This window comes from Boleophthalmus pectinirostris, unplaced genomic scaffold, assembly GCF_026225935.1.
Source record: "Boleophthalmus pectinirostris isolate CB_2022bp ecotype Guang Dong unplaced genomic scaffold, ASM2622593v1 HiC_scaffold_18, whole genome shotgun sequence".
Classification (NCBI taxonomy): domain Eukaryota; kingdom Metazoa; phylum Chordata; class Actinopteri; order Gobiiformes; family Gobiidae; genus Boleophthalmus; species Boleophthalmus pectinirostris.
Window position 1 is genome coordinate 30486561 of NW_026571133.1, and position 126456 is coordinate 30613016.

General features: G+C 39.0%; 1 protein-coding gene across 2 annotated transcripts; it reads right to left on the reverse strand.

Moving 5' to 3' along the window:
• Window positions 1–13786: 13786 nt before the first annotated feature.
• Window positions 13787–105244, reverse strand: strbp (spermatid perinuclear RNA binding protein). 2 transcript variants are annotated; one of them, XM_055153409.1, is made up of 19 exons: window positions 105031–105244; window positions 78821–78915; window positions 53621–53795; window positions 39630–39904; window positions 38590–38761; window positions 35611–35875; window positions 31537–31649; window positions 30852–30947; window positions 29702–29813; window positions 28588–28685; window positions 27706–27811; window positions 26906–26989; window positions 26188–26396; window positions 23505–23657; window positions 23268–23402; window positions 22704–22844; window positions 22222–22366; window positions 21830–21883; window positions 13787–15830 (listed from the first exon to the last, which is right to left on the reverse strand). In XM_055153409.1, the coding sequence occupies exons 3-19, from the start codon at window positions 53621–53623 to the stop codon at window positions 15736–15738; spliced, it is 2256 nt and encodes a 751-aa protein (XP_055009384.1). In that variant the 5' UTR covers window positions 53624–53795; window positions 78821–78915; window positions 105031–105244; the 3' UTR covers window positions 13787–15735. The 2 variants fall into 2 exon arrangements, with proteins under 2 accessions (XP_055009384.1, XP_020795905.1); XM_020940246.2 differs by lacking the exon at window positions 13787–15830 and adding an exon at window positions 18910–19391.
• Window positions 105245–126456: the final 21212 nt, after the last annotated feature.

The following is a 126456-nucleotide window of genomic DNA, read 5'->3' on the forward strand; positions in this document are numbered from 1 at the left end:
ACAAGGTGGAACAGGTGGAGAGTTTTCTGTTCAAGAGAAAAACTATGTAAATACACCAGATTTGTGTGTTAAACGTGTGAATGAGACAAAACACAGCTCCATGTATGTTTTTGAAATGGCATAAGAAAGACCAGAAAATAGCGTAATATGGGCCCTTTAAATGTAATAAAGAAATAAACATTGAAATCTTACATTTCAAACCAAAAAGAAAATCTAAATTTGTCATAACCTGCTAGTTCAGGAGAATAGGCTCTCACTAATCATGCATAGTATCCACTGAGAATGTACTCATTAGCAGGATAATTGTCAAATCTGCACAGGCACAGAGATGATCTTTCAGCCATACTGACCAAAATACCACTGGTTTGTTTGCATTCTTTGAACTATGTTTACAAAAGCGGTTCCATTTAGATAAGGATTTGGACAGACATACTCAAGAAACACACACAGATAGATAAATAAATAATGATTCTGTTCAAAAAGTGAAGAGATCCAAGAGTGCACACAGACACAAAGTTCAAAGCATTTCTCCACACTGCCTTTACAATAGAACTCAAAAGCCCAACAGCTCTGTTACACTCATAACAGTGTATCAGAAAAAGTTGGAAGTTGAGGCAAGGATACCAAAGCAAACCAAAAACTCTTATGCAGTAATGTATATTTAAGAGTTATAGAAGTGTATGTGTATTTTTTATTTTTAAACCCTCCCTCCCAAATTAACGTTTTCTGCCCTACTGCAAACTGATTCAAGACATACAGTCATACTTCTTTTTTACTACTACATTTTTTGTTAAAAATGGTTTCTTGGATATATATATAGTGCTTTTCTAGACGCTAAGTGTGTGTTACATTGTCTTATTCATTCAGTCCTCCCTCAGTGGTGATACGTGTAGCCACAGCTGCCTTGGGGCTAACTGACAAACCTGGCTGCACCTCTTTTAGTGGATGTCTTATGTTCATATACTCTACCACTTGAGTCATTGGAAAAATAGATGATGCACATTAACATTTGTAGTTATAGTAATATTAATAATACTGTAGCACTGTGTCCATTCCAGTTTGACTATACTTTACATGAAGTGAGTAACTACCATAGAATAGTTACACCTATTTAAAGTAAATGTACCTTTTTCTGGTGAAGGATACACAACCTGCTCGTCTCCATGAAGATGACATTTCTTTATCTGTAATGTTCCACGGTATGGCATTAAACTTACCTATTATACATAAATTAAAATGCATCATTCATTTCTCAAAATCACCTTGAAAAACATATTATTTCAGTGAGTGGGGTCATCTCTCCACAGATCTGACTTGCAACGCCACCTGTTTGTGTCTATGGAGATAAGTTGCATCTTTAAGTACAATATTTGAGTATTTCTGATTCTTGCTTACAGTTTTATTTCTTCTCCAGCCTGTATGTGGTATTTGAAGGAGTGGGTGGCAGAACAGGACCTTTGGGTGAATCCACTTACCCCGGCCCATGTGAGCCTCAGGTGCTGCAGTCAGTGTCATCTCATTTGTACAGGGGTCAAGGTTCACCCCCGAGCGACCACGACCTGTCTGTGCAGAAGAGGAATATGATCTAAAAACAACTCTGTAACTAAAAGTGTTGATTAGATTTTAGACAGAATATGTGAATATAACTAGATCCACTCACAGATAAACCACTGTTGTCATGGCAGCAGTCTATAACAAAGGAGGAACGAGCAGATTTCATTTCATTCATTTCATTCATTTGTAGACCTAATGCTTTATATTTCATGTATGGACAAATGGTACAAAATTAGAAGTGAATGTTAATTTGATTACACAAAAGGGAATGTAGAGTATTGCCAGGCTGAAGCACTCAAATAAATAATAAAAAAAAGATTAAAAAAGCTTAGTAAAAATGCCATGAATGAACTCATTAGACCTATAAACAAAGTGTGCTGTCTGTATATAATTGGCTATTGTTCTTTGCTGTTTTGTTCTTCTCTATTATTATTTTTCCTTGCAAATGATTGCAATGTTGAGGGCCTAAACGTCGACGAAAAGCCTCTGAACTGGGTATAAGATTTAACGGTCCGGTAAAAAATTTGATAAAATTCTCATTGCAACAGTGCCCAAAATGACCTGACTCAACAGCACCATCTAGAAGTGGATCGCTATGGAAGTAGAGACAAGCAAAGTTTGGCATAGGCAAAGGAAATTCTGAACAGTGATGACAGAGAAACAATAAGACAAGCCAAAAGCTGAATTAGCGCATGCCTCTTTAATGAACAGGCAGCCATATAGGATTAAAAATTCACCACTGCTTTTTATAAAATGCACCTAGTGCACCTGGTTTTTGGTCTATCTCAGATTTGGGGTGTCACATCTAGACACATGGGTTCACAAAATTGAACTTTTTTTGTTTTTTTTCAGGGGCGCAAAGACTCCCCTTAAAGTATTTTAAAAATCTTACACACACATACTTAGTCCGATAGTGCTGAATTTTTAATCTCTAAACGCTTGATCTCGGCCTGAATATGATACACTCTATATAAAAAGTAGGTAGGTAGGTAAGGTAGGTAAGTATATAAAAAGTGTACACTATAGCGCCCCCTACCATAGACATGGGATGTCATTATCAACATTATCAGATTTGTACCAAATTTGTGGCCTGATTCATCAGCTGGTTTCACTTTGTGGAAACCATCTGACCTCGCAGTATTAGTATTCATTTGTTCGACTGTAGTCGGGTACTTTTTTTATTTAACCAATTGCTGCTATTTGGTTGAGACATATGTAATGCGGCAGAACACTCAGTGGTGTCCAAGTAATTGGCGACTTCACAGCTCTTCGCTGGCTGGTGTGTGGTCTACAACTTCTGGGGTTCTTGCAAACTGTCCAGTGTATTCTGATTCTTGACCTAGTCACTGGAGAGAAATGAAATTGAGGGGAGGCACTAGGTGGCGCCAGCCTGGCTACCAAATTTGGGGAATAGAAGCAAAAAAATATATTACAGACATGGGGCATTTTTCACGTTGGCCAACAGGGGTACAAAGACTCCTAAAAAAAAAAGTTTTACGGTGTAATTTTTCTAATGAAGGATCTGTTGGTCTGGGCATCTGTTGAGAAGGGACAATGGAATGCTGGATGCCGGGGAGGTCATGTAGGAGGAGCGTGCACACTGGGGCAAAGGCCATCATCATTGTGAGTGGCTTTAATTATAATTATGTTTTTATCGTCTGCAAACCTAACACTAAGCAAATGATGCTGTGTGTTGTTAGCATGCTTGTTGTCAAGTGGTGTGACAAAAAAACTCAGCTCTGGTCTGTAAAAATTATAAAAAGTGCTTATAAAGTCATTGTGGTGATTGGTATGCATTAAAATGACGAGGAATAGCTCTGGATTACTCCTGGCTGTTTAAAATGAACACATTTTCACACTGTAAAATCAGGTGCTGTGCCTGTAATGTGTGATGCTGTAGCCTTTTGGTATTGGCGTTTGTGTTGCCTAGAGCTTTTTATGGAAGCTGCAGTTTGTTGATAATTTTCTTTCGTCTTGTATAGCCTACTTAATCCGAATTAGGCACATTTCCAACTTTGTGACTCCCTGTGACTTGTGGGTCACTATAAACTGTCAGAATTGTCATCATGATATGTTTGAATAGCATGCTTACTGTAACATGATCCAATGGGTTGCAAACAGTTGGTCGTCCAGAGAGGAGCAGGCTGGTAACTAAAGCTGGGTACAAAGATGTGTTAAGAATTTAGATGTGGTGCACTTAAGCGGACATCAAACACTCACGCACACACACAACAATATAATTACTGTGGATCTACAGCCTTAACCCCGTAAGTGGCAACGCAACCTAAACCAGATCTCATGCAATTTGTATGAGCCCTATACGGTCATTCAGGGACAGTCCTCCAAATGGATTAAAAGTGCATTATGTAACTTTTCTGACAGAGGGAACACAACCTGTATGTCTCCATTGAGTTATTTTTGCTTGGCCTGTAATGTTAAATAATATGGCATTACATTTTTCATGGAGACAATCAGGAGATGTCACCAGGTAATGCGACAAGTAAGATCTGTGGAGAGGCAGCCCAGCTCACAGTAAGAATGTTTAAAAATTATGTATTTTTGAGCAATAAACTTATCTATCTTGCATTTAATTTGATAAATGCAAGATAAATATATTTCAAAGAACAACTTAAAGCCACTTATTTCTTCTAAAAGAGTCATTCACTCAGAACGTGATAAGGGCTGACAAAATATGAACAAAATAGCAATTTGATTTGAGTATGAGTAATTCAGTTAAGCTATGGCTTCAGTGAATAAACAAGTCAAAATACACAAGTGAAGGTAGTGACTTGTAAAATGCTTATATTAGTATTTTGAAAAGTTCAATATAAATCTAAGGCAGTATAAATATTATTTGAGGTTGGCATCCGGACAGAAGCAGTGGCTCTCAGGTGCAGTCACAGCAAAATGAAGCAACTGAATCAAGGTGCTACTTTAAAGGTGTCAGTAAAACAGTGCTAACAGTGTACACATGCCAGTGTGAAAATCAGTTAAGAAAAGTTCACTTCTAGTACTCCTAGAGGAAGAAACAACAACTTAATAAGTACATTTGCAGGGGATATATTCTGGACTATCACTACTTAACTGATGTGAAATGTTTAGATAAGACCACTCTAAATTTTGACTATCAAACATCAGTGGCAGCCTTAGGGAATTTGCCCATGTGGGTCATCAATGTGGAGCATGCAGACAGTATAATCCCAGGGGTAAAATATAACCATCAAGTCCAAGCAGGCATTTTCAAATAGTCCAACTGTATATTATGCTCCAAAGTATTTAGTATAAAATTTTAATGTACATAGATCATCATTTTACATTTTGTTAACTGTAAACGACAATATTGATCTAAAACAGCTTAAGCATAGAAACAGGTCCTTTTAACTTTACTTTAACTGTAAAAGTCCATACTAGGGTACTATTTTCTGATCTATGTTATAATATTTTTTCTTTATCAAAAACATTTCAGTCTTGGAATTGCCAGTCTCTAGTAAACAAAACGTTAAAAGTCACTGTTAACTTGAAAACTACCACTACATGACTTCACAAGGTCAAACAGAGCATTTTGAACTTTGGAGATGTAGACAGAATGGAGGGTTACTCAAACATGTGTGAATGAAGAAAAAAAAACAAAAACAAAAAAAACAAATACAAAAACACAAGTCTGGGCATGTTTCTGGTGAAAAAACATTCTAACATGCCTAAAAGCTCACAAGAGTCAATCTGTGTAATATAGGACCTTTAAGTAGCATATTTCTATAGTTAAAATAAAGCTATGTGATAGTTTTGAGCCCTACACAGGTTTTGAAGTACAGGGCTGAGCGGAGATGAGGACTAGGTGAAAACTGATTTTTTTTGTCTGAGCACTCAAGCCTCAAATGCGGCAATGCCGTATAACTAAAACAAAAATCAAAATACAACTCTGCATAAACTAATGATGACAAAGTAAACCTTAAGCCAGTTCGTAACACATAATATATCCTCTTTATGGCTAGGTAAATAAAAATGTTACTAAAAAAAAACCTCACATTTAATCTTCCAGTTATAGAATCTAAAAATTATGCTGACGTGACAGTGATGCAAATTCTATCTATTTAACAGAATTTAATTTGTCTGAATAACTGTCTCTGCCTCTGGCGTGTAATCCTCGTACATCTTTCAATCACAAAGACTTTTAATAACTGCCTAGAAACACACACACATGCACACACACACACACACAGAGCATCTTCATTGTTCCTGTGTCTGTCTCAAAGCGCTGAAGGCTGGGTGCAGATGTCAGGAGACAGCCCTGTCACCAGGCTCTGTGGAGGGGAGCAGCGGCTGATTGACAGGTCATGCTGCCGAACCTCCGTGCGCTCCTCGTCCTCCCAGACACACTCGCCAATTATCGCCCATAACCCCTGCCTCCGTGATTACCCTGTGATATAATGTCCACAGTATTAGCAGGGAGGTGTGAGAATGCTGTGTTAACTCTATGGTCATTTTGAAGTGGAATTGTGTTATTTGTGTCAAGGCCAAGTGGAGTCTGGATGATGTAGAGAGACACATGTTCAAATGTCAAATGTTACACTATGACATTAAACTATCTTGCATATGTTGAATCATACTTTTTATTGCTCAAAAATTGCTTGAAAAACATTTCTTACCAAGAGTCTGTCACTGTCGCATAATATTATCCGATTATTTTTAATTATTTGAGTATTTAAATTTTGTCATGTTTGATCAGTATAGTTGTTATGGCCATTTTTGTCCTACATTGCTTCAAGGTGTTTGGGGTGGAGCCTGGTGGCTTATAACCAGGTGGCCTGTGTGGCCTGATTATTCTTTGTGTGGAAGCTGTAGGGGGTTGAGGCCATACAGTTTTTTAACCTTGTGATCCGGATATATTGTGTAATCTTAAGTTGTGGAAGCTGCATCTACAATTAAACCTCATAAACAATATTCTGTAAGTTTGGACATTGAATCTTTCGGTTTTCATCTTAGACACATGAGTGAAGAATCCCTCAGTCGTCCAGGGTGAATCCATGGCCAGCTCATCCAAGCTGCTTCAAGAAGCAGCTTGGATGAACTGCGAAACGTCTTCAACCAAACTAACTTTTGTCCAGTCGACAAACTGACTTTTCTCCTTGCCTTAGACACATGAGTCAAGCTAAAGCCACACAGCCCTCACAGCTATAGTGGCAAACTCTGGAGTTTAACTGCCACTACAATAGTTGTTGTCACTATGTAATATTCACATGTGATAAAAGTTCAGAAATATCACTGTGAAAAACATGTGACCCTAGCATGGACTTAGACTCTAGGACCTGTGAGTGGGACTACTAGAATAACATCTTACAGTTTCACATGAACAGCTACAGCAACAATCAAAACTCATCAAAAACATAATCTTTATGTATCCCTTATGGTTCCACAATGAAGTAATGAAGTCATTTGACATCTAGAACTGCATTAAAAGTCCTCTCATTACAATCACATTTATGAAGCTGTGTATGCTTCAGTATTAGGACCCCTGCCTCTGATCGGGGCTGGGGCTGCTGTGGTTAGGGCTGCAGAGGGCAGAACTGGCAGCTGTTTGGGCATATTACTAATCAAATACCTGCGGTGCATCTTATCAAAATCACACTGTGCTGCTGGGATGTCGATAAGCAATGGGCATACTTCAGTTGTTGTTCTTGAGCTTTTATGAAGAGCACACAGAGTCAAATGATTCGTCAGCACTTTATCACTGTGTGTTGAGGATAATCTTGCATAATCATTATAATTGTTATGATGAAAGCAGAGGTGTAAGTATCAAGACATTTACTCATCTACATACAATTAAGACAACACAGTGTAACTTTGTAGTGGCAGAACATTACCAACATATCTCCATAGAAATAGAAGGTTCAAGCCATATTAGAATATTTTCCAATATATTCCATATACATATATATATATATATATATATATATATATATATATATATATATATATATATATATATATATATATATATATATATATATATATATATATATATATATATGGAATATATTGGATGCAGCTTCCACAACTTAAGATTATATATACATATATATATATTGTGGTAGGGATCGCTCTCAGTGCTGCATTCACATCGTCTAGGAGACTTTCAGATGGTACTTCACTTAGCCTCTGTAACTGGCATCGGGGTTGCCTTGTGTTCATTCGGGCCATGATCTTATCTTTCAGGTCAGTCGATGCCTCGCTCAGCGTGATACTTATTGGGGCTTCGTACCCAATCTCTGGTTGGGGAGTTGGTGTCAACTCCACAAAGTTTTGTGATATAGTTTCATAAACATCAGCATAAAATAAATGAACAATATCAGCGCTTCACAAAAATATAAAATAGAATATGCTTTCTAAAAATAACTTCCAGGCATTCTCAGCTGAGTTAGCAGCACAAAGTGTGTTAGGGGTCTGACATGCACTTTTATGTTTAGGCGTTATGAATACTGTTAATAATAAAAATAAAAATAAATCAACATGAGACATTTTATTTTCTCTTTATGTTTTTTTTTTTTTATTCCCAGTTTGTCAAGCATAGATTATGTTAAGAACAGTGACCACCATGGATCGCCACTGTGGTGAATGTTGCTACTATAAATCCAGTACATAGCCACCTCCCGCCTCTCTGTTTGTATCATTGGCTTCTGAATAGTTTTGAATCACAAGACTCCCCACCCTGTTATCAATAAGCAGTTCACATCATTATTATACTCTGATAACTCAACAGATGCTTTGAACATATAACACTTTTAATAATAATCATTTTATACTTTTGGGCGGCATCAATAACAAAACATTTTAAATTTCACTTCAGTTGAAAAAAACAAATAAAACAAAAAACAAAAACAAATAAAATTCACAGAAAGAAGCACTCATCACTTTTAAGACTCAATGTGATTGAACGAACAAAAAATGGATTGAAACAGATTGGATGCGCCCAAAATAGCTCCCACACATACAAATAGTCTTAAAGATATATAGATGTATATATATGTATGAGACCATATATATAGATTCTTTATATATGCTTCTCTACGAAAGCTTTACTCTGGCTATGAGTAAATACATTCTAGGCTACAGTCACATAACAACAGAGTACATTCCCAACCCAAAAAAACGCTTGGACTTTACTATAAACGGATATTAACCAGGAAGTACGCAGCAGATCGTGTGTGTGTGTGTGTGTGTGTGTGTGAGTTGTATGGACACACATAGAGTAGATGCTTTGAGCAGTTGTTGGTCTGGTTAACTTTGCATGGCCAGTGGAAATGTGATCCTTGGTCTATTTCTGCAGTTCAGCACGCTTCACAAGAACTCAGGGAGGCAGTCTCCTCACTTCTCTCACACACTCAGGCTTTGCACATTTAATCGGCTGGATGTGGTATGAAGTAGGCCAGTCAGTCATTCTCAAACTTTTCACCCCTAAATACAGAAAATGTTTGGGTTACAGCAGTGCCATGTAAAAACTGGCACAAAACAGAGCTCGCCAAATACATAATAAAGGGTTGCAATGTAAGATTTTAGATGGATTGTCCGAACCCTTCTCCATGGAAATATTGTTGTTTTGAAAGACACGTTCCACAAAATGGCAAATTTGATCATTTCCATGAAGACAAGCAGGTGACCACCCAGCCAAGTACTTTTTTGGCAATACATCTGTAACTGAATAAGTGATAGATTAATACCAGGCTGTGGAACATTCCAGGCATAGCAACAATAAAGAGACAAGCAGGTGGCGGACAATTCCACCAAAAAAGTTACACAGTGAACCTTTAAAACGGAAATACAAGAGCCTAACCACATCCAGACAAAGCCTATCAGGCACTCAAGAAGGTTGAACTCTAGCTAAACCTAAACCATAATTAAACAGCCACCAATTTGAGACTAAATGAGACCTAAAACAGGCTTTACCAAGACTTATCCCTGAACTAATCTACACATGACTTGATTCAAACTGGATAAAATTTCCAAACTCCCCCATCACCTCTTGAGAAGCACCATCTTCCTACTTCACAGTTCTATCTGCTTCCATCATTGGATGCATACAACAGAAAGCTTTGCCTATTTGGCCTCTATAGCTCACTCCCCAATCACCAGGACTTCTCCCCTCCACGGCCAGTCCCCATCATCTTCCTCAAATTACCTGACCTTTGAACCTGGCAGAGGAAATGAAGAAGTACCGTGGGGAAAGCGGATAGTCCATCACGCCAAAGCTACCTGGCACCTCTACCCCACAGAAGTCTTTAAACTGCCGAACATATTGCATTTTCTGGCTCGCTAGGTGAAGGCAAAAGCAGCTCTCCTACATCGGCTGCCAGCTTAACTTCACTAAGTTTTTTTTCCTGCGATATCTGTTGAGTTATGTACACATATCTGCTGTATCCGCCGGCTCAAATGGCAAACTAAATTGAAATCTAGCTAGGCCTATATCCAGTGCTACTTAGTTTAATAAGCACCAAGATAATAGAGCAGGGGCAAATGGGAGTGTGAAATCTCATGGCTCAAATCCTAAAAATTACAAACAAGGCCAAACACTTGTCACTAAATACAGTACAATCATATGTGTTATATTATACAAACGACAGAGCAAGGTATACGCCATGCAGTCAGTGTGCTCAGCTGTTATAGAAGATTTGACAATGCACAATATATTTACATGTAGTGTCTCTTTGCATACAAGTGTGTGTCAGGTAGGTAGCCCTGAGTTACATGTGTCTCTATGTTATGTTATGTTTTGTTATGTTATGTTATGATCCCGGTAGAATTGGTTTGTGCTTTTTTATTTTTATTTTTTTTACAGTTTGATTTTGAATGGGTCAAATGCTGGTCTGAAAAGGAAGCAGGATTGTGGAGGAAAATTAGAGTGCAAAAGTCATCCGCCAAGCAAGTCCAATCTGGCAACAACAGCCATTACTCCTCTAAAAAGATATTGATGTTGCCGTTAACAACAAAGCTCCTAAAAGGGACAAGACTGCGCTGGTTGACTCAAAGATCTTTCAAAATGTCTTACAAACTGAACAACCCAGGTGGAGGATACATATTTTTTCAGTCATGTGAGCGTCCAGTCTCTGAAATACAATGGAATTCAAATGAAAGAGCGCTGGTTCGTGAAGCAGAACTTATTTCCTCCTTCCTCCCATTTTTGCTCTCGCCCGGTAGTGATAATCCTGTTAGAATGGGAACAGCACAGACCTCTCTACACTTCCAAAGTTGTTAAAAAATGTTTCCTTTTTTGCTCTTTGTGAGAAAACAATTTGTCAGAGAGGCACCAGGAGAAAGCAGAGTAGGGGTAAATATGAGCGCTGTAAATATACTAGGTAAATAATAGATAATATATGACTTTTTGAAGGTTGGGTAAACTGAAGACTTTACCAAAAATCAATTGCCAATAATCAACCACCCATTAGGAATGAAGATAAAGCAGAAAGAGATTGCAAATACAAGATATCATTCATGAATAAAGTTATTAAAGAGGGGGTATTAATTAATTGCTAACACATATGATATTTGGATCATCATGTCACTTCTATTGTTTTAGAACCTAATATCTATATAAATGTTTTCTAAGCTTCATGTCCCTTTGCTCCCCATACTAAGTCACTCCCCCTTCAGAGCGATATCAGAACACAATCAGAATCTCGCATCTCACTAATGAAACTACTGCACAATGCATCAGGTTTGTGTACAATTTTCTGTACTGCTTTTATATATTTATTGATAACTGTTGTGTGGGAGCATGGGTGACGTAGGCTTGTGGGCTGATGACATCTAAAATCTTTTCGAGAATGTTTTTGATGAGGTAACAACATTATAATATGGTAGAAATCTAAAATACCCCGTTTAAAGTGTAGTTATTATAAGGTGTTAATTAAAAATGTACCCTTTACCTGTACATTTTAAAATAACTACACTTGAATTAGCCTTAATCAAACATGAACAAAGACTTAATTCAAAATGATTTTATTTAATAACAATTGTTTCTTAAGGCTCAGAAAATAGTTAAGTAAGGGATTAGAGTTATAGGAGTTAGGTTTAGGGGTTAGGCTATTAGTTAATAGTTACTTAGCCTGAATCACTCCTGTTAAACTATTTGTTATGGATAAGTCTTTGTTTATTTATGCTTTATTAAGACTAAATAAAGTACACTTATTATAAAGTGTACATCTCTTTGAATTCAAAATGGCTTCAATGTCAAATTGTAAAACTATATTGTGTTTATAATTAAATGTTTACCACTAAATTCTAATATGATACTGGATAATAAATTATGTTATTGTATACAAAAAATATGACTATTTACTAACTCAAATGTCTTTATACACTACAGGCAGTTTAGAGTGTCAAATTCTCCAAAATATATCTTACTTCGAACCTTGGGGTAACTGAAGTAATTGCTAAGAGATAGATATTGGACTCCGAAAAACTAAATAACAGGCGCTGTGATAAAATTTCGTACATTCCAGCAGTACAGACTACCGCTCAGATTTTGCCATGTTTTTTGCCCAGCACGGAGCACAGGAGGTCAGTGCCCAGGCCCACTGCTTCCCTGAATGGGTCCAGTCTACAGGGAAATGAAAAGGTTGCTCTCTGCGATGTGACTGTCTCTTATTAATGTGGGCCATCTGGACAGACAGGAGCAGGCCAGGCAGGGGCAGGGGGGAAATTAGGAGAGATTCTTTGGCTACGAAAAGAAAACTATCTGTATCTAGACTGTACAAAGATGGTAAGGGCAGAGAGAGAAACCCGGCTTCTTATAAACGAGGCCAACAGATGTGATCAAAATGCTGGCCATAAGAGAACATGGAAGGCGTAGGGATCTGGTTACGTGAAAAGGCCTTAGCACGGGGATAAACTTAACTCAGTGACGCAAGATGACCCCGCCGCTAATTGAGTCATGCAAATTCTAGCTGGTTATATTTCTTATAGGTAAGCAAAGATTGCCAGATTAAATAGAAATATGTGGACTAGAAATTCCCAGAGGTCTAAATGGTTGCTCAGGTTGCATCACTAAGTTGACGAATCAACAAAGTGTATCAAGAGGAGGATAATGTGGCATGGAATAATTTTTACTCATAATATATATATATTTTTTTTACCTTGCTATATTTTAATTATTTTTAATAAGAAAGAAGAGATGTCAATTCAAATGACCGAAAAGATAACGGTAAACAAATGCTGCACAAGGTAGAACACTACAGTATTTCAGAGTGGTTTCAGCTTTTAAGAATGACAAATTAGGAATTAGTTATTAACTAAATAATACATCTTATGAACGGTCAACCATTCTCAAAATGGCACCGTGTAACAGGAAACTAAAACAAATGAACTGCTTAATGTGCATTGTTTATTTACCAATTTAAGCATTTCCAAACTTGATCCATTTAGTGCTGTAAAAAGTAATGGGTCAAACTGGTCTTATCAAACTGGTAGTCTTTATTTTCTACATCTGAAAGTTTTTGTTGTTTTAGCCTTGAAGAGAGAAGATTGTATTAACTGAGTGAGAGCAGTAAATACCGCACTGACATAACATTCCACTTTTTAAACTTGATCCAGACTTCGCCTCTGTGTGTTAAAAATTCCTGGACGTTTCTTCTGGCACAGAGGAACTGGCTGTTTAAACCAAAATGACCTGACTGTGAAGGAAGAATACAGAGGGTGCCCTGCTGAGTCTTTGCCTGTTCATTGGTGAGACTGAAAAGATCTCAGTGCTTAAATGATATACCTGCAGCTCTAACTCATGCTGGTCTAAGTTGAATCCACGCCAGCATAAACACCAGAGATCACCCTAGCTCCCAGATCAAGGTAAACGTGAGAGGAATTGATTGTGCAGACTGCGCTCATGTGTGGACTAAAAAGGGCTGCTATAAAAGACAAACAAAAATGAGAACTATTTTTGAGGTTATGGACAGTTCTGGGACACACTGATTTGCTTTCAGCCAGATAGCTCCTTCTGGGAATAATTAGGAGCATAAAAATGACAAAAGCTGAAGAGTCTGAAACAGGTTATAGTTTTCCCAATATATTGCCTCCGTCCTATTGCTTTAACATCTACATAATACATAAACAAGGCTATATTTATACCAAGTATTCTTTCCTGAGTAATTTCCACAACAGATAATATCCATTCATTAAAATCTATATGTACTGCCTCCCAAATTTAACTTTTCAGTGTTAAAGTAGTCTTTGACATTGCAAAATAATATTATAGCAAAAACATCTTTTAAATAGAAGTGACATGGGGTTTGAGAGCTGTTCACACTCACATTACAGACAAATACATACATTTGACCACTAAAATGAAAAGGTGCCCTACATGGAGCCATGGGGAGTACCAATTTTAAAACTGTAAATCAGTTTCTAAATTGTAAATGTAAATGAATTCACACTCCATTTTCAGTTACATCCCTGCTGCCCGTCCAAACGTTTGTTTCCTTTACTTTCTAAAAATGGATGTACCACAATGGGGCATACTACATATTAGCATATTAGCTTTACTTGTAAATCTCAAAAGACAATATTAGCTTGGCAAAAGGAGCTATAAATTATCCCTTTAAAATCCATAAATTACACGTGAAACACAATGCAAAACATTACCAAGTAGAATAGCTAACTTATTCTTTCCCTGCTCAAGATTACATTAGATTACATTCAAAAGTAGAGTATAGCTTCTCTTTCAGGTCATGCACATTTGAATATGGTCATTGGGTTAAAGCTGGAGCCAGGCTGGTACAGGGCAGTGGGACAGTAGGTGTGTGTTTGCAATACAAGTGACAGTAATGTCTGACAGTGGGCTGTGCTTGTGCTCCTGGAGGTCATGGGCAGAGCGGACCATGGCTCTATATGTGACGATTACTGAGTTAATGGCGGAGACATGGGAGCATATACACGTACACTCAGATATCTGTGACACCAACATGTCTCCTGCCAGCAGTGAGGCTATAGAAAGTGTGCTTTCTGACGGGAAAAGGGAGAGTGCACAGGTGGGGCTGGGCTGTGGACATGAGGAGCGCCTCTGTGCCAGGTTACATGTAAACAAACCCAAGGCCACAGAGAGCATGCTCAGAAAGGCTCAGAAAGACATCAAAGATACAAGAGACATCTGAAGGACACAGAGAAAGAAAGCATTACTGTATGTACTACAACAGTGGAAGAATAGTGGACCAGTGAACACAAAATGAAGCTGGCAAATTTTTAAATCATAGTTGACACAAAATTAATTACCATCAAAATGTATAACTGATGAGGCATATTTTTGTATTTTTTAATTGTAATGACCATTTATGGATTGTTTCATGCAGGTACGTTCTGCATATGTGTAGTAAAACAAACCAAAACATGTGTTCGTGGCAACATTAAGTAACAGTTTTTTGCACACATCTGTCCTTACACAATCTATTGAGAGGTTTTCAGACCCAGGAATCCAAGAACTTAACTCACTCTGGTCCGCTATTCTTCCCTGTGCGTACAAGTCTACATCTAACAGCAGAGGTCGAAAGGGATCACAACGAAAATATTGCATCTCCTAGGACTAGCTTCAATTGCTCAGTGTATATAAAATTGGAAGAAAGCTATATTGTGATATTACAGATACATTTCACTTTATAATCCTAAAATAATTTATAACAACAATAATAAGATTTGATAGCGTATTTACATAAATACATCATATAGTAATATTATTGTTAACACGGCATTATAGAAACATACACCATACATATATGTGTTTATAGTCTGTACTGTATATAGCCACACGTACCACACATACAATGAGTATACAATCAAATGAGATATTGCGATGCTGTGTTGGGTAAAATCCATTAGACATTCACATCTCCTTAATAAGAAGTTCCATGTATTGCTATAAGAAAGACAGAAATCAGTCTGTTAAGGGTTGCAGCAACATTGTACTCCCCATTTCCAAGTATTGCTTCTGGTAAAGTCCGGCCCTCCGACGTGATAATCAGCCCGAGGGAAAACAAAACTCAAAAGCGTCATGGTCAGTAGGTCCGGTTGCTGCCGTTACCGGGCCATGAGTGCGTCCAGCTGGTCAGGTTTAGTCTCAAATGGTTCAGCTGGATTAAAAAGGCGGCCCGCAGTCTGCCAGGCGGGCGAGGAGAGCAGAGGCCAGTCCGCTTCACCCCACAGCAGAGTCTAGAAGTCAGAGAAGAGATCCTGTGGGCCCAGGTGGATGATGAAGGGGGCCAGGGTCCGGGGCTGGTAGAAGGGATTGTCGATGAAGAGGCCGCCTGTAAACACACCACCAAGACGATGTTACAGACTACAGTTTACAGACACAAGAGGAAAAGTGAAAGGTTGCATGAAATTGAGGAGGAATTAGATTTTAACTTTTTTTTTATTGTCAAACATGGTTATATGCATGGATTTGCCTTATGATTCAATCCAAACATTTTCTGATGCAAGGTAGAGGCAATCAGATAATGGCAAGCTCTAATTAGGCAATGAGACCCCTACGGAATCAGCTTAATAACATTGCACATAATGATGTAAGGTTAAGGTACACTTTGTTGTCCCTTTGTTCAGAAATGAGTCCTTCGCATTCAATCCATCATTGATGTGCCGCTAGCACAACTTGTCAGGAGCAACATCTGGGGATCCATCTCCAGATCTTGAGCTAGGCTGGGTCAGGACTACATTAGCTGGGGGACTGTGCTTTTAGGTTGAAGAGAAAAACAGGTGTACCCAGAAGAAACCCACTCAGTAGGCCTGTCACAGTAACAAATTTTGAAGCACAATACATTGCTAAAGAGAAATAATATTATGATAAGAGATAATACTGAAACTACTTTATGCCACTGACACAAAGCACTGTAATGCCATTTTTAAAATAGGCAATATAAGGCATCATTAAAAAGCATGAGCTTTAACAGATAAATGGCATTCATAGAAGAATAGAAGTTATTTATTGTATGCTCTACAGCTCAAATCTTACATTATTACATAAAAATGGCAAACACTCACCACTATTACAAAGAAAAAGTACTCACTGAGCCACTGAGTAAATATTGAGCCCCAAAATATATTGTGCCAGCTTTCATATATTGAACAAGTCAATATAGTACTTATCGTGACAGGCCTACCACCCAGAGAGAGGGAGAACATGCAAATTCCAGACAGGACAGGATCTGAACCGAGGAACTCTCTTCTTAAGTCACTAGCTTAATTTCATTTTCATTTTGAAATAATAGATCACTAGTATCACACATGTACATAGACAACACAAGGCAAATGGTCAAATTGCATTCACCAAATGTTTACCTACACCACATTTGATCACATAACATTGATAATTTAAACATTTAAACAAATGACTTTTGGCTTAAAATTCATTTGTAAGTCCTACTTTTCTGTGAAAGAAATGACAAAAATAGTGTGATGTGCTGACATAAGTGGACAAAAGTTCAAAGTTATGAATTCTGCACATGCTTGGAACAGTTTGATATGTCACACAAAAGCATTATTTTAGGATCAAAATAAATGTCAGATATTATTTTTGTAGAGATATTGAGCCCCATTTTATATCGATCCACAACTTTCAACACACCACACCTGGGATAAGTCATTTAAGCAGAGACATGATGCTGACGGAGTGCAAAATGATAATGGGGGTCTGTGAAGGTTAGACATATTCCTACAGGGACCCAAGAAATCCAGTTGTATTTGGTTTTCAAAAGTCTTCCAAGTCCCAGATAAAATGAGCAATCCTCTTGAGCTGTTGGGAAATGTATTTTTAGATCCTAAACACGTTACAAGAATGGTGCTCAAAACATTATTTTATTGACCAGTGCAGTAGTGGCAGGTTTCCATATTTGGCTAATAGTTTGCATTTAATTAAATAAACATTAGCATACATAACAACACTCATTTAAAGCATTACATTTTCTATGACAATTATTAAGTGGATTCCACTAACAGACATTATGTGCTGTTGACAAAGATTGTATGTAGCGAAAACCAACCAATGGACCAATACTGTAGTTATGCCTCTTATTTGTAACCATGGAGACATCATAAGAAAGTGATGAATGATGTAATGAAGGACAACTCCGTCACGGTAGGCACTGACCTTTCGTAGATACTGATGATGTATTGGTTCCCCATTTTCTGTGTTTATCATTACTATGCAAACTTAACAAAGGGTAATGCAGTTTTCGGTTCATATAAAAACATTTATATTATAATAGCTATAGTATGTGATGTATAATGGAGTGGTATGGTGATGAGATTGTGCAGCTTCAGAATATGACAAATGCTTTAGTCATTTATGATTCCACGCATCTGTCTCCGCACGTTCAAAGCCCAGGGTCACAGGGACACACCACCCAAGAACGTGGGCTGGTTTCTATTAAATATAAGCAGATTCAAATATCTACTGTCAGTTTTATAACCCGGACTGAATGAGTTTTTTAATTGTGGGAAAGCATTGATGAAAAAATATGAAGAATTGTGGTCTTTTTTTTTTCCAGGGTCATCCAAGCAAATCATCTGCCTGCAGTGAATAGCATTGATCTGGCAGAGGTTTTTCATAAGTCCATCCTGATGCAGATGTAACCAGTTAATCTTGGTTTGGAACAGTAACAAAAAAATAAAATGACTTGAATGTATAAGTGTTGTATCAAAGTACATTCAGATGGTCGTATCCTCTATGGGCCTAAGATGAGTGGACTCTGTAAACTGCTCAATGGTGGTAGAGTTACTAAACATTGCCTATATATTCTGTACAATTCACTGGTGACTTGGCTGTATACTAGTACAAGTTCAGGAGTACGTTGTGGCGTATTTTAATTACTGATAATGCGACATACATGTACTGATTTTAAAAGACAGTATATTTGAATTTTAAATTTCATGAATAAATTAATAAACAATTATCAATCATAGCAAAATGAGCCTCACATGTGGGTTGCCAGTTTCATCCAAATCCATTTGGTTTAAACCAAAAAGAACTCTCTGATCTAACTCCTCACTACATAACCCCTCATGAATCAATGTTAGTGCAGCTTCTGCAGCTCAGTAAGTGAATTCTGGAGTCTCTGAGTTTTCACATGAGGCATGACCTGTCCATATACTGAGAATGAGGAAAAACATATGTGTCCTCTAACTGCAAGTTAATGCACTAAGCACCCCAGGTCCAGTGTGATTGTAGAAATTTTTGTGCAGGCTACATACAGTCAAAATAACTATGAATCCAACTGCATTTCAACATGTGAATTGATATTAACATGATATATTCATCTCTGACTAATCAAACCACTTTATCATCTAGCTCCATGTGTCTGAACCTTAGGTGAGATAAAACAGGCAGTATTCAGCGTGTAAAAGACATAGACTTTATTCAAACAAAAATCTATACTTCACACAGCACACAGTAAATATTTTACAGAGATGTGTGTTGTGTGGATATTGCAAAGACGATTCTCTTTAAAGCAAAGAAAAAACACAATATACATATAAGAATGAGGTAACATTTCACAGTTCAATCCTTCAAGTTTAATCTTTTAGGAACTTAAACCTGCAGTAATTCAAATTTCATAAAAGTATTTTCTTTCCTGAACAAATAGAAAAATAAAAACCAAAAAAAAAAAAAAAAAGCTTTTACAAAATCTTTATAGCTCAAGTCCCAAATCCCTTCCCACGATATTGTAGAAAAAACAGGCTGCGATTCCCTTTTGCAAAGTAGCTATACAGTAGGTGCGTTTAGTTCCCCCTTTGCTAAAAGAACTGGAAGTGGGGGACGGGGTAGGCAGGCACTTTCATGACAGGCAACAGAAGCATTCTCTTGGGCAAACCTAGAGGGAGACAATGAGAAGAGCACGCTGCATGAGTCCTGGGCAAAACACTATGTCTATATGATCTCCAAAGTACCCCTTCATATATGCTACAGGTCAGTGCCATCGCAGACAGAGCTCCCAGAAGGGGTGAAGGGGCAGAGGGGAGAGAGAGGTGCCAGAGTGTCAGATCAAAAGCAGGGAGCGTGAACAACGTGGCAACCCTCACCAGCCCAGCACCGCAGAGAGGTAATGAGGAAGACAAACATTTAGCCAGTTAACACCCAGGTCTGAGAGTTTGCTAGTTTGGTTTGATGAGCTATGCTAGGGTAAAGATTGCCCAATAAACAATAACAGTTTTAGTTAATTACTTCTCTCTATTTTGCATGGAAAATTTATCTCTTGGGCATGCGGGTCAAAATAATCCTTAATTGAAACTAACTGAACTGTTTTTGACAAATGTATAAATTAAACAAATATCTATATTGACTTGGGGCAACTTAAAGGACCTATATTATGTTATTTTCTAATCTGTTATAATGTTGTTCACATCATAAACATACCTGAAATTGTGTTTTCTTTCATTCACACATGTTTAACACAGACTTTATATTGAGTTCTTCTCTCAAATGGAAAACTCTCTGATCCACCTTGTGATGTCATGTGGTAATACAGGAAGTGCTCTACTGCATTTTTAAATGCCATTCACCTTCAACTAAAATCATTTGGATGATTTCAACTTGGAATTGTCAATCTCTACTAAACTAAAGGTAAAAGCAGCAGTTAACTTAAAAACTACGGCTTCATGACGTCACAAGGTGGTGCAGAGCATATCTGAGCTTTGGGGATGTAGACAGACTAATAATAAAACATGTGTGAATGCAACAAAACACGACTCCAGACACATAGAATACATTTTGTATCGTATAGGACCTTTAATAGTAATTGTGACATCATTGAACTGTCTCTCATTTTTCACTTGCAATGTGTAGCTGGGCCATAGCAGGACAAATAAGCAGCAGATGAAAATTAATATGTGGTTAAAATGTGGTAGTTTCTTGTAAGCACAAATTTGTCCTATTGCTTATTGAAGACTAATGACTATTAAAACTAGATCTTTGCTAAATCTCCAAAACTTACTACTAAACTATTGCAACACTTTTACACTTGGTCAATGCACTCAGCAGACACATAATATTGTTACAGAAAATGACTAGAGGGCAAAAAGAAAATAAAAATCCTCGTCCCAGGGTCTCTCAGCCACCAAGCTGGAAGGAGCGCTGAATAAATGTCATAACAGCAAGGTCAAAGTTGCTGTGAGGCTGAAATTTCTCTCTCCATAAATGTACTTAGAGTTTCACTTTAATATTTATTATTCCTAAACTTACAAAACCCTGTACTTTCTGGCCATTCACGGGGGTGGACAGTTTGCTACAGTTTATACATACACATTTTTTCTACATTATGTACTATATGTACAACAAATCAGCTAGTAAAATAACCTGATGCCCTTTCCTGAGATTTATCTATTAAAAGTGCATTCTGAATAGCAGTAGCAAGTAACTGTCAATTGTTTAGTTGGAGAACAAGTACGCAGTGAGATTTTGATGGGTCAAGGAACTTTAACAAAACACAACGTTCGAATGTTACTTTAAAAACAACGTGTTCTTCATATCCACATCTCTCAGGGGGGCAGTAAAAATCTACCTGAGGCTACCTTCTACCCGTACATAGAGGCATTCAGTGTCTGTCAATGCTGCTCGTGTACACTGTCCACAAGGCCTGGTCTGTTGAGGTGTCTGCAGGGGGACATGAGGACGTATGGGTTTGACTTTGGACCAATGGCTGAGCTGTATTTTTACCTATAGTCTGACAGGTCACTATAGGCTCTTTACTGCAATGTGCCTGGTGCCCTGGGATACACGTTTCGGATCAAGAACAAAACAGGAGCAGTGCAAAGCTGCCATGCCGCTGTGTCTTACATAAGAGTGGAGCGAAAAAGTGACAGTCGAGTAATCCCAACAGAAAAACAGTTACAACTCTACAACACAGCCACTTTTTATTTTTGTTTTGCCAAAGAATATGAGATCTTAAGGCAGTTTTGGAAAGGGTTAACAAAAGGTGAAGGCGGACAAAGTGTTTTCTTGCCAGCAGTGGTCTGATCAAAAGAGATTAAGAAAATTCAACAAAAGACAAGAGCAGACAATTAGCAAAAGCACAGAAAGATTTGTTTGCACAACAGTAGGCTGCCAAATTCTAAACCCTGATTAGGAGGAGAGGCAAGATTGAATTTATTATCAAAATGCAAACAGCGCTAGAGATGGGAGAGAGAGTGAATCGTGAGTACTAACTGAGGAGGATTAATATGTCTCTGATTTGTGAATGTAGTGGTTGCATGGTTAGCAGCTTTGTGAAAGAGCTGGTGTTAAATAGTATTAGTTGTGACCAGACATACTCACCATAGGCAGGGGCAGCAGCTGCAGCAGGACTGTATCCATACGGAGTTCCAAAACCTGAGGGTCAGAGGTCACACAGTTCATATGCTAGTAAAGCACACACACTGAACATACATTTTACCATAGTGTTTAAGTATTATCTTTCACTGCAGAAAAGGCGTCTGCCATTGCATCACACCGTGGGCTACAGGAGACCTATTTATGATATTTGCTGCTCAAATGAAGCATGACTGTTTCTAACCAGAAACATGAGCCTCCAGACTTGAACACAAATGTTACACAGTGTCTACACGTTCCCAAAAGCATGCGTGTACACATAACACGTAAAACACAGAAGCAGAGATTAAATTAAATAGCATATGAAAAATCCTCAGTATACACTATGCAGTGTGTACCTGGCGTGACATAGCCCGGAGCTGCTGCGCTCACAAAGGCCCCTCTGGCCAGAGCCGCTCGGCCTCGTCCTCTGGCGACCTGCGCTGCCACCGCCGAGGCTGCGGCTGCTGCTGCCAACGCACTCTTGGTCTGGGAATAAACACCCTGAGAAACAGACTGAATATTAATAATCATATAGGAGACACCATTTTGCATACATTCAGCAAGAACATGCAGAAACTGTAACTGCAGTTCCACAGTCATTATGGAGATATAAAGGGTATCGACTACATGCTGAGTGGTGATCTAATGAATGCCACTCATTGATCAGAAAAGACACTTATGCGACACAGTGCATTGATTACTGATGAGTTCCAAAATCCTCCACACAAGTTGAGACTAAAAATCCAATCATGTCAGCCTACATTCCCACCCACAGACTTGCATTACTGTTTACTGTAACAGATACTGTATGTGCATGTAATGCATGTGAGTCTCTCACCTGAGGCAGGATTTTCTTCTTCTTGTTTGCTGCTGCGTTGGGCCCAGAGAACAGTTTTTCCAGAGCTGCTAGAGCAGCACTGGCCTTTGCTACCTTTTTGTTGGGGCCAGCCCCACGAAACTTCTGTCCATCTACCTCCACCTGGAATAAGCAATACAGAAAAATAAAGGTCTGCTTTTCCAATACAGTTGATTGTCTTGTTGTTTACATTATGACTTGGTTAAACTGTCATAGTCACAATATAGTCATTCAAAGCTATTGTATTTAGCAGGAAATCAGCCAGAGTGTGTGAAGAGGACAGCTTGTTTAGCGCCGCCCTGCTGTCAGGCAGAGCTACTAATCAGTCAGCAGAGCACTGGAGCAGGCAGTCATGTCTGAAAACAGCACACCCACAGAGAGGTGGAGACAGCACTCCAGAGCTCCATAATAAGAAGGCATTTCTAATGTTCACCTCCACATATACACTTTCCTTATGCTCCACTATTTGTACATGCTTCAGACCTGAGAGGATTAGTAGCAGCTCAGTCTAAACCAATGTTGAATATGTATTTGTACGGCTCTCACCTCCATCACAAACCGTTTGTCATGGCTGCCTCCGCTCTCCGAGATCAGCTCGTATTTGAGACCTCGCCTCTTTTCGTTCAGCTCCATGACCGGATTCTTCCCACTTGCCGTCAGTATGGGACCCTGAGTTCTCACCTGGGATAAAAGGAAACATACAAATCAATGCACATGAGCATTAGTGTCCCCCCGTCTAAAAAAGCAACTCTAATATTTAATAGCGTGCCTCTCCTCACTTACCTCTAGTGTGTTTGAACTGTCTGAGGAGTGTGTGGGGTTATTGCTTGAATGAGTAGATGACTCGCTCTTCCCCTCTCCGTCTGATTTCTCATCTGAACTCAAGGGGTCCAAGTCTGAGTCAAACCCTGTGGGGTATCCCATTGCTTGAAGAACCTGACATAACATCATAGAAGACATGTTAATTAACACATACATATTTGCAGATATTGTATGTGCATAAAGGTTTTGCCCCAATTATCTCAGTGAACAGAATTCCTTTTTTGGGACTGAAAGGTGAGAGATAACCTAGACCAAAATAAAAATTAACCATGAAGGAGCAAATGTTCAGAGGGTGAGGAAAAGGGAAGAAAGAGAGGCCTATGAGAAAGAGCCTTATATGGGAACGGAGCGGATGGTGGATTATCCCTGCTCTGTGCTCCAGAGAGCCTCACCATCACTTTAGGATTACATGGATTTGACCACCTCCAAACCTGCACCACATACAAACCAAACACACGTATTACCAAAATACAATGGGCATGGGCTCACAAAGTACATATTGGATTGCAGACTAATCTGTAGGAAGCCAAAACCTATTCATTGTGTGATTGTTACATTTTTATACAAGTAAATCTAATCTCATTTTATCAAAATCAAAATCTCTGTGGGTTTCTCAAGTTTCTCTACAGTTTCTCTCATGTTTCGTATATGAATACGTAGGTCACTGAATGTACATGTATATTTTGGAGAAAAATGGCCCGTTCATTGAGTTCGAGTAATGCTCACAAAGTAACTTCACTTCACTTTTGGAAAAATAATTATAAAATGTATTTATCTGGGCTACACGTTTGTGTAAACATACAGTATAATTTTTAGTGCTGTCATTTGATTAAAAAAATTGAGAGATTAATTAATTATGATCTGTAATTAATTAATCTAATTAATCTATTTTTAATCTCACCTAAAAATTGCTGAGAAAAGCTTCAATTTGAGGTATTTTCATTTAAATTCATTATTACATTATTGTGGCAGATCAAAAGACTGATATAGAACAAAAAAAGTGACTTTATAAAGTCATTTATTGTTTAACAAATCTCTCCAAATTGGCTGTTGAGCCCAAGTCTCCATGAATAAGAAACTGTTTGCTGTAAAGTAGCAAAGACGAGGAAATCTGAACATAATAACTTTTGTCTACTTAAAGACAATAAAAAGTCCAGTCTTTCCTTAACCATATTAAAAATATTATTGATAGAGAAATGCTTTCTATATGAGATCACTGGTTTTAGTCCTGGTTTAGACCTGGTTTAGACCTGCTTTAGTCCTACTTTAGTCCTAGTTTAGTCCTGGAATGGGTTAGTCCTGGTTTTAGTCCTGGTGTTAGTTCTGGTTTAGTCCTGGTTTAGACCTGGTTTAGACCTGGTTTTAGTTCTGGTTTAGTCCTGGTTTTAGACCTTGGTTAGACCTGGTTTAGACCTGGTTTTAGACCTTGGTTAGACCTGGTTTAGATCTGGTTTAGACCTGGTTTAGTCCTGGTTTTAGACCTTGGTTTAGTCCTGGTTTTAGACCTTGGTTAGACCTGGTTTAGATCTGGTTTAGACCTGGTTTAGACCTGGTTTAGTCCTGGTTTAGACCTGATTTAGTCCTGGACTGGGTTAGTCCCTGTTTTAGTCTTGGTGTTAGTTCTGGTTTAGAGGCGCACAGGAGGAAGCGCGGTTTACGCAGCGTACGCAAGAAAACACGGTCCACACGCGGCTCACGGGAGCACGTCGGTGTCCGCGCAGTAACTACGGAAGGAAACGTGGTCCGCGCGTTCTCAGGTTAATGACGATGATGAAGGTGTGTGTTTGTGTTTGTGTGTGTTTGTGTGCGTGTCCCCTCATGTGGCAGGTCACTATAGGACAGTAGTGCAGACATCATGAGCCTATGCAAGTTGTTTTCAGGCGATTTTATATTTGTTATTTTCTTTTATATTTCACGTCGGAAGAAGAATTTCCAAGACACGAATGTGTTTTAACCTGTGCACTGCTGACTCTGTTCTACTGGCTCTTCTCGTGCATCGTGCGACTGACGCCGCGAACGTGAATATGACGTTTACTTACGCTGTTACTGCGCGCGTTTTGTGTGGGTTTCCGGCAATGAGTGGAATTATAAATGTGTTTTTATTTTGTGTGTTGTTGTCCCAACAACACATAAAAACAGGTTTTATAATAAAGCAACTCGCATACAGAAACACTAAAGTTAGAGATTAAAAATGAGATTAACGCGATTAAAAAACATAACGCGCTAAATATGACTATAATTAATTAATCGCAATTAACGCGATAATTTGACACCCCTAATAATTTTAGCCTGTGAAAGAAAAAGCTTTTCTTTTCTAATGCACATTCACAGTCTCATGCACTTAGGGCAAACAGGGAATGGTACATGGGCACACAAGAGACAGTTTTGATGGTGAATATTGGCTAAAGAATGATCCTGATATTATATCCCTCTCATATATCACATATAACACCAATATATTGAACAACCCTTATTGGTAATTTGGAGGCATTTCAAAGTGATAAGTGATTGGTCCATCTGATACGTCTGATCTGATACATTTGAATGGATATTAGATTTTGTAGTTATTGCATACAGTTCAGCTCCTTAACATTTGCATGCAAATGTCTATATTATTTAAAAATAGGGCATTTTCCATGCTTACTTTTACGGCGACATGGAGCTTGGCAGTCTTCTTGGAAGAGCCTGAGGCCTCATAGATGGTTCCGTCCAGGTCCACAGACATGGTGAAGACCGGAGCGTGAACCGGGCCCGACTGGGACAGCAGACGGTACTGCAGCCCCGGCCGGATCTGGTTCAAGCGCATCAGGGCATTCATTGGCTGGTTGGAGTCTATGGCTTTGCTGTCCAGGACTGAGAGAAGAATGAGAGGTGTGTGTGGTTATGGCACAAAGGCAGATTACATTACAATAGATTTTAAAACAGGGTTCTTCGAGGCTGTAGCAATTATCTTGCTGAAATGGGACAGATTGAACCAATTTGGGGATACTGCTGGTAATATATCATATTTTCAAGCCACTAAAGTAGGTTATTTTGTGATAAATAAAGGTGCCATTTTTCTCTCTCTCCTTCACTTTGCTCTATTTTACCAATATCTAAAAATGCCTCTCCGCTTCCATTAGCAGAGGCTCAACTTTGTCTGTTTGAAGAAAGAGCTGGTGAAGGTTGGGTGGCCTACTAAAACGTTTGGAATCAATACTATTGATCCTCCTCTAAGGGATGAAGGGAAGGTAAAAGAGAGAGGCAAACAAGAAGAAACAAATGGGGACGAGGACCAGGAACGTGGCTAGTTTGTGGACAGTCGAGGCCAATCATTTGCACATATAACAGCGACAAAACAATCAGTGCACTGGAGTTTCTACCTTTCCGCAGGTTTCTCTTCATCTTCTTGATGAGGTCCTTGTCATCCATCATACTGTCCTCAAAGGGCCTCTTCAGCCCTAAACCTGCACAGACACGTGACAGACACAGTGGCTAATCAGTGGCTCCAGGAGGTGTGCCTCGACAAAGTCGCACTCATGCATGACAGAACAACAATGTTGTACTAAACACACAAGCGGCTTGAAGATGGATAACGCACAGGGGAGATAAACAGCAGACATACAGCTCACAGCTGAACAAGGCCAAGACATACAAGACACAAATCCTAATTGATTCTGATTACACGTAGTAAATTTCTGTGTCAATAACTTTCAGGATTTTTAGAAAAATGAGAGTCTGCAAAATCTGTACAACTAATCATATTCCTTAAATCCTTTTCTAATAGTCCAATCAAATCTGTTATGTACCTAGCATGTTCTGCTCTGTTCATTTTGTACTTGTATTGCTTTACACAGTGTTTCACCTTGGCTTGCAAATACATTTTGTCATCCTAAAATAGCTTTCGACAGATCTGCCACTGCTACTTTGCAGAAAAAGCACACATAATAAATCTTGAAAGGTCATGTAATCTGTCTAAATGTTTCATGTGCACCTTGTATTGGCAGCTTTGACTTTTATACTACACACATGGGCAGAAAACTGCACATGCTAAAGTTGTTGTGATAAGGAGACAGAGAGACAGTTTGAAAACCACTGGAGATAAACAAAGAGGAGGAAACAGAAGACAGCTGCACTGACAAACACGTGGGAGTTTTGGACAGATAGGTGGACAGTTACGCACCTTCTTTATCTGACCAGGGGAACTTCTGTAAGGGCTTGTTGTTCGGAAGAGGATCCATCTCCAGAACTTTGTAGATTTGCCCAAAAGCCATAAGCCTGAGAGCATGCTGCAATTAAGAAGAAAAACAAATGCAAACAATTAAGATAAGACAGAAAAGAATAAGCAGAGTTCAGTTTTAATAAACTACAAATTGTTTCATGTTATTGTTAAAGGCCAAGTCATTCATTTGAAAAATGAATCTCAAATTTAATAGGTCTTAATGACATTAGCAGACATACAGAACCGTTTTGTTTATTTACAAAGCCTGATCTTGACAAGCTGAGGTGCGAGGTGGCTGTCCTAATATAAATCCATTAGGGAGGAGGAGTGTCTCAGACATTCATGAGTGGCGCTGTAGCTCATTGACAGAACAGCTCTGCTCCCCTATCTGCTCTTGTATCTGCTCCAATACAATTATCCCCATTGACATTCCAGCCTCGTCCTGCCTGCCTTCAAAGGAAATGGACGGCAGGATCCACTAAGCCATGCGGCTCAGAGGCTGCCCTGTTCACTCGACTGTGCATCTGTGTGCGTGCATGTGTGTGTCCATGTGTGTGCACATGTGTGTGGGAGTGGGTATGACGACAACACACACACTCCAGCACTGTCCTCCGGGCGTCAGAAATGGATTTATGGCTCACATTGGCAATAGTTTCTCACACTAATCATTAAAATTCAGAGCAGCGTGGCAGTTAAGATGCTTCCTGGGATGTGTGAGTGTACGGCACAGCGATGGGGCTATCTGTCTGGTAATAGGAGCGTTGCTTGCTGATCCCCGCACACTGACAGCTCTGGTGCGTGGAGCAGCTGATAACAGTGTACTTAAGAGTGAGTGGTGTGTACCTGTGCGCTGTAGGTGATGGCCTCCGCCTGCTGGTCAGTCATGTGGGCCAGAGTGTTTGTGGGCTCCTTCTCACAGGGGTCGTGTAAGCCGGGGCCACCTACACAAGTGCCACAGAAATACATACAACTTCAGGTCAAACAGGGTCAGTATCGTACAAATTAACTTACACATTATTTTATAGTAAACAAATTAGTCTTCTGTTTATTCTAATTAGCAGCTAAAGCAGAACTTACACAGGTCCATGCAAGATGGTGCCAAATGTTGTGTTAATAATTCAAGTAGTCAAAGAGGCCAAAGACGTTTATTCACAATCAGTATGGCTCGTAAACATCTCAGCACATTGTGGCAAACTGACAATTTAAATCTGATGAAAAGTAAAAGCAGTTGTGCATCATATTTATAAGTGTGTAAGATATGAAAAGTCAAAACATAAGACATCTAACCTCTGATGGTGTGACCGAAAAAGGGCAATTTCATTCTCTTACACCAACTAATCATTACCTTATGCATTTTTGAGTTTCCCATTCACCTAACACATGGATGTTTTTAGAAAGAGCCTGACATTTTAGCTTGGTTTAAGTAATAATTCCTTTACAATGCAGCTTGTGTTGTGACCTTGAATGAAAGTAGTATGTAAATGTGTGGGGCAAAGTGAGCCGTGCAATATAATCTACACTGCGGCAAATTCAGGAAAAGGTTATATAGAACTCTGCATGTTAGGGCTATACAATTAACCAGTTGTTGAGGTAATTGGTTTGTAACATATTTCTTGCATTAACTTCGTTGGACTACAGTTTTTTGCTGTTTATGAGTAACATTTAATGATGCACAAGAGCCATAATTAAGGTGCTTTGAAATGGATGGTCATGACCTGCTATAAAAAGTCATGGCTTATTGGTAATTTCTCAACCTATTAAGAGGAAAAAATACACTTGGAAATATCCTGAGCGCAGTCTAAATGAATCTGCTGCGTTGTCCAATTATCGCTTGTTTACACTCTCCCAAGTCAGTACGTGTGCCAAGAATGCAAATGCTGCCACATATGCTGCTCGACCACTTTCTTAGCTACCTCCAGCTGTCCATTATGCATCCTTTTGGATCATAGGCTCTTACCTGGCAGCAGGATGCCTGAGGCCAGGCACTCCATGACGCGACGCAGTGCTTCTCCGGCCCCCAGAGGCCTATTACAGGTCGCTATGGCCTTCTCACAAATAAGCTCCAAGGGCTGTGGGCACACAAACACACCAAGGATACCAATGTGAAAAACTCTGCCACCATAATATAGAAAACAAGTTTGTACCACTTTATAAAAACTGCACTCCTGAAGCCTGAACAAAGATTTAATTCATAATGGGCAAACTGTTTATGAACAATGATTCAGGCTTAATGACTACTTAATTAAGGGGTTACCAGCTAGGTTTAGGGTTTTAAGTAGTTACTAACCCTGAATCATGCTGAATATACAGTCAATTATTAATTAATTAAGATGTTAACAATAATAACGTGTTACCAAAAGAAATTCATATTTATAGAGTCTCACTTTGCTACTGCAAAAAGTCTCCAAGGGCACAGCAATCAGTAGTAAATTATAAAACTTTGGGTTTAAAGGTTCTATATTATGCAATATTATGCATATTATAATGCTGTTACGTCCTCAAATGGAATTGTGCTTTACTTCATTCACACATAATCCTATTTTATTATTCTGTCTACATCGCCAAAGCTCAAAATGCTCTGTTCTACTTTATGATGTCATGGAGTGGTAGTTTTCAAGTTAACAGCTACCTTTTACCTTTAGTTCAGTAGAGATCAGCAATTCCAAGATGAAATCATCCAAATGATTCTAGTGAAGACGTCTGGAGCTTAAATACACAGTGGAGCACTTCCTGTATTGCCATATGGCATAATAAGGTGGAACGGAGTGTTTTCAGTTTGACAGAAGAACTCCAACTAAATATGCAGAGTTTGTGTGTTAAACATGTGTGAATGTGACAAAACACAACTCCAGGGATGTTTCTGATGAGGAAAATCACTATAACAGTGATCAGAAAAGAGCATAATATGGAACCTTTAAGTAGGATTTATTTTTGCTTCCAGTTTACAGCATTTATAGAGTATATCTATTAAATTATTGTTTATGAGGTCCAGAAAGAAATATCTGTCACAAATAAATGAAGACACAAATAGACACAAGACACAAGAAAATGTAATTGTACTGTCTATAGGATTAAGACTCTCTTGCAGGTAATTACAGAGAACTTACCCATCCCTTGAGAGGTTCCCAAGCAGGATGTCTATTGCACATGTCCCTAAGTATCCTGAGAACTATAACGCAGGACTTGAGCCCGTTCACTCGAGCCTGAGAGAGGGGAAGATAAAGACAAGATTAAATCCAGCGCAAGACGGTAAACTGAGCAGAGTGAAAAAGAAACAGCATTTGTGCAAACACATACAGATAACAGCCTGCTTTACACCACAAAGCCACAGTTGTAATGAAGTGATTTGAGCTGTCTACCACTTCCCTCAGAAAACTGGATAGATTTTTTTATCATCATCTTATTTCTCTCTTGACTGACAAAGGCCTATTTTTTGGCTATGTATATGCGTATGTTTTTTGTAAGTAAGGTAAGTGCACTGCGGACAGATGGGAAAGGGGGGATGGTTGGAGGGAATAGGGGAAGCAATGACATACTGTACAGAGCAGGCAGGTTCACATAATAGGCAAAAAGAAAAATGAATATCAACCATTGCTTTTGTAGCCTTACGATATGACAGTAACATAAATCAAATATGTTTTGATCCAGTGAGTAGCACGTGCTTGCATTATTAGGGTCATATATAGGTTGTAGATATATTAACTGTCCATTACAGAATTAACTGTCCTAGCTACATTCGTCAGGCTACAAGAAGCATCAGGCATTGAAGACAGGAAGTGAGTGGGTGCCGACCTGGAACCACTTGGCGTGTCGCAGCGCTGCCAGGGCCAGCAGACATCTGTGTCTATCCAGCACCTCCCCCTCCTCCTCCTCAGCCTCCACTCTGAGCGCAGCAGCCCCAAACACTGCCACAAAACAATAACAACCCAATATAGAGTAGGTGAAACGCACACGTCCGCTCAGACAGTCAGACGGTGTGTGTTTTTAAATGGTGTGTGTATATGTAGGCACGCACACATGAAGTTGGCGTGTGGATGCGCACATACACACACACATGCATGGATATCTGGTACATACAAGGTGCTTTTCATGCCATAAAGTTGCCCCCCTCGCCTGGTCGAAAGTGCGTACTCTACAATGTGTGATGAATGCTTAGAAAGGTTGCCTCGCATTTTTATGGAGTGCCATTTTCAACGGCGTGATCAATCTTGGGCCAGTTAAGTGCGGTACCCCGTCACATCCTCTGTACAAGGTAAAACAGGATGCACTGTACTTTCGTGCGCATTGATGTGTTGAAAATAACCGACATTACTCAGCCCGGATTTTGCCTGTTCTCATCCATCTAACCAGCGCCAAGTCAGTCAGTGAACGGGAGGAACCTGGATCACGAGGTGAGAGACAACTTTGTGGGAGGAAGAGCACCCCACAGACATACACCAAACAAATACTAAAAGAGTGCTTGATTTACACAGATGCGGGTGCAGCCGAGACACAGCCCAGTGCAGTAAATCAATCCCCTCTTTATGTATTTGAAGAGGATTCAGTTATTTTGATCCAGTCTTCGCCAGGCAGGAGTCAAAATATGAGTTTGCTGTTCAGAGGGATTACTTAAGGTGCACTTGATTTCGCTTGTGAAGAGATGGTGCAGCAGCGAGTAATTCAAAAACACAGAATCAAGCGCTCCTAAAGTAGAACTGAAAAAGAAGGAGAAGTCTACGAGAGTTTGGCCCAAGTCTGAGACAAACACAAGACAGGAGGGGTCAAGGCACTGTTTAGTCATAGCATCGTGTTTTTGTGTATATATGTAAGTTTGAATCATGCCCCCCAGACACAACCAACTGGATCAAATCACTATGGCTATGTAAAGAGCACCGAATACAACACATAGTAAATGAATGAGTGTGTGGTTACGGAGTGGTTCTCAAATGAATATTCTAGACATTCAGCAGCTAAAGAAAAGCTGTTTTTCTGATTAACATGATCACCTTGAACACAACTTAAATACCACACTGGAGAATCAAACCTGTGACCACAGTTATGAAATTCGATTTGCTTTTGTGCTACTCATCTCATGCCATTGTTGTCAATATATGCTAAATAAGTAAATAAATTCTATCATTGATCAACAGCCAGACCTTGAAGCAGTAGAACCTAAATCTTCCATTATCCCTGAACCCCGCTTGCTATTGCTGCAGTGCATTCGCCATTATAATACATGTTTCTAGGTGACAGTAAATCTCAAGGTCTATGGAGGGTCCCAGCTGTGTGTGGGACCTGCTACTATAGTGGGTCATTATAGTCCTCGCGCTGTCTCTCTCCATGGCGTCAGCGGCCACTCTCTCACTCTGCGGGTCCTTTATCATTATCTGCTTTGTGTTGCAGATAGCATCTTATCATTTAGGCTCATCAGAAAAATCCCCACTATCAAGTCTCTCATAATGTACTGCTGCACTGCTGTGCTCTTCTGTGAGCGCAACAGTCAAAAGTGTCTGTGTCTACTCTTTTGCATACTGGACTAAATTAACATTTCAACTGTGATTCATGTATTGAACTATACACATCTGAAATACCTACACAGACAAACAAGTCCATGATAACATTATTACTTTGTTGTGAAAAGTACTTAAATGTACACTACTTAACATTTCTGGTGTAGGGTGTTTTTTCCATAGAGACTGATTTGCTTGGTATGTTCCACAATATGGCATAAAACCAATATATCTTCAGTAGGGGTGTAACAATATCCAAGTCTCATGATATTGTCATGGTATGAACCTCACGGTACAATATTTATTGAGATATCATGTGAAAGCTCACGATATGTTGGGGAGGCTCATGATTAGGGATATAACAATATCTAAATCTCCCGGTACGATATTTTTACGATATACATCTCACGGTATGATATTTATTGAGATTTTTTGTGGAGGCTAAACAGCTAAACTGTTAATATGCTACTTTTTCCTCTTAAAATGCCTTGACAAGATATAATACAAAGAACTAAGACTTAAAAGTTCTTCATGTAATCTGCACTGAAATGGAGCAAATGTTCATGGTTTATGTAGTTCCCTCTGTCTTCTTTTTAGCTATTTCTGCACCATAACTCTTCATTTAAGCAAAGAGACTATTGTGATGGTCCACGATATTATTGTGAGAACTTTAACAATACGATATCATGATATTCCAATTATTGTTACATCCCTAATCTTCAGGTGTTTTTATTTTTTAAATATCTTGAAAGACGTGAATTCTTATTGTCAGCAGAGTCTACAGAACTGTCCTGTAACCTGGCCAGGTGGTTTCTCCATGGAGATAGAGAAGTTTAATACCATACTGTGGAATATTCCAGACAAAGCAATATAAAGCATCTCTATGGATATAAGGAGAAGCCTTTAAAGTACCATACATACAGATCTTCAGAGTTTAAAGAGCATCTTCTCCACAAATATCAGCCTTGATCGCCAATTCATAGACATGTCATTTAGGTATGTAATCCTTTAAATATGGATTACTATACAATGTACTTGGGCATGAAAAGTGTTTAACTGGTGGGGTAGCAGCACATCGATAAGAAATAAAGATTTACGACAGCTTTGATTTGAAGGACTCTCATAAACAGGATGACATGCATTGATTTTTCAGGTGTTTAATTTAGCGCCTCTACTTCCATGAAATATCATACAATATTTTTGAGAATTATTTATAATGATTACAACAACATCATAAAATACACTTTAATTATTGCCATAGTTGTATTTGCATGTCAATCGGAGTGTTTTAAGATAATATGGCTTCCTTCCTGGGACTTAACTACCCGAGACAAAGTACCTCTCCATCTCCTCCTGGGCTAATGAATTCTGAGCAATTAGATGGTTACCGCAGTGTGACTGCTATCTTTATTCGTCACTTACAAAATATGGCTGTGTGAATTTCTTCTGCTTGGGGCTGTGCATGTCTCTCGGGTCGGGGAATATATGAGCAGTCATCCTCATCTCGGCGAGGTGTTTGGCGTGATGTACGGCTAACCTTCATGCTATTGCTCATCGCAGTTTGAGCCCTGAGTGTCTATGTGGGGAAGGGGCTGCAGGATGGATGGGCAGCTGGCTACTGCTTGGTTATTGATTCGGTTAAGGCTGCCTGCTAGCCACACTTCTCCATAGCATCAACAACAACCAATTATCACAAGGCCAACCAACAGGGACAGGAGGTTGGAGGCAAAACTAGTTATGAGAATGTTATTTAAGGTTATTACACCTAACTGTTTTTTTGTTGTTGCATCACATGAGTTATTGACCAATCAACCACAAGCTATAAAAGCAAAGACTACGCAACATTAGTGAAGCTGCAATATTTCTAAAAGTTCTCACACTACCTAGACTTGTTTAATAGGCTATCAAAAGTTTAAGCTCAATCATTACAAAATAGTTTATCACAATGAAAGATGCATTATGTTACTTTTCTGGTCTGCCACATTCATGTCTCCAAGGAGATATTATTCAGATGCTTGGAATGTTCCACAGTATGGCATTTAATGTCTCTTTTTTTTAAGGAAACAAGGAGTTGATTCCACAAGGCCAGATCAGATCTATGAAGGCAACCCCAATCAGTAAGAATACACTTTTTTGTGCAGGTATTTTTGTGCAGTAAAGACACCTGATTGAATAAATGCAAGGTGGATACATTTAATGCCATATTGTGTGACATTTCAGGCAAACCAGTAATATTTCCACAGACACAAGGAGGTTGAGGACGCCCCACAACAGAAGTTAGTGCAACTTTAAGAAGTATAGGGGAGAGAAATAATATACTGTACATGTGTGGCACGGTGACTAACTCAAGATAGTTTATGTAGCTGAGTGTCCATACCTAGGCCATTGTTCATGTCCGGCTGATCCTCTTCCTCCTGCACAGCCTCCTCTTCCACCCTCACTCCTTCCTCTCCCTCCTCCGCCTCCTCTTCTTCCTCCACCTCCTCCTCTTCCTCCTCTAGCTCTTCATCATCCAGGTCGTCTCTCATGGCAGGCGAGGTGAGCGTGATCTTCAGATTGAGTTTGGGATCTGTCGTCGTTTGTACCAAGATGGCGGCCTCGGGCAAACAGCTTGTGACCTCATATTTCTCTTCTGTCAGCTTCTGCAGTGTGTCAAACAGACAGCAGTGATGGTCAGGGGACAAGGACCGGACACAGGAAAGATCAACCCTGTGCTACAACCTGTGTTACAACCTAATATTGTTTCTTCATCACAAACATACCTGGAGTTGTGTTTTGTTTCATTTACTCATGTTTAACACATCTGAAACTGAAAACACTCTCTTCCACCTTGTGATGTCATGTAGTAATACAGGAAGTGCACAAATGTGTTTTTAAACTACATATGCCTTCACTAGAATCATTTGGATAATTTCAGCCCTGGAACTACCAGTCTCTACTAAACTAAACGTAAAAGGTGAGCTGTTAGCTTCAAAACTGCAGAATAATAAACCACAGTTACTCAAACATTTGTGAATAAAACAAAACGTGACTATTTCTGAGGAGATTCTAACATGGCTTAAAGATCACAAGAGTCAGTTCTGTGTAATGTAAGACATTTAACATTCTTGCACCGTTTGTGAAAATAGATATGAATTTTCAGCACACATTTGATCAAGCAGTCCAATATCCAGTAGTAAAATTCTGATTGATTATATGGCACAGCTTTTTATTAGGGATAGAATTTGTTAAACGTTTATAGCGAGTAAAATATCAGTAGTCTTATTTCATCTCATATTACTTAAGGCAATATCAGTTAGGTTCAAATGAGACATGTTGACACCATTTAGGAGCTCTATAAACAAACTTTATTGTGAGAATATTTGTGATGCTGCCCAAGTAAGCAGTGAGCAGTGAACAGTGTCTGCGTTCACTTTGACTCTGATGAGAAAATCGGACTGTGGTCACTGGGTTGAGATAGAGGAGATTACTCCTGCCCACACTCCAGACCAAACACAAGGCTGTATTCCAGCTCTGTGCACCACTTAGCTGCTAACACACACACACACATTAATTACTAATTTTACTAAAAACATTGACAAAGATGGAGTACATTTTTTATACCAGTGGTTGAAATAAATACTAAATATCACCTGTGTTTGTATATTTACTTGGTGTTTGTTTTTATGTTAGATGTTCCAGATCTTCCAAATGTATCCATGCTAGGAATGAATATAAAACAAGTTATCGAGATTGTGTCAACAATGTTAAATATTACCAACCCCAGATCAAATTCTGTGTCTTAAATTTTTTGGTTGGGATGCACTGATCCAGCTTTTACAGTTCTGACACCGATTTTGATACTAGCTTTAAATATCTGCAAATATCGGCTGATATCAGTATAGGAACTGAAAACAGCATTTATTTCCTTTAAACTAAACTAAAATAAGACAAGACTTCTCCAATGTTTTCTGTATCTGTTATTTATCCCTCAAGTATCTACTAAACAGCTTTGTATAAATAAAAGTTTAAACATCATGAGACTTTCTGGTCCAACTGCAACTTGAAAATAGTCTTATTACATTAATTTATCGGTCTAACCAGGATATCAGATATTTGATCCAGCAAACTTTTCAGTATAGCGATGATATCCAATACAAGTTTTGGATCAGTGCATCCCTACTTTCTTGTCATTAAGTTAATACATTTTCAGTATATTGCTTTTATTGAATAGTGAAAGATTTATAAATGCAGAATTATCAACAATTCAGAACTTTGAAAATAAATTCTTCATTTATTAACCATGCTTTATACACCATAATAAATAATATTCCCTCTGTTCTCTTTGTATGTTTTGTACATGTGTGTGTGTGCATGCACGCGCGTGTGAGTGCAAAAATGACAGCTTCACTTAATGCTGTGACTTGTTAATGAAGAAACTCTACACTGATGTGGTGACGAGAGCGGTAATCACACATGACTCATCCATAATAGAACAGCTCCCAAGAACCCACTTAATGATATTACGACTAGCCTTCCTCTCCTTATGCAAACACTATCAGTATCCAGCTTTACACTTCTATCATTATACCTTCTAATTGAATTGTTATGAATTAAAATACATAGTAAGGTAAGAGCTGATAAGAGGGTGGAAATGGAAATGTCAGAAAGACTTTCTTCTGGAACCTTGCAGGTAGTCTTCCATGCGTGTAATAAAGGAGGTGAGTAGGAATGTCCATTAATTTCAAACAGCAGTTATTGATAACTGTTCACTCTTAGTTTTTGTGTATCTACATTTAGCCACAGTATCTGTATATTGCAGATTAATTGATATGTTTCTGTTTTTGTCACTGGCCTCACACAGACATTGAGGATGCATTTACACTTTTCCTGGTTTAGACCTGGTTTGAACCTGATTAGTTTGGACCTGTTCTAGTCCTGGTTTAGTCCTAGTCTAGGTCATGTTTCATTCCAATTTTAGTCTCACCTTCGATATGGTGGGTGGGTATTTAATACACTGTGGGGAGTAAAATCAGTATATACATAGACTTGCAACAAGGGTACCTGCGTGCAATGTTTAAGGGGGCAAAAATCTGCTTTCCACATTGTAAATTCTTTAATATTAGATCAACACCACAATTTAAAGTTCTACCATAGGTTAAAATAGGTTAAGGTTAAAGTTTAGGTTAAGGACAGGCAAGTAGTGTCTATGATTAAGATGAGTCTCCAGGAAATGAATGTCAATTAAATAAGTAAAATATAACCATGTGGCACTGTATTCAAAAACAAACTGCAGTCCTGATTCTTTACATGTGCACTAGCTCCAGACTCCTATACATGCCCTGAACCTGGTGTACGAGAGGCAGGTGTGTCTAACCTGAATCTGAGCGGGTAAACTGTGACAGACAGTGTCCAGCAGAGTCTGTGTGGGTTTGTCTCGGCACATCAGCACTAGCTCCAGCTCCATGTCTCCTTTGATCAGCAGGCCTTTAGCCACCAGGCCGATCCTCATCACACCACACAGCACGCCTCCGCCACCACTGGGCTCCCTGCAGATAACACACACACAGACAAAACAAGGAACTTTAACAACTTTTAGCTGCCATTACACACCAGAGCTGGTTTCTTCACACCTCCGGAAGAACATGGTGATCCGGCTTCTACTCTTCAAAATATTATTATTATTTAAGTTATTTTTAAAACCAGGCTGCCAGAATTGTTTGTGTTATATTGTTAAAATGTATGTATTTTTAAAGCCTATATTGTTGGTCTAAAATACAGCAATTTCCCTATGATTGGAAAGGTAAATGGTTTTCTTTGCCTGGAAGGCTTCCCAAGTCTTGCATTTATTTTGTCGCTCTATACAATACTAAACCTGGTCATCTACTCAAAATTCAAATCTATAAACTGCATGCCTTGTTAATGCTTATTCACTCAAACATGAAAGCTTTAGAGCTCCTTTAATAGCGACCTACTAGGAAGTAGTTGTAGTCAAACCAACTATTCTAAAATGATAGACATTTCTTTGTGCTGAATTTGGGAAAACTTAATTTTAGTGCTCATCTCAGAAACATGTCTTGAGGCTAACAAGTTAGAAATGGGAAGTTATTATCTTTTTAAAGAGTTATATTTACATATTCCTGTGAAAAATAATTAATGTAATGTGCACAGAATCTTAAATTATGTTAAACCTCACAGAGACACTCAAATTAACACTAAAAATACAAAATACATTCTAACAGGGTATTGAAAAGGCCCATTGTAAAGTATCAGTTCCACTGATAAATATATGAAATAAAAAGAGATAGCCAATTCCGTTCAGTCAGAGATTAAAACTGAACCAGAATCAAATAGCTGATGTTTTTAGTAACTTTATTCTTATATGCACACATCAGACACCTTCAAAATATCACACACCTGTATCCTTCAGCAGGTTCCTCCGTCTCATCTCTCGCCTCGTCACTTGGCTCTGCCTCTTCTTGCTCTGTGCTTTCTGCTGGTTGGCTGTCCACCTGGTTGTACACTTCCCCATTGCCGTTGCTCTGGTCCAGCCAATCAGAGACGTGCTTGAGGGCGCATTCCACTGTGGACACTAGCGTCTGCACGGCCTCCAGCTCAGCAGAGGAGGGGTAGATGGTCGAGTGCTTGGCCATGACGTGGCGGTCATCGTTACTGAAGGAACGAAAGGACCTCTGCAAACACAATCAGGGAGTGGGTTATAGAGAAATTCAGGGTTGCCTTGTTAGCAGATTGTTATGCCTTGTGAGTACACATTATAAAAAAAAAAAATCTCTGACTTTCCAGTGTTGGGAAAAACGTCTGTCCAGCAGTCAAGAAGAGATCTGACGCACTTTGAGTATGAAAAATTAAAAGTTCTTTATTACAGCATGGATAGCAACTACCTTAACTCACTGATGGACTATTTCCACTTTTTTTTTTTTAGTTTATGTATAGTCAATAGTTTATGTCTGGTTGGAAATCATACATTTGAGACTGTGCTTAAGGAAACATAGAGGACAATCAGCTGCAGTGCATGTGTAATTACAATATTCCAAAATTAATAATATTACCAAAACAAACAATACATCAGACCCATTTTCCAGTCTGATGATATACCATTCCAGGGCTACCAATAATTGTCTCTACATATCTCAATCAAGTTACTACTATTTCCTAAGCAGATATATTTCTTACGTCACTGGTTGTTTTTATGAAATTGTTCAGCACATGTTTTCCGACTGTCTGGTGACTTTGTGGATATTTGTTTATAAATTGAATAGATATTTGAGAAATGAAGCGGAAGGTTTCAAAGTGGCCTTACAGTGCCAACAGATTGATTTTGATGCTGCAAGTGCACAGGCAATTTATCAGGGTTGGATTTCAATATAACTCAAGGATTTACCATTGAGCCTTCTGAATCAACAGACACCAGTCGGAACAGCCACTAGTATTTTCCAAATTCTACTATCAAAGACTGTGTGCATGAATATTTAATGGAAAAAACTGAAATGAGTTTAAGCTACGTTCACCATTCGCATATTCCAACAGATATGAACTGGCATGTAGGTAGGAAAGGGGTGACACATGGGTGATATGAGTTTGTTTACTTTCAAAACCTGCACAGAGCATTTTTAAATTATGAAAAGCGTAACATCTAATTATTTCTTTAAACCAAGAGGAAACACTGTCACTGTTTGGTTTTAGCTCCAAAATAGATCAAAAACACACATTTGCAACTGCCAAAACAAACAATTTTGGTTGAAAAAAGGCTCCATGACAAGCATTTAGACATATATTTGCATTTTTGTTCTCACATTTTTAAACCTTTTGATGCCAAATATAATCCAACCGAGCATAAACAGATTCTCTGGTGAAAACAGAGACCTCCCCTGTCAGCTGCTCAGTGTAGCGTATGTACAAAAAAGCTTTCTGTGTGCCTTGAGAAGAGGGCATGTCTCTTAAATGGAAGGGAATCAATTTTTAACTGGCAGATTCCATTTAGCAACGCTGACCCAAACACATGCATGGACGGACACATATGTGCACCCAGCTTCTCCACTCTCATCCTTTCATCCAATCTACCTGCCCTAATTCTGGCACTCCAACTCTGGGAATACATGCCCACTACTTTCTCCAATTCTCCCTTTTACTCTAGCGTGGAGAGAAAAACTAGGGAGCCGGATCTCAGGTGGGCTGCATCAAATGAGGCTACAGCCTGGAGGACGGTAAAAAGGGAGCGAAGAAAGCGGGGGATAAAAGGACACAGATGAGGGCTGAAGGAGAGGAGAGCCTTGAGTGGTATTAAGAAGAACGGAGAGACGAGGAGAGGAGGAGGAGCAGGTGTAGCCCAGGTCTCTTCACCATACAATCTGCAATTAATACTCCTCGCAGATGGGCCTGGGACATCTGCTGGCTTAGTGAGAGTCAAACTTTGTTGTAAGAGCGGGCAATATGCCAATACTGATAATACCAAGTTAGAAATAATATTCAAACTAGAGCTGCGCAGTATTAGAACAAGGCAATGCTATGATATAGAAACACATTATAAAACAATATAATCCAAAATATTTAAAACACAATCTTCTGATTTCTAATTCAACCGAAACCAGTCTGACAAATTATCAGACTGCTGCGAGCTGTCTGCACTTTATAATTAAGTATTTCATTGATCACAGACCTGGTACAAAGAGCTGTAAGCGTGGCTAGCATTGATTGGTCCACTCTGCTTCATTTCACTGTCTGAAAAAGTTTTAAAGATGAAAGTTTGAAAATTCATACATGTGAATATTAGTGATGCACCAGTGGTTTTGTGAGAGGTTCTAAGACAAGATGCAATTTGAAATTATGCAGCTTAATTGCCGAAAAATATAAAAAAAGGAAATCTCAACTATTTGATTGGACCCTGTACAATGTCATTAAAGGTGCACTGCGCAACTTTTCTGTTGGAGGGTCCACTACTAGAGGTCTGCGTGGGAGTGAATTTTCAGTCCCGCCCACACCCACACTGTGCAGTCTTGCTCCAGCCCACTCTGGCCCACTCCTGCCCGCTCCTGCAAAGAATTGTCATTTTTCGTTCCTGCTCCTGCTCCGCACCTGCTCCCTCTCACAAATCCTGCAAGATGGGATGGGAACATTCGCTTTCTTAAGCTCTATCAAACACGGAGAAGCGGAAAGGAATTGTTTAAAATGTGCATGAGATTAGACCACATATGCAAGTTTAGGCTGCTTAAAATGTTTTTATTAAGGCTAAATAAAATATCTAGCACAAATTATGCATGATAGGCATACATTCATCATTTGTATATTTTACTTTACACTCATTTAGATTGCGGGACAGTAGTTTATAATCCCACCCGCTTGCTCCCATGTTGTGTAGTCCCGCTCCCACCTGCGCCCGCAATGACCTTTCAAAATGTGTCCTGCGCCGCACTGTTTTGCGTCGGGTCCCGCGGGTGCAGGGCTCTATCCACTACCTACTTGTTTCCATGGACAGCTTATTGCTTTACCTGGAGCGTACATATCCATCTAACATATAATCATTTCTGGAGTATCTATTGCTTAAAAATACAATTATTCCTTATGTGAATTGGTATCGACTCTCCACAGATCTGAACTGTAGTGTAGCTTAGTGCTGTAACACACAAAGTTACCCATCAACGGAAAAATACATGTAGTGCCAATATAAACCATTTTTTCAGACACAAGTTGTTTTTAATGCAAGTCACACGGATCGTCATATTCCATCACTGTGATTAAACTGCTATTTAATTAAAAGCAGTAACAGAATGAATTGCATAAAAGAAAACAGAGTAAAAGAGACAAAAACATGGACACTCATGGGCGGACTCCCTTGTATGAACCACATTCTACTACGAAGGCTAAGCTGAATGCTATAAACGTGGCCCCTAGTGTCTTTGCATGTGCGTAGATCTTCAATGAACATCATAAATTATTCTCTCTGCTGCCCCCTTTAGTAATTGACATGCCGTACAGGATCACGCCGCCCTACAGGGAACACATACTAACCCTTAGCACCACATAATTACATTCAAATTGCATTATGATCTGTTCTTTTATTTATGTCTAACACTTGCCTGCAATAAAGGCAGTATTAATTCTAAGGGGCAGCTGCATAATTAATAACATAAATACTATGCATCATGTAATTAATACACAATGGGGCATGTCACAATACATTATTTAAAATTAATTTATCAGCATGTGGCAAGCAGCAGTCTCCTCTACAGTAATCCTAGACTTTATTATTACTCATAATCTGAATGGCTTTAATAAAACAGGTGTCAGCTTTGATACGCCTTAACTTTCTATTTAATATTTAGAAGGATGTGTCCTTCTTGATTCTACTCTGTTGGGCTCTGCTGGGATGTTCTTTCTGGATTTAGTTTTGGAATAAATAAATAAAATGATTATGTTAATGACAAAACAGATAACAAATACTGATCGAGAATACTTAATGACAAATTATTTCTTCATCATGGCAAGAGGAGGATGGTGGTGTGGTGGTGCAGTGGTTTGAGCATTCGCCTGGAAACTGTAGGGAAGCTAAATAGTGAAATAAACCTTGACCAGTGAAAATATATGCAATTATTTTAGTCTGTGTACAATTTATACTACTGCGACTACACTAAAACTACTCAGGAAACTCAGTAATGGTCCAAATATGAACAAATGAGCACATTTTGATACTAGTATAAGTTTCAGTTTTCAGTTTGTATCTTGTGTGTATAGATTTTTTCTAAAACCCTAATATGGCTCATATAACTTTTAAGCATTTCAAGGTGTCAACATTTGTTCCATTCTTTTTTAATACAGATAATAGACTGGACTCATTCAATAAAAAGTTCAAATTGGATTACTCTTTTCAGATCATCACAGGTGCAGGGCTTGAGGTGTATGTCAGTGCAACAAACTGCAAGGTGGATCTGCTTATCTGCCAGTGCACAGTTCCCTTTTATTGGACAGATCTATTGAAACACACAAACTCAGAACCTTTCCAGTGTATGAGATGGTGTTGGTGCCATTATAAATCTCTTAGTTCAAGGCCTACCTGCACTCACACACACACACACACACACACAATACTAATTGAACCAGTGACATTTCACAAAGTGGGCGAGATAAAGACATTAACAGAATGAAGTACAATTACTGCACAATAGCCCTGTGTAGCTCAGTATGTAGAGTGTGCCACAAACATTTGGCAGTTGAGTCGCTGGGGTCCGACTGGGATTTCTCTGAGTCTCCAGCAGCTTGGCAAACAAAGCACAAAGATGTGTGCGCTGAATGGAAGCACCAAGGACAAGCGTTCACTTCTAATTCATTTTACAATAATTATCTCTGACACTGGGGTTATCTCTTCCACTTGTATTGTCAGTAGTCCAGGGAGTTTCATTATTTAGGCCACCTTAGTAATGAGCAAATGGTAGATAGATTTGATTTTAACACAGTCTGAATGAGTTAAATATGTGTTTGTGTGTATGTACTTGTTCATGTGAAATGGCACTTAAGATGATAGTAATTTAATCTAAATGTATACCATCAAGGTGATAAAATACAATTTCCTGTCATGTAGGGGACGTACATAAAATGTGTATTAAAATGGTGGATTTTTTATTTATTTATTGTAAATGGCAATGATCACATTTTTATATAGTGGTTTTCCACCTTCAAGGCACTCAAAGTTCACCCATTCACACACACATTCATGAATATTCATATACCAAGGACAAAACAACAGCATTCGTCTGGAATCACACCACCAAACAGTGGCTCAGTGGATCTTACCACTCAACTGCAGATGGTTATGTAGAGAGCGGGACCTTAGTCAATCTTCGGATCAGTGGACACACACTACCAACTGAGCCACTGTCGGCCCATTTTAGGATTAGTTTTTCTCTTATTAAAAAACTGAGCATAAATAATAATCAAATTTCTTCCTCCCAAGTCTCAACTCTGTTATCTCAAAGTGCTTTAACTGACAGTGGACTGATCTTACTATTACAAATAATTGACAATATGAAGTGATTACATATTTTTTCAATCTAAAAACTGATTCATCGCTAAGGCAATGAGCAATGAATCAGTTTTTAGTGAACAAAATTCTCACCAAGGCTAGAGCCAAGTCTCAGCAAAGGCCTAAGCTTTGTGGATGCTTTGGCATTTAGTTTTGCTGTTAATTCAATCCTCCTAGCCATCATTTATTCCAGTAAAAAGCTTGAATTCTACACTTAAGAGAATGAGAGACCAGTGTGACTTAGCCCTGAGATGCGGAGTGCCAGGCTGCGTTTGTACAGTACTGTGTATATCTGTATACTAGTGTGCCCGCGCAGAACTGTGTTTAACAGAGCTACATTCATGGACTTTATGAAGCGTTGCTAATAGGAGCTTCTGCAACCATAAAGCAGCGTGTATGTGTGCATGTGTGTGTGTGCATGCGTGTGTGTGCGTGACGCTGCACTACTCGACCGTCGGGCTGTTATTGCCAGGCGGCTCTGATCACCATGTAAATCACAGTAGTTAAGGAAGCCCCACTGACAGCAATCGAACCCCGAGGCCAGCGCGGGCTCAGATAACATCGCAGTCATTTAGAAAGGTGGCACCCGGGCACAGCTGCGCAGAAAAGAGACATTTACACTGCATTTTCTCATTCAGTTTGGCAGGCCCATTCTTACTAAATACTAGGGAAATGGTTCATGGTGATATTAGAAAATGTACTTCCAAATAGGGTGCGTTCCAAATGGTCCTTTTTTGCTGCTAGCTAAAGTCCAAATATAGAGTTGGTTTGGTCCTGTTCTGGTCCTAGTTTAGTCCTAGTCTTAGTTCCAGGTTTGGTCCCAATTGCGATGGAGTGTTAATTAGGCCTGTCACAATAATAAGTATATAAAGTAATCGTTCAATAAATGGCACCTGGAACAATATATTATGGAGAGATGTTTTTTGTGAGTGTGTAATACGATAAGATTTGAGCTGCAGAAGGTTGAATAAGTGACCTTTATGGCTAATCATTGGTTCATTCTCCTATTTATGTGCTGTGGCTCGGGCTTTTTAACAAGACTGACTTTTTAAAAATGGTTTAATGGGATTATCTTACACAAGTCATTGTATCAGTGGAAAAAAGTAGTTTCAGTATTATAGTTTATCACAGCATATATCAAAATGAATCATGACAGGCCTAGTAATAATTTGCATAGTGACAAGATAATTATATTTAGGCTTTATTAATAATCATACGTAGTTTTCTATAGTTAGATCATTTTGTAATTTGTACATCCTGACAAATGTGTTCCTTGTCGGTAAATTGTTCCAGATGGAATTTGTGTATTTGTGACATAAATAAGGATTTCTTTTTTAAACAAAACTCTACTTTCTATATTTTTAAAAACTTTTCACCTCACCCTTTCTTTTTTCTGTGAAACTACGACACATATTTACTACAGGCACTATGCCACCAAAAAAACATTTACTTCAATACATATATCAGTTATTTTTTGTCTTCATGTTCATGTTGTTTTTTGATTTAAACTAGAGTACTATACTATAATTTAAGTTTAGCCACTGAAAATACATTCTGGTTCCTTAAAACGCAACTCCAAATGCTTTTTTTTTGTGGTGGTGGAACAAATAGAGGCAAACTGAACAAACTACTGATGCTTTAACTGCTCTTGTTTATTTTAGGTTACAACGGATTACTTGCATGGTTAGATTTGCAGACTTGTTCCACTGAATCTTTAAACCTATGATTTCTCTGCACCAAAGCAGTAGCAACATCTGTATACAGAAGAGTTTATGAAGGATTTACAATAACTTACAAGATTTCTTGTCCTGGGAGTTGTTTTTGATCCCTAGGTTGATACCTCAACTGAATTCAGGCAGATTTCAACAAAGTGTAAAATACTGCGCAAAACATAAACATCCTCGTAATGAACCAAAGCTATATTGATCGCATAAACTGTATAGTATCCATAAATTTCAGATACCTCTCCTCCTCTGCAGAGTTAACAAGCCGTCCACTCCAGCCCTGTGCAGCCTGTATAATGTAGCGTACCTTGGTGTATGGTGCTTCAGACCACACATTCACCAATTACACCACATTTCACGCTCCACTGAAACCAAGCAGCGGTCGTCCCTGTGTTACATAAGCACATTACACAGCATTTATAGCTAATGTGTGTGCTAAAGCCTCACTCAATACAATACTATAGAAACCAATGTTATACTGAGAAAAGCAGAGGGTTGGACATGTTTCATTTTGCTAAACATTTTAAAGCACTATTTTCATATCTATGCTATAATGTTTTTCCTTGTCAAAAACATACCTGGAGTTGCGTTTTGCTTCATTCACATATGTTTAAAAATGTTAAAACACAAATCCTGCTTTCCTTCTTTCAAACCGAAAATACAGGCTCGACTTTGTTTTTAAACTGCATACACCTTCTCTAGAATGATTTGGATGATTTCAGCCCTGGAATTTGCAATCTTTACCAAGCAAATAGTAAGAGGTAGCTGTTAATTTGAAAACTACAGCTTCATGAAATGATAAGGTAAGACAGAGCACTTTAAGCTTTGGAAATGTAGAAGGTCTAATAATAAAAGATTACTCAAACATGTTTGAATGAAACAAAACACAACTCCATGTTTTTGATGAGGAAGCAACATTATACCAATTTTGTGTAATATTGTACCTCTAATACCCTAACTCCTAACCCCTTAAGTAGTTACTAAACCTGAATCTTGATACGTGGTACCTCTAGAAATAATAGACATAATAATAAAACACAAAATAAATGTTCATATTCATATTCCCTATAATATAACAAAACCCTACCCAAATGTCCTCGAATAAAAACAGTTCAAGGTACTCGTGGACTTGATGCAGTGACTTTCCCTGTGGGTCATGGTGCTTTTTCGGTCTCGTCCCGTGCCGTCCGTCTCCCTGACCATCTGCTGTAAATGATGTGACCCTGGGCCAAGGACACCACATGCTGGGGCAACATCAGCCCGATTGGAACCATATTTCAGCCCTGTAAATTCAAGCAGAGGCCAGTTCTCGGAAGGAGCAGCAATTCTTGTGGGTTTCCACTATATGACAGTGGAGTGGTTTAATCAAACATGAGTGCACTTGGATTAAAAGGGTCAATATTTAGGCTTGGGTCATTAAAGTAAACTCTTGGTGGACTTGTGATGAGGTGATGTTTTGTATTCATGTTTTAAAGATATTTGCACTTATTGTAATTATATTCAGTTATGGTAGAAGCTATGGGCACGGTATTTGCTACGTTAAGAGTGTCCGGCTTAATGCATTAGACATCCCAAGGCAGGTTTTAAAGAAGAAAAAGAGGCTTTAAACTGTTACTCTCCCAGTAGTTCAGGCTCAATAGGTATTAGGCTCAATAGGTCTTCTATATTGATTATTATCGTATTATTTGTACCAGATGAGCCAAGAGATGGGGTCCACAAGAACAAGAAGTGACGAAATTTTTAAATAATTAACAATAATCTGCTCAATTCACATTTTTGGTCATATATTGTATAATTATGTTTTATTGTATCATGTTGTGAATGTATTTTATGTGTTGATAGTGTTATAAAAATGAAAAAAATTAAGTCATTTGATAATGTTTTCAATAGCCTAAATGCTAAACAACCTTGCTTTAGACACCAAAATGTAAATCCCAACTGTGCATCACTACTGATTCTTAAAATATACTCAATATACAATATGCCTGTTACACATTTATTAAGCTAAACTTTATGAAACTGGATCTTCTCCTCTTTTCTCTCTGTCACTGATGACAAAATCACAGAGGGTGAAATTACTTAGGTAATAATTTGCTATATAAACAAAAAAATACCCTGCTAACCCTTCTGACAAACATTGACATGATCCTTACATTACTTTAGCATTACAGGTACGCTTTCTACATTACAAAGCAAAAAAATATTTCATCCCGCACAACAGAAAAAACAAAAAGTAGTTGGAATGTTTAAAATGAAATACAGTGGATAACCCAGGTGTTCTTCTGTAAAAATATATAGACTGACAAATACTTTTATAATATATTATCAAGCAAAAGATAGCACATAAATCATATTTCCTTTTTTGGCTACACCATCTTTTGCTGCCTGAAAATGAAGGTGTGAATAGCTGAAATGGACATGGCGTTTGTGTTGTTTACAAACAGCAAAAACTGTGAAGAGACTGAGCGATGAGGGAAACAAGAGGATTAAACCGAAAACTGGTGTGAGCTCAAAAACAGAAATAATATGGACCAAAGGTGAGGCTCACAGGAGGAAAAACAGGAACAAATTTTAATCATTGTACTTTCAGCTGCTGTGAAAAATATGACAACACAGGTGAAGACATTCTTAAATTGTGTGGGAGCTTTTCAAACATCTCAAATGACAATGCCTGCCTTAAAAGAGGTGTTCATGAAAAGATTTTAGCAATGAAACCCTCATGAGAACTCACTTACCCACAATTCCACTTGAACTAGGCCTGCAATGCTAGGACAAGTGACACAAGTGAGAAGTGTGCACATGGCAGGGCTAAGGGGGAGGCTTTAAAAATTCATGGTGTGATTTAGCTGCACTCTTCTTGGCAGGGCAGCCCATCACACTCAGATATCCGCTTTTATTGTCCTCTCAGTGTCATCCACATTTGACACAGGCAGCATGTGCACAAACAGCCACAGCAGAATACAGGACAACATACTGGACCCTGCAGTGCAAACAGGGACTGGACAGTAGCATTAACCAACTGGCCAAAAGCTGGTATATTCGTTTACATTTGTAGCCAGAAAACACACTTTTATTCAGTACTGCACTGTTGGTATTTTTTGTACATTTTTTTTTTTTTTGATGGAAGAAGGTCTTTACAGTAATCAAACACAATCAGAGTTCAAAAAAGTATTTCTGAGCACGGAAAAAACAAATACATGAATACATGCAAGACTTAATGCCACACTCTAGAACATTATAGGTCAAGCAACTAGATCTCCATGGAAACAAGACCACATGTTTGTGGCCACATGAAATGTAGACTATCCACAGTGGTCAGTGAGCACATCAAGCCCCAACTGGAGCAGCAGTAACCTCATATGACCTGATTAGAAGCATTCTAAATCTTCTATTCTATTGGCAAAGAAATTAAAAGATCATGGGAGTTTCATAGTAGAAAACTCGATGGAAATGATTTTAAACATAATAGAGCAAATGCATAGCTATGTACAGGGCAGTATCTACAGTTAGAATTACACATAACCACTTGTTAAAGAAAAAAATTATGTTTTGAATATAGTGTGGGGAGTAATAGTCCATTCAAATTGGCGATTGATAACACTGACGTCGACTGAGACCACTGACCACAATCAAAATCAGCTATTACTTACACCTCATAAGTAAGAAATAAAAATATATAATAAAGACAAAATAAAAACAAAACATGTTTCATTGTTAAATGCTTCTAAGGGTGCATTCTAATAATATTATGTAATAGCCAAAACATGACCTGGAAATGCAGACTTACATGCTGTTTCTGTACTATATGTGCTGTGACATGTTGCCAAGGTGACCCACGCTGGATTTGATGCATCACCATAACTTAATCACCAGACTGCGCGCACCGAGTCTCATTACCACTGGTTATTTATGTCTTCTCCGCCAATGTCCAAGCTCAGCACTTTGTAGCACAATTTTCATCTTTCAATCTCACCATTTTTCCTGTTCTATCCACTTCCTAGTCTCCTTTTATCCTCCAGAAGGAGTGCTCTTCCCTCCACCTTCCCCCTCTTGTTCTACTTTTTAATAATTCATCTTCACTCTGACCCCCTTGGGTCACAGCTCCCTCTGTCACAGGCCAAGAGCATTAATCAATTGCACGTCTCTCTCTCCTGGCTCCTAACCTCTCCTTCCTTCCCTACTGCGTCTCAGCTATACACTTCTCTGTTATGCTGTCCATACACCACTCATTTTTCAGTCCATTATCCAGGCTCCAACTGTCTCAATTCCGACATTTTTCCCTCCATCTCTGTCCAGTGTGGGCTTTGATCTTGAGGGTATTCTCCAAAATGCATCTGTTTCCTAATCTGATGATTATGATATCCAGCCACAGCAAGAAGCACTCCAGTATGAATGAATGTACTGTGAAGTAATGGAGTTTCAAAGGTGCTTTTAGGTAGAACATCATAAACTGTTTGTGGGGGTGAGCAAAACATCTGCTGAGGTTAGTTAAGTTTATCGTACAATAAAAGCAGCCAGTATACAGCTAATCAAATCCTCCGTGTGTGTTGTTTATGCTATCTGATGGTGGATGGAATTTTAGCATTTCAAAGAAGAATGTGTGGCCCATTCAAAAATATCTACGTATTAGTTGCACAGTTCACACAAGGTATTAAAAGATAAAAAATAAAATATAAAGTAATTATTTATACACAGATGCCTTCAAAACTACATACTGCTTTCACAGTGCTGGGAGACAAACCTACATTCACAATATTTCATTACTCTCCTCCAGTGGAAAACACTATAAAAAAAATATCTGATTATAAATGTATAGTCCACTTTACAACAAAATACTCTTGAGCTAAGAAAGAGTTGTTTATCGAGTGGCATTCTCAGAAATCCCATGTTTGGTTCAATATGAATTTTTGATATGCTATCCGTAACCGTGACCACTTTTATACAGGGTAAAACTATAAAGATCATGATTTTGACAAAAGACCAGAGGGACCATCAAACATCCACATAGCAAGCTAAGCACGTCCAGCGTCAGGTCCACATTTCCTGAATCAATTGAAATTCAGAAATGTCATTGTGTTGTGAAAATGTCATCAAATCCCAGCCTAAGCTAACTTCAATCCTGAGTGTCCCGTACAGCACCTCACCCTGTCCTCTGCTCACAACAAACCAGGAACAAGGAACAACAAATACCAATGCCTCTCACAAGCATATCCCTGACATTATTACACACATTCTAGCAGGGTTTGCTAAAATGTCATTTATAAAAATTTATACAAGATTTATTTATTATAATTTATTACAACTTGCAGTCTCTCCAAAGCTTCATTTACATTGCACATCTTATTATGACCTAGGCCTGTCAGGATAATTCCTATATCCACTTTCTAATGGAATAATAATTTAAAGGGTCAACGTTTACTTTGGGTACTTTTTCTTTGAACTAGTGGGGAACTTTTGATTGTTTTTGTTTACTTCAACAAGATTTGAGCAGTAAAGGTTTGAATAAATAGCCTCTATGGCTCATTATATATGCAAACGTGTTTCATTCTGTTATTTATTTATTGCAGCTCATGCCTTTTAACAATGTTGTACATTTAGAATAGTTTTGGGGGATAATCCACCTTTCCGGTTACTGTGTTGGTGTCTTAAATTAGAGATTGATGCTTTTTTTTTTTTTTTTTAATTGGCCAATACTGATTATTTAAAATCCAAAGCAGAGCAAGCGATATATTTGGGCTGATATTTCTGGGCTGATATGTAGGGCCGATTTTGATAATTTTCCTTAAATTATGTCATTTAAATTCACTACAAATTCATCCACTGCCCTGTTTTTTACCACAAACCTTTAAGAGATCAGTGTATCACATTTAGTCCAGTTATGTGTTCGTGTTAAAGTGTTAAAATAAAACTTTGTGTATATTTTTTAGGCTAAACTAAATAATAGCCCTTGCTGGGGATTTAAGGCTGATAGTGATAAGCTAAAAAAGTCCAGATATTGGCCCCATATGTCTATCTCGTGCTTAAATTAGTTTCAATATTATAATTTATTGTCTAGAATTTCTTATAGTAACTTTTCAAGGGGAGGGTCAATCAACTGCTTTTCTATTACTTTATCTCGAATGCTTCATAGTATGGTATTAAAAATTTCTGTCTTCATAGAGGCCAAACTAGACCAAGTTACAGGTCAAGTCTGTGGAAAGGCAACACAGTCAACATGCCTGTTTTTAATGAGCTATAACCACCTATAATTGAATAAATGTAAGGCAGAGATGTTTAATGTCATACTGTGGAACATTCCAGGCAGAGAAATGACATCTCCAGAGAAACAAGCAGGTAAAGGACCCTCCACCAGAAAAGTTACACCATGCACCTTTACGCAATGTTTCACAAATCAAAATTCCTTATCGTGACAGGCCCACCTAACAAGGTAAAGCTTACATAGTCCTTGTCGGCTCTTCTCTCGAAAACAGAAATCCATACTTTCCCATCCATACCCACTCTAATCAGGCATCCCCCTATCTCCCTCCCTGACACTGACACTTACACACTGTTGCCACGTCCAGCAGCTGTAATCAGATTGAACTCTACAACCGCGCAAGCCTGGAAAGTGTGTATTTGTGTGTGTATTAGCAACGCGGACAGTTCATTACCATGCCTGCAGCGGGAGTGGCCGTTGGTTTCTTCGCTCGAGACGCCCAGGTCTGGAGATGGGGAGGTGGGCACGAAAAAGACTCAGGGTAACGGGTCAGGAAGCAGAACTCAGGCTGTGTCCGCTCCTCATGTGCTCTGCTGTCACCCCAACCGCCACTCACACACACTGCAGTCCTGGAAAAGCAAAGCAAACAAGTGCACATGAATATTTGAATAGTCAGTGTGGGGTAGGACCAGTGAGTATTTTTGACAATACAACCACATGTATTATATCGTATAGTGGGGTGATTTATTACTATAGCAGTAGTTTGCAAAGAATGGGGAGAACTCTGCCAAAATACATGAATTGTTTATTCAGTGTGCTTCAACAATAGCTTTTTTATTCATTTATTTGCTGCACGCACCTTTCTCTTCTCACATTATTCAGCTTTTATCCACATAAAGAAGCTAATGATGTGTACTTTTACATAGATAGAATCCCACAATATATTTAAAATGAATATGGAATGCACTGTATAAAATACAGTAAATAGTCACCATTACTTTTTTATTGTCTTAAATCCAAATTCCTGGAAAGTTTCCGAGATCTGATGCAATGAAAAAAAAGATTCAAACTTTAAAATGCAGATGATTCTTTAAACTTTAAGCTTTAAGCCATGTCATGATGTTATTACCTCATCAAAAACAAACTTTTTATAAGTCTAGCTACATCTCAAAAACTCAAAATGCTCAGTTCAACCTTGTAATGTCATAAAGTGGCAGTTTAGAAGTTAACACTTAACTTTTACCTTTAATTCTGAAGAGACTGGCAACTCCAGGGCTGAAATCATCCAAATGATTTTAGTCAATGTGTATAGACACGGTGTAGCACTTCCTGTATTACCACATGACATCACAAGGTGGAACAAAGTATTTTCTGTTTGACAGAAGAACTCAACGTAAATATGTGTGTTAAACATTTATGAATGAAACAAAACCCAACACCGGGTATGTTTTTGATGGAAAACAACATAACACTTACACTTTCTATACAACTCAGAGTAACCCATTCATGACAACATTTAAAAGGACCATTGCAATTACCTAAATAACCAGTTTTATTAAAAAATACAAAATGGGTTGAATTCATATTGTGGTGTTTATTACAATATTTAAATTGACAATTTACCACAAAAATACACATAGCCATTCACACTTCTCCAACACAAGGCAGCACTACAATTTCATCAGAGGAAAATTACCATCAATCGACCTGACACGGAACCAAATTGGAGCAAAGCCCAGTGCTTGCGGGAGGCAGGCGAGGTGTAGCCTGTCCTTGTCCTTGAGTCGAGTTCTGACAGAATAGTTGATCACGCTGCCACATACACACACATACAGCCCCTCATTCAAATTCCATGACCTGAGAGGGGCGGCGGGGGAGGGCTGTACTACAAATACACTCTTGTATTTTATACGCCGACTTACACCCAGCTCTCCATCATTCGCACACCAGCTCACTAACACGTGCCGCATTATATCGTCTTTATCATAAAGAAACAATGGAGGACACAAAAACGTCAGTCACAGGGTTGGGATAATACAAGGCAGAGACAAGTGAGCAGTCTGTATTAAGTCAGACGTGAAAAGATGGTGAGATCATGGCTGAAACTAGGAGTTCACTGTTCAGATGTAAAGGCTAAGCTGGGCAATGTGGTGATGAAACTAATTGTTTCTTGCGATTATATTTAATTTTCTGTTGAATGCAGCTCTAATGCTCAAACAAAGACACTTTTCCCCACCCACAACTCCCATTGGTCAGGTGGATTTAAAGGTGCATTGTGTAACTTTTTCTGGTGGAGGGTCCATTAAGAAGTTTTTCTCCATGGAGATGTTATTGCTTTGTCTGGAATGTTTCACAGTGGCATCTATCATCTGGTCAGGTGACAAACCCCCAACCAAAAAGTTACATAGTTCAGGAACTTTCAGGAGAAACAGATGACTTTAGTTAACTCTCTGAATATAAAAATACTAAATTTACAAGAACTGTGATTAAAACTTTGTGATCTGGCTCCAAGAAAACTGTGGTATTAATTATTTTGCATATTGCCCTAATAAAGGCTTTGTCAAAGAAATAAAAAATACATCACTTGGGTATTTAATTTTCAAGGTACATGCTCTAATCACTGAGATCATCTAACTAACATAATAAGTTCATAATAGTATTTGAATCAATATAAATACATTAGAAATCATTCGTACACAATAGCTTACACATCACAATATATATTATAATAACAAAGATCATTATGGCAGTCATTACTGAGTTATCTTGCGTATGGATTATCTAATAAGCAAAACACTGCTAGCATTAAAGTAAGCCTACTCTATGGAAAAACTAGATATATAAACTAGATCTACATAAAATGGAGGTATATTTTTTATGTAGAAGAATACATATGACTGCGATGTCAGCACATCACTCCACAGCACTCCATGCAGGAAGAGAAAGACACTCATAGGGGAAATGTACTTTAAATGTTTCCTTGGTGAGCAGTGCAGCAGCATGCCTGAGAGAGCAGCATTCAGCCCTGCATGTGACAGTAATGGGCCTAACCTTAGCTAGTCCTGGCTTTTATTCTCCTCCCTGAACAATAACAGAGGTGACAGCACACTTAAACTCAGCCACTGAATGTAATCTACAGAAGCAGAGCACTGAACTTCAGTGAGCAGGGTGCAACCCAACCTGGTAAGTATTAAGTGAATCATTTGAAAGGTTTGTGCATTTCAAATGTTCGTTTGTATACCAAAGTTGCTTATTCTATTTTATTAGAGGTGTAGAATTTTTTGTATAACCAGCGCCACTGGGTAGCTCTTAACACTGGAAACATTTCAAACTTAAAAGGGACACTATATAACTTTTCTGCTAATAGGACTGCCACCTCCAAGTTTCCATAATGATGTTACTGTTTTGCCTGAAAGTTTTCAAAATATGGCATTAAACTCACCTATCTTACCTGTCTATTTCTACTGAGACAATACACAGGCGTATGCCACCAAACCAGGTTACAGATCTACGGAGAGGAGAGCCCTCATTTTGACTTGTTCCACTTATATTTTCACTTGCATTAAAAATACTTATTGTGCTTGAGCCTGCTATATAGTTACAATCTATGACACCGATGGATCATTATGTTATAATTTGGACATTTTAAAATGCAATATTAATTTAATGATAAAAGAATAAAAGAAACAAGCCCGCTGACTTCTGTGAAAACTGAGGTGCCTAATGGGAACTCACGGTGCCACAAATGTTATCGTGACATAAAAGAGCTGTGTAGCACTTGGTCCCCCCTATGGATAGATGCAGATCAAACTAGTAGGTAGCAGTTTTTTATCATTTGTACAAAAATTATGCAACGTTGCAGAATACTACATGAATCATCAATTAAGAAAAAATTAAAGAACAAAGTTAGTACAGAGCAGTGGGTGTATGCTCATGGTGGTGAAAACGAGGATTGATAGGCAATATAGCGTCTTGAAAATAAGTGATTAAAGACTGCTAAAACATCACTATAAATACAACTTTAAGAGGGTAAATGAGAAGGGAAAAACAACTATAACATGGTTAGAAGCTCTGAAAAGTCGATTTTGCATAATAGGCCTGTTTTAAGATTATTGTTTTAGCAGGGGGTCATTTGAATAAAGTATAATCTACCCAAAGGCTGTTACTTGACCTTGCAGTCCACTACAAATAAACAGAAAAAACAGGGCCGCTGACCAAGCAACAACACCATATTACCTGATAGCCAAAATTACAAGAATGTAACGCTATACCCTCACATATCTAGACTACAACCTTCGCATTCAGTGAAACATCAACATTTCCAAGAGAGTTAGCGATAGAGATGAGCCAGTTCTAAGATGGCATTAATATAAGACTGGTTTTATTATTCGGGAGGGAGCTGAGGTGTACAGATAAACAACACTTCTATTCACAGCATGAAATGTCAACAGCATCTCTGCCCCAGTCTCCATACACAGATGCTCCTGGTCACCCTCAGACCACACTGACATTCACACAGTGCTGCTGCTGTGTGTGTGAGTGTGTATTAGTATGATTACGAGGCAAATTGCATGGGGCAGGTGGAAGGGTCGCGCAATGTATAACAAATTAGTCAGAACTGTAATTTGATGATAAACTGGCAATGACAACATCGAAGACCCAACTGAAGTGGAGAAATGGTTTATGCTCATATACAGCCACATATTCATTCTTAAGAGGAGTTGCAGGTGACGTATCCCAGCAACTATAGACAAAACATACACAAGAGTTATGTTCATAGCATGTATATATCTAGGCTTTCCCTAAATTTAGACTACTTCATTTTTAGGTCTTGACTATGCTGCAATTATGATCAATGAAGCTTCAGCAATTCATTATTCATAACTTGAATACAAATTTTATCGTGGTTAATTCTAAACCCAATTAAAAATATTCCACATCGTTAATACATATTGCATGTTTCTCTAAAGGCAACTATTTTATTTGATTAAACTATTTAAGAATCCGATAACTTTTAGTCCTTGAGAAGACAGAATTGTAATACATTGTGCGGTGAAAGCTAGTTCACAAAAGCAGTCTTTTGCTGTGCTGCACTAAGGACACTGAGTCGCATTCATAAAATTAGGCTCACTTTAAGTGCAAGGCCTACATTATTCCTGTGCTCTCATTTCTTGCCAAAAGCCTGGTAGAATAATGAGATCTTTCCTCTGTGCAAATGCAGCTTGATGAATAGTGGTTTGTGTGATTTAAGCAGTATATCTCCACCTGGAGACTACACACACACACACACCCCCACACACACACACCCGTATGCACACACACACACACACACGCACGCACACACACGCACACACACCGCTTTCTATGCATGGAGCCTGGGGATGCTGATAACCGTATGTGCCATGTGTGGTGGCCCTGGTGCAGTCCCGCTGGAGGATTAGAGCCTGGTCATGGCGCTGCCTCTCAGTTAAGGCTTAGTGGCTCAGCAAAGGCCGGGTGGGAGGGAGGTCGGACAGCAGTTAGACACAGACACACAGAAGCCAATTGGAAGCGGGCATGTAGCAGAGCAATAGGGCAGCCAAGGACTCACTGCAGTCCAATACAAAGTGGTGCAGGGGAGCGAGGAAGCGAGGGGACAGAGGTGTGGGGATAAACAGCACAGGCACACAGTGAGCTGGCCCCTGGGGCATACTGACTCCACCACAGGCTGCTACCGTTGGGACCACTGGACACTGGCCTAGAACACTCCTCCTGCACTCTCCTGCACCTGCCACACTCTGCAATGTGATTCACTGTTTAATACTACAGACTGTGGGGCTGCTGCAGGGCGTCTGTGCTGTACAGTTCAAAACCCTTTTACTTTTACTTTCATTTATGTGAGCAGTGATCATAAACAATGTTTCTACAAAGTTTGCCCAATTCCAAGTGTGAGATAGAGTTGAGACTGTGATAAAGAAAACATATGTGACCATTATATTAACTCTTCCTAGTAAAGTTCCACAGTGTGGTATTAAAATGATCTAACAATTAATCCAATTGCAGGTGTTTTTACCTCTTAAAATACCTTTAAAAACTTACATTCTTACTGTGAACAGTGTCACTTCTCCACAGACATGACCTGTAAATTGGATGACTCTCCTGCTAGTTTATAAGGAGATAGGTTATTTTAATGCCATACTGTGGAACGTTCCATGCAAAGTCACACAATCTCTACTGGCAGGCAGTTCACCAAAAAAGTTCCATGGTGCAGTTTTAATGGTGGGATGACTAAAGTTGGGCCAGTAACAGTACACAGAAATCCACATAGTTTTGTCTCATTGTTTTGCCCAGCTCGTTGATCAAACCCAGCCAGGTGCACTTAGAGCCACAATGGATTCCTCTAGCTCTCCTGATTTCCTTTCCATAGAAGCTTGCGCACACCTTCTCTTCCTGTAACAACAATAGCCAAAGATCCAAGCGCCTCCTTCCTCCCTGCTCTGTTTATTCCCCCATTTGCTCTGCTGGCTGCCTGTGTCCTGATGGGTCATTATATGTGATTGTGTGTTTTCCTCCGGAGTGGGACAAGAGAAGAGGAGGAGGAACTGACAGCCTAGTGCCTCATTAATGCTGGCGCTGCCTCCTCCTGGACATTAGCATACACACACACACCTTCTTCTTCATCATCATCCACACATACATCACCGAGCTCTTCCTCACTACGGGCCTTGTTATTTAATAGATTCCGAACGGCAGAAGTTGGCGCGGAGGGAGGCACACCTGAGGTTCGCCTTGTCTTCTGCAGGATCTACTGATTAGATCCATCCGTGGCTCTTTCTGCAGATGAAAGGCAGCGGGCGACAGGCAGATGAGGGATGGATGGAGAGCCTGGCTGCGATATGCTGATGTGGCTCTGAGCGGCAATTTACACCTTTCCCTTCTGATAACCATCACGTGAGAGAGAGAGAGAGAGAGACAGAGAGAGAGAGACAGAGAGAGAGAGACAGAGAGACAGAGAGAGAGACAGAGAAAGAGAGGGAGGGAGAGAGAGAGAGAGAGAGAGAGAGGGAGAGGGAGAGAGGGAGAGGAGCCCAGAGACCGGCAGACAGCCCATGCACAAAGGACTAAGGATGTGCTAATTAGAGTCGGAGGAACGCTGTCACTATGAGCTGCGGGCATTTTAAGATTTGGTTAAGTATTAAGGCTGCAAAATCCAGTTGTGAATTGTGCAGATGGTTTCTTGATTTGTGAGGTTGCATTAGAGTTCGATCAGAAACAAGTCAATGAAATGATAAAAGATCAGATTTGAGAAAGAATACAATGTACCACGTACCACTATTCCTTTGCCTAGAATGCTGCCAGCTTAATACATTTTTTTATTTTTAGGGCTACTGCTGAGCGATATGACAAAAATATATATATATTATCTTCATTTCTTCACATTTCATATACTAAAAGTAAAAATGGTTGCCAATATCAATCCCTTGAACATAAACAATACAGACTTTTAAAGGTACATTGTGTAACTTTTGCTTTTCTCCAGAGAGATGTTATTGCTTTGTCAGTTTCACAGTATGGTATTAAAACTTTCTATCTTCATGGAGATCACACCAGACCACGTTACAGGTCAGATCTGTGGAGAGGAGACCCTGCTCACAGTTAGCTCAAAAAAACACTGTGAAAGAAACTATTAGACCACCTGTAATTGAAGAAATGTAAGGTAGACCTGTTTAATGTCATACTGTGGAACATTCAGAGCAATCAGATATTCATAGAAACAAGCAAGTGACAGACCCCCACCCAACAAGTTACAGAGTGCACCTTTAAACATTGCCATTTGACACAAAAAATGTAAAATTTGTTCCAGTTGGGCTGTGGGCTAGACCTGTTACAATAACAAATTTTGAAGCATGATGTATTTCTATAGAGATATACTACAATAAATGATAATACTGAAAAAACTTGCCACTGACACAATAACAATAATACAAGATCCTAGTAAACTATTTTTAAATACACAGTATCATTAAGAGGCCAGAGCAACAACAACAGCAGAATGAACTAATATTAGAATGACTAACAGAGGTTAGTTATTAAGCCCTCTACAACTAAATATATTGTTCCAGCTTTCATATATTGAACAATAAGTCAAGATATAGTAATTATTGTGACCAACGGTGGACCTCTCGATTAAAAAGCTGATCACTGACAATTAGAAAAGACCGAATCTCAATCTCTCATCTTTTTAGTAAACTAGCCCAGCGTGTAAATTGCCGTCAATGAAACCCAGTTGGATGAATGCATTTCATTTGGCAGTGGTGGTGAGCACTCCACCGCTCTGATAAATGACTGGGACCCTGCCAGAAGCTGCGCACAAATCAGCCACGCAGCCACAACAAAAATCCTCTGCCACTCAATAAATCACACATTATAAACCATCTCAGTGTTTCATTAGTGCACTACACTGTTTTGGGTGTTTCTAGGATCAAAAGGCAACTCTAAAAGCACTGGACCAAAACCTAAAAAATGCTGTCTGCAAACACGGTGGACACTAGGAATTTGGTTGCTCTCAAAGGAACATGATATGGCCTAGATATGGTAGTGAGTATTTGTTATCCTTTTGCCCCACGCAGATGGTTGTGGAGCTGCTGGTTGCTGTCAACTGCTCTGATTAATAGCTCTGTTCCATGTGACATACACAGAGAGCCTCCTTATCTGAGCCCATGGTCTACAGGGACAGCTACACTTCGAATTGAGAACACTGGGGGAGATAAGGGCTTTAGGAATAGGGGGGACTATGTGAGGAACAAATATCATTTTAATACAAAGCAAATAGTTTCTATAGATAAAACTTTCATTTGTTATTTTTCACATTACAGCCTTGAAGGAAATTGAGCTGCATGCAAATTTACACACTAAAACATATTCACAATTGACAGAATTATCATAAATGTAAATATTCTTGTTCAACTATTTTGGATTTTCTTTTAGGAGAGGGAGAAATCTACAAATCCTTACAATCACATAATAAACTATACTTGAAGTCAAATGTTGGGACAATTGAATATATTTGGTCAATAGTATATTTTACTATTAAAGGTCATATTGTGTAAAACAGACTCCTGTGACCTTTAAGCCATGTTGTTACCTCAAAAACATACCTAGAGTTGTGTTTTGTTTCACTGACACATGTTTGAGTAACCCTTTATTATTAGTCTGCCTATATCTTTAAAACTCAAACTGCTCCGTTCCACCTTGTGATGTCATGTAGTGGTAGTTTTTTTTTTGTTAATAGCTCCTTTTGCCTTTAGTTCACTAGAGATGGGCAATTCCAGAGCTCAAATTATCCAGTGAATCCAGTGATTCTAGTGAAGGTGTATGGAGTTTAAAAACAGAGTGGAGCACTTTCTGTATTACCACATGACATCACAAAGTGGAATAGAGTGTTTTCAGTTTGAGAGAAAAACTCTGGGAAGGGTTTGTGTGTTAAACATGTGTGAATGTGATGAGAAAACAGTATTGTAACACAGATCAGAGAATAGCATAATACGGGCCCTTTAAATACGTGTTTCAGCCACGGAGACACTGCAATAAAAGCACTTTAAGTATTACACCTGCATAGTACGATAGCCCCTGGAAATGAAGTGGTCAAAAAGAAGACATTCCATAAATGTAAAATTTTAACTCTGTCCCTTAAGGAGCATTCAGCTCTTGCCCCATCTTCCATGCATAGCTCATCACTATATGCAGCAATGATAAGCATTTCTAAAGGTCACTTACATTTGAGCTAGTATCCGGCTTTAATTGGACTACAGGGGCCTCCCAAATCCATTCAACTTTACACCAAGTAGGGCGGCAAGATACTGGAAAAGATTTGGGTATGTGATATTAGCGTTAAAGGAGACAAATTGTGCTTGTGTCTGTTATATAGTTATAATCTATGACACCCATGGATCATTGTTATAATTTGGACATTTTAAATAGCAATACTGATTAATACGACTTAATAAAAGAAACATGTCCATTGGGTTACGCTTTAGAAAACTGAGGTGCCCAGTGGGAGCTGACATTGCCATAAACGTCATCACAACAAAGAGACGCTGAATATCAGGCTAGCGGGGTGTGGATTTTTTTTCTCATTTGTACAAAAAAGACTACACAGTTCTGCCAAATCCAGTGCATATCACTTATTAAGAAAATAAAATTGAAGAACTAAGTGAATACAGAGCAGTGTGCGTATGACAGTGGAAGTGAAAACTGGGGCAAAAATGACGGTTTGAAAATAAGCAATTAAAAGCAAACATGCACGACTCACTCTTAATACAATTACAATTACAACATGGTTAAAAACCTAAAAACTTAGCCTTGATTTGATTCTAGTTTTATGTTAACTTAGTGAAGGCTGCAATTTTTACGTCCATAATTTCCTCCACAAACAACAAATCCTGTCTCACTCTGCAATTGCTAACCTTCTAATTTAGATAAAAAATCTTTTGAAACGTGATTCTTGTATTAATTTATCAGTTCATATTTCAGTCTTTGTGAACTTTGAACAGAATTCTTTTATTAAAACATAAATCACAAATTTAATCAAAATCACAATTCAATATTTTTTTATTTGTTCAGCTCTAGTGTTAGCCAATATTGCAGTATTGACAATTTTGCGGTATATTGCAGTGCAGCTTTAACACCAACTCACCCTAACCCTAACCAACAGAAAAAATATTATCTTAGATGAACTTAATCTTATATAAACTTTTGGTGTGTTCTTTTCCGATCCAACACTATTTTGTGAGCTATCTTGATAAGTATAAGTGACGAAGGTGGAGACCATGTTAAGAGACTCTTTATAAAGTAATGGGACTGAATTATAGCATTTACCACACACTTACCTCCTGCTCAGTACGTGCTCTGCTGTCACCATCTTTCACAGCACTACTCTTTTCCAATGAATCACCTCAACAACACAGCAATCTCAAGGTGTACATTTGGAAGGCACCTCTGGCAAGCTATTTCAAACCTATTTTTAAGCACAAGTGTTGATTTTTTCCCCTCACTATTCCTGGCATAGTATTTTTGGCCCGCGCCATTTCTTGACAGATCATGTTTAAACACCCAAGAAGTGTGTAAATAGCCCAAAATGCATATTAAAGTCGCTTGTAAATGTGGTTTGCTCAAGGGTTAGCAATGCCACAATGTTTGCGATTGGTAAAACATCTACAAACATGGGGAGTAATGAGACGGACAACTAGGCACACACATGAGGAGCCAAAAATAATGAAACTCCGAGGACCAGGTGGGGCTCAATCAGCAGAATGCATGCAGCCTCACGCGCACATAAAGCTGTTGTTAAGAAGGCACAGCGCGGCAGTGAACAGGTGACAGAGGCAGGCCTATAGGGATACAATTGTTTGTCTTTGAAATGAGAAATGATATAGCATTTAAGATAGGCAGTCTGCGTGTATATTGTCTAGAAAATGGAAGTTGTTGTATCGACAATCAAAACACATTATGTCTTGCGTCTTGAGTCATTACATTCATCATAAACATGCAGCAACAAAGACCTGAGAGAATATTCAAAAGGCTAAAAGAGTAAACAAATAACTTGTGAGATGAATACAAAGGGAGGGGATACGTACACGGATTGCAATTAGGGTAGTATAACTGAACTGAGATCTGTAGTTAGATAATACCACGCAAAACAGCATTAGACATTCATCAATAAAAATAAAATTTTATTAAATTAGCTTAGAACTACACACCTCAAAATCTGTTGCATTTTTATTTTTTATGTTTTTTTTTCTTTTATAAAATAAGGCTATTTCATGATATTGAAATAGGGTTGTCAAAACATCGATCTTGAGCTGAATCAGAATAAATAGACTATTATTATGTCCAGGGACCACAATAAAATCTACCTGGGCGACTGAGGGATTACACAGATATAAGACTGCATGATAATATAAACAAGCACTATCTGTTGTACATTTTAAACCTAAAATAACATAATATGAAAGTATGAGCAGATGAATATGTGATTGCATGTTAAAAGTAAAACTGAAACCTTGTTGATATAATGCCTGTGTGTGTATGTATGACGAAATTGTTGTATTGCTCCAGTTTTGTGCATTTTCTTAGGTGCATTTGTATTTCTAGACTTTGAACAATATAATAATAAAGATTCCAACACTCCACAGCACTGCTGCAAAAAAACCTACATATTGTATCCATTTATCTATATCTACCTTTGTCATGTGTGATGTCTTTATTATGAACAGTGTTGGCAATTCTTTTCAACCTCAGCAGCCTCTCATTTTCCGCCTCATCCTTCTGCTTTCTTATCACAGCTTTCTTTTGAAGTTGCAATGCCAGTAAACACAAAAACAACAACACCTCACAAATAATAAGAGACATTCATACTTAAGAAGCACAGTTTTTATTCTCTGCTACTCCCATCACCTTTTCTTCATTCAGATCTGACAGTAGATCCTTATGACTGATATATCTTTTAAAAGTGCACTATGTAACTTTTTGGTTAGAGGTTGAGGTTGCGCATTTCTCTTGCCTGGAATGTTCCATTAAACATTTAACATTAAACAGCTTAACCTTACATCTTTAAAAATTCAGGTAATTTTATAGCTCAAGAATACCTACAATACCACGTTACTTGCTCTAAGAACCAGTCTATTTGGCCAAAAACACCATCTTGTTTAAGGCTGTAGAAGTACCTGCCAGCCATTGTCCCCCCTGTTATTTTAACATTTGGTTCCTGAGCAGAGGCCATTCATTGAGAATTGAAGAGGTACAAGAGAAGCCTGTTCTATTACACCCCTGTGGAGGTGACTCGGCCCGTCCCGCAGTCAGGGGAAGACAATGTGATTCACTGAAAGCACACAGAATAACAATGAACGAGTAAATGTGCCAAATGGAGAGAGCCATCATTGTAATATGAAAGGAAAATCAGCCAATTGACCAGCACTAAAGCTAAGAGAGCTCATGTGTAGTAGATTACAGATGCCAGAATGGGCTGAGGCACCTATTCCATACACTCTAAGCAGCATTGGGTAAGCTAGTCACTTTGTGTATATGGGGTACATATTAAGGCTTTTCTTTTTTTTTTTAATCATAGGTTATTTTAAACTGTTTGCTGCAATTGAAAGCTATTCCTCACTTTTCTAGCACATCTAAGCGTTCTTATTTTGCACTGCTACTTCTAAGTGCTTTTCACAACTTTCAGAGGTCAAAGCAAGTTTTGAAAAGACGGTAAAGCAATACAAACATTAGCGGAGGACAAAGCGCTCTATAATTAGATGCAGGGGGCATACAGTGGTCTCATTTCTACCAAAAGATATGCTTTTACCATATATCTGTACTTTTCTTCTAAAGCTGATGAACCTAATTAACTATGAAGAAAGGTATTTAGACATCTTTCTAAGTTGCTGCAAATTCTCACAAACCATTTGGCACATTGTAATATTCATATACCGGTCCATGGATTGTTGGGCACATACACAACTTCAGTACAGTTCTTTAACTATTGCACAGCCAACACTCTCATCATCCAAAAGAGCCATACAGAGATGCATGCAGGCTGGGAATCAATAAAATGTTTTACAATTAGATGCATACAGTGCACAGCAATCTGATTTTGTCACAGAATTCTACTTTAACACAATATAAAGGGGTAAAGCTCTAACCAATTTCACTCAGCTAAATCTATCTCTCTATAGTGACTTGTTTTTCTCTGAACCAAACACATAATATACTTTGAAATAAACAACTAATTCAGTCTCCTTCATTTTAAAAGTGTACTATGTAATTTTTTAGATGCTTGGCTCCATGGAGATGTTTTGCTTTGCCTATAAATGTTCCACAGTATATGGCATAAATCTTTCATCCATCTTGCATTTATTTCACCATTTGTTGGCTTTGCTAGCAAGCCATTACATCCATTAATCTCATGTTTTGTCAACCATATTGTAATATGTGTAATAAATGTCAGCTTTATCAAAACAAACACACCAGATTTAACCATGCATGCAACCCTAACATGTCATTGTTAACCTAGCTCGCATTCAACTATAGATTCTATTTAAATCCATTCTGTCCAATTACTGTCCCCACAATGACATGTCCCCATAATTGTATGCAAAGAGGAACAAGGACACACAGGCGGCACACTGAGACACAAAGCAATTACTTCTTCCAATGACTATCACACTGATTTCCCCACTGGTGTCAACTTATGCACCTGCTCAAGTCCAATTTCTCAGAGAGTCCCTGCTCCTGCCAGCATGTTAGGACTCTGCTCCTCCATGTTAAGCCACCAGAGCTGCTACTTTCAAGTGTGTCGACTGAAACGTGAATATATTAGAATTATTAACAAATGTGACGCCTCCCAAGAGAATGGGACAGCTATGTATACAGCATACAAGAAGACAAAGCAGAAAGATTATCATTGTGCTTTCAGCGTATGAACAGATGAACAATTTGTGTTTTTAAATTGTGGTTCTAAATGAATGTAATACTGCATTCCCAGACCTAAATATAAACTGTTTGAATGTTGCCCACTATTTCTCTTCACATTAATTAATTTCTCTTAAAGACTGCAAATATGTTGACTGTGCTATGCTAGATATGATCCTCATTATCTCAAAACATTAAAATTGTTCTATGGTCGATAAAATAGTTTCATTTGGAAAAATCCATCTCCCCCGGAACAGAATAACACTGATCATCTTTCTGAAGCCTTAAACCAGAGTGCAGAATAGCCTATATTTTTGGGCTGCGTTACTGTGGCGATGTTGACTGCATAGGTGCTCAGTGGGAGAGGTCAGAGTCCTGTGTATTGATGAGAGGGCAGAAAGCAGAGGAAACGCTGATGTAGCTTGTGGGAGGGAGATAGATAACATTGACAGAGGAGTGGAAGTCCCTTTGGTCGATTATTAAAATGGAGAAAGCTGCACATCCTGCTGACACTGGGCCAGACAGGAGAGGCTCAGGGCCACAGGCTAACAAGAATAGATGGATCAGCCACTATATGCACATGAGACAAAGAAATCCAGAAGGGAATTGAGGAGGAGGTGAGGCTTTGGAAAAAAAATAAAATTCTATGGTATGATAAATGCATTTGACCCCTTTCAACACCACAAGGGCAACCTGTCAGAAAAAGGGGGTGTGGTACCTCTGTAGCCACAGCTGCCCACGAGCGGGCACAATGACATACATTAACTATTCTAATGTTCTATTCTATGAAAAGGACAGAAACTGTCAGTAGTTAGTTCTTACAATATTTGTGTAAAAATCCACTTACAGTATGTTCCTCAAGAAGCTGTGTTTAAAAATGACTGACTGCTGAGAAAATTTTAGGCAATAACCATAGAAATAGTGCCAATTTTTGCACAACCTGAAATCAGTAGATACAATAAAGTCAATAAATTAGCATACTTAATTGTGCAGGTGCAAAAGTGACCCAAGATAACAAATGTATGGTCTATTTTATTAAATCATAAAACCAGTGAAACCACATTTACTCCTAAACTATATGATCTTCTAGTCTGAGAGCCCAAACCTTTTGACTGTTTATATACTTATTTTCTGAGCACATTTATTTGAGTACAAGGGTCTGCTCAGAGACGGCTTTTGAAGACTGCTCACTCAGATTGGATAGCTGAGTGTTCTGTGGCTCCAAATCACACTTGCACAAACCTGAGCCACAGCCCAGTGGTATGGCCCACCCCCTCCTCTGTGGCTCATCTCCTCCTCTATGCCACTGTCTTTAGTGTGGACCACGTGGGCATAGATTGTTTGCATTCACACTGGACAAGTGTACTGTGCTTTAGAGTTATGCTACAGTGATGTCACTTTTGTGATTGTGACCTTGACATAGCTGTAGATGTTGGTGTCATTAGGTAGAAGCTCATAAAAAGGGAATGCCGGAGTGTGTCCTGCGTCACTGTGTGCAGAAATAGCTTGTGTGGTACTGTGTGTGTAGGTATATTGCGTGTATTGTGAAAGTGTGTGTAGGTACATTGTGTATTTTGTCATTTGTGTGTGTAGGGCCCTGCTGAGCTGACTTCAGCAGGAACAGATGGTGGTGCCAGGGCTGCGTCTCTGAGAGAACGTGCGAATGTGTGTGCACTTCCTCCTCTGTAATTCCACAAATATCCGCAGCCCTCTGTCTCTCAAGTGTTTTACATAGAGCGTGTGCCCCGACAGACCCACGCCGATTGTCACAGTAAGTGATATCCCAGCGGTCTGTGGCCCACTTGTCTCCTCCATTGACACCTAGCGGCTTAATCCTACTTGAAAGCCTTTTCATTGCTAAGCTCATGTTTGCCAACACAGGCCTGTCACACGACTAGCCTTCTGAGTGTGTATGTAGGAGAAAAGAATGTGACTAGTCATTTATATGTCGTAAGCTATACCAACCCTATCAAAGTCTGTGAAAGTGCATGACAATTAATGACCTCCACCAAGGAAATGCTCCTTGTAATTCAGTCAAAGTCTGAATATATTTATTTAGACTGACACACAGTTTTCCATTCCAATCCATGGTTCCTTAAAGTATACAGATTACATTCTGTCCCATTTTCACACAAGTTGCTCTTAACACTATCTTGCACAATACAAACTGTATACATATAGTAGTACATATAGTACTCTCTGGCTCCCTATGAACAATCACTTGAACAACTGTGATTTTAATTGTTGTTGTGGCCATACTGGCTTGTCAAAGCCTGATCCTGTCAGATCTCAGAAGCTAAGTAAGGCCGGGCCTGGTTAGTACTTGGTTAGATGGGAGACCACTGGGAAACGCAGGTGCCACAGTGGGGCGCTAGTTGCAAAAAACTGTCATTGTGTCCTTAGGCAAGGCACTTCACCCTCATTGCCTAGTATGAAAGTGGTGTATGTGTGATAGTGGTGGTCTGAGGGGCCAATGGTGCACCTTGGCAGCCTTGCTTCCGTCAGTATGCCCCAGGGCAGCTGTGGCTATAATAGTAGCTTACCACCACCAGGTATGGAGTGAATGAATAATGCTCTGTGAGTGTGAGTATCCAGAAAAGTGCTCTATATAAAATGGATACATATTATTATTATTATTATTATTAATTGTGATATATATATATATATATATATATATATATATATATATATTTATATATTTATATTTTTTTTTTTCCATAATCAAGCAGCCATAGCTATATTAATGAATGTGTCTAGAATGCATCTCTTGATGACAACTAGCACACTGTGCAATCAAAGCACAACACTGAATGGGATAATTACTGTAAACCCCACAGCCATGGCCAATGTTGACACTTATTACCGGGTACAGAATGTCATTAAGTCAAATTTGAGGTGGTGCCAAAAGTCCCAAATGGGTCAGAGTGGGATTAAAATACTTTTTAGTGAGAATTGAGGTCACAAATTGTGAAGTGTGTGAAGTTAGAAAGACTCCTGGTTCTGAGATACCAGAGGAGTGTATGACGGAGGCGGAGACAGATGTGCACTAATTCTCAAATGGATTTCACCTCATACACACACACAGACACACACACACAGAGGTTTGTCCTGCTAATGAGGTCTGTGAGTGGATTAGTGGAAGGTATTATGAAATCACAAACACTAAATAATCATTCGGCTACCACACAGAAACCTAAAAATGGCAATCCCAAAAGTGCATTTATAAGGCACCATTTCAGGTCAAAACCACAGAGACACAGCAGAGTTCACTAGTCAGTAATCTTAAAGATGATCTGCTGAAACACGCTGAATAAAAAGCAGATTGATAGTGTGTTTGGCAGGGGACACTGTACATTTATTTATATGTATATGTGATTACTTGTTAGGTCACAACACCAGAAAATTAAAAAACGTTTGGCTTAAAAACTGTATTCACTCTATGGAATCAACATTGGATTTCTACATTGACAAACTTCCTGAAAACAGCTTAATTTTCGCTGGTCTCAGAAGATTGCTCCCGGTTTCCAATTCTCACTTGCTAACATTGCCCTACAGCTAAAATCATTCATCATTTTATACCTTTTGCCAAGTATTGATCTCAAAAACACATTAAAGTACTACTTTTGGACTCAACTGTACATTCATAATATTTATATGTTAATTACCAGGGCATGGAGGGACTAAATGCTATTCCAGTTAGCTCATACTATGGTCTTGTGTGCCAGCCCCTCCTAACTCATGTGCAGTGCTTTAGGAGCCCATCAGTGACTCCATTCATTGCAGGTCAGTTTGAGGAGTGTTCTGGGCGATATGGCTGTTTGATTACACCCTTCCTTCCTGTCTGTCTGGCTCAGGGGAGAGGGTGGACAGGCTGAAGAGGAGGGAAGGAGGCAAGGAAACAGCGGAGGAAAGGAAACAAGTGGGATAACACAGGATGAGGAATGGGTTACAGCCGACAAGCACATGCAGCACTGTGAGAAAGGTTAGTCCATGGCATTATCAGATGTCTTGACACTGATGAACATAAGGGCATGATGTAACCTGAATATATTGACATTTATTAGCATTTTAGTTTTATTTTAGTTTTAGTATCCATTGTACTTTTCCCCATCAAGTAAAGCTAGACTGATACATTGTGCCGATATTTGCACTTTTTAGCACGTTGGCTATCGGCCTGAAATCTCCAGCACAAGCCAATATTTTGTTTTGGCCGAACACACAATGCTTTATTTACACACTTTAGGGCGAAGAGATAATTACACAGCTCTCTTATAGGTGTGTAGTAAAAGGCTGTGGTAGTAGTAAATTTAAATTGACAGAATTTAATCAATCCTATATATGATCCCTATATATATATATATATATATATATATATATATATATATATATATATATATATAATATATATATAGATCAGCTATTGGTTTCTCCGGGTTCTAAAGAATCTGAATCAGCAATGGCCACGGAAAAAGACTGGTCGATCTCTACCATTAAGTCTGAAGAATATGACAATAGAATCTCATTTTACAAAAAAATAAAACTAACAAATACATGATTTGCCACCATTCTGACAGATTTTGAAAACATAACATTTTGTCCCACATCCAAACAATATGATTACGCTTAGTAATAAAAACACAAAAATTGCACGTGGATATATTTGATCAACACATGTTCAGTAAAGATTTTATTCTCAAATTTGATGTAATCCAAAATGTGAATCAAATGTATTATCTTTAGTGTAGCCTACAGCACTAATGAACATGTAACTGCCATAGCCCTAAATGAAGTGAAGACAATGGCGGATAAGGAGTCTTTCACAGTCATTAGACTCTACCACTTTAATGCCAACAGTTAATAGGATTCAGGCGGGAGGAACCACAACACGGTGACTCACACACACACACGCACACACACCTCCTGTCACTGTGCGAGTGTGTGCACATTAAACGGATTCGGTTGCAACACAGCAGCAAGAGACAAAGGAGGGAAAAAGAGCGCGAGGAAGATTCTGCCTCAACTTTTTCCCTTGGGATCGGTCGCCATGGATACACACACACACACTCTCATCTGAACGTGGGACAGAATTTCACACACACATGCACGCACACCATGCCGTGGGGAGGGAGGGAGAGAGGCGTGCAAATTCAAATGTTTCGGCACCCTGTCAGTGATATCACTTTTGACACTGGATGCAATTACAACAGCGCTTGCGCCATATATAGCCTGCGCAGCCTGCTAACCACATGCCACCTGATATCTCACAGATAACAGGTAACAGGAAGAAAAAAAACTCAATACAATGATATCCGATGGAGAAATGGAGAACCAGCGGGAACAAATGGAATCGAAAGACCATAAGCTCTCAACTTACAAGCAGACAATCAGGCCCCATGTATATTTCAGAGGCTACGGAAAACTGTGACAATGGCCCGGCGTGATCCAAGATTAGTATAGGGCACTTTTAATGAGGAGGAGGGCACTGGGAGGATCAGGTTACAGTGATGGACAGGCTAACTACAAGATCACCTGAACAATTTGTCTGCTTTCAGTAACAAACCTCGAGGGAGACAGGAGGAGCAGGTGCATGTGACCCCAGTGTCCTCAGTTTTAGTCTTCTTTTCAGTAAGCAAGACTGCACCATTTCGAGGAAAATCTGTGATGTAAGGATGTCATGCTATCAAACTTGATGTTGATTCTTCTCACAATAATTGAAAATAGAAAATAAATACACGATTAGTCGTAGAAAAGTTTGTCAGTGCAAGCAGAGGTTCCAGGTTCTGTGTGGTAACATCTCCATAAGTACATAGGTTAGTGGAGGCTAGCACATTTGTGAAAGTTAGTAAATTAAAAAGAAAAGGGGAGTGATGGTCCTGTTCATGGTGGAGCTCCTCTGCTGTTTCCGAGGAGTGCTTGTGTTTACTGTTGAGAAAGATTGATTTCAGACACAGTGAAAGGATAGCTCACTCCGAGACCAAGATTCCAAAATATCAAACAGGCTTGATATCCGTTACAGCTCGTCTTTAGTCGTACGATGGGTCTAAGTTTGAGCTTTGTCTCAGCCTGACTCTCAGAACAATGATTTTTTTGCAGTGATTGAAGATTTTCCCCACAATCTTCCATCATAAACAGACAAAATCCCGCAGTGGACACCCATTTTTAGGAATTAACATTGGTCAAGTATGTGACTAGCTATATGGTATCATCATTCATTTAGTTTCTTAAAATTCACACCATAACTGTATAATCACAATTATTTATTAACCAAATAACACATACAATATAAAGTAACCACAAACTGATTGTTCATAATGAATTCCTGTATTTTAGAAAAGCAGTCTTATTCACTGTTCTCTCGTCTGAATGCCTTCTAGGAGCAGGCACACATTAATAGTTTAAATAACTTAAATTCATAGTATAGTTCCTCCTTTCAATCAAAAATGTCTTGGAGCAATTTTGTTTGTAAAAGCAATTTGCTGAGGATGTAGTTTGATTCGTAAACATGCGATACAGGCACAACGGTCATAGCTCACCGTTATGGTTTTGTCAATATTTGCATAAAAAACAGCTCACCTTATGGGCGATGAATTATTTATTTAGACTGAAGATGGGTGTGGCTATAAGGTTGTGTTGCGTTGTGCGAGTGTATGTGTATTGTATATGTGTGATGTGAGGATATTTTATATGTGTGGTGTGTGTGTGTATTGTATATGAGTGGTGTGATGCGGTTGGCTGCACACACAGTCAAAGTCACAGCTTCCTCAAGGACACTGCGGCTCCGGGGCCACCACCACACAAGACACTGGACAGACTATAAGAGAACTGGAGAAAGATGTGAAGGCCAAAACACAGCCGTCCAGATGAATAGAGCTGGAGAAAGAGGTGCACACCGATTAAAAAGAAAGGAACATTAAGTGGACTATAGAGCCTTATCTAGTGGCACCGTTTAAGGTATTTCAGGGATTCGTCACTGAGAGCTATACAGGCAAAAAAGCATGGATAAATGCTAATGTTTTTGTTTAATCTGGACTGTAAGAAATAATACAATACAAGGGATTACAAATGAAAGTTTACAGAGGAGGAATTACACTTCTATGAGGAATTAATTGTTAACACAGAACATCTAGATCACCTGTTATTGTTTTGAAAATGCTGTATTCAGCGTAAACAAAATAACAATAACAAAATTAACATGTTTATTTAGTCTCAGTTTCATTTTTGACACTCCCTCCTCCCCTTGCTTCTCGCATCATTCTCCCTTCAGAGCACCAGCATCCATTCTGCTAATGAAAAAACAACACATGACATCAGGTTTGTGAAGTTGTAGTGTATTGTGTTTATCCTTTTTATGAAATACTGCAGTGTGGGCTCATTAGAGGCCTGAGCTTTGGACAGGGTTATACTGCTATAAAGAGGGATCGAATAGTGGCTGGGAGAGATCGCAAGATTACAAGATCAAACATGCATGGATGACATATAAAACCACTTGAGGAATGTTCTTGATGAGGGAACAACATTATAACATGGTAGAAAGCACCGAAAAGATGATTTTGCATTACAGATCCTCTTCAAAGACAAACAAATCCCATTAAACCAAAAGTAGAAAAAGTAGAAAAAAATCTGCTGCTTCAGTAAGCAGGCAGCAGGCTTGTCAGAAAGTATAAAAATTCTGATACTAATCTATTTTGTAGTCTCATAGAATTGCACTGATATTTTGGATTAGTAGGCGTAATGGCCCCATGCAGTCACAAACACTATTTTACCAACTTCAGCTCTGCAAATATGAACAGCTCAGACCCTTTTTAAAGCCCAGAATCTCCTGAATCCAGTTGCCGAATTCATATGATCTAAATTTAAACACCATGCAAAAGTCCGCTGATCATGCTACTCCAAAGCAGCCATTAAGGACAAAAACACATTTTTGTTAAAGTTATCTAGTCAGCCCTGCCATTCAGATTTCAGTTGTCAAGTGAATTTTAGAATCCATACATTGACGATTGATTCCACTACACTACATACATTTTCATCATTAGCCTTACTATTTCTCATTATCAAGTAGAGTTTGAAATTTGAGTATCGTGATAACACTAGCAGCAGCAACACCCATAAACTTAAATTAGGTGACATACAGTAGACGTAAGAGAAATTTCACACTGTTCTTGAATGCCAACTACTCTGCCAGCCTTAATTTCATACAAACACTTTCCAAACTTCCATAACAAACTGAATGCAGGTGTCACTGACTTCACTTGGTTCATCTGTTCCACCCAGGCGTCACTGTCACTTCTCTTTGTACACACAGAGGCACCTGGGCCTGATACGAATATATTCATGAATTTCCTCATTAAAATTCCCTGTGTCATGCATGAGGATTTGGGGTTATTTTTATTCAGTATACTCTGGTTTTTGGTTCTAAGGGTTGACTTTGGAGGACAGTTAAGCATATGAGCGGACATAGCTTGGTTTCCTGCATGGATTTTAGATTGATTTATGGACCAAATCAATTCATATACATGACTTTATATCCCACACAACAGTATGTAGAGCAAAGAGAAGAGTGTTTTTTTTGTGCTGTTCAGTCTAAACTCTGATGCGCAAACACACTCACACATACATCTACAGCAATCAATTATTTACACATGAGCGTGCACTGGCAGACCCCGCCACTCCCCCGCTGAGATGATACTGGGGAAGGCCACTGGGTGAATTGCATAAAAGCTGCTTTACATACACAAGCAGGCAGTTTAGCGCAACAGTGAGAGACCACAGCAAGCAGGACCAAAACCTTGACCATATGAACTCCAGCGAGACAAGAAACTCAAGAGAACAAATGTTATTCTCTGACAGATTTAGAGCAGTACATAGACAACAAAGGCAAAGAATAAAAAGGAATGGCTAATGGGAGAGAAGAATAAGCAATCAACTTGTAGCAGTAATTGTGTCTGGGTGTCTACGGCCAATCAAATGTGACCTCTCTTTCCAAGGCTTGTTGGTCTGCAGGCTTTCAGCTAAAGTGGCTCATACAGTCATTATAGAGAACACTTGAACTGCAAGTAAAAAAATATATATATATCATCGCTGGATGTCATAATTTAAAATGTACTGAAATACTTTACCTTATTTCAGTGTTTTGAACTTTACCAAATCTCTGAGGCCATGCATAACGATCCATTAAATAAAGATTAAAAAAAAAAAGCTGTTTTCTGATTTATGTTATGTTTCTGCATTAAAAACTCAAAACTCTGTTTTGTTTCATTTAAACATGTTTAACACATGAACACTGCATATTCAGGTGGAGTTCTTTTTTCAAACTGAAAACAATCTCTGTAATGTGGCAAAACTGGAAGTGTTCCTGCCAAATTCCATACACCTTCATTAGAATCATTTAGATGATTTCAGCCCTGGGATTGCCCATCACTAATGATCAAAAAATTATATCGTAGCTGTAAACTTGAAAACTACCACTACATGACATCACAAGGTGGAACAAAGCATTTTGGACTTTGGAAATCTAGACAGACTAATAAAATGATAACTGAAACACATTTGAATGAAACAAAAAACTGCAGTCAATATTGCGTAATATAGGATCTTTAAGGTTAACTTTTACATATGGACAGCATTCACTATAAATAATATGAAAAGTGAAGATTGCATGCTGTATGAGTAACTTTATTTGCAGACACAAATGAAGTTAATCCTCATAAAAACCACCTCTAATTATCCAATAAAGCGACATTACAATGACAGGCCTACCCCTGAGCCGGTTTAAATGTGTCTCTTTTACATAGTGGTGACCTGAGCACCCAGGTGTCCGGGTTAACTACATGGACAGAGTGGGAGCTATTCTGTTAATTAATAAACACAATTCCTCACAGTCACGCCAGCATTTAAGCTAACCCAATCAGTGCACAGGCAGTAACCACCAGCTCAGAGCACCATCGCTGTATGCTTATCCAATTTGAGACTGGATAAATGTGCTAAAGGTTAAAACAGTTTGGGCTTCATGGAGCTATAATGAGGTGCTTCCTTAGAAAATACCACGTTTTGACACACCACAAGTGCTTGGTTATTTTCGAGTCATTTACATGTGATTTCAACAAGGCCAACAGTGTTCCCGGCGGTGTGTAACTACAGCACTGCGCACCGCATTCTGGCACGGCTCTTCCCCTATCGCAGGCATGAGATTCATTACAAATATTTTTAGGGCTGTGTTGAGATGGCTGCCGGATTAGAAAACTAAATATTATTTCTGCTATTTGAGGAGTGTTGGATTACTGTGTTTTTAGATTGACATTCCATAAAAATATAAACATGGGACTATTTTCATCTTAACGCCCAAAAAGCAATATCGGATACCCACCAGTGTAGAAGTCTATGAAGATGCCCCATAAATGCACAGAAATACAAAAAGTTTACAAGAACAAATTCTTGAATCTCTTTAAATTTGCCTAAATACTACAATCTCGTCATTACACAAGATTATGGAAGTCAACACACTTACTAAACAAATTTCTCACACCTCTAAGTAGCAGTTTTTTTTCTGAACAAAAGCAGAAAAAAACACCGATGTGCCACTGAAAATGTGATAATTCCATGTTATGTAAGCCCTATTAGTCTTAAATTCCATTTGGGTGTAGGCCTATCTAGACAATTATAAACCAGGGTGACAACATAATAGAGTAAAAATCAGGCTCACATGACTATTGTTAGAATATGGTAGTCAGTTACTTACATAGGCAACAAGAGCTTTCATGACACATTTTCCTTGCAAAATTCTGAATAACCTCCAGATTTATAAATATCTTAAGAGAATATCACCTGTGTGCACAATAAGGTGCAACATTGACTGAGCGTAGCCAAAAATACGGTTTCTTCTGGTTTATGATTCAATTTAAGCCTGGCCTCACAGTAGCGTCCTGTCTGCTGGTTGGTGAATGCCCTGGCCTGTTCACGCTCTGCTTCTGTTGCTTGTTGTGCAGCAGCGAAATAGGACTCTCAGTCTCTGGCTCAGCGGGGGTGACAGCCCAGCTCCGGGCCACAGGGCTGCTCTTGTGTTCTGGAAGAAGCTGATCGTGCTATTCCCCTCAACCGATCACTCTAGCAGCAGCGCACCTTTTCAGCAACCAGTCCAGACCCGAGCTAAAGATCTGTCCACTGCTGTTGTTGTCCTGCTCACACATAACAATGGATTCTCTTTCCACGCACTCACCTCCTCCTTCTGTCCTTCTGTGGCCTTATCCGTCCTCTCCGAATGTCCGTCAGCTTTTGTGATGTCACCGTGTCACCAGAGGCCAAGTTCAGCACCTGAGAAGAGAAGAGTTTGAGAAGTGAACCACCAGCATCGTGACTGCGTTTAAGGATCATGTTATTGCTGATGTAACGTAGCTGAAACCAAATACGCTTGTTTACATAAAAGCTGGGGGCATTTACCTTACAACAAGATGGATTACAACAGAGAAGCCAACAGGCCAAAAGAAAAGCCAGGAGGTCAAATCTGCATAGTATATCTTTAATGTGCTGTGGGACTGTAATAAAGTGGTGCTGACTCACTTAAGAAGAGCACCACGGACACGGATTCATTTTCTCCTTGCTGCCCACCAACTGCTAGGAAGTATTCTGAGCTGCTGGAGTGGTTGGTAGAAGTTAACTATTTGTAGCGTTGTTTACTAGCTTACAAGGCAGAAACTAAGACCATGCTCTGGCGGGACAGCCCTCTAAATTAGCGTTAGCTACAAATATGCGCTTACTCCAGCAACTTTATTTTCACACCGTCAGGCTGAGAATCACGTCACCATTACCAAAACAAACTGCACAAGAGCTCTGAACTTTTTAACTTGCAAGAATATAATGGATACAATTAAGAGTAAAAGAAGTAAGTGATTGATAGACTGATATGTCAACAAAAATAATATTCCTATTTTGAGATTAATTTGTTTTCTATGTTAAGATAAAATAAACCTTTATTTGTCCCATAATGGAGAATTACAGTGTTGCAATACCAAGTTCAGAAACAGCAGGAGAATAAGAATATGCAATCACAAGATAAATAACTATAAAGACTTTAAATATAACATAACTTAAATTGATTAATCTATATTTGCAACCAGATTAAGAATTTATTACTAATGTATTGTGAAATGCTTCTATATATATTTTTTGAATGGGTAAATTGTTTAATGCTTAATTTCATTACTTATTCTACCCTTTTGATTTATAATATGTGAACCCTTTAGAAACCAAATGTAAAGTAATCCAAATGGGGGCAGATAGTCGCAATTAAAAAAGGGATTGGAGCAGGCAAAATGTACAGTGAGTTGAGACCCTTTTCTGGGTGTCTTTTAAATCAGAACCTGTGGCAAAACACTAAAAATACAGGTCCGAGGTTGTTGGACAGGCACAGTCACAGAACATCTTCAGTCACTGCTAAAGAAAGCCTACGCCCACCTACGAGACCTTGAGGATGCAGCCTCAAGTATACCTCTGCAATTCTTGTTTTAATTGGCAGCATGAATTAATAATAGTCCCTAAAGACACTGCCAGTAAAATGTGCATGCAACTGAGAAGAAAAGGTGTGACAGCAATAATCTAGACAAACCAGATAGGACAAATACAAATGCTGCACCCTCCCACAGACAACACAAGACGCACTCCTAGCGCCAAGAAAATCGGAGCAGAACAAATGCAGTGTTTGCTGTGTGGGATTGGAAGAAGAGGTCACGCCTTAGAATGGACCGGCGAGTTTCTGAAGAGGGAGTTGGTTATAGGTGTAATAGGTGTAATGTCACGGTAGTACCAGATTAACTGGATCTGCTGGTGATAGCGATGCCAACTGAAAAAATGACGCATGGACTATAACGAAACAAAGGTGGTGATTAGTAACTGGAAGGTCAACATAATTTAAGTTACTTGAGGCTAGATGAATCATAAATTGTTACAGTAGTTATAGGTTTAAGCCCTATTCACATGGGATTAGTTTTACTTGGGGACGACTATAAAATTTAAATAACCCCATAACGTCTGAGTTTTTTTTTTGTGTGTACATTCACACAGGACAAGCAATGTCAGTAAACTACGTGCTTTTACAGACTTTCAAATGGTGGACTAATAAACACACCAAAACAAGATGAGAACGTTTTAATGTCACCAATGCTTCTTTTATTTAAAGTTTGTTTTTAGCAGAATGCACCTGCACTGTAGTGTCAAAAACCATGTTTTTTACCATATTGAGGGGATTGGCAATAAGAATGACATTCACGCGATCAGCCATACTCTCTCTCTGTTATTCCGTTCACGCTACACAGCCCCTCCATCCAAACTTTATAAACTTTGCACCAAAAGTCAAGTCTTTACCGCAATCTGTTTTTTTTTTTCTTCTTAATTATAGAAAAAAACAATAACTGGATTAGAGTATAGTCTGTGGTGATTAATAATATTGTTGATTTAATTCACATTTGGACCTAAAATGGCAAATTACCTGAGGAGCTCCGGGGTTTGCAAAAATACAGGAGGTAAAATTCGGGGGAATTTTTACAGACTTTTACACAGACATGGACGATTCACAGGGGACTAGGAACACAGACGACGTTTGTAATTGTTACAGTTTACCAGGGGAGCCCAGGTAAAACTAATCCTATTGTATTATTGTACTGTACTATAAATAGGACTAAAAGCACAGACATTGACTTGACATGACTAGGCCTGTCATGATAACGCATTTTGATAATAATGATGTAATATATGGCTGAAGTAAATATAGACGATTAAACAATAATACTGAAACTACTTTATGGCACTGACACAAAACCCCAAGAGTAGATTAATACCACAAAAAGTATTCTAGATGTACAATATTGTTAAATCAGGAGCTGCAATAAATAAGTAGCAGAATGAAACTACTATTTAGTTCCCATTTGTAATGAGTAATAGTCATTATTACTTCAACAGCTCAAATAAAATGTGACTATAATATAAACAATTTCCCAGTAGTGCAAGGTACACACGAAAATGTATACACAATAAATACTAGTCGAAAAATATTGTTCCATCAGTCATATATAGAAAGATAAGTCCATACTGTAAATATCGTGAGAAGTCTAGATACTATTAATTTAATTTAAATAAAGATTAGGTCAGTGATATGCCTGTTTTTTTGTTTTGTTTTGTTTTGTTTTGTTTTAGTTTAGAGGTCCACAGCCAATCCTTTGTCAGTGAAAGCATGTGGTTTGGCAATAAAAAAAGTCTGTATTGTTTATGTTCAAGAAATTACTATTTAAGAACTTTAATTAAGAACTAAACTTGAAATCAATTTTGTAATCCAGAAAATAAATAGTTTGTCACATTTTAGACCCCATACCAAGAACATCACAATAATACATTAAAAGGAAAAGATAGAATACAATCAGGTCACACATTCAATGGAGTTGCATTATGCGGGCTATTAGCCAGAGGTGGCATATAGATCCGGCATTAATAATTCACCAAGCCTTCAAACTGTCTAATTTTACTGAGGGACCTGTGCATGTCTCGCTTCAGAGTGCGCTCCAGAGGTTAATGGAGACACAGTGACAGATAATGGTCTGAATCACTAGCACATGTTCTCAATGGAAGGGCTCATAGGAGACTAAATAAAGGCCATGCTCTCCTCCAGGTCATTTGCCATCTTTCTTGACATCTCATTTGTAAGCCATTACTGTCTGTGAGAAGCAACTATTTAGGTTTCAAACAGAGAAACACTGTGCAATCAGGCATAAACATGTGTTTGATGCTGCTGAGGTGTAGAAAAGAATAAATTAGTAAAAGATGCACAAGTACAGATATAATGCTGTTATAATGTCATGTTCTAATTAAGAACATTTTTTTTACATGTTATAAGCTCATTGGCAGCACTAAGATTGTACTATTAATGACATGTATCGACCCCAGTCCAGAAATATTTGCAGAATCAGGAATCGGTTTCATGTAATATTTACTGGCCGATGTAGGCCTAACATCTCAAACTTATTTATACAGTGCAGCTTCATTGTTACATATCATTAACAATAATTCTAAATTAATTTTGGTATTGGGTATTAACACATAGTTAAAGTTACATTGGATCTGTGAGATGTGTATTGGTGATTCACACCAATAAGAGTAGATAATAGCATGAACAGAAGTGGTTTGTGGAAAACTCTATTATTTAACATGTAGTAGATGGATACATAAGAGCGCTACACCTACTAAGGTCACACATATCGGCTGGTGCGCTGCCCCAGATAGCAGCTTTCTCTTTCAATAGCTTTGTGTGCGAGTCATCTCACCATTAGGGTTTTTATGCTCCCTGTCGATAATAGGGCACATTTCACCTTGAATTGGCGTGATACATTCACTACAATTTTGGAGTGTGGGCGTCTTCATGGTGGCCTTTACATCCTTCAGTCTGAATGATCAAAGTGGCAGGTGTTGAGATGTTACTTTTAGCCTAACCAGGCCTTTAACAAAGAGCAGTGCTAATGCCCCTTGTAAAGAAACAGGGCCACTTTACAGATAACGGGAAGTACAATATAGATCAGCAGGTAAAATGTTAGTCCATGGGGATTTCATTTTCTATAAGCAGGTTGGCATATAATGAATGATACATATATTTTACTATGTCTGACAGTAATGTTTTTGTCAGGGTTTTGCAAAGATGTGTAGCAATCAAAAATACAATATGACTGTACTTCATCATCATCACTACCACCACCACCAACACACATCTCTGTGTTTTGTGTATCCAATATACAAATCCTAATGAATGTGACATGCCTCTCTTTTAATGACAGGTAACCCTAATCCTGATAATCTCCCATCATTTTCATTACAATGATGATTATGTTACATGCATGACCAAATTAATTTCAAATACACCATCAGAAACATTTGATTTAGTATTTGAAAGATACAGGTTAAGACAATCAGACCGTAATGTCACTGATGTTACCTACAACTCCTCCACATATACTGTATCACTGTCTGGGAGAAAATGGGGTATCACCGATGGCCTTGTTAACTTCGACACACACACACAACCTTGTACTCAACACCTAACACTGGGGTTGAAAGCCATGGAATTGCTTCTCTCTTTTTCTACTTCCTCCATGTAACAGAGCAGCCGGGCTATAGATCGCTGCTGATTGAAACTGGTCTTTGGAATTCCAATCAGGAAATGACTGGAGCAGAGTCTGAGAGAGCTGTGAACTGTCGAGTGTGAAAACAGGCTCAATGATTGGACAGAAGGAGCGTGGCAGATTAGGAGCAGGTTAGGAGGAGACGAGAGGACAGGAGGTATATCAATAGAAACTGATGTCTTCTGTCTCAACAACTAGACAATTTTCAGGAAGTCATGCACACAATATTTAACCCCCCCCCCCCATTTGTCTTGACCCAGCCTAGCTCAAGATCTGACATATATGTTCCAGCATTTTTGCATGTGCCGTCACTAAATTAAAATGTTTTACAAGATTATAACATAGGGCTGCAAAATATATCACAATCAAATCATAAGGGTGACTTATGTTTGCAATTATTTCGATAATACAATATCCTCTGTAGTTTAGACCTTGAATTGCAATAGGCCTACCTTTAATATAAGTTTAATTTAGTTAGGGACAATTGTACAGAGACATTAAGCTCAGAAAAAAACAGATATTCTGAAACCGATTATAGTTAAATAGCTAGTTTCCATCCGTCACTGATTTACAGAAATAAATTATACAATTATACACGAATCAATAACTAACCAAAATCCACACCAGCACACAGTTGTTCCAAACTAACAATGGACAGGAAGTAGATAAAGGAGATGATCCTGTAGTTCTTCATTCCTGTGAGCAAGAAGGAAGTACTGATAGTTCCGTTTGAACAGCAGCCACCGCAGAAGCAGAAAGCGCCTGGCACAGTCTTTTACTGCACGTACTGAGGCCAATAACGTCAAACAGTCTTCACTTGTGCATGTAATGATTCAGACAAGATTTTAATTGAATCGCCTCTATTCAGTCTGATGGAGAAACACCAGCATCGAGCATCAGTGTTTAACCTTGATACTTTGTGAAAGCCACAAAGCCCAATTAGAGACAGAGTGCAACTTCTATTTATATAAACAGAGCCGTGGCATTTTCAGCATTTTATCTCTGCAACATTAATCACAGAGTTTGTTCTGCCTTTGTCCAGGAGCATCTGTGCTGAGCTAAAATGGAGTAACTTTTGAGCAGTTCGTCCACACAAAAGCACAGAACACAACATGGCCCTTTCTCCAGTCAGATCCACAAAGACAGCTCTCTAGAAGAAGGCATAAACCCCTAGTGTGAGTCCCATACCACCCCATAGTGAGGGCAGACTGGTGCCCCCTCCACCTCCTGAACAGCCCTCTGGATGTGCTTTCTGTACAGCACAGCAGTCAGGGCACAAGTCTACTGATGGTAACAAAGAATAAGAGATGCAAGTGGTACGACAAAATGTATGGTGCACTGTTAAAAAGGGTGGGAGAAAAACTGACATGACTTTAAGACAATGGTGTGAAAATATACAACTGTGCTTTGTGGTTATGTCTATATTTATTGTCGCTGAAAATAAATGTAATATATGATGTAGATGTAGCAGTAACTTATGTGCTGTACCCTCCTTGACCACCCTGCATTTATTTTGATATGTTTTTGACATTAATAACCTACATAGTTTCAATAGTGTGGTTAAGTATCAGAAACATTATGTCAATGAAAAGTGAAACTTAACTGTAAAAGACGTTATACTGCGCCATGTGTCAGGCGTTCACACTTGAGAATATTTTTGGCAAACCCAACAGAGTGTACAAAGACATCAACACTATAGAAAATCTGTTTCATTTCTCCTGCTGTTTCGCACTCCTAATCACTTGGCCACAGTGTTTTTGTACCTAATGAAATGTAACGTCGCAATTTATTCATTACAAAGGAACCAAACCACACATTTTGTATAGATAGACGCCTTCAAACAAAAACAGAAAAAAAGAAGAAAACGCTGGTTAAAAAAACGTAATTTGTTGTCAAAGCAAAACCTAAACCCAACCTCTCTGGCGGGACTATTTGCTATTTTATGGTGTGTGGCTGCTTTGTGGTTCCCCCGTGAAGCATTTCATTAAATTTAATCAAGAAAGCACCTGACAGAGCGTTCACACAGAACACCACACACCTTCAGAATTGGGGAGAATTGTCCTCCTTCCTATCACACACATATATAATAGCCAGAGCCATAAACACAAATGAGATCCAGTCACAGAGTCTATCCCCCAGGCTTCATACAGTGGCTCTTAACAAATCCACAACTTGGCCAATCACTTTCCTGTTCTCGCGGTTGCTATAGTTACTGCCTCCCTCGTTGTCTTTAGTTAGGAAAGGGTGAGATTTTTAGCACTGCATGTTGGTGTGTGTGGACGTGCACGGCGCCGTAACCCCACAAAGTGAGGATCAGCAGCCCTTGAGACAGTAAGGTGTGAGATAGAGCTGCAAAGAACTAACTGAGAAAATAGCTTCAGCGATAGGGACAGAATCACTTACAATACTGCACAAAACCCTGAAACAAATGACTTTAACTGTCTCCTAATCAAGAATAATACAAAAAGTTTGGATTTCATCTTGCGCTAGCTCAAATCTATTCAGTCCTTGCTAAGGCATATGCAAGGCTGCAGTGAAAAGCTAATACCACTTTCTAGAATGGCTGGACCCAATCTGGAATCCCATTTACAGGCAATATTGAGTTCATCCCTCCACTCTACTCCCTGTGACAGTAATTATTCACAAGTCAAATGCATTCACGATGGGTGCCAATCTGCCAGGACACCCAGGAATTTTACCTCTGCCAGACTAATATGTGATGACCATAGAGATTGGAAAAAACACATTTTTTGTCTCTTACATATTAAGCATGCTAATCAGAATTGTCCCAGTAGTGGTATGGGAAAAATAATTAGACTTAGATTGTTTTGCTGGGAGACATTCAGATGTTACACAATTGAGCAAAGTCAAATCAAATGTTTTTTCGAAGCTTGTAGAAATCTCAATGGTATAAAGTAATCAAATAAAACCAATGCTAATTAGCTTTTCTAAAATAATGTTTCCCTTTACAACTGCACTTTTGCAATACCACTATATTCAAAGCACACCAAACAGAACATTTAGTAAAGTGAGAAAAGGAGAAGATCTGTTCCATTCAACCAGTAGAGCAAATAAAATGACATTATAGAGATCATGCATGCTCTTCATAATAGCACATTAATTAGCCTTAATAAACCATGAATAAAGACTTAAATGTGCATTATGTAACAATTCTGGTAGAGGGCCCGTCAAATACATGTCGCCATGGAGACGTTACTGCTGTGTGTGGAATGTTTCACAGTGGCACACCAGACCATGTTAAGAGGTCAAATCTGTGGAGAGGCAACCCCGTTGACAGTCAGAATTCCTGTTTTTCAGGGTATTTTTGAGTTATAAAACCACCTGTAATTGAATAAATGTAAAGTAGGTCAGTTTAATGCCATACTGTGGAACATTCCAGGCAGAGCAATGACACCTCTATAGAAGCAAGCAGGTGACGGTTGCTCATAATGAATTAAAATTGATTCAGGCTTAGAAACTAGTTGATTAGGGGGTTAGGGTTAGGAATGAGGCTGAATGATTTGGGAAAAATATCCAATTGTGATTATTCTGACCAGTGATTCATATTAGTGTTGAGATTAATGTTTTAATAATAGGAATTCACATTTTAAATTTGCCCAGGAAAACTGACAAAAAAGAAATTTAATGGACAAACTATGTATGTCAAAACATGTTACATATCTACCTTACAGGGTTAGTTTTTATGCAGGATTTTATTTTTGTGTGTGAAAATTATGGTACATGCAGCCATTTGCGATTTGCTAATTACGTCCATTCAGACTGCAATTTCGATTTGATTACGATTAATCTTGCAGCCCTATTACCAAGGCTGATTTGTTCATTATGAATTAAGTCTTTCTTGCATTATTAAACAGTGTAGTTATTGAGTGTTACACACAATCCTAAACTCATACAGAAAGTTATGAAGTCTATAAATATACTAGATTAAAATTATGTACAACTACATGCTTAGAGGCAGGTGATTTTCTGTGGCAGATTTAGAAGAGAAAAGGCTGAAAGGAAAAAGAAAAGTCTTCATCAACATCTTTGCAACCAGAACTGCAGCCAATTTTGTCGTACAATGGAACAATAAAGACGCTCCAGTCTATTGTGAGTGTACTACTTGTGTCTTCAAATAGAGACCACAACTGTTGAAAAAGCTCACATGCCTCTCTACACACTCACACGGCAGTAAAAACACTAACACAGTAATAGTAAATCTGCCATAGGTAAAATGTTGTAAGCACAAGTTAAGAGTTTCTACAATATACAAAACTGCTGTGTACACGATTCGCCACATCAGTTTCCAGTACTTAATGTTGCTGCGGTGTTGTTCAATATTGCACAAGCTAAATGTTTAGGTACTGAAAGCTTTATAAGAGCCAGCTGCTAGGGGTGGACGGGGTTCTCACAGACCGCCTGTTATGGTAATGACTTTCTAGAATTTGATGTCATAATTTCATATAGAGAGCAGAGGAAGATGAATAGTTCTTTTACATAAATAGGCAAGTTGAATTTTTTTTCTTTTCTACTGACAGCAAGCTTGCCTTTGTCACTGAATAATTCCACCAAGCTAAAAATAAAGTTTATTTGTACTGGCATGACTTCGCTTTGAGTCATTTCTGTGTGTTTCTTGTGAACAGACATAATAATTATTACATTTATAAAAATAATGAACTAGATAAATTGAAAATGTCTTCAAAAAGAAAAAAATCTGCATAGTACACACAGGTGGCAGATGATTTTTCTTTTTTTGAGAACTGAAAAATTCTACCAAAGAATTCTGATCTGCCCTGCCCAGTTATAAAATACGGGCAATTTTGAATGTTACGCCACATGACCCCAACCTATCCTTGCGTGACATCTGTAAACAGAACATGCTACAGCAACAAATGTAAGCCTATTCTTTGTAGGGATGCAATCATACACTACTGGTATCAGATATTGGTGCCAATATTGACGTTTTTTTGATGGATCTGATATCGGTTCCAAGATATCGATTCAGATGGTATCTCACGTTGATCTATACATTGATGAGACTTATATTTTTTCAGAGTTGTTCTGTAGTTACTAGAATGGTAAATAACAATAACAAAACACATTTAACCATACACAATTTGTAGGGATGTAACAATAACCGAAATATCATGATATTGTATCGTCAAAGTTCTCACAATAATATTGTGGACCATCACAATATATCGAATTACAAGTCTCTTTGCTTAAATTAAAGAGTTATGGTGCATCAACAGCTAAAAAAAGACAGAGGGAACTATACAGACCATGATCCTTTGCCCCATTTCAGTGTAGACTACAAGAATAAATAACAGTTCTAAGCACTTTAAAGTCTTAGTTCTTTGGATTAAGTCTTGTTAAGGCATTTTAAGAGGAAAAAGTAGCATATTCACATTTTTCTAAGCCTCCACAAATTATCGTAATAAATATCGTACCGTGATGATATCATATCGTGAGACATGGATATCGTTACACCCCTAATCATTTGTGTATAAAAAAATAAATTATATTTTCAGTCTCTGCCCTAGCAGCAGTTGATATCAGAAATTGGCAGATACTTATAACAAAGGTACTGACATCTGTATCTGAGCAGAAAAAGCTGGACTGGTGCATCCTTAATTCTAGAGTATATACCAAGCCAGATAACATTTTACCATCCTGCAAAAACGCGACAACACCAGCGCTATCCCGTAAACCAGTCTGTTACCTCTCAGGTGGATGACAACACAAATTGGCACTGGCAGATCAACATATCCGTTAAACTTCTTCCATCTGCCTCACATATAAACACACTTCTGGTTTCTTTATCTCGAATCGTATTGCTCCACTTTTCTCTCCCCTCCACCCTGGTCCCCTCCGCAGTGGCTCCATCCATCATCATTAGGGGGGGAATAGATGACCTGTCTACACCTGCACTAGAGATGCACCCTCCCCAGCTCGGAGTGAGGGAAGAAAGGAGAGAGAGAGGAGAGGGGAGAGAGGTGATGAACTGAGGGGCACTGTATTTACCTACCTGAAGGTGAGCAGAGCAAGGAGAAACAAGCTAATGCAATAAATTAAGCCGTGTTGTCAGCGTAATTCGGTTAATCAGGGCAAAATTAGATTGATTACAGCGCAAATGCTTCTCTATGGGAATCGGTGGCGGGCAAAATGAGGTAACTACAGAAATACAAGAACATAATGTCAAAACTGGAAAGGGACCAATATGGCGTGAAGCATTTTGGGTTAGCTGCGTCATGTATTGAACAGGCAAAGATACAAGCGATCAATACAGCAATCGGCCTGCTCCGCCTCTGGGCAGTTCCACATGTTGGACTGATCTGATTTCTCTGAGGATATAAAGCCATTATGGTTAAAGTGACTCCAGTGCTGGGAGCCATTTCAACTTTTTATCATTAACACAGCTAAAAAGTCTTTTCAGTCAAAGAACAGATATTGTCCAGGATCACAGCAGTATATTAGATCAACGTGACAACTCTACTCTATATTTGCAGCCACTGACCTCACAAGACCTGCAGATTATGTTATTACAACTTCATGAAGACACAATCTCCAAAAAGTTGAGTTTTCAGTGCAACAGTATGCCTCCACTCCTGCTTTCTGCGTTAACTTTTCTAAAGAGAGAAATGTAAATCAGAAAAGACAAGGATATTTTGTTGTTTGTGGAGAACCTTCTATAATTTATATAATTGCAGCCTTTGTGATTTGATCATTATGCCAACTCAAATTGCGATTCCGATATCTTGTGAAGGGCAACAATTTTAGATATGACTGTTTGCGATGTAATAGAAGGAAAATGTCTCAGAGTATTCCTTTCACATAAGGCCCATAGTTACTGGGTGGGGCAACTTTACAGCTATGTTTGATTATAACAGAAAGTGAGCACCAGATAGATAATCATGTTATTAATCAAATATGATTTGGCACACACCTCATCAAACATTTAACACCAACTTGGACTTTGGACATGTCTATATTACACAAACTTGCACTGAGTGAGGAATTCCATTTTATTCTTGGGTCATTTTCTACATCATTGACTTCGCTCACAATCAACTGCCTGTGTCCTTTTGCAATATTACCCCCAAAATGTCAAAACCATTTTAATAAATCCAATACTATTACAGTCACAAGGCTCATTTAGGCTGCACTGATTGAAATAACAGCTGGAAAAGAAATTTGGCAAATAAAAAACATCAATGATGCCAGGAAATTGACACTGATAGACTTGTGTGTGGATAAACAAGTAGCACATTCTATTACATTGCCAGTCATTTCATAATGGTGGTGATCTAGGAGGACATTGCAGTGTATAATTACATAGAGGACACCCAGTTTGAGTCAAGCCCACAGTTCAGAGCTTATCAGATGCCCGCTGTCTGCACAAGCTGTTTTATGATACTGCGACAAAGGACTTTACAACTCTCCAAAGTGAATCTAGTGTCAGAGTGCACTTTCAATGAATGACAGTCCCCATGCAGAAACACTAGGCACAGCGAAATGGGCTCCCATGTGTGCGATTAAAAGTAAATATAACAACACTTATTCTGTCACTTGCTCAAATATTACGCTATTGAACCATCGCAAGTCGCTATCTGGCAAACAAAGGAGGCTGCCGATGTTCTATAAGAGGACCGCACTTCAAAGACATAGAAAAAATATCGGAAGTGAGAGAGAGATGTGAGTCAGACGGCATGATGCAAAAGATGAGATGAAGAGAAATCCGAAAAGAAGAGTAGAGGCATTCGGATGGAGAGAGGACAAACAGAGGACACAGCATTGTCTCCAGTTAATATGTAAAAATAGCAGCTACTGCTGCTGGTGCAAGAGCTAAGTGGGTCAGAGAATTCCCACAGAGAGTGAGCAGAGATGAGTGAGGGAGAGGATGAGGTGGGAGGAAGAGGAAGAGGGGGGAGGGGGGAAGAGGAGGGGGAAGAGAGAGAGAGAGAGAAAGAAGAAGAGGGGGAAAGAAGAGGAGAGCGAGTGAGTGAGGGTGATACAGAGATGAGTGAGTGAGTGAGAGGAGACGAGTGAGGAAGAGGAGAGGGTAAAGAGAGGTGATGGTGTGGGACACAGTGATTGGGTTCATGGTATCAGGCAGGAGCAGCCCCGGCCCTGCTCACCTCAGCTCTTGTGGTGGACCTCCTCTGACTGTCTGCACACTAGGAGTGCAGAGCTCTAGCCTCTCTCTAATAGCCCGGCATCCTTTCATCTCGGCTGCTTCCTTTGGAGCTTCCTTGTTTACCCATTTCCCTTCCCTCTGCTGGTAAACACTATCTGGGCTTTATTGGCTTTCTCCACACTTTTATTCTCTTTGGCTGCAGCAACAGAAAAATCATCTTATCAATCAATCTGAAGTTACACTATGTGCAATTAGAGCCTAGCGGACTACAGCAACTTTAAGGAGCATTTCTGTACAAGCCCAGAGGGAGCATTTATTTACATACTAATTTCATTTTGCGTCTTGATGCCGTTTTGTTAGGTTTCATTTTTCAAAAGCAAACACCTGCATACAATGAGCACTTTATAATCCAGTGCTCCCCACTTTTATGTGTCCACATCGAGAAGACAAACCCATAAATACACATTGTGCGTAGGTCAGCATTTCAGAGCCCTAATTAAATGTTTTATTGATGAAGAAGGCTCTGAGCATACTAACTATTCTGGGGCTTTTCATCACAGTTATGTGCCTGCTGCACTGGTAATACAGCAGAGGGTGACCTGTATGTCTGGGAGATAAATGAGTCTTCACTGGAGAGATTCTACCCCAGTCCTGTCTCTGAAGAACTGTAGAACATAAACAATGGAGCTGTAAAAATAGTCCAGCTTTACCTTACCTTACACTGGTCCATACTAAATATAGACATGGACATTTAAAAGTAGAGAATGGTTACAGCTAACAGGATTAACCTGCACAGAATGGTGGTCACTGCGGTTGGCTGCAGGAGGACAGATTCAGCCTGATCTAAGCAGGGCCTGTGTAACAAGTTAACAACACTGTGGGACTTCATTGGTCTTTCTCCTAAATGAATATTCTTCCCATGACGCCATCATGCACATATACAATGTGAATATAGTTGTAGTATAACAAGCAACTAAAGTCATACAATTTATTTTCCCTAATGATGTTGCACATAAAAGTAATGTGACCAGTGATATTTGAGTTGAGGGGGGGAGGTTATTGAAATCTATTTGCAGTTTTGGCCTGGAGCAGAAAAAGCCTGCTATTAGATTATGATAACATGCAATATTACATAATGATATCTAATTATGAGAGGGTACCGATCTGTGATAAATCTGTGTAATTTTGCATCACACTTTCCATCAATTAGAATATCAGAGAGCGAGGCCCGCCCACACACCACAGCGACTGCTATAGACAGATCTGTCTCCTTTCATTCCAACCCCTGCATGTCTAATAACAGGTTTACATCCACAGCAATTAGCAACACCTACAGCGGCTCACAACAAAGACTCACGTAGTCCAGCTATAAAGACGTGTTTCAGGGACCATAAGGGAAATTCAAATGGCATAAAAAATTGAGACAATATTTAGCAGTTCTAGAGTTAGAGTTCTAGCTATATAAAGCCAATCCATGACTTTTGTTATATTGGACAGTTTTGCATATGAACATGAATGTGTGGGTATTTTACATAATCCAGGGATAACACCAGATTAGAATATATAATGTATAAAAACATGTAAATGAACATGTATAGGATTCACATGCCTGATTCTATATATGTGCCTTTATCTTTATGAGGCATTCTGTATGGTTTTATTTAGGGCTACAACTATTGATTATTCTAGTAGTCAACTAGTCCTTTTAAATACATTATAAACTAAATAAATGATGAACTATGGTGACTGAAGTTTCCTAAATAGATAATATTTACAGATAAAATGCAGTATTAGTCATCAAAATTTGTCTATTCTTTTTTGACATTTTGATTTCATAACGTTGATATAGACTTTTGGCATGTGTTTAGAGTCTGCATAGTCCAGATAATGATTATTTTACGACTATTTTATTAGTTAAAGAGGGAGTATAATGCAAAATTTATGCAGGTTTCAGTAATTTTGTGATCTCTCCTGGGCTGAATGGAAACCCTCCTTACCCTCTTTAAGATCACGAGATGCCATCCATTGAATCAGAAAACACTGGGGATTATCTGGCTACAACACAATTTAAGAACTATGTGGAATCAATTTGCAGGTGTTTAGCTTTACAAAGACAGCTCATTTATTCTAACTAGCAAAATTTGAAACACAAGGAACAGTTTTCCACATTGTAACAAGTGATTATTCTACCTGAGTCAACATACTCACTAGTATAAATAATGTTGTTCTATGAAAAGCCCTCCACTGCCCCAGCCTTCACCAGTGAAAAATTCCTCTGTGCTTTCCTTCTATCTTCGCAACAGGCCCTAAGTTATTTATGGAGCGTTCACAAAATGCTGAAGCAGTGGCAAACAGACACAGGCACAGTGGATGGATTACTACATCATGCAGATGCTAAACGGAAATGTCTTCTTCTATGAACGCGCACCTCAACAGCTCGTATGGTTGGTTTGGGTCAGTCTGTTCCAGTTAGCCGCGAGACATGAGTTTGGCTGAAGAGCAAGTCTCTCAGGAGGGCTTTCCGGATGCAGTCAGCTCCTGGAACTGCGCTGGTGGTAAAAACATGTTGTTTAGATGCCCATTCTCACACACCATGTTCACAATGTTCCCCGGTGTTTTACGGTCTTCCTCCCAGACACAACAGTGATCACTTGTTTTTCTTTTCATGTGGTTTCAGTTGATAGCTGTAAATTGTGTACAAAAGATTACTGCAAAATTCAAGGTCTGATCAAAAGCCAAAAAGTAGTTTAAAAGCAAAATAGCACCTTATTTCTCCCTAGGCAGGAACTCTTTTTATACACGAGCTATGAAAAAACCTTGGTCCCACAACTCCGTTTCATTCAAGACATCCACACATCAGTGTAGCAGCTGGAGGCAAGGTGAGTGAAAGTGTGTTGCTCAAGCACACAATAATACAAAGAATCTAATTACCAATCTTCAATTACCAGTATAATGTCACTGAACTGAACTGAATAAGCTTGTACAATTAACACATGTGAATCATTATTGCATTTATTTACAAAATATGAGTAATTGTTAATTATTTAATCTAGTGAGTTTTAAAACATGATAAAAACATTACAATGACTAAATCCTGCTACAGGCTAACGTTTGACATTACATCAATAATAGTCTTCAGTACTTATGTTTTCAATTGTGACCCACATAATTTAATCTGTAATCAAATCCTCACACCCATGCTACAGACGGGGGCAAGCATAAACAACTCTGGTCTTGTCGGAGCAGAAATCAAACCAGCATCCTCTAGTTCGGTATAGTAGCTCTACACTGTCCTGTTACCAGCCCATAATGTGTATCTCAACGCAAATTCAAGCATGAAGAAGTACACAGCACACACACACAAACCTCTTTACAACTTTCTGAAGGTTGGATATATATGGATTAAGGTCAGCAGCCTGTGTGGAATATTTTATGACACTGGAGCGGAGAGAAAAGTGAGCAAGAACAACAAAGTACAAGCACTGCAAATCCATCAAATATTTACCAAACGCCTACGCTGTATATAGGCTACAATAACTCTGGCACCTGATGTGATATGACTTAGAGGAGGATGCGCAAATGTTAAAGGTGAAGAAAAAAAAAATTGCTTTACTATCACTTTGTTGAATGAGGCATACTAGGAGAATATAGGGCTGTGTAATGAACTGAATTTTAATAGACATGTAATAGATATTCAATAGGGGTGTAACAATATGAAAGTCTCACGATATGATATTGTCATGGTATGAACCTCACAGTACGATATTTATTGCGATATCGTGGGAAAGCACACAATATGATGGGGAGGCTCATGATTAGGGATGTAACAATATCGAAATCTCTCGGTACGATTTTTTTCATAATATATATCTCACAGTACGATATTTATTGCGTTTATTTTTGTGGAGGCTAAACGGCTAAAACTGTTAATATGCTACTTTTTCCTCTTAAAATGCCTTGACAAGACTTAATCCAAAGAATTTAGACTTAAAAGTGCTTAGTGCTTAGAACTGTTATTTCTTTATGTAGTCTACACTGAAATGGAGCAAAGGATCATGGTCTATGTAGTTCCCTCTGTCTTTTTTAGCTATTGCAGCACCATAACTCTTAATTTAAGCAAAGAGACTTTTAATTCGATATATTGTGATGGTTCACGGTATTATTGTGAGAACTTTGATGATACAATATCACAATATTTCGGTTATTGTTATATTTTTAATATTCAGTCATTTTTAATTATGAATGACCTGTTTGAGTCTTTATAAACTAAGGGAGTTGTAGCCACAAGCTGTCAGTAAAAGCATGCGGTTTGTAGCAAGGTTCATATTTCAGAGGAAGAAATCTGACTATTTTTTGTTATAAATAAGACAAAATAAAAGAAATCTTGATAAATAAAAATGATCTACAAAACTGTGATTTTGTCCAGCCCTAATATAATGTTACCCCAATTCACACACACACACAGCTTTGTGATGAATAGATGTAAACAGTACGGACTGATAGCCTCTGTTAATCATTAAATAAAAATCATACCCATTATCAACATTATCAAAAATGGCAATCATAAAACAGTGATCTTGAGAAGGGCCGAGTTGTGCTCGCTCAATGACTTGGCAACTAATAATTTTGGAAGTCAGTCAGCTATTCTGTTTGCAACGACTCGAGTCCACAACACATGATTATGTATTGTCCCAGTGAGATAGAAAAATGAAAAATCCTGTTAACTGAAGACCTCTTGATTAAAAAATATTTACCAAACTCTTCACAAAAAACACCAAATCAAATTTTGTACTTTTTCTATTTTGATTTTAATGACCATGTTGTGTTTGGGGACTCTAATATCCATTTGTTATTGCAGCCTTATCCACAACTGCACTCTCATCACAATCTGCAGTGTTCAGTGTATCAAAAGTAGTCTAAAAAAGGAACAGTGCGGAGAATGGACTGGAGGTGATGCAGGGTGGGAACCAAGGCTAGCCCATTTCGGAAATATTATAGCTGTTAAATAGATATTACACAAGTCTGTGCCCACCACTTGTCACAATGTTTTGCCAGACTCTTTTATATTGCATTCATGGCCTTGTTATTGGAAGCGGACGAGCACAGATTAAAGTTCACGTCCTGCTATTGTTATCACTTAAGGCTTATTCAAACTCTAAGCTCGAGGAGGGAATCGTATCAGGCCTGTTTAGAGGCGCTACACTGGCTGCGTTTATTAGATTCAATTTGAAATTTACCGATAACAATGATGGCCTCCAGCGACATATCAAGCCTCTTCCTATCACTTCCCTGCGCACTCAGATACACTTAGGCCGGAGGAGTGGTGCTGCGCTGGTTCCACTGGCTGAGCGGCTAACAGGAGGTGTGCTAACCCGCGCTGTCATGCTCTAATGTGCGCTGCCAAGTGAGCTTATGCTATGAAGATTATGACACGATATGAGAGTCCACTGGATGGGAGGGGGGGCTGTGGATGGAAGAAAACTTAAGTTAAAGGCAAGCACTGTTTCTCAAATGGACAAAACAGTTAGCTGGTTAGTTACACTGGTGGGAATAAAAGTTTTGGTTACTCTTCCCATTGTGAGCAAGTCTTTAAATGATAAAAGCTTTATGTTAGTATCTTAATGATTTCAACATGATTTAATAGTTTACATTAGATTGAGATTTTTTTTTACAGTGCCAATTGCTGAATTGCACATTAACCCTGCATTGCAAATATGAAAGTCAGGAGTTTACATTTCATAATAATCCTTGAGTTTATGATTATGCAATTTTACTAAATCTTGATTATTAAAAACATGAACTCATCGAATTAATTGGATTAATTGCCCATCCTCAAAATATCTTGCACCGCTCATTCAGCTATGATTTAATTTGTCTTTTGCATTATTTAAACTGTCCTTCTGTTATGATCAGACGTTACGTCCAAACACTGTCCCTTATTATCAGTCTTCCATATTAGTTTCAACAAATACTGTTTTACTCTTTCTCATGTAATTTCTTGTCCCACTACTTTGCACTTCTACTTGAGAATTATTATTTTGAAGTACTGTTACCCTTCCATACGTGCAATAAAACTCTACCCAAATCTGGTTAATAAGTAAGTGTGTATGTTTTTAAGACATTTTCTATTCTCTTTCAGAGTACCACCAGTATATATAATAGGGCCCTACATATTGCTTTTTGATTAAGAGTACTGCAGTAGCCTGTGTGTCAAAAATCTCCCAGGAGTCTTTTGTTCTGAACACAGAATATAAAGCATTCCGCAGTGCAAACCAACCAAAATGTGATTTTATCTTGCATTTACGTTTCTCACAGTAGCAGTTACAGACAAATTATAGCCACACAAGTTTACATATGTGATGTACAATAACAAATCAGATTTCGTAGCTGTACCGTCCATGCACTTTTAAAAATACGCATATACTTTTTGAAATGAAATCCTCTCCTCAGCACATTACAAAGACGACAACAGTGAAAAGTGCAAACAATACACTACCTTGATGAAACACTGGCTTAATTCCATTTATATTGCATTATCATGTATGAATTATTTATACCCAGGATTGACTGTGTAGTTCATGTCAATGGGATTACAGTTGTATTAAACACTGCATACAAGAGAGATTTGAAAGAATAGAGCAGAGATGGGTTTTGATTGGAAACCTTGAGTTGTGTGCCTGTACGTAATCGCCGTGCCGACAGTCCCTTTGGGTTAATTTTACAAGCTGAACTAGTGCACGTCCCCCAGCTCAGCACATTATATTAGCTCTTCCTCCAGGCGCTGTTTAAATGTCTTCTACAACAAAGTCTGGAGACAAAAAAGAATTACGAGGGGAAAATGATGATTAGGACCATCCAGGCTTGAAGAAACTTGAAATGGCAAAATTGGCAGCTTTTAATTGAATCCAGAGTAATTGTTAGCAAAGGGGAGCAGAACAGCATTAGACAGGAAAAATGCATTCTCAAGTTTCCCCATTGATAGCATCAGTAGCTCAAGGCTAAAATGAAGTACTGTGGACTAGGGTTGTTAAGAGTATTGAAAATCAGATACTAAATCAATATTTAAAATGAGTATCTAGTTTCGATACTAATTGAGTATCACATTCACAAGATCGAAATGAACCATTCCTGAACACCACTATGGACTAATGCAAAATATTATAAACAACAAACAAAATAGAAATGTCACTTCTGGAGAATGCCAGTAAACCAATATTATTCTACCTAGATTCAAGAAAGAGAACTTAAATGGAGTAAAATGGATTTATTCTTGATGGACTGATGCAATTTATTGTAGGTGACAATCACTGGGGACATCAATCTTGATTTTTGTGGGAAGTTTCATAATATTTGTCCACATAAGAAAACATGTTAAAGTCAAATTGATTTTAAAGATGGCAATTTATGGATTGATTTATTTATCATCAGCATTTAACATGATGTAACAGTTGTTTATTGTTACATTTTGTGTTATGGTTCTTAAATTGATTATGCAATGAACCAGTACGATTGTATGCTACATTTATGTTTATGATTAAAGAGCCTAAATATGCAAATTTCTGATCTTTTATAATGTTGTTCAAAAGCATACCTGGAGAATCTGCTCCGTACACCTTCACTAGAATGATTTGGATAATTTAAGACCTGGAATTTCCAATCCAAGGCAAAAGGTCACTGTTAACTTAAAAACTACTGCTTCATGACATAACCAGTTGGAACAGAATATTTGAATTCTTTTGTGTACGAACTGTACTATATAAGCAAACTTGCCTCGCCTTGCCATGCCATTTTGAGTTCTGGACATGTATACAGAGTAATGATAAAGGTTTACTACAACATCTGTGAATAAAACAAAACAAAACAAGGTAGTTTTATTTTTAAACGATGTAATAACATTCGTACATGGCTTATAGCTCACAAAAGTCACTTTCGCATAATATAGTACCTTTAATCCAACAAGTGGACAGTGCATTTACGTTAAAAATCAAACTAAGTGAATAGCCATTCTACCAATCATTTATCATAACATAACATAATGTAAAAATGCACTATGTATATGTTATCCAACCAGCTCTCCTGTTTGTGCAGTAATGTGTATGTGTCAGCATGTGCCGGAGCATCGAAAGTGGAATCCTATAAATCCTGCTTTATTAGATAAACGCAGTAATCAGATCAAGAAATCTCAGCCAGCCCACCATGCACACACACAAGACTCGCATCTCCCTGATAATCTCCATTACCAATTACAGGGTGATACGCCACGGCTTAACATGAAAGCACCAATTAATCTTCTCGTACTGGACGGCCACTCACCAATGCCACTATATACTGCTGCCACATGCTCTCACCATATTATATCATATAGGCTTGGTAATTTGCAAATTGGTGTGCCCATTGCATCAGCGTATTAGCAATCCTGTGCCTAAGCAGTTTTTTTTAATGATTGAATTTTGATCAGTCAACCATATGGAGATCCCCCTTTCACCTAGAAAGCTTTTCAGAAACGAAGGTCAAACTGAAATCATAAAAGAACTAAGACAAAGGGAAGACATGCAAAGCACACTCAAAAACGGAAAAGACGCTAAGTAGTCTTCAATTAGGTACCTCACCGTACCAGCCAAATATGCTACTAAAACCACGGAAATACTGAAAATATAAATATACTGAAGAAACCAAATAAAATTACAAATCAGAACTTTTTTCTGAACTGTTTAAGTGTGATCTTGATATGGATCAGTATTAATGTATTGATGAATAACAGCATTTATCTGGTGTTAAGATATTTTATATTTTTGTTTGTAATATCAAAATTGGTATCAAATATTGCTCCTTGGTACCAAAATTGAGTTTTAGTACCGTGACACCTGCACCAACACTAGGAAATAGCAACATTGCAGTATACGCATCTCTCTACATTTTAAAATAATTTATACATTTATTTATTGTAAAACTGCCTAGGACCTGTAAATCTGTTGTGGTGCCATGCCATGCTGTGTGTTTTAAATAAATCACAGCATCTCTTCCAGGAAGTCAGGAGCAGGCCGAGCTACAGTTTCCCTGATCTAAGCTCTTTTTGACACAGTAAGCAGAGCTGGGCTATGGGGGAGGGGAGTGGAGGGCACCGTGTGTATGTGTTTGGACTTTTAACTCATAACGGGCAACATTAGTATGGCCACTCATCAGTAACAGGAGTATGAGACGGTTACAGCGATGCTAAAGATAGAGGTTTAGTAACATAAAATAATCGGGGTTAAGTAAGCTGGTAGTCTTATGTTTGAGGAGGAGAACAAGTAAACTGGATCTTAAATGTACTGTGTTGATGCCTGTGATGACACCCGAAGAGCTGAAGTGACTGAGCAGATGGGATCTACATATTTCACTGTCAAACTATTAAGCTCCTCTCTTTTACCTAATCTATCCTATAGGCAATAAATGACGTAAAATACAGAGTTGCAGAATATGAATGGTACATCTAAGCACTCTGGGACATGAACAAGGCATTACTTCTTTGGCAGTGGTACCTCTTAGTGACCAGACCTGAACTCACATTCAAAAAGCCTTGTGTTGAAGGGTGAATGCTCCTTCCATTGAGGTACTGTGATCTGAATCCACAGCAGAAGGCGTCCCTTTGTCCTTGACCCATTTGATTTTCACAAGAAAAACATTTGGAATAAAAACACTCACAGTATTTTTCACACCTCACTTTTACACAGCTAAACACCAGAAGGCTAAGGCAGGGTGAAATGAAAATATTAGACTACAAGGCAATCCTTATAATCAAATATTTCACATAATTTATCTGTTGGATGATGTCCCTATGTGAGGGGTCATAAATTGACCAAATCTGAAAACCAAAGCCCTGACTTTCGTTACAGTTATAGCTGTTAAAAATAACAGCTGCAGTAACAGATCTGGCACACAGTACTGGGTGACTGCACCTTTTAACACCACACATCAAATTACATGTACACATCCATCACACACATGATTGACATGAGTACAGCAGCAGGCCAAGTGCTCAGGTGAAATGTAGGAGGAAGGCAATGCAACACAAGCTTAAAAACAATTATATGGATTTGGTGATTATTATTAGAAAACTATCTTTACTTCATAAAGATGGACTGTTTAGCAGCCTCAAATCAATACTAAAATGTGGGATATTTTATCTTGCAGTAAGACTTGTCAATATTTGCAAAGCAGATTGGGTTGGTCTAAATGAATAAAGGAATGTAAACTGAAAGGAACTGTCATCAACAAAGCACACCACATTAATTTTGTAATAAATGAATTATACATAAGCAGTGACCTTTTAAACTATGCTGACACACAATAGCGCTTCATTATGAGGAGGAATTTATTTTGTTCTTATACTGCGTGAAAAGTAACCCAGTGCTTTTGCATAAACTACAGAGGCAAAACTCTGGCAAACAATGCAAATAGTGTTGTTTGGTAACAACTGGCTCTATGTAAGCTCTATAGTCTGACTGTACAGAGGCAAAGTTCAAGTTAACAGTGAGTGGACCAGCGCAGCCTCAGCAGTTCACTGCAGGTTCAGTGTTTGTGTTATATTGAGAAGGATTTAGTCTGGTCTGAACATAGGGAACCTTATATGGCACAATAATATAGTCACTGTCTTTCATGTCTCTGTGTCTCTGTTGTCCCTTGTGCTGTCCTTTCGTCTTTCTCTGTCTCTCTCATATGTCTCATCTCTGTGACTGGGAGCTATTCCTGGATTCCTCAGTGAGGTGAGAGGAAGCAGGCGGGCTGCAGCGGCTGTTAGCAGCAGACTTTTTCCTGCTCTTCCTTCTATGTGACAAACACAGAAACACACATGAAGGAAGAGGAGGGGCCATGTTCCTCTTACAGCATTTGTTTCTGCTCCAGTTTAAGATGTTTCCTCAAACATGTTGACATGATGAAAGCTTGCATGTGGCTGCAGATGGAGAGCTGGTGTGTGTGTGCTATATTTGCATGTCTGTGTGTGTGGCCAACAGAAATAATCAGAGACCAGCTCGTGGTCAGCTGGAGAGAGCATGAGGAAGGTGCAGATGGCTGTTTTTATGACGCTGTGTGGAATGATATTCAAAGCAGAAGCTCTCTCCCTTCTCCCTTTTGTTCAATGCTGCACCACTGCACCTCTGGGACCCCCTAACTCTCCACTGTGCTTACAGGAGCCAAGGCAGCCAGCTGCCACACGGGCCAATTAGAAAAGCTTTTACTACTGCCCCAGCCAATTGGATTAGCAGTACATTTGCTCATCAGACTAAATGTGTCATGGTGCTAGAGATCTGGTAGGCTCTGACCCAGAGACCTAGAGCAGGAGTCTCCACAGTTTGGAACAAAAAACACTTGACAAGAGCAGGAAGTTGCTAGCAAGGGTTGTGGGGATATGATGATGGGACTTTCATGTTTTTCACTGAACAGGATAGCTGAAATGGGAAATGTAATCATGGTCTGCACCAAACAACCACACTGTCAGCATGTTGTGTTCCTATTGCAGCACCTATGATCTGGTTTCACCTGCACACAAAACGTCAGAAGAGACATGGACATTTGTTTGCAATATGGAACCATATTAGTAACAGTAACTTGTGCATTGTCAGTAGCATAACACATTTTATGAAATGTGTACAATGTGTAAAGCCATATAGAATCTGATAACAGAATGATGACATAAGATACAGAAAGACAGAAGACAACATGCGTGAGACAGAATGAATGAGGAAATGACAGCACAGTCATGCATGCTGATAAAAAGAGAATGTAAAAACTAGACGCATCCTGTTCAGAACAGCCCTGTTTCCTAATGGTAGAGCCTTCACTTTGGCTTATCTCTCACAACTGAGAGAGCGCTCACTGTCAAAACTTACCAAAAGGTTAGAAAATCATAGCCTGAAGCTTCACAGACACACTCACTATACAGCCAACTATCAGACAAACAGTCACTAAGGTTGAAGAATATTACACGATTTCTTGCCCTAACATAACAGGTGTGATAGGGTGTCCATGCTAATGGGTGGAGCAGGGTGGAGCAATACCAAAATAACAGCATGGCTACACTCCACCAGTCAAGCTGAGACCACCAGACACAGCCAAGTGATTACCAAGTGAAACCAGTTAAGCCACAGACCAAAACCACTGGACCATAGCAGACAATTAATAGAATGCAAAAGCAACATGTGCCAACACTGATAGATAAAAGCTAATTCTCATAACTACACACAGTTCTTAAAGTATTTGGAGTTACGTAGGGGTCATGTCGATAGGTGAATTATGCCAGCTATTATTTTAAAAGACCAAGAAATAAGGCATGAGGTTAACAGCTATGAGACTGGTATGCCAACTGGCTGGTTCAGCAGGAATGGAGAGCAGAGCACACAGTGCAGCATTTCTTTGTGAGACATGTAAACAAGCCATGACAACATGTTTTTGGTAGAATAATAAAAAAAGAGGCTACATTTTATGCATATAACAATGATAATGCAAATAGGTTAATTTTTTCAGGCCTATATAATTGAGAAATATAAAATAAACAAGCTAAAAAGCCTAAATGAGAAAGTGTGCAAAAAGTTATAAAGTGAAACAAAAGAAAACAATGTCAGGAAGTGAGGAAATACCACCTATAGTTATATTATTCCTTTCAACCGCGTTCCATGCGTAAAATGGCTACATTGTCTAACTTATTTGGGCAAAAGACGAATGTCTACATAAAAGTTAGCTTTATCTAAAAGGAACAGTGCGGAAGTGGGCAACACGCAGGCACCTGCTGTAAAGATGAACTGCAGTGCAGTCTCTGCCTAGTTCCCCTTTCGTAAATAGATACAATGAGTCAGTGCGCGAAGGGATCGTTTAAATGTGCAAAAACGTGTTTGGTAAAAACGGGAGTCAAAACACATTGACGCGGAGCGTTTCTTCACGTGTGGAGTTTCTCGTTCAAACCAATAAGCATGAACAGCAACGGAACACAAAAATAAAGTAAGTTACGTACAGCCCAAAGCGCTATATTACTCACAACAAACCAAGCGCAGGTAGTTTTGAAATAGTAGCCTAAGCTGTAACGCGAACTTCCACAATTACAGGCGCAGTGAAATCAGAGAAAAGCAAAGCTGCAGAGTCAAATATCAAATAACTTACAAAGAAAACAACGCGAAGAGTCCTCAGCTTCCCCTTTCAAATACAAAAATCCCAGTGCAGGTGAAAAAGCACTACTTGTATCGAACCGACTAGTGCAGCGCTGTCACTGTCCACCCGCGTTGACGGGAAGTCACAGACTACAGCCACTGCGCCTTGACAACCACCCGGCACTGAGCGTCGGGAGCCCGAGAGCCGCCTGCTGGTGCCATGGTTCTCTCACACGAGGCTCCACAGAGGACATAAAGCGAAGTGCGCATGTGCGGAGGGTTCAATTCACATCAGTAGGATGCGGGGCAAGATGGATGTGCAAGGGCTTCCACATTGCTTATTAATTTGAAAAAGATGTGGGAATTGAGGTATATCCTATTGTATTAAGCAGCAGAAGGAATGAGTGTCCGATTATTAAGGTGATCCACCGTGACACACAAAAACATGGGGAAAACATTTTGAAGCAAGAGTAGCGAGCAACCTTCCAGGGATATAGGGGTCAATTCAAAACTTTTGTAAAAAGCCAAGACTAATTGCTTGATGGTGTAGTATGGCTGACTGCACAAGATTATAATTTCCAAGTGACCTCTGTGAAGATACAAGTATAGAAGGACAAAGTAGCCTGTTTGATAAGTCTATGTAAAAAAAATAAAATAAAAAATCAGAATTCGGAAAAAAAATATGTATGTCCCCAAATAAATAACGCTATTTTAACGTTAAAAAAGACGGTAGGCCTATGTGAGCCAACGAGAAGCTGGATTTGTTATTGTTATATGGTTATTTAGGGGAAAAGGCTTTATCTGAGATCAGCGCTGATCAGTGTCAGGGCACTGAAGAGAGTCATTATCACAAGTTCCCGCAGCCTCCAGTGACAGCAGGCTCCTGGGCTGAGCTCAGGGACACAACATAAACACATCTGCCGCTGATAATGGCAATGAGAGCCCACTTCAATGCTCTCACGCTTAATGACTGTGCGTCAGCCATCGGACTGCCCGGGTTATTTAACAAACACTTGTAACCGCCAATAAGGGCTATTTAGATCGGCCTGGGATGTGCCACTTTTCTGATCAAAAATAGAAGGATCTCGTGCCCATGTCGCTCTCCATCTCCGTGAAGCATTGCTCTCCTCCAGACAGTCTTATAAATAATTCACATATAAAAGCTTGCCTCTGCTGCCTGGCTGAATGCAGCACCAAAGCAGCATCGCACTCGCACTCTCTATTCATATAATGCGCGTCGCAGGGCAAGCTGGCGTCACTACTGAAACAAACCAAACGAAACAACATAAAGTTCAAGCAACATTCTTGCTCCTCACAAATGGCTGTGGCCAGTCAACCAGATTAGTCCGGGATTACACGGCTTCTGTCAACTATCAATAGCCTCGTGTAGCTGGGAGACGTATGGGGAGAGATAGAGAGAGCAGGGAGGAGCTGCCCGGATGAGTTTAATGCGCAGACGGTGCAGAACAACCGGCCCGTGATGCGTTTGTCCTGTCCGCGGATCGCAACAAGACGCGAGAACCTCCATCCGGCAAATCTGAACCCCCTCCTCCAAATGTGATGTCCCACAGGCATGTTCCTCCCTCATGCACTGTCCCAGCAGAGCCGGAGAAAGGATGCGGGCGCAATTAGTGTGAAGCTGTGTAGAAAAGCATTTTACCTGCACATGTCCGGGCTGTCCTGTGACTTCTCCGCTCTGGCTCTCAGCGCTACCGCTTCTTCCGAGCCTCTCCGCTCATCGGGAATTTAGATGACAGGATTTGTTCACGTGGTCACGCTCCGTGCTCCTAATTGGAGGAGAGAATCCAGGCGCTGCGCTCCCGCACCTGTACGGAGTGTGAGAGCGAGGCGTGCATGGGCGCAGAGGGAGGGAAGGACAAGATACGATGTCCTCGTATTACAGAGAGAAATGAACAACTCCTCAACTTCCAAATTCAGAAAAGTAAGATGCTCCCATATGTCATGTGCAGCCTAAACTAGGATCCAATGCGCGCTGGAACCTTTAAAACAACATTAGCCTTATTTTTAAAATGTAGATAAATACACAAACCCCAGCACAGACCTCCAAGAGGTAACACTTTTGACGTGCGCCAGTGATTAAGATATTTATCTGCTTAATTTACACTTAATCCTCTCCTCCCCTTTTGAGACATAGGGCATCAATTGCCATAATTTTTCTTCATTGGCATCTGTTGCAGTAGGCCTGGCCTCAGTCGATGCTATCTCTCACACTTCTTTATCATTTGTCTTTATATTGAGGGCAGTCATTTTGTTAATTACCAGCAGAACACTCTGTGTTAATTCTTGAGATATCACTGTAGAGAAGAAGTCTATCCAAACAAATAAATGGACTGATATCACACTCCTAATATAATGTATATGCACACACTTGGGTGAAAATAATGAAGTGGACATGTCTAAAACAATAGGCTGTGCAAGCCCTCTGAGTGCCTTTAGACTAGCCAGTCTGTGGACACACTGGTTAGCATGCAGAGTACAACAGGCCATTCTAATTCAGAGATCTCTGTCCTAGGAACAATTGGTGCATCCTTGAGTCATCTGTCACTGAAGAACTAGTTCAGTCTTCTGCATCTTGCTCTTGCAGCCAAAATTAACAGCAGCTAAGCCTGCAATCCATTACCAGCACAATTTAAGGCAGCCTACTTAATTTTTAGAGTAATGGTTAACCAAGAATGTTGACCAATAAGCATAAATAAACCTCAAGTCAAGTATATGTAGACAACCTATTTCAGTGAATTCTCAGGTTTGTGTGTTTGTAGAGCTATATCACTAGCAAACATGCTCTGAATCACACACTTCATGTACAGGCCACGGCATAGTAGCAGTCAATGATAGGTGCATTATTTTTAGATTTTATGTGGGTTGCAGATGCTGTTCCACACAAGCAGGTCGCTGCAAACGGAGCAACGTTTTCACACCTCTCATGGTTATCTGTTGTGTCCATTTTTGTGCTTCCCTTATATCAGAGTGGTAAGACCATGCTAAAATAACATGCATTCTAAAATCCAGGTCACTTATGGCTCTTTCTTGTATTTTGGGTGGAGAAGGACATCCAACTGCCACCCCAGGTTTTTGGCAGTCCTTGTATGTGTGTGTTTTCCTATCTCCCAGTTTTGGCCTGAATTAAAAGCAATGTAGGCCAAACTTAGGGCATTCATAATTGACAATGAGTTATCTGACACAGTTGCCGTTCCAAGCACTTTCTTTCTTAATTCGCAGTGAGTCATGTGGCTTGCGGATGCTTCCAAGGCACCATGGAAATCAGGCCACTAGATTGGCGTCCTCTGTTGTCATAAGCAGAGCTGGATTGCAGGATGCTCATGTTTCCCAATACTAGGGGCTATCCCTGCAGGTTCTCTAGAGTCAGGGGGTGGAGACAGTTATTATCTCTCAGAACAAAAGGCAAAAAGCAGAGAACAGAGCACGCTGACTCCCCTCCTCCTGTTTTTTAACTTTATCCTTGCCTTCATCCGCCCCCATCCACCCAGCCTCCCCCGGCTTCACACAACGCAGGCCTGCCATATGACACCCCTCTGAGGAGAGCTGTTTGGAGTCGTATTGGCAAAAAGCAACACATGCAGACTGTACATACCATGCATCATTTTCTACATGCATACAAAGACAATGAGCTTGTTGTACATTTAGATAAATAATTAACAAAGGAATAGACAGATATTCGATATAACACCACAGATGTGATTCATTTAAATTTCTGAAGAAAAAAAAAAAAAAAGTAGTGTTGCATTTTGTGTTTTTTACTTTTTATATTTATTTTTTAATGTTTTAAGGGGTGGTCCTCAAGTTTTCTTAACCAAGCTCTTATCTCTAGGGTATGTTCCCAGATAGAATTGGACAATATGCCAAAAGAATTCATATTGCGATTTTCTTACAGTCAGATAACAGTTCTGATTTTGTTTGTTTCTTTATAACTTTATAGTATTTAAGAGGTAACTAAAGCCATCTTGCTTGAGGCTGCATTGTATAACTTTTCTGTTGGGGGGTCCGCCACCTACTTTTGTCTATGGAGATGTGATTACTTTATCTGGAATGTTTCATAGTATGGCATTAAACCTTTGCATCACAGAGATCAAACCAGACCAAGTTACAGATCAGATCTGTGTAGTGGTAATCAGAATATCTGTTTTACTAGGTATTTTGGAACAATAAAACCACCTGTAATTGAATAAATGCAAGGTAGATCTGTTTAATGTCATACTGTGGAGCATTCCAAACAGGGCAGTAATTATTTTAATATAAAGCTGTAAAAGCAACGAATCATGATAATATGATGTGACCAAATAGCAGACACATATTGTCCAGTCATATCCCCTGGCAGATGGCCTAGTAGCACTGAAGGTTGGGTCAAATGCAGATGATTCATATATATAGGCCATTCAAACTCAGAGCTATAAAAAGATGTTCACCAGTATCCAGCAGTTATATAAAAAAAAGTATTTTACGTGCCAACACCTCAGATACCAAGTAGTTCGTACTTATAATGACAGAAGTTCAAACCAAGCCAACAGGATAAACCATTGGAGGATAAGAACAGGCGGAGGGACAGACTGACACCCCACTGCCACAATAATCAAGCATAAAGAAGGAGAAATATCAGAGGAGCAGACATACTGTAGGATGCTGCGTGTTTGTCCATCTTCTGTTGGTCATTTGGTGAGAAGCCACCTGGACCAAAGACCACAGACGGGACAGGGGGTATGGGGAATGTGTGTGTATATGTGTGTGTGTGTGTGTGTGTATGCATGTGGGTGTGTGTGTGTGTGTGTGAAGAGTCGTGCTGTTCTGGTCTGTACTAGGACGGTGGGCAGATGGTGGTACCACAGAGAAATGGGCAACATGGCAAGGCCTCCTCTCTGAGATGTACACACACAAGTACACACTGGTCCGATGAGCCTGTGGTGAGCGGCCAGGGTCACTGAGAGGGGATGGGTGGAATGTGAGTCTTCTCTGTCCAATTTAGTCATGTTTATGCAAAACAAATTGATCCAAGATAACACTGCAAGAACAGCAAAGTTACATTCAGTTTAAGGACAGCCATGGAATGATTAAATATTAGTTGAATAATAATTTCTATTGATATGATTGATATTTCTACTCATGATGTTCTATGAAGCTGCCAGAAAAATCAGTGTTTCAACCTCTCGCACTATAGGTGGAGCCCTACATTACTCATTAAGTTTAGTGGACGTGGTGGTAGGTGAAATTTCTTAAATGTCCTATAAATTTTTCCCATGGGAGACAATAAAGGATAATCTTATCTTATTTTAAGTCATACTGAGAATATTTATAACACAGTTCGAAATAAGGCTGGGTGATAGGACAAAAAAAACAACTCATATTGATCTATTTTATTTTGTCCTTATATTGTCTGAAATAAAAATGTCTTTCCATAATCTAATTTTCAATGTCTAAAACAATACAGACAGAATACAGACATCAAGTTTTTACACCCGACTGGCTGTAGACCTCTTGTTTAAAAAGACCCAAACATATCATTGACAATTAGAAATGACAGACTTTCAAATTTGATCACTTGCACAGCACTATATTAAATAAAAAATAAATGTTTTCATTTATTTAAGATCTTGCTTAGCATTTAAAATTTTACTCCGAAGATCTCCATCGCAAATCTTCTTCCAAATCAAATTGTGCAGTAATTGCATATTGAGGTAGGTGTGAGATGCCCTCCCGGGAGGCACATGGGCAAAGCATAAAAAAGCTTGTAAGTTAGTCCATCTGTTAGTATCCAGACATCACATTGTTTTGTATGACTAAATGACACTTGACTGCTTAGACCTCCTGCCAGTGTGTGAAAGATCCAAAATTAACGCAGTCAACTGTATTTAAAGTTCATTGTAAAACTCTCTCCGCATGAGGTAAAGTGATTGGTCTGTTATTAATTTTAAAAACACATTAAACAGAGCAAGTATGAAAACTGCTCACATAAAAACACTGAACTAGCGCCACAATTATGCAAATTAGATTTTTATCACAAGAACCATAAAAGGAATCAAGCTTTGAAGAGTCGGGGCTTCACTTCCTCCTCATTAGCAGCCCACCCATCACTTGTCTCAAATGTCAGCAGAGCAATGTGTTATCAGAATTTTGTGATGCAAGTTGTTCTATTGATACTTTGCAGCTGATGTCATCAACATTTCCTGGAGGTGTGATGATAACTGTAAGCACTGCTCTGTCTGAAGCCCTGTTAGACTTTAATCTGAGCTTTCTTTTAACACATCTGACCAGAAAGAACTGATTTAGTTGGAACAGACGAGCTCATTTCTGCTGTTAAAGAAGTCTCTCTCATAACAGTATAGTCAAAAGCTAGTTTTTCATTTAATCAATCTCACTTTTTTTGTTGAAAATCAAACACCTAAATAGGGCCATGAAGGCTCGTATTGATCACACGGCCCTGAAACTTTTTCGAGTTCTTAGACAAGCTTAAACCCTTTTTGACTGTGTTTGCTACTGTGTATATTGTGTCACCATGGTTACTGCTGAACATTCTCCTAACAGAGATGCATGAGGAACACTCCCATTGTAATGTACCTGCAAAATATGAATAGCATTTTATAAGTGCATCCATATACATACTGTTACTCAAGTATTTCACTCAAGTAGGCAAACAACTGAAACATGACATCAGTATTCTGCGTAGGTGTTACATTACTTTTAAATTTATATAAATGAGAAAGTTTGATATACTAAAGCAAATCACATACTATGGCAGGAGTGCCCAAAGAAGCGGCTAGCGAAGGAGTATCTATTCTGATTCAACTTAAAGACAAATAGTTGCATGAGATACCAAATCAGTTTACAATTCAGACAAATATCTTATAGCAGATTAATTTGTATCAACAAAACATTAGGTTTGGCTCTTGGGATGCTAGCATGTAAGAACATTGGCCTGCAAAGATAAAACATTAGGGCATCACTGTAAGAATGGTCATCTGTTAGAAATCTGAATGACAGTGGGTTATGGATTTTACTGTTGCACTATAGAATATTCTGGCTTTGCTTCAGTTTTGTGAGAACTCAACTGTCTGTAAAAAACTAAACAAAGCAATAACTGTATTAAAATATCACATAACAAATATTCCCAACCTGAGAAAATGCATCATCATATGACTTATTTCTGTAGGTGTTCCTGAGCTCCAGTTTCCCATCTGCTTATGCACTTATTTGGCTCTCCGATTTTCCTTGACTGACTATCACCACTCCTGATTATTCTGCCCACGGTTGTAATTTCTTTTCTAATTAAAAAGTTCCCTGGGTAGATTACGCAGGAGATGACATGTCACTGTCAACAAAGCAATAATCAATCTCGTCAATGCTACATAAATGAGTACAGTTCATAATACAATACAGATAGCGCCTTGCTTCATTGTAAAGACGCTGCCTCTCATCTTTGACGCTAAACCATTATTGTGCACATACTTGCCTATATAAAGAGAAACATATCCACAAACGCTCTTTCTGGGGGTGTGAGAGAGCAGCTGTCTGGGGAGGGAGTGACATCTCTATTGTTGGAGTGTGATGGATGAGATGGGAGCTTAAAATGCAGCCCTTTGGCAGACTATGGACTAGGGAAATATCTCCTCTGTCTGCAACACCGTGTACCTTCATTATTAGAGCAGTTGATAGAAAAATGTGAGTTGGAGCAGGTTGGAGCAGTGAGGAGGAGCTGCTTGGGGGATGTCCTTCACCTTTTCATCACACGGCGAGTACAAGTGCATTAGAGCTGGAATCGCACACAATGAGCTGATGTTGACATGATATATAGGATCATATATGCAAGGAGAAAGCTTATCATATGTAGCAGGTAGACAACTAAAGTGTTGCAAATGCTGTACTTAAAAGTTTATAAAAGTGTCATTAAAAAGTTGAATTAATGAAGGAAATTAGGACAGAGATATCAGCTAATTTAGAAAATAAATAATCCTTATTAGAACTACACAGACTCAAAAACAATGCCCCGAGAGAAGAGGTTTTATGACTCAGAACAAGAATTACATCATAATGACACAGGAAATATCTAAAATGTGCATCTTCCTCCATGAAAAAAAAAAACAAAAACATTTTGTCTGTGAATATATTCTATATTACTATCAGTTTTGCTATATTCAAACATGACAAATAGATTTTGAGACAAATATTATTAGTCAGTGTAATGGCAATTTTGGTATAGGAATGAATGAATGATAATAGAACTTCTCACGCTGCAAGGACTATTACTAGGACTGCAATCTATGCATTCACTAACTGCTAACACTTTTTTACTTATATTAATTATTTATTTATTTATTCCACAGCTATTCTGCAACTGCTACCAACTGATGTTGCTGCACCTTCAGTGAGTCATATTTAACACCCATGGGAAATTGTTGTTGGAAAATGTATTTATTTACACATACTCATACCCTGCTAAAATTGGCTCATATCTCTAAGCTTTTACACTCTCTCATGTGCTATAATTCAGAATCAATAACAAGACAGCGTCTCTACCTCTGAAGCTGGTGGCTTACAGTGCTGTTGTGACCATGTGTTGTCAGACCAAATAGGTGACAGTAAGGTGAACCAACCAGCCCAAAGCCTCTCGTAAAACAGACCTAAGAGCACACATTACAGAGGTGCACTGGAGCCTATGGAGCTGTACTCTGACTGTTTGTGTTCTGGCACTGTCAACAGGATGAACTGTCTATCACGAGTCCTGACACTTTCTTTTGTTTAGTTAAAGGCATGAGGATTCCCCAACATAACCAACAGGCTCTGCAGCTTCAACAACAGCCGTGGAAATAACTCCACTCTTATTACCCAATGATGACATGAGCAGGGCAGGCTGGACAGGACAGGCACACAATTCTCACCAGCTTATCTATGAATCTGACAGATTACCATTCAGATGTAGGTGGTCTTTTTGGATTTATAGCATGGCAGCTGTGGTCCTGGGTCGTTTTAGGTCAACCACAATGAATATTTGTTGATTATATCATAGTAGGTTTATTGTAACTAATAGTAAATGAGTTAATACGTTTATATGGTGTGGATTTTTATGAATGGAAGAATATTTTAAATATTTGCAATAGCTAAAAATAGGATTGTGAAAAACAAAATCCATAACAAAGTATAAAATCTGCATGTATACTTGAAATGAACAAAAAACAACAAACAAATAAAGAAATAAAGCGCTATTGCTACCCTGACTCTTGTAAATGTGCAAAACTCTGCTGTAAAAAAATAACACAATTATAAAACACAATTAAGACTAATTGTCTGGACATAGCATCTGTTTTTGACTGTGAAGTAAATGTAATTTAAAAGGACTTGGAAATGGCACACCCCTCCAGATCACAAAAATAAGAAAAAATAAATCTAAGGAGCAGCACAGGAAACACAATTTCCCATCATTGGATATTGACACTTAAAGCTTTTGTCAGTTGTAGACCTATTTGTGGAATGAGTAACCAAAAATATTTTTATGTTGTAAAAAGAGTCTAAAAAGTACTTTGTGAATTTATTAAAAATTTACTTGAGTAAATTACTTCAGTAAATGTCCACCTTAAAATGAATGGGCTCACAAAGGTTATATGTTCTTGTAAAAATGTTTTAAATTGCAGTAACAATTCATCTGATCCCTTCACCCTGTACTGCATACATAGGCTACTGATTAACTGAGGTCCCCAGCACCCTCCATCTTCCTGCTGTCTTAATAAAAAGATATAACAGGTACTCGATGTGCACCTGCCTCATGGACAGACAGGAGCAGACAGGAGCACACAGGAGTGAGTGCGACTGGAGCAGGCAGCTGGTGATGATGCAAAGCTCTGAAACCATCCACTCATCATGCTGTAGTCACTGCAGCATCAGTCAGGAGAAGGAGCAGCCTGGAGGTGTCCTATTTAAGCTGCAAAAGCATACTATACACAACTATGTCCAAATAAAATAGCCTGGACCACATCTGAGTTTGACAGAAGGTCACTAGGGAAGGAAAAGTTCACTTTAGTATGCTATATGTGGAGTTTTCCATGGATCAATTATTTACTAATGAGAAATCAATACGTTCTGTAAGTCAACAAACAACCACATACACAGTGAATGGCAATTGCCCCTTATGTCAGTGTTTGGAGATTTAAAATGTTCAGAATCCATCAATTACAATCTAGCTTTAAGTTAAAAGTGCACTGTGTAACATTTCTGGTGGAGAATGTACCACCTGATTGTTTCCATGGAGTCATTAGTGCTTTGACTAGAATCTTTCCCAGTATGGCATTAAACAGTTGTCTCCATGGAGATAAACAAGTGAAGGCCAAGATACAGGCAGAGTTGGTTCCAATGTTTGTGGTCTTTCTTTTGAAAATACCAGAGTTTTTAATGTTTTGTGTTTCCAATTACATTAACCCCAAATTATAAAACAGATGTTACTACCAAACAGTAACTTTTAGTTGCCGATATGATACATACCTCGATACATACACCACGATTCGTTGCATATCTCGATACAGTGAGCTTATGATTCGATATGATTCAATACGATATATTTCAAATCAATTCGATACGATTCAGTAAAAATAGGACTAAATCATGGCTGTGATCCTAAAAGTCTTTGTTAAACCATTTCTTGTCCTGTTCATATAAAACATAAACATTTTAATCCTCAAAACAGGGAATGTGTCAAATGTATAAATGAGTTTCCTTCCTCTGGACAAGCAACAAAACTGTAGCACTGTAACAAAATAATTTACTAAAATATACCAAAAAATACTGTTGGCGATGTATCGATACAGCAGACCACAATATCGATACTGATACACACCCCTAAACATTACCCTCATGTGAAAACAATTATTGGCTACTCAGCCCACCTCTGGTTACAAGTCAGATCTATGAAGGGCAAACCCATCCAATGCATGTTTTTCAAGGTAGTTTGAGCAATAGAAAAACCACATGTAATGAAGTAAATGCTAGATAGACATAACTTAATGTTTATGACTAAGTAAACAGCTTTTACACAGTTCTAATGAACCTGCTTCTGTATCTATAAAGACTATAGTTGTTTGAAATGTTTAAACCTCTGGGATGAACTCTCCTCTGAACGCTTTTACTGACCCAGCTCTATCTGACTCAGTTTTGACTCACAATAGGGCTGATATCATTCCTCTTCTATCAACCATCTGTCTCCTGCATACACCATACATACTTCTACTGAATCTTTAATGTCACTCCTGGCCTAATTTAGTAAACTTTAAATTACAGACTAAAGTACATCTTGCTTCTCCCTCAAATGTTTGAAAAATATGATGTTCCACTGCGCACGTCTCCTCTAAATCATGTTACTTTCTATATCTCCCCATCTTTACATACTGAGATTCAAATTCCTATCTCCAGAGATTTATCCCAAACCCTTATGCCAACATTTTCCAGAGGAACTTCAAACACAGCAGAAAAGAGGGAGAACGGAGGCTGTCAGGAAAGACTTGACGAATGGTTCATATTTGGTCTACAGGGAGGCAATTTTTGTTCTTTAATATCTGATAAGCTCCTAATGCTTACCTGAGGTGCGCTAGCAGGCTTGAGCCAATATCCCTATGGTTTATTTGCAACGGCGCATGTCACGTCCAAATAACCAACCAAAACATCTTGCATCTGCTTGTTTGTGAGCCGCATGTGTGATATTATGAGAGAAAGATGAGTGTCTGCCTAAATCCCTCCATCTGTTAAGCAATAACAGACCCAGCATTAGATCAGGCTAAATGGAGACAACGACAAATGCCAATATTCCAGCACCGTGATTATCCAACAGTGGAGGTAGGAAGATATCAAGTGTGTGTTAGAGCTGCGCAATTTGGGGGAAAAAATGTAATTGCTATTTTTCTGACAAGTATTGCGACTGTGATTAGATTTTTCTGGTAGAATTGACAAAAATAGTGAAATATGAATGGGCAAACTAATAGAAGACTCATATATTTCAGAACATGTTCGTACAGATCTAAACTACAGGGTCAGCAGTTTTTTATGCAGAATAAGATGATATTTTCTTGATGTTTTATTGATATTTTAAATGATGGTACTTCCAGAAGTGATTTGCTGTTGTCACTGCGTCATAATCTCACTAATAAATGTTCAGATCTATATAAAGCTTTTCTACCTCCATTGGACACTCAAGGATTCGTTCACAAACAATAATAGGCCAATGTGTACACACACACACACACACACACACACACACACACACACACACACACACACACACACACTACACACACACACACACACACACACACACACACACACACACTATACACACACACACACACACTACACACACACACACACACACACACACCCCCTAGAGGCAAAGTTAGTCTTTTTAAAGGCCACGCCCATGATACAATTTTTATGAATCTAACCAACCCCCGATAAGTACTGTGTACAGTTGAAACATGTTGGCATAAAGATCTTTTAACTATACTTTTCCTTGTGCAACTAACTTTTTCTGGAGTGCCTGGATTTTTTTTGATCCTTGTTTTTTCCAAGAGCACACTCTACCTGTTTTACTGATTGGACCACCCTTAGCAAACAGCCACATTTTTTGTTTTTCTGTTAGGCAAATGTCTTGCTTAAGGATACAACGGACATGCAAGGATTGAACAGTTGACCTTCTGATCAACTGTGGTTACATCTGAACAGAAATGAACTGCAACTGTTTACGTTATAGTTCTATTTGATTGACAAGAATTATAATAAAGTGATTTTATTAACATGAAAAGACATTTTTTTTCTCTGTCCCTTAATTGTTCTTAAAGGTGCACTGTGCAATTTACAGGTGGAGGGTCCACCACCACGTTGCTGCTTTAATAATAGTCATAATAATGCCTTACACTTGCGCTTTACAGGCTTGTCGTAGCCTCTCATACACTGTCGTCATTATTCATTCACACTGTACTTGATTGTGTTAACGTATTATTGTAGCCACAACTGCCCTGGGGCAGACTGACGGAAGCAAGTCTGCCCCAAGTCTGCCAATCTGCGCCATCAGCCAATCCACTAATCATTCACACACATACGCACCACTTCCATAGGCAATGTGGGTGAATGTTTTTCCTAAGGTCTGAGCGAGAATCGATCCCCCGACTTTTGAAAGACTAGTCAGATGCCAAATATTTTACATTTGGTTTCATTTTTTTCAATGATTTTAGCCTTGTTGAATCAGGACAATGTCATTCTGAGTATGAATGTGTGTCTTGACCTATATGCATAACCCCATTAGTGTCTTTAAACACATGGTGAAAAGTGAAATGATTTGAAGCTCTCAGATCCCAGGGGAGTTGTTTGTGATGGACACCTCACTGTCTCTGTTTTTCCAAGTCATTTTATCTCCCTGCCATCTCACTCTGACACACTGGCTCATCTGACACATTTGCATATTTCACTGCCCACCCAGTTCCTAATGATGCCACACACTCTGGCTCCCAAATCCATAATGAGTCTAACATGGACGTCTTTGAGGATAATCCACTTTTAATGTGTCTAATGGAAATAATGGGCTTGTTTTATTTATGAGTCTGGCATGAAGGGTTCAAAGGTGCTAAATAATTACAGTTCAGTTATAGCTGGGCAGCTGTCTGTTCCTCTGACAGCACAGAGGGGAAAGGGGGTGGTGCATTTCTACAGTGTGATCCAATAGTCAAGGTGCATAGGTGTAAATATAGCTAAAGACATGGTGAAAGCAGCACCTGTGCCTTAGTGGTTCACCCACAAACCAAATGGTTGCCTGAGTTTTAGCATACGGAAAAGCAATGTAAGACTAATGCCTCAACAACCGTGCAGGGCTGTGCAGTTATTTTAATTTTAATTGAGATTCATCATTTATAATAATCAGTTATATGCTTAGGTCTTTTCAGTGTTTTCCCCCATATTTTCTGAAACTTTGTATAAATCTGGCAAATCTTTTGTGCTTTTTGCAAACTATTCACTCAAGTCACAAAACAATTCAGACTGTTTGAAAAAGTAAACTTTGTGCACTAAACATAAAACTTCATGGTTCACAACACCCACATTTATAAACTTATCGAGATGTATGAAGAATGCTCCCACTTTTAGATGTGTAGTGTGAGGAAGTTAGAGACCTTTAAGACCAATATCTCACTGTTTCTGATGGTCTGAGAGTGAAACAAATGAGCTAAATATGTATCAAATATTACACAACCATAAAGCACAATGGTTTTTTAGTGATTTGTACCTGAACTGTGTCAGATTTGGTCCTCAAAGTCTCTGAATGAAAATCTGGTTCACACAGGGTTTCACTGCAGAAGTCTTTTACACTGTGATTTCTAGTGCTTCTGTGTCTGTCTATAACATCTATTCATATTTTAATTGGTGTGTGTGGCCTTTGAACTTAGGTAAGAGTGTGCAAGATTTAGGTACACAGACTACAACTTGTGCAAGGAGAGTGTTGCCATCTGTGTTTAAATGGTTGACCATTGTGTTTTAGGTAATGCAGAAAGTGTTTTGTGGTTTTGATCTGACTTGAAAATAGATATAAGGTTGTGCCAACATGAACTAATTGGAAATTTTTAGAATTTGTGCCGTAATTTAGATTTTAGTGTCAAAGTGATTTTTAAAAAAATGCAATCGAGTGGTCCACAGCCAATTCTCTGTAAATAGTTTATTGACATTTTTGTTTATTTCTAATAAGATAAAAATAAAATAGAATCAAAAAGTGAGATCAATAAATATGTGGGAAACAAATAATAGTTCACCCAATCCTGCAACATGAGTGCTGTTTTCATCCTTAAAGATAACAGATTGACATTAGGTTTGAGTGTGCCTCTGTAGATATTGTGGTGTCCATGACAGGACAGTGAGTTAACCAGTGGATGGATGGATTCTTTAGTTTAAGTTCATAGAAGGGACACTGTGTCACTGTACTGATGCTGTTCTAGTAGAATGATGTTTGACAGCCCTCTGGCACTGGACAAAACGCTATGATCAATATGTTTGTTTTTTCAATTATAAGATACAAATTGGCCTAACAGTATGTGCATTGTTACATGGGCATGGCCAGCTTAGTTCTTCTATATTGAGATATTTTGAAGACAATATGTTTTTGTTCTCAGTATTTATTGTGTGTACAGTTTCTTCAAAAGTGGTGAGATTACTGCCATTGTTATGTAAGAAAAGTTAGATTTGAGCAGTGGAGGGTAGAATAAATAACTTCTGTGGTTAATTATCGGTTCATTCTGCCATTTCTTTGTTGCACCTCATGATTAAAAATCAACCGTGACCAAGATGTTTTTTGTTCATAGCCAATACATCAAGAATCTCAGACTTCCAGTCATTGTGCAATGCATACTGGGAAGGATTTTCTGAAAAAGTGAGCATCAAACCGCCATATTTGATTTCTCAGTGGGATGCATCTATTGACAAAGCCAATCTTTTCAAGTCTTTTGAACCATATCGCTTTTGTTTCTGGTTCTGATATTGTCATATTTTAGTTTTGGGATTTGGACATAGTTAATTGTGTGGTTGTTGGATCCTAACAGCGGAAAACGGCTCGAGAAATTGGTTTGCGAACACAAATGCAAAAGGGAATCAGATGCGTGTGACTGTAAACCTCCATTCAAACTGTTTCCCTTCCCAATGGAATTGAAAAATAGTGAAAGGCGAAGGCGATGGGTAGTATTGATCCACGGGATAGACGAAAAAGGAAACCTTTGACTGCCTAAATCATCCCGAGTTTGCAGCAAACATTTTGTGTGGAGCGCCATCAAAGCGGGATCCCGTTTGTTAAGCGAGAGGTGCAGAAGACAAACAGGCCGAGCGAGCACTTTCTTGTTCTTGTAGTTTCACAGCAACATTAAGTCTTGGTCTCTTTGTAGTGGAAGGTGTTTCTTGGCGAACAGCTGGTGCCTCTCGTTTTGGCGTTGACTTTTTAAATTCGTAACCAAGACTGAGTGAGGGATCGGGGTTTTGCTTTGATGGCACTCCACATACCAAATGTTCGCTGCAAACTCGGGATGATTTAGGCAGTCAAAGATGAACTTTTTCGTCCTTCCCGTGGATCACTACTGCCCATCGCCTTTGCCTTTCACTATTTTTCAATTCCAATGGGAAGGGAAATAGTTTAAACAGAGGTTTGCAGTCACACACATTTGATTCCCTTTTGCATCTATGGAGTTTGCAAACCAATTTCTCGAGCCGTTTTCCGCTGTTAGGATCCAACAACCACACAATTAATGATGTCCAAATCCCAAAACTAAAATATGACAATATCAGAACCAGAAACAAAAGCGATATGGTTCAAAAGACCTGAAAACATTGGCTTTGACAATAGACGCATCCCACTGAGAAATCAAACATGGGGGTTTGATGCTCACTTTTTCGATGAACCCTTCCCACTGATTGTTCAGAATCCAGAGCAACAGACAGCCGGTAAGCTCTGCCTACATTTTTGAGCCGATATGTACGGTTGACATTGATTATTTTCCTCAAAGTATGCAATTTAAATTTACTACAAACTCAACCATAGCCTTTTTTTTTTTTTTTTTTTTAGTCACACTTGCCTTTTTTTTTTTAAAGTCTTTAAATAAGGCTTTGTGTACTTTTTAGACAGTAGACTGACCAAAAAATTATTGGCTACTTAAGAATTGGTTTACTAGGAATATTCTTGTTTATTGTTATTGTGTGGGTGGCATAAAGCAGTTGAAATATTATCATTTATCGCAATATTTCTCTGTAGCGATATATCATGCTTCAGAATTTATCATCATGACAGGCCTAGTAAGAGAATGAAGTAATTGTAGGTAGGTTTGACTTGGGATGACATAACATGAATTCAAGATATAGATAAAAAATATGCCAGTTGTAAATGTTGTCATCACTCCAAATCCGAGGAGAAGTGACAGAACATATAGGCTATGTTAAGGTGTGTGTGTGGTTTGTGGGAGCCTGTGATCTACAGACTCTGACTGCATTCACACCTGCCTCAGACATTTCCTCACACTCTCAGAAATGTGTCACCTCCTCAAATCTTCTGTCTGTCTTCTGCTGGGGCCACTCAACTCTGGCACTATTCTCCTCTCCTGTTTCCTCAGCCTCTTTTAAACCTCACAATCACTCATTCCTCACCTCTGTCACGGTGTCAAAGAGATATTATTTATATATTCTCACTCTACACATTCCGTCTTCCATTTTATATAACGGTGATGCTAACTAGAATTTAAAGCCTTTTTGCATCATCGGGCATCTTACTATACTGCAGTTTTGACACTACGTCTGTCATGAGAAAACATTTTGAAGTTTGATATTTTGCTGAAGTAAACTACAATGATATAAAAATATAAAAGAAAAATATTTAAAGGTCCTATATCATGCAAAATCAATTCTTGTGAGCTTTAAGACAAGTTAGAATGTTGTTACCTCATCAAAAACATACCTGGAATTGTGTTTTGTTTCATTCACACATGTTTAAGTAATTCTTCATTAGTCTGTCTACATCTCTACATCTTAAAGCTCAAAATGCTCCGTTCTACATTCTGATGTCATGAAGCAAACAGCTACCTTTTACCTTTTATTAAGTAGAGATTGGAAATTCCAGGGCTGAAATTATCTAAATTATTCAATGCAGTTTAAAAACACAGTGGAGCACTTTCTGTATTAGCACATGACATAACAGGATGGAACAGAGAACTCAGCCTAAATATGCAGGGTTTGTGGGTTAAACATGGGCCTGGTCAAGCAGAAGTACAGTCCCTGACAAAAGTCTTGTCGCTTATCCATTTTGTAGAAACAAAAGCTTATAACCTGACTTTAAATTAATCGATTGGTTTTAGAAATGTCTCATATGAAAGCTAAAACCCTCCCAAATTATGCTCAATATACTAAAATAAATTTGCTTCACTGAAGAAAGATTGATCATTTAATGAACACAGAAAGGTCAGATTTTGGCAAGACAAAAAGTCTTGTCACCTACAGAAAATTGAAGAAATAATTTACTTCAAATACAAAAATATGTTGCATAACGTCAGTGAATTAAGTAGTGGTGCTGTGAGATCCATATTTAATATCTTGTATGACTTCCATGAGCTTGAAGGACTGCATCCATGCAGTTCGACAATGATTCATACAATTTGTTGATGAAGTCATCAGGAATAGCAAAGAAAGCAGTCTTACATGCCTCCCAGAGTTCATCAAGATTCTTTGGTTTTGTCTTCCATGCTTCCTCTTTCATTCTACCCCAGACATGCTCAATGATGTTCATGTCTGGTGACTGGGCTGGCCAGTCCTGGACCACCTTGACGTTCTTCGCCTTGAGAAACTTTGATGTAGAGATAGAAGTATGCGATGAAGCACCATCCTGCTGCAAAATTTGACCCCTTTTATGGTTGGGAATGTAAGAGGTAGCTAATACTTCTTGATATTTTAGGCTATTGATATTGCCTTCCACCCTGCAAATGTCTCGCACACCCCCATACTGGATGCAACCCCAGACCATGATTTTTCCGCCACCAAACTTAATCGTTTTCTGGGTGAATCTTAAATCCATGCCGGCTCCAGTAGGTCTCCTGCAATATTTGTGGCGGCTGTGATGTAATTCAACCAAGGATTCATCCGAGAAATCCACCTTCTGCCACTTTTCCGGTGTCCATCCTTTTAGCAATGTGGGGGGGCTCTCTTAAAAACTCAGGCAAGATCGAAATTCCAAGTGCAGGTGGTTTCTGGCGAAATGTCAAATTTGGCCAGCAGGGCCTCCTTCAGGTCCCCATAACAGTGGGCCCTCTCCTCATCCATGTCAGAGTAGGCCTCCAGCACCTTCCCACTCAGTGGGGGTACAAGTCGACATGCCCACTCCTCCTCTGGCCACCTCCAGGTTTTAGCTATCCGCTCAAAACCTGGCAGATAGTTCTCCATGTCCTCCCCACTTTAGTACTGGGGTATTTTAGGCTCACTGAAATGTCTCCATTCAGGTCTGGGTCGGTCATCCAGTTCCAGGGCTTGACGCTGCAGCTCAGCACCGCCCCCGACCTCCATGCGACTTCCATAGAAGGACCTCTGGCCTCCAGGGGTTGGTAGTCCCATCCTTGGACTACTAGCCGTGGACGTTGGGGTACCTGCCTCGAGGTGCGCAAGCAGGGTAGGAGCAGATAGGTGTGGCACCGGACGAACTCTGGGAGCTGGCTGAGGAGGTGCACGCTGAGCCATATTCACTGCTGGAGGGAGGGAGGCCCTCAGACCCCGGAGTTCTGCCAGCAAACCTTCCTCCCGGCGTTGCTGACCTGCCAGAAACTCCCTCATCAAAGCCACCATTTCTTGTCCAGGTTCCGACGATGGCTCTGGTTTGTCCTCCCACTCTTCTTCCTGCTCTGACTCCCATACTGGGTCTGGAGCTGCTGCCCCCTCTGGCTGTCGCACACGGCTTTGTGACCGCAGACCTGTGCGCTTTGGAAGGCGGACACCCTTCTTTCGACTTGCCATCCCACTTCTGACACCAGATGTGGCGGGGCTCTATTAAAAACTCAGGCAAGATCAAAATTCCAAGTGCAGCAGGTGGTTTATTGTGCAAAAAAAATCCCCAAAACAGTGCAAAAATATTTACAGTGAGCAAAACAGTCCAAAAAGTATTTACAGCAAAGAAACAGGGTCGGGTTCAGCATTAACTGCCCCCTTTAAGATTCTGGTACAGCGCACCGACGTTACCTGCACTGTAACCGGTGGCAGACTGATTAACAGCCAGGAACGGCTCCCCTTTATACCCCCCTGGCTCCTCCCACTGAGCAACATATCAAAATCATTATAGAGACAAACAATTTAACCATAAACCTACCTTGTCTATGCTACGTTGAGCACACAATAATAAAGTACATTAAATGTCAAAAATAATAGCTGAAAAACGTGAAGAAAATCATATTACCTAACGTGCGTCACATGGTCAGCACCACGGCGCGAACAGCGCCTATTTCAACCAACAGGAAATAGTGGCTCGGTTTGGCAGAGGCGCGCCGCGTCGGAGGAGAGAGAGAGACGGCGTCATCGGACAGGTAAGAGACAAGTATGAAACTAAGTACTCTAACGCGCTCAAGTGTGCACGCTTGGCGAATTAGTAACGGAGGAAAGAGGGGAAAAGGCGTTAATAGTGAATACGGCGCGGATGAATGAAACAGTGGGGAAACGGGGAGTGAACTCGTGTGTGCGGGATGAATCAGCGTGTGTGCGCGCGGGCACGTCAGTGCAGGCCACGGTTACGTGTAGGGGGAGAACGCCACCTAAAATCATAGACGGACTGGCTCCGTCACAAGCAGGCTGTGGGTCTTGGCAAATACCACACGTTTTTTTAATTGCCTTTTGTTTAGTGCTGGTTTCTGTGCACTGATTCGACCATGGAGGCAATTTCGAGACAGAATTCTACAAACTCTTCTGGTTGACACAGGGACTTGAGGTGACCAGGCCTGGTGGAGCTCTGCTGCAGTGGAAAAGGGGCTGGCCTTGGATTTTCGAATCAACAAACGGTCCTCCCGAGCAGTTGTCTCGCGGGGTCTGCCGGACCTGGGCTTGTCAAAAACATCTCCAGTCATTTCAGATCTTTTTCTTATTCTTTGTACTTGACGCTGAGACACATTGAAGGTGTCAGCCACCTCAGCAGTGGATCTGGTCTTCAGCCTCTTGATAATTAACGCTTTGGTCTCAGGGTGGATCTTAGGCATGTTGTCAGAGGTCAAGTTGCAGTTGATGTGAAGGTCTGGTGTGCTGGGGTTCTTTGTATACACACCCACTAATTGATTGATCAGTAACTGACCACAGGTGAGGCAGTAATCTAGGATTGGGTGCATCATATGACAAGGCGACAAGACTTTTGTCTTGCCAAAATCTGACCTTTCTGTGTTCATTAAATGATCAATCTTTCTTCAGTGAAGCAAATTTATTTTAGTATATTGAGCATAATTTGGGAGGGTTTTAGCTTCATATGAGACATTTCTAAAACCAATCGATTAATTTAAAGTCAGGTTATAAGCTTTTGTTTCTACAAAATGGATAAGCGACAAGACTTTTGTCAGGGACTGTATACAGCAAGGCCAAAAATTCAAGTTAATGCATCTGATATAAAAATGCATATATCAGATGATCAATGATAGCATATGTACTCTAGTTTATGAAACTGTTTACCTTTTTTCTGTACCATTTTTGGTTCTAAAGTTACATATGTTTTAAACATACCATGTATGCAACATTGAACAAAAATTATTTTCCACATTTCAAAAACCTGCAAATCATGTAAATTAATGGATGTCTTTCATCATATCTTGTGTTATTCGATCTTTGAACTGTTGATGAAGGTACATGATTTTTTTTTTTTTTATTTATTTAAAATGATAAAAATTTGCTTGGAAGGACTGACATATTTTAT

What these genes read in the sequence shown, in the direction of transcription:
- strbp (XM_055153409.1), bottom strand. An exon ending in ACAGTTCAAACACACTAGAG is followed by an intron (nt 23,403 to 23,504) that starts GTAAGTGAGGAG and finishes CTTTTATCCCAG; the next exon opens with GTGAGAACTCAGGGTCCCAT. An exon ending in ACAAACGGTTTGTGATGGAG is followed by an intron (nt 22,845 to 23,267) that starts GTGAGAGCCGTA and finishes TGCTTATTCCAG; the next exon opens with GTGGAGGTAGATGGACAGAA.